The sequence below is a fragment of the Tigriopus californicus genome, chromosome 4 (assembly GCF_007210705.1).
Source record: "Tigriopus californicus strain San Diego chromosome 4, Tcal_SD_v2.1, whole genome shotgun sequence".
NCBI classification, from domain to species: domain Eukaryota; kingdom Metazoa; phylum Arthropoda; class Copepoda; order Harpacticoida; family Harpacticidae; genus Tigriopus; species Tigriopus californicus.
Genome location: NC_081443.1, coordinates 2,396,118 through 2,539,396, shown reverse-complemented (window position 1 = coordinate 2,539,396; position 143,279 = coordinate 2,396,118). Strand labels below are relative to the sequence as shown.

General features: G+C 43.0%; 8 protein-coding genes, 1 long non-coding RNA gene and 1 other non-coding gene across 25 annotated transcripts in view; 5 read left to right on the top strand and 5 right to left on the bottom strand.

The window, feature by feature from the left end:
• LOC131879482 (uncharacterized) overlaps positions 1-653 on the top strand; it is a 4,827-nt gene extending 4,174 nt beyond the window's left edge. Inside the window, exon 3 of the mRNA XM_059225823.1 lies at positions 378-653. Within this exon, the coding sequence (XP_059081806.1) occupies positions 378-556 (179 nt within the window). The 3' untranslated portion in view covers positions 557-653. The remainder of the gene's footprint in view (positions 1-377) is intronic.
• On the bottom strand, positions 566-5,195 carry LOC131879481 (uncharacterized). Of its 2 annotated transcripts, XM_059225822.1 has the most exons (6): positions 4,986-5,195; positions 3,252-3,953; positions 2,176-2,842; positions 1,842-2,099; positions 1,322-1,768; positions 566-994 (listed from the first exon to the last, which is right to left on the bottom strand). In XM_059225822.1, exons 2-6 carry the CDS (start codon positions 3,890-3,892, stop codon positions 779-781), a joined length of 2,229 nt encoding a protein of 742 aa, XP_059081805.1. In that variant the 5' UTR covers positions 3,893-3,953; positions 4,986-5,195; the 3' UTR covers positions 566-778. The 2 variants fall into 2 exon arrangements, with proteins under 2 accessions (XP_059081805.1, XP_059081804.1); XM_059225821.1 differs by lacking the exon at positions 4,986-5,195 and having other exon boundaries at positions 3,252-4,049.
• A 3,879-nt stretch (positions 5,196-9,074) lies between these two features.
• Positions 9,075-12,554, top strand: LOC131879285 (mediator of RNA polymerase II transcription subunit 25-like). Its single transcript, XM_059225557.1, has 4 exons — positions 9,075-9,497; positions 9,698-11,832; positions 11,894-12,057; positions 12,286-12,554. Exons 1-4 carry the CDS (start codon positions 9,289-9,291, stop codon positions 12,451-12,453), a joined length of 2,676 nt encoding a protein of 891 aa, XP_059081540.1. The 5' UTR covers positions 9,075-9,288; the 3' UTR covers positions 12,454-12,554.
• An 8,591-nt stretch (positions 12,555-21,145) lies between these two features.
• Positions 21,146-22,181, bottom strand: LOC131879199 (uncharacterized). Its single transcript, XR_009373117.1, has 2 exons — positions 22,088-22,181; positions 21,146-22,001 (listed from the first exon to the last, which is right to left on the bottom strand). It is a non-coding gene; the product is annotated as an uncharacterized LOC131879199 (long non-coding RNA).
• On the top strand, positions 21,604-35,443 carry LOC131879197 (synaptotagmin-11-like). Of its 2 annotated transcripts, XM_059225442.1 has the most exons (9): positions 21,604-21,939; positions 22,104-22,252; positions 22,876-23,061; positions 23,762-24,048; positions 24,804-24,936; positions 29,786-29,941; positions 30,287-30,410; positions 30,974-31,170; positions 34,770-35,443. In XM_059225442.1, the coding sequence occupies exons 1-9, from the start codon at positions 21,804-21,806 to the stop codon at positions 34,887-34,889; spliced, it is 1,488 nt and encodes a 495-aa protein (XP_059081425.1). In that variant the 5' UTR covers positions 21,604-21,803; the 3' UTR covers positions 34,890-35,443. The 2 variants fall into 2 exon arrangements, with proteins under 2 accessions (XP_059081425.1, XP_059081426.1); XM_059225443.1 differs by lacking the exons at positions 21,604-21,939; positions 22,104-22,252 and adding an exon at positions 22,674-22,796.
• A 26,751-nt stretch (positions 35,444-62,194) lies between these two features.
• On the top strand, positions 62,195-86,177 carry LOC131879563 (uncharacterized). The gene is made up of 4 exons (XM_059225921.1): positions 62,195-62,291; positions 63,301-63,400; positions 80,893-81,340; positions 81,398-86,177. The coding sequence occupies exons 1-4, from the start codon at positions 62,209-62,211 to the stop codon at positions 83,395-83,397; spliced, it is 2,631 nt and encodes an 876-aa protein (XP_059081904.1). The 5' UTR covers positions 62,195-62,208; the 3' UTR covers positions 83,398-86,177.
• A 641-nt stretch (positions 86,178-86,818) lies between these two features.
• On the bottom strand, positions 86,819-119,173 carry LOC131879897 (inactive ubiquitin carboxyl-terminal hydrolase MINDY-4B-like). Of its 14 annotated transcripts, none has more exons than XM_059226376.1 (15): positions 118,685-119,173; positions 115,890-116,196; positions 113,862-113,985; positions 94,689-94,777; positions 94,399-94,604; positions 94,143-94,187; positions 93,794-93,907; positions 93,061-93,120; positions 92,380-92,551; positions 92,249-92,314; positions 91,895-91,965; positions 91,643-91,811; positions 91,316-91,521; positions 89,157-89,324; positions 86,819-87,216 (listed from the first exon to the last, which is right to left on the bottom strand). In XM_059226376.1, the coding sequence occupies exons 2-15, from the start codon at positions 116,040-116,042 to the stop codon at positions 87,168-87,170; spliced, it is 1,692 nt and encodes a 563-aa protein (XP_059082359.1). In that variant the 5' UTR covers positions 116,043-116,196; positions 118,685-119,173; the 3' UTR covers positions 86,819-87,167. The 14 variants fall into 14 exon arrangements, with proteins under 14 accessions (XP_059082359.1, XP_059082361.1, XP_059082372.1 ...); XM_059226378.1 differs by having other exon boundaries at positions 118,740-119,173; XM_059226389.1 differs by lacking the exons at positions 113,862-113,985; positions 115,890-116,196; positions 118,685-119,173 and adding exons at positions 101,928-101,947; positions 102,023-102,183.
• Trnal-cag (transfer RNA leucine (anticodon CAG)) lies at positions 92,141-92,224 on the top strand. Its single transcript has one exon. It is a non-coding gene; the product is annotated as a tRNA-Leu (tRNA).
• On the bottom strand, positions 116,358-118,100 carry LOC131879898 (scavenger receptor class B member 1-like). Its single transcript, XM_059226391.1, has one exon. The coding sequence runs from the start codon at positions 117,997-117,999 to the stop codon at positions 116,374-116,376; it is 1,626 nt and encodes a 541-aa protein (XP_059082374.1). The 5' UTR covers positions 118,000-118,100; the 3' UTR covers positions 116,358-116,373.
• Positions 119,174-120,041: 868 nt separating the features above from the next.
• LOC131879896 (dmX-like protein 2) lies at positions 120,042-139,265 on the bottom strand. The gene is made up of 32 exons (XM_059226374.1): positions 139,086-139,265; positions 138,798-138,995; positions 137,194-137,527; positions 136,971-137,112; positions 136,717-136,902; positions 134,790-136,023; positions 134,562-134,707; positions 133,521-133,827; positions 133,194-133,446; positions 132,766-133,021; positions 131,647-132,077; positions 130,929-131,232; positions 130,632-130,866; positions 130,475-130,562; positions 129,208-129,698; positions 126,965-129,143; positions 126,481-126,895; positions 126,009-126,411; positions 125,684-125,950; positions 125,367-125,610; positions 125,035-125,097; positions 124,420-124,618; positions 123,995-124,328; positions 123,652-123,675; positions 123,339-123,472; positions 123,076-123,271; positions 122,338-122,370; positions 121,526-121,609; positions 121,268-121,328; positions 120,905-121,104; positions 120,451-120,816; positions 120,042-120,380 (listed from the first exon to the last, which is right to left on the bottom strand). Exons 1-32 carry the CDS (start codon positions 139,170-139,172, stop codon positions 120,183-120,185), a joined length of 10,092 nt encoding a protein of 3,363 aa, XP_059082357.1. The 5' UTR covers positions 139,173-139,265; the 3' UTR covers positions 120,042-120,182.
• Positions 139,266-143,279: the final 4,014 nt, after the last annotated feature.

The window sequence follows — 143,279 nt, the reverse complement described above, 5'->3', positions numbered from 1 at the left end:
AATACTCTAAATGAGATTTTCTTCAAAAATGAAGGAGCATGTGATCTGTCTGTTCTGTCAACCTCGGAAAAGGTTTTTCTTTCACAAAAGACGGATTACTCTCTTAGACGCTCGAGAAAGTGATGAACCTTTGAAAGACTTTCTCTTGCAGATTCCCATTTTCTAAGGCTCGTTTTGGCAAACTCGAAGAAGGTCTGTCAGCAAATATTTACCATCCTTTCTCCTTGAAGGAAAAAACAACTTCATTTTGAAAACAAAAACAAACAGTAGTCGACAATGACAGCCATAGATTCATATTTAAGTGACTTCTCACGAAAAGTGACGCTAATATGTTCGTGTTTTTTGGAAGCTATAAAGGATTCTTGGTTCTATTTCAGATGTGACTCGAGCTTGTTTCACCGGGCGTAAATCCCAAGAGACGGGATGCAAACAGAATGGAGGCACTATTAGTTGTGTTTGTGAAGGGGATCTTTGCAATGGAGCGACGTCCATGAAAGCCATTTCTCTCGCTCTCTCCATACCTTTGGCACTTTTAGTGGCTGCTCTTCTCCACTGAGAGGCCCCATCAATATTGATTTAAAAAATGAGAAGAAAAAGATATCATTCTATTGGATTTAGGAAAATGAAATAGAGTCAGTTTCGTTTTTTTTTTATATCGATCATGTTGAATTAATGCCCTTGTTAAGTATTTTATCATAAATAGTAAAGGAACTTTAAATTACATTTTAAGTTAGTTGGAGCATTGTTGGGGTTCTTTGGTAGCGATAGGTTTCGGTGTCTAGGATTCCATGTTCAAGAAGGCTTGTTGGTGAAAATACAGTCCAAGGACCACAATCACGATAACAAGCATGATTAGGAACAAAAAGACCACGGAGAAATATGCGACCATTTTGAGTCTACGGTCTCGTTTCGCTAGACTGGATTCTCGATTGCTATTTTGATGTAAGGCCGGATAATGGAGTCGAGTAAGGGCCCTTTCCACATCCAAGGAGTGCTGTAATTTGATATGAAACAATATTTACTTTGGATAAGATTATTTGGAAAAATGATCGTCTGCCATAAGGTTGAGCAAACTTTGATGTCATCAGAAGGACAATGGCGTCGTAAAAAAGCACGTAATAACCGTTTCTTGAACTCATTACGATCATCAGAAACTCCCAAAGCCAAAAATTTATGACGGTATTATGATTTGTAATTCTAAGATAAGGGTATTGAATCGGGGATTGATTCGTGTCACTGTTCACTAAACCTCTCCAAGCGAAATTTCCAAGGTTCCGTATGTAAGCGCTATGCAATACAACTACAATTGACCTGTACTTACTTGCATGTCATAGTAGGTTCGAGGTTCGTCATGTTCCAGCTTTTGAACTTGATCTCCTAAGTCAGAGATACCAGTTCTAAATTTGTGCATGTATTCGCGGCATTGGAAGCAATCGGATTGTTCAGCGTGGATGGCAGCCACGTGGCTTGTGTGCATGACCGAGTCCATTAAGACCTGACAGAGGCCACCCGAATTGATTATGTTTAGAGGCAAGTTTGGCCGGTTTCCAGACTTGTTAGTGGTCTGATGCATTTCCCGCACGTAGAACGGATTAAACTTGACCCCATTCTCCATTTCATCCAGCTCATCCTCGCATTCACAAGGGATTTTCTTCTGTTTCTCCTCATAGCTCAGTGAGCTGTAATGACCCTCCTCAGAATGAGGCATGCTAACGTAGGTACTGCCCAATTGTTGTGGGACACCTCCTCGGGTAAGTTTACCCAGCGTCTGAAATGGAACAGAGAGTATTCAACAATTAAAGGGTTTATGGGCATTCCAGGGCTAGCGGGTATATTATTACCCCTTGATATCTCTCTCGTTCCACCTGCTGCGAGAAGTTGGACAAGTCCGAAGGGTGTCGGACCACCATTGTGTGCTCAATGATCTCTTTCTGCACGGGAAGTTTTACAGAGCTTCCTAACGAGGTGTTGTTGGTGTTGTTGTTGTCATTATTATTTGGGTCAGTGAAGGCCTGGGAATTCTTCCGACAAGTCGTGTGTCGATGGACACTTGTACTTCCATCATTATGAGCGTGGAAATGGATGTTGGAACACTGAACCTTGAAGATATGTCATAGATTTTGGTACTCATTGGTCTCAACTCATATCTATGTACAGTGTGATTGATCCGCTTACCTTGGATAGAATGCGCTTTCTAGAAATGTTCGTATACACTTGGCCAAGTTCGTCGAAGGACATTTTGTTTTCGTGAGTTGGATCGTTCAGCACACTTGATTCAAAATGTCGTTCCTCCTCAAAGAATTCCTCCGAAACTCCTTTATTGGCATCATACGATGTCATGTTGAGCAAACTGGGAGTGACCAGAGAGTCCGCATTGATCTGGCTACTCAATTTTGCCTCCGCTAAAGTCGGATAAGACACGTCAACCACATATTTGGGATCCATCAGAATCTCTAACTCAAGGACGGTCCTAAATCTAACGGTAGTCTTCATCGTGTTCGGCGGATCCAGGAGAGAGAAGAGTTCTCCTTTGGTATTGACACATTGGATATTTTGCACAAACATCGGTGACACTGTTATGGTAAACCCCTCAAAGACGGGGCGTTTCTTGATCTGCATCTTGATTAGACTAGACGAATTGCACTCGGGGATGGAAGATGGTGATAAGATACTCAAACTGAAGTAAACGGGATCAGATTCAAAGTCAGTCCGATCTTGGGATACCACTTCAGTAATATACTGCCGACCGGATCCAGCGGCTTGGAACGAATCGTGATGGGCTTGACCACCAGAGAATGTGTAGCCAGTCACCCGTGTCTGACTGTTAATGAGGCAAGTATCTCTGGAAGAACAAAGCGTTGCGAAGGTGCAAATTGTGGCAACACATTAGGCAATTCGACAACTCGCGAGCCATTTGTAGATGAATGCTCGATTAGACCTAAACCCCGTAAACCACACACCATCTGCGTAAGCACTTAACAAAGTAACGATATGTTGGATTGAACCATTTTCTGGCTATGGTTGAGTTGGAATAAGGACTAGTCGGAATAGGCGAATCAACCGCAAGAGATAGATAAACTTCCTTCAATTGATTCTCAGCCAATGAAGAAAACCTCCAGAGGAGACTGGCAGGAACCATAGTGGAAGCGAGAATTCAGATGAGATCGTTACAATGTGAGCATTCTTGAGAACGCTCCCAAGTCGCACAGCATGCATCTCCACAACAATATCATATTTCTTAAACACTCTACCTTGAGATGACGCTATCAACCACAGAATCGAGGACAGTTTTATCTGTCTGATGATCCGCTGATGAAAGTGTACCCTTGGATATATTTTGCGCGTCCGAGAAACTGGCGTACAAAGGGTTCGAGTTCCTGGAGAACGATGTTGAGGTCGAAGGCTGACTGTCGGGGCTTTGGAAGAAGTAGGAATCGTGCACATCGAAAAGCACTAGGTGATCACTCTGCTTGATCTCAGGTTTTCGCTTAGCCCGAAGAAAGCTCTGAAACCGTCGGGAGATGGTCGGTACCCTTGGGTTGTCTTCTCTTTGACCACCAGATCTAGACTGAACAACTCTGTTTCTGGAAAGGCTCGGATTCCTTGATCGAGCGGAGTGGCTTCTACTCCTAAAGTTGCTACCATTCCATTTGGTCGGAGGGTATTTACGAGGCAGAAAATGACTCGAGTCACACCCGTTGCCGCCAAAGTAAGTGAGCTTGACGCTCTCCGACTTATTCTTGGTTGTTGTTGTGGATGTCGCTGTTGTTGACGATGAAGTTCTTGCGTTGGTGGAGCGCTGGGTTTGACGCTCAACGTGCGTCACGGAGCTACAACTTCCACGGACGCTTGGTTTAACGACGGCCAAATTTGTGGCTGGACGAGAATTCATTTTTCTTTGTTTCTGGTCATTCGGCTGCCAACGCCAACTGCTTTCATGCGTCTATGTAGCCCTAAAAAGAGGATGAATATCAATTGTCTGTGCATTAAGTACGCCATCAACTTTTGTGTCTTTAAGTCAAGTTGCTCTATATCCTGCTCAGGATTAGTTATTTTCAAAGGCATTTATCGGGGATCTTAAAAATGGAATTAAAAGATGGTAATGGAATCTTGATTGATAAACTGATCCTTGGAAATATTTTACATTGCAATATAGGACTACCATTTCATATAAGCTGGGAAAGGTCGTTTTGGTTTGCATCACAATTCTCGAGGGCTTGAAATTATATGTTTGCTTCAATCTAAAAATATACCGTGTGTTAGTGAAAATAAGAATTCCAATTTTGCATGGTTCCAAAGTTTTAGGAGCCCACCTCATCCACTACACAATTTTGATCGGAACTCTAGAGGAAAATTGACGTGAACACATTGACTTCTAAATTTTTGATTGATAGCGGAAACGTTTATCCAAGTTCACCTGAGATTGGATCCTACCTTACAATAGTGTATTACACTTGGTCGTAACTTTCAAGAAAAAGAATCATTTTTCCCAAACTTTCATCAAATGTAGTATCGACTATTAATAAACGTTGGCCATACCCAAGAATAGCACAGTCAAAAGCCAGTCTTGCATCCTATCCAAGCCTACAGGCTTGCTTCCTCAATCTTGTTTATGGATTCATATCCACAGATTGGTATACGTTCAAATGTCGATCGTGTTGGTCAACTCTGAAATAACTGAAATCTCAGCATACAATCATAGCGACCAAACCATTATTGTTTTATGGCTCCCATTATTCTATGTAGAACTTCAATCTCAGGAAGTACAGAGTAATACGCCAATCGAACTCAGAACACGCATCTTGCGTTGTTATTGTTGGTTTTTTTGGTGGGAGGCGGGATAATTTTAGAGCTTGTGTGACGGACAAAAGGCCGGACGGAGGTTGAATGACATTTGATGCCTTGAAGCTCTCCATCTTTGTTGTGTTATGAACTTCAAAAACAGGCTTTTTCAACCTGATCTTTGTGTTTGACGCATGACTTACTGCCAACTCCCTCGTCCGAGAATCCAGAGCAAATTCACAATTAACAGCAGGCCTCGACTTCAAAGAGTATCTCGCTGTGCAATGGACTAGTGCGTACACTCAAAGTAGCTGTAGGTATTCCTGAGCTCTCTTTGTCCAGCATAGACCTCGAAATTCTGGGACACCAACTCACGTATGCTGTAGAACTCTGCACTAGTCAGTTTGTCATCATCTCAAAAAAAACGAGATCGGCTTTGTTGACCACTTGGGTAATCGGGTGCTCACAAAATGGCTCCTCCGTTTCTTCGATGTGGTCGCTGGTAAATCTGTAGCACTGAAGTGCAGAAACTCCGAAGGGTTGAATTTGAAAACTAGGCTGATAAATATTCAAGTCCAAGTTGAGTTCTTAACTGGCCAAGATTGTGTGTATTGCTTGAATCTTAGTTTCCGTCTTTAAACTAGCAAGTAGTCAATGAAATCAGGGACAAATTATTTGCCGTCTTCTCAACGGAAGGGTCTCAAAATGGCTTTGACTCTTGATCATCGCAACAAGGGAGTCCGGATTTTAGTTTCGCACATGCAATTCATTCCGAAGTGATATTTCTAAAAAGCTACAAACATGCAATGACGATTAATGATTTCATACAATTGCGAATACGATATTTTGAATGGCTTGAAATTTGATCCATCGGTGCATTGTGTTGCAATTTTTTGGGACAGGGAGGCTTGGAGTATGAGTGGCAAACTTTAATCAAATCGCATATCACATTCTATTTTTGGTTTGGTTTGGTTTTTCACGAGCTTTTCTAACCGATACAGGGAATGTAATCCCCAGTACTATTAAAATGAAAGGTTATAATTCGTCTATTTCAATCTTTTTATGATATTTGGTCTACCAACGAATTTGGGTTGGTAGACCTAGCTAGTGAGTTATCAGTGAGAGCATTCATGAGAGCATATGAATTTTTCTTTTATAATGGTCATGTCTTGGAGTCTAGCTGTGCTTGTTTGTCCCCTTTTTGCATTTTAACCACCATAGTCGCTTTGAAGAAGGAGGTTTATGAATAAATGGCTCGAGCAAGTCTCCTATAGAAATCATGGGATCTTCTTTAGTTCCGATACGGGACGCATATCCAATATCACGTGCTTTTTCCCACGTTAAACGACGGGAATGCAAGGCCTGGTTTTGCGTAGTACGCTTGACAAACATTTTCGGACATTCTAGGTAAAATGGTGTAATCCGATCTAATTCATAACTTCGTTGGTGAGAGAACCTTTTTTTTCTTTTTTATTGATCTGGTGATCAAATGGCAATTCGCGTTTCAAACTTCTAAAGAATTGGTCCATTGTCATATATTTTATTTCAAGGTCGGGTCGAGTGAGGGAAAAAATTTGTAGCGTTTATAACTTTTTCGCTGGTCGTAAATATAGTCTTTGAGATGATCACAGATCTAGATGTCGCATTGGCCCAACCTCAGTGCAGAGGAAAATGGATTTTGTGTCAACAACTCTGTACACCCAAAAAGGGGAGGGTGACTGCCTGATTAGAACTAACGACCTACAATCGCTGGGCCTTCAACGAACGCTACCAGTGACAAACCATGGAGTCCATGGACAAACTCACTCTCAACCCGGCCATGCTGACGGATGAAAAGCATGAGTCACTGTACACCAAAATTTATGTACCAGCTGATGAAGGCAAGCGTTCGCATTTTTCCTCGCGCTATGCGAGGTCTAGTCAATATATAGTCTGTGGAGATGATTCTAGTGAGGACTCGAGTCCATGAGAATTTCCAAGATTCCGAAAAACTCGATCGAGTCATGGAAAATTACTCTAGCCATGGACGACGTTACGTTGGACACATTTGACACCGCCAAATGTACCCTAATAGTATGACGGAAATTTTAGAAACCATTGAACTCAACCTCCCGACCAAAATTTTAAAAAAATCATGGTCACGCTCTCCAAGCCAGGCAAATTCCCTCGCCATAGACATTCGAAATTATAGAGAGGAACATGGCTAGTTTTAAGCTGTAGCTTGAGGAATTCCTGTCTACCAGGATTTTTTTCTTATTCTTCAAGTTTTTTTTTCAGCTGTCCAAGTTAAGTTGAGGTAAATGGTTGATACAAGATTGACGAACCATAAAATTTGACTTGTTCGAATAAACATTACAAGTGACAAGAATTCGGTTAAAGTTCCATAATATAATTAATTTGAGTGGTTGCCAGAAACATCCAAGCGCTCCTTGAAAGTGAATTAGACGTGTTTTATTAACTACAGAAAGAAAAAGGGGCCAACTACAACATGATCCTAGAATTCCAATGTCAATCATCTTGAATTATAAACAACAATATACGTGAAAATTGGACTATATTGACTGGAAATGATCAGCAGTAACCTCTTAAACAGGATGGAGGGTGAAAACCGATCCAAGGTAAGGCCTAACTCATCGTTTTAGCCCCGTTTCCTAATGAGATCAAAGCCTACCGGGATATATGGTGACAATTTGATAGACCTCCAGTTAAATTGAGACTTCCATGCTCTAGATCTAGCTTATGTGAGTTGTTTTAAGTCATTCTCGAGGTTGGGTTGGGTTTTAGTCCAAATGTTTGCATCAAATAAATTACGTTAAATGGGACAACTTTAACGCCGCCAAGTGTATGGCAATAGCAATGACTTGTCACAATCAGAGTTTTATCCATATTTATGAAACAAGAAAAATGTCCGTTTATCTCCTCGTAGATTTCGTTTTTAGCTCTTTTCAGACCATAGCCCTTAATAGGACACATCAGATCAGAGATGAGGTTGGGATCAAGTTTATTCGAATACTTTACAATACTCGGTAATAAATTTCGCATAACAGACAGATCAATCCCAGTCCAGAAGCCGTGGATATCGGTAAAGCGTCTGGGTGCCATTTTGTTACCTTTGGTTCGATCCGTGGTTTGCCGAGTCCCAGCTTCTTTGTCATATCAAATTAGAATCTTTAACAACTCATGGGAGCGAACTTGCGGTTATGCTCGAGGGTGAGGTAAAAATTAATGAAGGTTTTGATAACGGAAGGTGAATTTATCTTTATTTGGGACATTCGTCATCAGATTGCATCTCCAGCGAGAGAGCTGCCGTCTGACGCCAAAAACAAACAAACAAACAAACTTGCACCTCAATCCTATGGTGGTCTGTGGTGAAAAAGAAATGTCGTTTCTCTTTGCACGTTGCTACTACAAAATCCTTTGAAAATCTTCGTTACAAAGAAAATTAAAAAGGTTATCCTTTCTTCACGTCTTTAGCCCTTAAAAGTATGGGAATTTAATTCCATGGTTAGTGATTTTCAAGATCGAATTAGAATCAAAGCTAATTTGATACGAAAACATTGCAGGCAAAAAGGTCAAAAATTGGATCGTTCAGTAAATCAAGGTTTCCTAAATGTCATTGAAAGCAAAAAACCCTATCATATAATAAAGTATGGTTTGCGTTCCCTTTGATAGTGGAAGTATTTAGCATGTAATATCGATAGGGTTGGGGCATGGAGCCCAAATGTGCGAGGCAAATTCAAGATGTGGCTGGAGAATTGACTAGTACGGAGTTAGCAATGTGATACTATCTCTGGACTTAAACGTGCGATATATCCAACCACACATTTGAAAAGCTTTACCCACCTTCTACTGGATATGCTCATCGAATTTTCCATTATTTGGTAAGACTGCTCCTAAATCTTTCATGGACGAGACCTGCCCAGTACAGCAGATATGCTCATCGAATTTTCCATTATTTGGTAAGACTGCTCCTAAATCTTTCATGGACGAGACCTGCCCAATATCTTCACCTCCGTTATCAATGAGGGGATTGGTCAACGGCGTCAACCCAAAGGTCATTGAACAGAATTTCGTTATTCGTTGGGAGTTGTACTGATGATTTTTCATCAAATTTCAGGCTAAAATGGCGATACATGGATGCTTTTGTTTTCTACTCTGTCTGAATTTGAAGGCCCTTGTGCGGCTTAACAATATTTCAAAAACTCTACGCTAGGGGAGAATGAACTTTTTTTGTTTTTTTATCTCTAGACAAGAATTTGTAAATAGCCTGCACGCAACCTCGACAGGATTAAGGTTTGCGAGGAAGTGACACCTGATTTGTTAGTTCCAATTCTTCAAGAAAAGTGAAGTTCCAATCGCAGAGATAGATCCTCATTCCTGGCCTCCTTGTCTGTGTTTCCATTCATCTGTGTCATAACCTCCTTCTCCATGTGCCTCGGTTTGAAATCATCCTAACCTCGAGGTCAAGCTTGGAGGCTTGGAGGCGATTGAAGGGCCAGCAGGAGCATGGAGGTGCCCCAAATCCATGATGTGGTGTTTGTCTTGGAGGACACGGCCATGAATCAGTTGTTTCATCCCGAGATCCGAACCAATTACATCCAGAGCCTCTTGGACCATTTCAGTGGGGGATCGGCCAAGGACGTCCCTTGGGCCTCCATTGAGTGTAGCACCACTTATACCTTGGTCACGTACCAATCCGCAGATGCGCTGCCCAAGTAAGTAGGCCAGAGTATCCATCCATAAACCATCCATCCATCCAACCATCCAACCATGGGATCCTCTTAACTAAGGAAAAGCTGGGATAAGCAATAGGATGAATAGTGACTGTTCATAGTACAGAATGGGATGGGTTCACCAATGATTCGCTTTGTATGTATGGACCAATGGTTCAAAAGCACCTTTACCCTCTTTCCAGTCCTTTGGTGGGTTATGAGGGGCCCTTCACTCACTCCAAGCAGTTTTTGGCCGCCTATGACCGGGTCAAGTTCATTGGGGGTGCGGGTGAGGATCACGCCAATGGAGTGGATGGTTTGGCTATGGCCTTGGTGGTCTTTGATCGGCTCGAGACCATTCGGGCCCATCAAACCTTCCGCACGAAGCCCTTGAAATATATCATTTATATCAGTACTTCTCCCGCCTACGATATGCCGGTAATGGACGTGTCGGGCTTGATGGGCTTGAGTTTGGATGATTTGGTGGCCAAGATTCGAACCCGAGATATTAAGCTCTCCATAGTAGCCCCCACCAAGCTCCCGTTCTTATTGAGGCTTTTTAAGAGCACGGGAGGTAATGTACCGATGCATATGGAGAAGAATTACGCCAAAGACCGCCGACATTTGATTCTCATTAACGGCGATATCTTGCCCGAAGTCCCGCTCACCCCACTTCAATCGACCCTTTCTAATAATACTGGTACAGCAAACTCCATGCCGATCCACACCCAATCGCAACCAACGCATCAACCACCACCACCACAACTGCAGCAACACCAGCCACAGCTACAACATCAGCAACAACAACAACATCAACACATGTTGCAACAGAAACAAATTGTCATGAACCCAAATAGCGTGGTCAATAACCCAATGATCGCGAACACACAAGGCCCGGATTCGCACAACCAGACCACTGTCAACCAGAATGCTTCCGAGACCCTGGCCATGCCCCAAACAAGCATGGCCCAACCCAGGATGGTGCAGCAGCAATTGAACACCTCCATGGGACAACAGGCTTTGATGAGACCGCAACTTCAGAGACCTATCAATCCAAGTAACATAGCGCAACAATCGAATATGCCCATGAATAAGATGCAGCAAATGCAAATGCAACGCATGCAACAACAACAACAACAACAACAACAACAGCAGCAGCAGCAGCAGGTGCAAGGACAACAGCAAGGACCATTACAAGGGCAACAGCCAGGGCAACAACAACGAATGCAAATGATGCAACAACAACAGATGATGCAGCAACAGCAGCAACAGAATCCCCGTCCACAATGGCAACCCAATGCTTCCATGGGAGGTCCAACTCAGTCTAGCGTGTTAAGAGACCGGCTCAGCCAAAAAGTTCAACAGCAACAACTCCAACAGCAACAGCAACAACAACATATACAACAACAGCAACATCAGCAAGGAGCTAATGCCTCTGACAATCCAACTCTAACCAAACTCTTGAATCATCCGCCTCAAGGATTAAATCCAAATGTTCCCGGAGGCATCACTATGCAAGGAGGCCGAATGACGGCCCTTCAACAACAATTGTCTCGTCCACTCAATCCAGTAGCCACAACTCCCCAAATAATGAACCCAATGATGGCCAATCAACAGCAACAACCACAACAACAACAGCAGCAAATGATGGGGCAAGTTGGACAACAGCAGCTACAAGTCCAACCTCAGATGCCACAACAGCAACAGCAAATCAATAGAACTAGAGAAACTATTTGGGAAGGTGACCTAACATGGACCGAAAACTCGAAGACTGATAACCAGCAGAAAAAGACCAAGCACGTTGTGAGATGCTCTGTTACCTCCCCTAAAGATCCTAGCACGGGTCAAGCCAAAGTCAAGTCTGACAATTGGCCGCGACATTTGATCATGCAACTGATTCCTAAGTCCCTTGCACAAACCTTAGGCAGTCAATTCTTCCAAAACTCCTCAACTGTTCTATTCCATCCAGAGCACTCAGACTCGCTCATGGCCCTAACTCGTGTGTTAGGATCGGACTATGCTGGATGCGTGCATTTTACTGGCGATAGCAACAATCGATGTGAAATCAAGGTACTAATTTTATTGTACAGCAGGGAAAAGAACGCTTACTTGGGATTCATACCAAATGACCAAAGCACTTTTGTGGATCGCATCCGTACAGTGATTCACGAACAAAAAGAAGGTCAGAAACAACAACAGTTGCAACAGCAACAACAACAACAGCAGCAGCAACAGCAACAACAAATGAACCAACAAGGTGGGACAGGCATGATGCAGCCTCAGTTGCAACAACAAATGATGACCATGGGAGGTGGAACGATGACCATGGCTAGCCAAGGTGATCTTTCAAGCGTAGGCTATTTTTGGGTTATGTTTTATATTTAGTTTTTTTACCACAGGCCAACAACCAAACATGATTGGAGGAGGCATGCTTAGCCAAGGACCAAATGTTGTTCAACAACGCCAAAACTTCTCCGGAATGATGAACCATACTCAGCAACGTGTGATGAGGCCAATCGGCATTGGGAACGTACCTCAACATCAACAGGCTGGTTTGAGACAGGTAAATCATTCGAACGTAGTCAGATATTTGAATTGAAAATTGACTTGATTAAATATGGAACTGGAACAGAGCTATCGAGACCAATTTTCAGACCAAGCAAGGTAAACTCGAAGAGGGATGACGGTGTTCAGACTCTTGAATGAGGTCTGGCTTTTGATATGAGTAGTGACTTCCCCCCACTGAAATGGCATATAGGCAAAACCTCTAAAATGTCATTTGGCTTTCTAGGTCCTGCATCAGCAACAGAACCAACAACCTCAATTTCAGCAGCGAGGAATGATCCCTCAACAAATGATGATGCAGCAGCCACAACAGCAACAACAACATCAGCAGCAACAGTTACAACAGCAAATTGGAAGTGCCAACGATCCAATGCTTCGTGAATTGTTAGGATAGCCATACTCGTAACCGACCATATATTTTTTGATTCAGTATTTGATGTTTATATTATGATATTGACACGCTATATAAAATCTAATGAAGAATGTCCACAAACACAGGCTGAATTTATTAGCCAGGTGCTGTTCTGGACGAGATGGATGTACTGACTCATGACGAGGGATTTATAGTGCTAAAATTGGTTTCATCAGGTAAGTATTCGCCGTTCCAAATTTAGATCAGGAGCTTTTACTACCCACAACCATAAAATGTTAGTAAGTCTATTAGGACGACATGCACTAATTTCGATTTTCCTGGCTTCAAAAGAAGAACGTAAATTGAAGATGAGAATTGATTCGGAGTTTCCATCAAAACCCACAGTTAACGCGACGTATGGACCAAAAGTGGAGACTATGTTATCCCAACCTGACCTGCACTATTCATTGGAGACATTCGCCAATTATTTCCATTTGCTGGGCTTTAAACCGGAGACCTTTGTCAAAAGCACTTTGTCTGATGCTCAGTATGCACTCTTCATGACCAACGTCATAGATGTACAAAACCTGGATGTTGGATAACCGATGCCTGAGTTGGCTAAATAGTGCAATAACCTTGTTTGAAATCAATTCCTAACCTAATCATCCATTGCACTCCTTAGCTGACCAAGTGGGCTGCCGAATTTGTTTTGTTTTCATTGTTTTTCCTTACCTCAATGGAGCCAATATCGCCATGAGGTTACTCGCTGGGCGGGATTTGTTCATAAGAGGATGTCCGGAGTCTTTTTCTTTGTATCCCTCAGCTTTCTTAAGCAAGCACTAACACATTTTTCGCCTTTTTTGCTTTTTAAACACATTTTGAAGTGATTGGGTTGTTGTCGAATGTTATACGGTAAGCCTGAATTGGCGAATTCCAAGGTTTGATGACATTTCATTTGAATCAAAACTAATTTTGCAAGATTAGAGAGGTCTTTGTAGGTCTCAAAAATGTATGTTGAATGATGGATTCCGCCAACCTTAACAAGAAATGTTTTTAAAGTTCCTACTTTGGAGTTAAGCACTTGGAAGTTAATCGGTATCAAGCAACACTCGCCAAAGTGGTGAGCAGATACTCATTCTGGGTAATGTCCAATCCTTAATTCTCAGAGATAAGAGCATAGAAAAATATAGGGGTACAAGCGTTTAAAAAATTCTCCTCAGGACATATTTTTTATCTGACTTATGAAGACAAAAAGTATAAAACTATATCGGTCTGATTTCTGCCAAAACGGGCATGTTCAAAATAAGTGGAATCTTAATATCTTTTGTCCTGTGAGAGGACTATTGGGTAATTGATCAAAGAATTGATCAAAGAAAAGGACATTTCGGAAGTGGGAAACAATGCGCAAGATAGATCTTCCTCTTGAGCACAACTCACAAAATGTCAGACATTTGATTGTCAAATAGACAGTCAACCACATTTTATTCGTGGATTGATAGCGTTGGCAAACTAAGATGGCATATCAATTATTGATGCTTGTAAAGGATTTCTTCTTATTGCGTGTTTTATTCCATTCAGCCACAAAATTTTAAATTGACTTCCAAACAATTGTGTTTTGTTAGACCACATAATGAGAACACCAACTTTTTTTTTAGATATTTTTACACTTTTTCATCTGAACAAATCAGTCCCTTGGAATTTTTTCGTCCACGTTCAGAACTATAGGTTGGGCCAAAACTTCTTCGAATGCTCTTCTCCACAAAAGTTAAGAATTCTACGTATTGTGTCTTCCTTACCCTGACAGAAATCTGAGGGCCAACAGTTAAAGCAGTTTATTTTCACTTAAATACTAGCAATCAGATTGGAAAAGATCTTAGTTTAGATTACTTAAGAATTGGCCAAGTTATTGGGACACTCTGTTTAGCACTTTGAAAATGGAAGAGAGATCTGAACACACAAAAAAATGTTTGATCATAGTACAAAAAAAAATGTTGAAACTGATTCCTTTGTAGTCTATTATGGCAATATCATGATCGATTTCATAGAGGTGTCATTTCCCCTAAGACGTTGTTTGCACCTTGGAAAGACTTAAATAAAACTGGGAGGATTTAAAGCCCCTTCGAACGTACTCATCACAGCTTTGTAAGAATTGATACTCAACATTTTTCAGAAACATGACTTGTTTTGGAGAAGAAAATTGATCTAACATCACATCCAAATGCTCTCATAACACACTACCTACTTTTACGTTGTAGTACTTTTGAGCATACTTTCCTGGTGTTTTTTGCCAGTTATATGTAAGGCATGGACCATGTTAAATGGAACTTATCGTTTGAATATTATAAATTGTAACAATAAATTTTGAAAAAAACCCGGAAAGGTCGCCCACTCAAACCCGTCCCGCCCGAAATGAGCGGGTTTCATTTTGCCGTTTTAGCCGATTTTTCGCAAACCCGAGAGAGAGGTCAGGGTATTGGACGAAATTTGGTTTCTACGAATTATCATCAATTCTTTGGCAATACAATAGCCAATATTTACAAATAACAACACTATTTTCTTTTCAATCATGGGTAAATAAGAATTTCACAAGTTAAAAAATAACCTTTGAAACATAAAACGATAGGTCTAAAGGTCTGAGGTCTTCCAGCTAATGCAACCAGATATAGAATCACCCATTTTTCGATAGGCTTTGTCATATCCTGTATGAGCTTGGTTCTGCATCTGCAGGTGCGGATTAAGCCATGGAGTCCGTCAGGACTGGAGAGGAAAGCTTTTTGAAACCTCGCTACAGGACGTTTGAGTGCTGCGTTGCCTCCTAATCGGGTACTTGATCGGGAGGGAAGAGTTGATTAAGCACCCTCTGAGCATGCATGCATCTGATTAAGAGGTAACGCATTGCTCGAACATCTTCTAGCGAGGTTTTGTAGAGCTTTCTCCCTCTCCAGGCGTGACGGCCTCCGTGATTAAGCGTCCGAAACTTTTCTGGAGCAAGATTAGGAAATTGCTGAACTTTTGTCTTCACCACGTTTCTTTCCAAATTACTGATTGCCAATAAATTGATGTCCCAAATGACAATCAATTTCTTGGCACCAAATATATTATGTGAGTGTACCGTAGTAGTTTTCACGTATGTAAGAGCCCAGAAGATGTAAGCACAGTGAAGTCAAACATTAAGCACTTCAGACGGATGTTTGTCAAAAAGATTAGGGATTAAGGAGATTTTTGAGATTAAAGGAAGCTCTTCCATGCTTTTCCACTCACAATTTTGTGGGCGTCCTTGGTAACAACGACAAGGCTGCCTTCAAATTGAATGACAACAGTTTAAGCACGTTATAAAAGTGTTCCCAAGATGATGAATCTGACGTCCAATTATTCAAAATATATTCACACCAGTCATTCGTGTTCCACAAAAATGTTTCTTCACCCCCAAATCGGTCTAATGTTTCAAGGAAAAAGAGCACAAACAGACCTCGACCCAGTTGATCCAATGGCTTCCACAAGATTCCCGAGAAGCTTTCCACTTGATGATCCCAAAATCCTCAGACTGCTGAGTGAACAAAGACCGCCCACGCACGCGGAGCTAGCAACCAGTGGTACTGTGTCTCGGCAGACCTGAGTCGATTAGTTATGAAGTGAAATAAATCACAATAAATAAATACAATCACAATTGCTCGGTTTTCGACCGTACCATTTCGATTATTTCGATAGATTATAGAAATTGATTCACATTGCATTATCAGTGTCCAACCAAGTTGAAGAACGTTTGATTTCCACGACTTGTCTTGAATCAATATTTATACAAAGCATAAAAGTTTCGAATTTGTTGGAGCTGAGCCCGTTTTTTTAAAGCAGAAGTTAATCTTAGATCGAGAAAAGGCCGTACCATACTACATAAGTTGGATTTTTTCGCGATTTAAGATTCACTCCTGGGCTTCAAAAAACTGGGCTCTGGAAGCCAGATTTAGGTATTTGGTCCCCCAAATTTCCTATTTTGCTTTTGAGGCTTCTAGTTCCCTAATTAGGGTTCTGATTTGACTCTCGGCGACACCATCAGATCGAATACAGCTTGTCAATGTTAAAAATGGTTGATTTTTAAATTTCAGCCATCATTCTATTATATCATTGTACTAGCCAAAGATAAGAAAATTGCCCAAGGACGGGCATTTGATGACCAAAGAACAGTCTTGAAAAATTGCAAATTTCATTGATTTAAATATGAAATATTTAGCTTTCAACGGGCCAAATTTTTCCCCTGGAAAGCGTTTGAATAATTTTCTTCATTTCAACATTACTTGTGTTACCCCCAAAACGACAGCAAGGTCAAAGGCTAGGTCAAATCCTTAAGCTCATCCATGGGGCTGAGAAATATGGCTGACAGATGTATGGTTTAGAAAACGTTCTGTAGAATTGGCCTAGACTTTGGTCTTTTTGTGTTTTAGGCTCACGGACATGGTAGTAAAATTGACCCAATTTACTAAAATGCTGGCCACGTTTTGTTCATCGACAGGCCTACTTATGTACTGTGGCTCAATTGAGAGCTAAATACTTTAATGCTCTTTTCAATGGCGTTGGTTTCAATTCAATCAGATCACTGATAAGAGATCTAGAAGCCTCAAAAGCGAATTTGAAGTCTTGGCAGACCCAACAAATATTTCCATTAATGAAAACGGAATTAGTAATATACAATGAAAATGTCTCAAATTCCATCGGCTAAAACATAATTAACGACAGGTATGGCTAATTAAGGTCAAATGGAATTATTCAAAATTTCAGTTAATTTTACTGTGATTGCAAATAGACCACAGGTTTGCGTCTCGAAAGAAGGATAATACTGTACCTGTTAAGCCCTTTCAAAACAACAAGTTAGCCCAACCTTTCCAAGAACGAACCATTTTCATTACAAAGAATGGACAGATATGAAGCATATCAAAACGGGATTACTGAAGTGGTAAGACCTCAAACACTATTCTAAGAAATTGCTTTACTCTTCACTTGAAAACCAATAGAGTTTGGCCCTTATGGCTAATCGGAAAACTCACACTTGAAAGGATGAGTGGTTCCGGTTGGACAACAAATTCCTCAGTTTAGTGGAAATAGATGAAGGCTTTGTTATATGAAACAGATTCCATTGCAAAATACAAAGGCCTGATACGTTTCGGGATGTCATTTTTTTATTGTTATCCAATGCCGGTTACTCATCCAATAATGTCTCTTCAATCAAAAGGTAAAAAGGCCATGCTATTTTACCTCATTTGGTTTGTAGTTCCAGGTCAAATTAAGCCATGCATATAGCTCTTTCCATGTTCAAAAGAAATGTACAAAAGCTCTCCACAAAGTGGGGCCTCAACTAGTAATATCATTATTAGCTCTTCAAAAGCTTCAAAGCAATACATAATCAACAAAAATAGAACAGACTCTGGGTATGTCGGAATGCAGTTGATCTGTAAGGTTAAAACTCAGCAAGAGACTAACAACGAGGAACGAGAACGTTTCTTTCTCTTCTTTGACGAAGAACTCCGTTGTGCAAAGCCATCACGAAGGTCCTGATAAGGCCAGGGTATACCAGCCAAAATTTAACTTGCCCTCTGTAGGGCCAAAATCATCAAGTGTTGATGTAATTATGCTTAATGGGAACCTACTATGTAGGTGCCTGCCTATCAAGGTCGATTTAGCTATGGGAAGTCGAGATCTCGTGGTCACTTTTTGAATGCTTTGACCCTGTTCCATTAGCAAGCTCATTCAAACAGCGGATGACCTTGAGAGAAGAATGTTTCCCATTGTTGAGCAAAAAGGTGGGAGACCACCCCGAGCATAAGATTGCTGATAACCTTTCCGCTTTCAATGAGCTTGAGCAGATATTTTAGTGGCGTTACTTGTTGTTCCCAGTGAATCCGAGAACAAAATTCCAACCGACCTCTATTTCGAATGGGAAAGGAGTGAAGGTTCAAAGAGGGAAGTGCTTACTTTTCCGAATTCTTCTATGGCCCTGGTAAATATTTTTAAAATATTCTTTTTGTTCCTTGCTTGCTGGTCTTCCCTTGAAGAATGATCTACCTTTCTGGAGGACAATAATATGCCTTGTAACTTGTTTGGTATGGTATATTATTCCAGTAGAAGTAGAGTGTATCCATTTCAATGCAAGATCGAACATATTTAGTAACGCATTCCAAATCCATCCGAGCAAGAGCTCAATTAGTAGCCTCTTGCTGCAACCTACGTGTACAATTTGCCCTTCACTATTTCATTCCTTTCGCATTCACAAGAAAAACCCTTCTTGACGTCACCAATCACCACAGAGGCATAAAGGTTTTCACAGATGCACTCATAAATACTGGCCGATCAAAGATGCATCTCATTACGAAAATGTTATTAATACACATCTAGTGGATAGGCTACCATCTCGCCAAACCATAGGCAAGGGAAGGACGGATAAAGATATTTTTTTTCCTTCTCTAAGGAATCTCGATCCTTAAGTTTCAAAAACTGAAATTGCAAACGACATACCTGAAAGATTTGGCATGTTTCTGATTCCTTCATCAAATAGTTCGTTGTATCAGAGAACAACACCATTGGTGCCGATGTGTCTAGTGTCCCGGAAACATGTCAGCAGAAATCAATTCTGCAAATTTTGAACCAGATTGCTTTTGATCCCCCTATTATGCAAATGACGAGCGTCAAAAACTTTCTGTCTCAATGAGGTTGGGCAAGACTTACTGTAGACAACTTTACCTCTGGAAGACACATGAGAGCAGGTGTGAAATTTGCGGGGTTTTATAACAATGATGTTGATAAAATCGTATGCTTTGATTTTCGCTATCATGTAGGCGGCACCCTTCAAGGGCAAATGATGGTAAAATGAGGGTATAGATGATTTTGATTTTGCTTCCACATTGATACTTTAACCACTGTACCCAATTTATCGTTGATTTCGAGTGGAATGAGCCCTGTCTGTGAATGAAAGGAGTTTTGGAGTGTCAAAGTCAGTCTAGTTAGTCAGGAAATAAGATCAAAATTGCCCAAAACCATTAAAAGTGTTTTTTTCCGCTGCTATGTTGCCTTGGCAGTTATGAAAAATATATTATAAAGTAATAAAGGCTACTCATAATTGGCAGAGATTACAGTTGGCAAGTTTTTTGAAGGAGTGTGCGATGATCCTTAACGTAGAACCATGTGGCGTCATCTACCTTGTTCAGGATCTAGGATCTAGCGTTCTCAAACAATCGTCATTAAGGACGACGTCATCATTGGGCAGAGATGGTCGAGGTGAAAATGGACAACGTTCACTCCGATCAACTAAGTATTTTTTTCTCAAATGAGTTGTGCTTTGTTTGACGACGAAAGTCTTAACCAGTTTTTAATTCAATGGAGCGTCTGTCACAAAGGTTTAAGTTCTCAAAAGTCAGTATAAAGCGGTCACTTAATGAACGAACTGACATCACCTGCTCCTAACTTTTGATACAGACGTTCAATTTATCTCAAAATTGACCAACACTAAAATCGTCCTAATCAACCGAAAGCATGTTCTTTCATTTGAGTGGGGCTCCGTTTGACAAGGCCATTGTTGTACAAACCCCCTCGCATTCGAACATTCCTCACAAAAATTCCTCACAAGTTATTTACTCTTAAACTTTAGTTCAGCAGGGGTACAATTTGAATGAGTAAGCCCTCTTGTCAGAAGTGCGACTTTTCATTCATTTGATGTCCTTTACTACACTGAGTTTTGACATGCAGGGACACCTCTGACTGAGTTTGAAATTTAAACACGTAGTCAATGTGCCTCAAATGTAGATTCAATGGAAGTACAGCGTAATTTGTCAATTGTTTCCGCTAGTATTTCCATCCAACAGTGGAGGTATTTTTGTCCTTGTCGGCTGGAATTCTTTCTATCTTTAGACAAATATCTATCCTTTCCATTTTGCCACGTAACCTATTAAATTGGCATTTCATTTGTCGAGTTAGAAGGGTATTTTAGAGCAAAGTTGTTGCAAGTCAGGCCTCTGGGAGTTCAAAATTGCCATAGAATCCATTTTGAGGACTTCTTTTTGAGTAGTATCCTTAGCAACATAATAAGGTCGAGAAACCCTCATTTGCTCAGGAGAAGCGTTATTTTAGTTTCATGATATATACAGAGTATGTACGTGAACATTCCATCACTTCATGGCACTTGATTTTCCCGACCACCGTAATGGTTTATTCATGACCTCGTTTTGGTATGTTTGAATTTGGTATACTCGGTGTTGACTGTAGTATTCACTAGCAGGTGGATAAGATAGTGTGTTATCTAATGTTGTAGTTACAAATCGTAGATAGGAGACATTGGCTTTCAGTTCTTTTTTTTCAGTTTTTTTTCTTGAATTCTCTCTATCTTCCAAATTATTCGTGTTTTTTATGCCTATACTTTTTCTTACACATTGTGTTTTCGAGTGGCAGCAACAATAAACAAAATAAACAATAAACAGACAAATGTCAAGAATGTATATGTTAGAAAAAAAAGCTTGAGCGGGAAATGTCGGTGAAAACGCTGCATTTCCTAGTTGGCCATAGCGAGCATGGAAGGAAAATTACCTAAACCATTGACAGATAACCCAAGTGGTCCAAAGTAATTATTCAAGGTCCTTCACTCCTTCGTCGAATTGCTAAATAGCGTGTTTTTCTCAATGGTCACAGAGCATGAATTCACGCACAAGATCAGATCCACAAAAGGAGAAATAAAAAAAAACCTTCATTCAAAAGCCACAATAAGAAAGGCATTTCTTGACTCATGAGATCGACGTGAAAGTTTTTCAAGAAACGCTGGGAGCTGTCAATCAGCCTGAATGGGCTTTTTGTGTGCTCATATCTCTGCACGTAGCTTCCAATATCCTTGTGCCTTGTCGTTCGTTCGGGTGGTCCAACCTACGTACGTACAGTAGTTTGGCAGGAAAATTGCTCATCATCACAGCTACGTCACAAAGGCCATGTAGGCCATTGGCTGGCAGCACTTGAAGGACAGGCTGGCACCACAAGCTCCTCTTCTCTTTGGAGAGCCTTCACCTTCAGCTAGGTCTTCTTCTAGTGGCGCATTCAAGGCAACCAACCCTACGCGGTCCTCGCGAGAAGAGAGGAGAGCGGCCAAGACCAAGACCGCACGGACTTGCTCGACGATATGGAACGCTTCTAGAAAGAGGAGAAGAGGGCTTCTTCCTCCACGGAAATGGTCGTTGCAGGGTGGGACGCCTCGCTTGGCGTTCATTCCTTAGTGAACAAATTCACTTAGACAATGAAGCATCCACATGTTTTCGTCCAAGGCTGATTGGTTTATCTTTGGCCAGCAGATCTAAGCGACAAGTGACATAAGTTTAGTGTTCTCAGGTGTACCCCGGGCCCGGTCCCAAGCCTCACACCGCGGGATCATGACAAAGGAGGCCCTCATGGAAGACCTGGTGAAGCGCTCAGCCGATGGGGCATCGGGGGGATTGGCATCCGATCAGGGTGGCGGGGGGATTCCGATATGGAAGGAGGTGGTTGGTGGAGATAATCTAGGCGTGTGTAAGTAGATCTTCAAAGCTCAAGTTGGTTGTCAATCATTTTATTGCAATCCTTTTTCAAACCTGTCATCCATCTCAGTTTCCGGATGTACGGTACAGCAGAAGCTCAAGTTGGTTGTCAATCATTTTATTGCAATCCTTTTTCAAACCTGTCATCCATCTCAGTTTCCGGAACCGTCATGTTTATCCTGTTGGCGACTGGATTGGTCGGCAGCATCCTTTGTTTGATCTGCGCATTTTGTTGCGCAAAGCATGGCCATTCCCAAAAGAAGAAGAAGCATCTCTTTGGAGTGAAGAAAACCAACTACTTTAGGGTAAGGCGATCCCACATCCCAAATCGCCCTTCACCTCGAGTGATCGGATTCAGTGTGGCGTTTCAGTGCTTTGAAGCTCAGACGGAGTTGCTGAACATTGTAGATATGTATTGGCAATGTCAGAGTGAGCACACTCGTGTTTCTTACTCATAGGACTCTGCCACTTTTATGTACGTCTTTCGTTCACATGAGTGAAATCCAAAATGTAAAGAGAACAACACAAAGAACAAAAGAGACCCCCAAAAGGATATAAAAGCAAGTGCTCAGGAGTTATGAGCTCGAGAATGGGTGGCAATCTTATGTTCTCAAAAGCTTTTATCTCTCCCACCGGAACTGGAGCGCCAAAAAAGCCACGAGCTTCCTCATCCAGCGCTTTTATCAAAATTGAAGTTCACTCCACTCATGTCTTGACAATTTGTAGTTGTTGCGAGAACATATTCAAATCATAGCGATGATGTGGGAGTGCATCTCGTCTTGTTGTGTCAGGTTTTCCATTCTAAATCCCTTCAAAGGAGGCCATGTGCCTAAAACGAGAACATCAAAGGTTGGAAATCGCCAAGTCATTCATTATTCTCTCACAAAATGAAAGGAACTTTAAAACCGCTCCCGTTCGAACATTTCAGGACAAGATGATGTCAAAACCCGTACGGAACCCACCTCCAGTGATCAATCCGGACAAAGGTTCGCACTATTTGAAGAAGAGTCCCAGTCCAACGGGAGCAAAATCCCCTCCGGGTGGAAGTTCCCACAAAACCGCGGAAGATTATTCTCAACGCAAGGCAGTTTTGACATCCAATCCTCCATATCAGGTGAGTCGGGTGAAAAAAAAAAGAGTTTTCAAATTTCTAGCCACATTTTCAATCACCCAGAGATAAATCTTCGTTGAATCAAGGAACATGTCCAAACTTTTGCTTTGAGTCAGCTGACGTCAAGCCAAACTATTCGAGGAAAGCTCGCTCTTATGTTTAAATTCTAACGGAGTCCTTCAGAATCCAAAGGAAAACCTTGTTCACTAAAGTTCCTTTCGAGGACATCCGGTTGAAAACCATAATACCCTCCATGTCATCCTCTAATATCTTAACCGGAAGTCGTGTACTTTGATCGTTACCGTTGGCTCTTCAGACAGTTTAGAGACATCTTGTTATATTCAAATGCTAAGCATGCTTTTCTTAAAGCTTTGTAGGTGAAATAATTTTTCGTGTTTACTCGCCCAGAAAGTAGCACCGAGACCTTTGTCAAATCAAAGTCGAGGCAAAAAAAAGTCTGGTGACAGAGTAATCGTTCAAGATTGATTTCAATTAAAACCATATGAGAACGTTTTGCCCCTTTCAATGGAATCACTGGCAAAGTGAAATTTGATCTTGTTTCCATACGAATGGCAAGAGACGATGAAAGCGTGCACTCATTTACAGTAGATGAAACTCCCATGGGCCCCTCTGACGTAGAAACCTACCTGATTTCTAGTCCATAGCCCAAATCCGTGCTCTAATTAGACTTTCATTTCCACAGGGACCGGCGGCTCCCCAGATAAAGGCCAGTGCTCCGCAGTCCCAACTCACTACCCAAACGGTGTACCACGAGGCCAACGAAAGCCATGCCTCGGAGGCCGGAGGATCCTCCTTGAGACGAGCCTCCTCGGGCTTGGATCTGGATCAGATGCCCTTGGGCGCCTCGTTAGAGACTGCTTTGGGCACATTACATTGCACCGTGAAGTATTGCTTCGATAAGAACGCACTGATCGTCACCATCAACAAATGTCAGAACCTACCAGCCAAGGACATGGCCGCCAAGAGCAGGTTAGAGCTCATGAAGGATGTTTGGTGATCCTCCCTGTACAATACATAATTAATTCGTTCGTTTTTGTAAGTCTAGAGCAAGTTGGATATTTGGTTGACACTGACCTTCTAAAATAAGTGAGGACAAGGATTGAGTATCTCCCTCCCACGCTCGAACACAGTTTCGAAGGTCACTGCTATCTCCATCTATCTTGATCCTCTCTACTTCGGGTCACTACGATATCTTACCCGAGACAAAGATGAATAATTGATGAAGGACCTTTTGTTTGAGTGCAGACTGATGTCTTTCTTCGCTAATGTCAGCACCGCGCTTGGAACAATGGGCCTCTGAGCTCTCAAAGCACGAACAAAAAATGTATGCCACGGGAAAAACATACTGTTTGCAAAGCATTGGATTACCTACTTTGAGCCCTTTAATCGGTGGGTTCTGAATGGCTTGCAGACGGTTTACTCGGGCCTAATCACCTTGTTTTGTCTCTCTGACGTCAGGTTCTACAAACATTGGCGCTTCCCACTGGATAATCATAATGTCTCCACCATCCAGGCTTCAAGGGAGGCGAAGTTTTAGTACCAAAAGTATTTGTAGGACAGGACCAAGTTGCCCTGGGCTTGGATCGAGTAGAGAGCCCTAGGATCGAGGGTTTCTTGCTTAACATAGCGTAAAACAAAATGGAGCCAAAGAATCCCTAGAGTAATGCAAATTGGAAATAAAACTCAATTTAGTTTAATAATTAAACTTTACATTTCCTTTTTAGCGACCCCTACGTGAAGCTCCAATTGTTGCCGGAGAAGCAGCACAAAGTTAAGACCAGGGTAATGCGAAGAACACTCAACCCATGTTACGACGAGGACTTCACTTTCTATGGAATAAGCTTCAATCAAGTTCCGGTGAGTGAGTGACACAATTGGCAAATCTATAGATCTATTGAGCCAATCAATGCCTGAAGGCAAGCTTAAAGATGAGCAATCATTTGATTTTGCATAGTTTTTGCCTAGGGGTTATGAATGATTTGATGAAGGCCATATTTTAACGATATCTTTGACCATGCCGGCTCTTGTATAAAAAGCGTGTTCCAATAATCTGTTCAAGGCGACAAATCGGATGATCTCTTTTGAGCCTGTCTATAAGATAACGAAATAACAAAATTCATGTATACACCGGTATGTGGTATTGGTGGAAAAGGAAGTTATGGACAAAGAGTGGTCCAATATCGGTTGGGAGAATAACTTTTGATGAGGGGTTCGTTTGTGGCAGGTTTTTCTTTCATGACGGCTGCCGGGATGGAATACTTTAGAATGGAAACTTTTTCATTTTACGTTTCTCCACTGGAGAATGTTCGGAAAGTTTTGATCAGAGATGGATCAAAAATAAATATACCAAAAAAATCGATCGGGAATTCATAGTTAAGCCACTGATTGTGCAAGTAAAATATTGAAAATAGTCAGAAACTTGAAGAGCATTGAAATACAAGATCTTTATGCATTATTTAATGTCAAATAGTTACAAGTCTGTGAGCGTCTTCGACAGAAATAGACTCTAACCTGTTGTTTTCAGGTATTGTTTACATCAAGAAGTACTTCTACGAACCATTGTCTCTAATATCTCAACCTTAACACGATGATGGTCTTACGTTCCTTTAGTTTCATTTTCTGAGTCCATATATGGACTTCAATATACGTATCATTGACATAGTGTGGAGTGTATATGTCTAAACTTCGGTTTGTGAAAGGTCCAGCGGTTATGGTTGACATTTCCAGACGTGCTTTGATAATAACTGCCTTTGGCAACGACGGGCATTGAAAACCTTGCATTCATGTCGAATCCTGGTCAAAGACATGTGCCCAACTATTGGAACTATTAGTGCACCACCTTGGTACTACAATAATACTTAGTCTTTCTAAGTATTATTACGCAGCAACAAACTGCCCTTCAATGTCAGGAAATGTTTTATGCCTCGCTCAAAATACGAGAAAAAAAGTTTGGATCCAGGTTCCTGCGAACCTGGACCACCTCAATGATGAACACCGTTCAGTAAACTCTTGGCCTTAATTTGATTTTCCGAAAAAACTTGCCAAATGTATTTGACCCCTTGAAAGCTTCTTCGTTGCCCAACCCGTTCTAACCCCATGTATCTCTTGAAACCTCAAAAGGGTTCCCTGTATTTGTGCATCCAATCTAAAGGGTTACAAATCCTGCACTTGCGGCCATGACTCCTCTACTGTAGTGTTATTCCAGCATTAGAACATTTATCTTAATCTACATAAGGCTGAAAAGGAACCTCTTTTTCGCTCCGACATGAGAAAAAGTTGGCTTAAAACAAAATCGAATGGGTTTCTATTGCGCTTGGCCTGTTAACATACTTAATTTTGCTCCAAGTGTACCATGTTTCAAGACGGCGAGTCTCTTCCACCCATCTTCTTGCTGATTGGCAAATAACGTTTTGAGGCAGCCATGTCCTAAATGTGCCCTAAATCATTGCAAATGCGTGGTTCCCAAAATAGCTTACGGCCTTTGAGACATGGTTTGGGTTTCTGGCGTCTATTGGGCGTCGGCCGTGGAACCGCCATTGTCGTTCCACGTTTCTCTACCATATGGAACGGATTCGCCTCTCTTCCACTGTTACATACAGTACGTACTTCCCAAGTTGGATGCTGAGCGAGCAAGAGAGAGAGAAGGAGCAGAAGCAGTTGAGAAGCAGTGGGGAACATATTGAGAAGGGTCTAAGTATCCGCGTAATAAAATGCTCCCTCATGTGATTGAACAAAGGATGAAGGCCATATAAGCCCCTCTCAAATTGATCCATCACATTCAGGAGTTTGAAGGCCACCAATTTGACACAAGTCTCTTGGCGTGCGTGGTTCCCTCGACATGCGGGAAACACTTGGGAGCTTGTTATTTTTAAGGTGCAGAATTTTGTGCTGTCACTTTCAAATTGGGACAGAACGCGTTCTTTTCAACCCAGTCTCACTTGCTTGTTCTCACATGTTTTGCATTGGAACATGCAGTTTAGACCCAATCCCGTTCTAATCTATCTTACTCGAACCCTCCCGAAGACATCTGAAGAAGGACATAGTTGCAGCTCAATGTAACACGGATTAAACAGCACACAGATAAATCTCATCTTGAAAGCTTACGTGGAAAGAGAAGAATTGGGGACCACTAACAATGTGATGAAACAGTACCTGAATCATGAAGCTGACAGGGATCTTGAATCTGATACTCTGTTGTTGAGACTTTTAAGCAAGTTAAATGCTCGAATCTAGATACACGTGTGCCTTACCCGTGTGCTCATTTCCTTTTTATACCAATCCGTGAACATTCATTTTTCGTAACAGCCAAGCCATTGATATAATGAAAGTTCTAGTCATTTGAGTCGAAGCAGTATTTCTAATGACTATTTTGCGTTCAAATCGGATGATCAATCGTATGATTAAGTTACGCTATTGGAAGTGATCCCTTGTTCCATGTCGATCTCTACGTTATCTGGAGAAATCTGGAATGAAAACTTCTTCTTGAAGAAGAGGCCAATGTTGATACTCTAAGTGGATCACTAATTTGATCACGAGGTCGGAAAGAACTGTGTATTTTGTATTTAGGCCTTCTTCCTGATTGCAAAGGCAAATTGGAACTAAAGCCAAAACCATGTTACCGTAACAATTAGGTTCCAATTGTGACCTTACCATTGCTGGCCTTTCTGATTATTTTCCGATTTAGCCACAGTCAGAGTACATAATTACATAGGCCTTTTAGGCTCCAAGGTTCTTTGTAGTGGAAAAAGAGTTCTTCCCAGAAACTGATTTGAACTACTTATGGTTGTTCTTTTTGGGACCATGTTCTCGGGGGATCTAGAACTTGAGATTAGTACTCTTAGTTGATATTTTCGTACCCTCGGGTAATCGTGACACGCGTATTTAACCAACATAAATCATTCCTTGTGTTCCCGAAACGTTTTGATGTGATGGATCGCATTTCTTTACTTGTATTTGGAACCTGAAACGCATTCATTCTCATAGAGCATGTTTTAGTGTCGTTCCATAACAAAGAAGGAGCGGAAATTAATCTTGGACCAAGATGGTTTCCAAATCCTGGGGATTTAGAACCACTCTGATGCGATTTTACACTCGCTCAACATTCATGAACATGAATGTAGCCACTGTGTAACACTGCATTCATTACTCATAAGGAGATTCATAAAATAGGTATTCTTATGAACTTATTTAATCTCTTGCACTAGTTCTTTTTTTCCTTTGGGATGGGAACTAATTTTGGAATAGCAGCACCATCTAAAGTGGGATAATGATCAGCTCCAAATCTTACCGTACCGTACCGTAAAATAGAATGTTGGGATCTTGAAAATAAGCGCAACAGAGAAAGCACACATTTCCCCTACAAAGATTTACGTGCCTCGTTAAAAGGAACTTTTTCATTTCCATGTCGTTTGGAGGACTATTTTTAAAGTAATTGTTTTACAAAGCACATCACCGCATGCAATCTGGATGCGCACGGGTAAAGCGTAATTAAATATTAAGCGAGTCGTTGTTTCTTTCTTTTTCATTTTCTGTCTCCTTTTTGGGCAATGCTTTTAAAGTTCATAGCTTTCTGTTTTGTTACTCTTTTGTGAGCAGATATTTGCCCTTCATCCAATGATGAGGAGGTCTTAAAAAGAATTAACAATCAATTGAGTTGAAATTGAGTTGAAAGCCCATCATTCTTGTATTTCAATCCTTCAAAGCTGTTTCTGTGCTCGTCATTGTTCTGAAGGTTTCCGGTCCAGATTATAAGGATGTCCATGATTACGTCTAGAGGTTGCTTCATGACCTTTCGTCTGAATAGTGTTATTGCGCACATGTTCCAAGTTCCATGAAATAACCCTCACGATAAGCCCTCGTCGTTTTAATAACACTTCCAATTCAGGCGTGAATAATTGAAGAAGCAATGAATATGGAATATTCTGAGGGTTCCAACAATCGAATGAAGTGTAACAGTTCAACTAAAGAGTTACCCACCTTCACGCCCAAAAAGGTTATGGTCTCAACGCATGCAAAGCAACAAATCATTTGATTTTGCTCTCTAATTCACTTTTGTTTATTGTTTGAACCACTCATACATCAAATTTGAAGATAAAGAATAGGAGTTAAGAAATTAAAAAGAAAAAAAATGTGTAAATATAGAATTGAAAGTGTTCGAAAAGCACCCAAATTAGCTGAGGTGGTTTCCGGTCCACATTATCTAGAGGTCCATTGTAACGGTTTTTTTTATAAGGTTGTTTTCCGACTAAGGTGGTCAGACTCTTCTTTAACGATGAAAGTATATCTGCACTTCTCACAATTGGTGGCAATTTGTTCCATACTCTTGTCATCGATCCAAAGAAGAAATAGTGATAGAGTCTAGTTCTGGCCAGGGACTCAAAGACGGGCTTGCTAGCTTGTCTTCCCATCTCCATACGGTGGTTGATATTGAAACATATTTGAGCACTGATATAATACGTGCATGACACAGGTTATCGGATCTGTAAACGGAGGATGTTATATGCTGGTTTTGCTGGTCGTGCGAGCCTCTAACCTCCAACTGTTGCTAGCACCCCAAATCTACCCATATCTAGCTCTGAAAAGTTTTGATCAATGTTTGCATTTTTGGAACTTCTGGCAAGCTTCATGAATATGTTTGAGCCACATGTTGTAGATCAAAAGGCAAAAAAGTTTCAAGGACACATCTTGTGGCTTTTTTTTCTTGCAGAGTTTAACTCTGCACTTCGTGGTTCTGAGTTTCGATCGATACTCTCGCGATGATGTCATTGGAGAAGTCATGGTCGACCTCGGGGATTTGGACCTCAGTTCCAGTGACCATCAGCCAATTGCGGTGGCCAAGGAGATCACACCAAGAAGCTTTAAGGTATGTGAAGAATACATGATCCGAATCAAGGGACCATAGGCCGTAGCTTGGGATATTCGTGCATTTGGCTTTAACGATGCATTTTTGCACCAAAATTTGGGTTTCATTCAATTAGAGTGAGAACCATTTATGAAACTCGACATGGCTTGACGTTTTCATATTTTGTCCTTGGGGGTTGCAATATTGGCCAATCCTCTGAACGGACTAATCTCGAATGCGTGAAAAAGTTGGTGTTGATCGACAGCCTTGAGGAGAGTAGCTCTTGGCTCCTCGATGCACTCCTTGGATGGAGGTTCAACTCAGACAGAAAGTTTTATGACACTGCCTTTCCTCCATTCATTCTAGTTGAAGACCCAAGGGCGAGGTGAGATTCTTGTCTCACTCTGCTACCAACCGGCCGCTAATAGGATCACTGCAGTGGTCTTGAAGGCCCGAAACTTGCCGAAGATGGATATAACGGGGCTATCAGGTACGAAAAGTCTGCACTACAGAACCATGTTTTTCATATTTAGAATGAATGACCATGCACGATTTTTTTTACCTATGTATGAACAACGATGGTCCTATTATGGGATTAAATCATTATGTTTTAAATTACATCCTAAAAATAGCACAATTGATTGAAACATGCTTCATATACATTTCAATTACGTGACAAATTCAGCCTTCCCAACAAAGTGTGAGAAAGCGTTAAAAAAAAATAAAAAATAAAAAAACAAGATCAAAAAAAGATCTGAAAGCAATGTCGCAATTCATTCGAACCAAGTATCCCCCACACAATTGAAAAGTAAAAAGAGCTTCCGTTGTTAACGCTTAGAGCTAAGTTATTGTTATCCTTCTTGAAAAGTGATTGATAGCTAAGAAACGTTCAATACCATAGTTTAAACCGTAGATAATTACAATCACAAAAAGGCCGAAAAATGCAATGGGAAAAATGTTAGAAATATCGGCTCATAGACTCGCAAGACTGGTTCACGCAAGTATAGTTCAAATGTTCACTCAACCTTTTATTCTGTGTCTGGCTCTTTATAGATCCTTATGTAAAGATCTACTTGTTGTACAATAACCAGAGGATCGCCAAGAAGAAGACCCATGTCAAGAAACGGACTTTGAATCCAGTCTTCAACGAGTCTTTCGTCTTTGATCTTCCACATTTGGATGATCATGGCTTGAAGAACATCAGCTTGGAATTCCTTCTCCTGGATTGGGATCGGGTGACCAAGAATGAGGTAAGATTTTCTCCTCCCCACACATTCATACCCATTATAAGCTATCTATGAATTGGCCATTCCTCATGATTAATGACCTACTCTGAGACTTAAAGGAGACTGCCCCACATATAATTACCCAGCTCGCTTTGCCAAGCATCTTGTGCAGATATCAGCTGTAATAATAGCATTCAAGAATGTACAATACGAAAGATCGTTGAAGAGAACTAACTGCATGTCCATCGTTCCATTAACAAATTATTCCTTGATCCTCCCGGGCGGTGGGAAATAAATCCTGGGAAGAAGCCGTTACGTCGTATATTCAAATTAGGTGAAGGAGGGGGTTAATTTGCCACTTATTACTGGCCCAGACTTGCTACTTGACCCGAAGCCATGGTTTGTTCCAATTTGGTGCATGAACCCGCTCCTCTCGTACTTTTCAAATGCCACTTGCTTGGGATCTTTCGTTCATGACGGCGGCATTCTTACTTCAGACATCACTGTCTGACACGTCTCAGTCCAGACTTTCATGTTCTTTTGACGGGACCTCCAACACATGGACACCTTCTTCACATTGAGTAGGATCGCGTTGGTAGCTCCAGGTCAGGGCCACTTAACAAAGGCTTCATTAATGTTTGAGTTAGCAGCTCTTCCGATGAATACCCGAGATATGCACATACCTACTTGCCAATTTGGGAAGCCAATGAGAAATCGGTGACCCGTCCACATGGCACGTCGTCCCAGACATCCTAGTTGACTCCCCCAGTTTGCCATCAACAGAAATTTCTTTTAAATTCGCCGTAACGCCCTCGAGGTGTTTTGAACTAACCGAGAAGAACAAACCGATACGTACGACATACGTCCGTACAAGTCGGGTGTCCTTCTTTTTCTTCATCCTCATTCGAGAAACAAAGCCTCCCGTTGAGCGGTGGTAAGTGAGTTAGCATTGTGTCCCCCTGGCGCGGCCCGGATCTTATCGTTATCATGACTAATTGGAAATTTGCAATCTGTAATTGCTATGAGCATGTTCGGACCAACCGGAGGCGGAGAAATAACTGGGATGCCCAAGCGCGACCAACAATGAAGACCTTACTACGGTAGTAGCAGATCAGCAGATCTTGGTAGTTGAAACTTGAAAACACTAAACACTCGCCATCGGATCAAGGGTCCTCTTCAAGTGAGTCTGGAATCATCTTGGATTGGTACAATCGGTTAGGTGAAAACCTTCTCGTAATTGAGAGTATGAGATGTGAAGGGGGGGACAATCGTTTAGAGCTTGCGTTACAATCGCATTGTGGAAGGTTAAGTAGTGGCGAGTTCACTCCGATGTGGTCCGATCAATCTCACGGATTTCGAATCAAGATTGCTTGTGGCTCCTGTTAAAGGGTGGCGAAATGAAGAATGACATATTCACTCGGAGGAATGCACTTCGAACTGGCTCAACACCACCACCACCACCACCACTACCCTAAGCCATAAACTTTCACCGTTCGTTAGGGTTGGGAGAGGGAAAAAGAGTCATGAAACTTTAATAAACCACAGACCGAGTGGGTTTCGGGCAAATCGTATTTATACGCACCGTCTGATGCCCTTCTCGCAACATTCCTTGGTGGTTCAACGTCGATCTGGAGAGGAAGACGATCATGATATCCTGGAGGATGAGAGATTTATTTTCTTATTTGAGAGACGGTGCACTGATTTGTGTCTGCGATGTTTGAGTTTATTTCGAGTCAACTACTTTCACTGCCGAATGAATCCAGACAATGCCCGTGGAGGCACCGGCACAACATGAACGAAAGTTCTTCTTCCATCGGTTAATGTTTTCACGGCTTAATTTGATTTTTTTTGTACAAATGAGCCCCCGAGCCATTGATTGCACTTACTCGATTGTGAATCCTTCGATGCAGGACCGGGCCACCAACTCTATAAATGTGATCAGAGAGGTGACTAGAAGCAAACATCTCGGAAAAGGGTAAATAATCATCGGATATTGGGCAAGAAACGATGGACTATTTGATGTGATTACATTACATACAATACATACCATTGCATGAACTCTTGTAACTCTTTTCGTGGGAGTCAGCAATTTTAGGGTCCTTTCAAATAAATGCACCTCTTGGTGAACAAATGGACATTTTTTTCCAGCTATGCATATCTCTCGGGATAACTCTTTCTACAAAGAAGAAGGTCAAAAGTAATTAGCTATATTTGCGTCCAGGTCCGCAAATCGGCGGTGCTAGTGGATAGCGGTGGGTGTCATCCTGAACTTTGGGTTTTACCACCACTTTAAACGCACAATTGGGGGCTCTAACCAGAACACTCTTTGCCAGCTTTCTCATTCCTCACTCCTCAGTGTCAACCAAGGGAATAAAATACTCTTAGCACTTTGGTGCGACAAGGTTGTGGAGAAGAGACGTTTAGCACAGGAATCTGCATTCAAGGTTTGGAAATGGACTCTGACTAACACAATTTTGATTTTTTTTTTGCAAGTCAACGAGATTAAGTATGCAGGTGTAGACGGGCACTTCTGTCACTCTCTCTGGGTCAAGGACCTAGAAATACATTAAGCGCAAACAAACGACAATTCGAGCATGAAATCATAATGGCAAATGCATGATGCTCACCATTCATGAAGATGCAATTGAAAATGGGAGTGCGATTTGGTTCACCTGGAGAGGAAGCAACTTTGGTGAATTGAGTTTCAGTGCCAGCTGAAGAAAGACGAGAAGAGGAAGCTGTCGACGCTTTTGTCGTCGTTTCTGGAATTTTCAAGCACTGCTTGAAGGTTAGATTATCGGATTTCGTTGGAAGCGTCCTTCGACTTGATGAATGCAATGATTTTCAATCTACATTTCATGAGCAACCCAGGCATAACATTTGGGGGAAATTTCCGTCGCATTTTCCCCAATAAAACCAACAATGACTGCGTCACGTTCAAGGTGCTTATCAAATAGACAAATTTGAAAACCGAAATGAAGTTAGTGATTGCCGGTTTGAATAGGTGGCTATCTGAGATACATTCCTCGTAAATTAAGTTGAGTATCTGATCACCAGAATGTGGCAGAGAGGCTGGATTTGTTGGGTAATCATTTAATTGATTTCTATCCGTTCCCTCACGACTTGCGTATTCTCAGATTCGTTCCCCAATGCGAGAAACCCAAATTAACGGGGGAAACACAGCGAAACTCCAACAGGGATTGAATGAATTTTTTGTGTCTACCTGGATAATTATTTATGCATCATGGATCGATTTCAAACACAGGAGCAAATGCTCAACCATCATTAACACCACCGCCACCGCCACCACCACCACCACCACCACCATTCTCCGAGGCTTCGAGCTAGTTTTTTTTTCGCTCAGCAAAAAACGTTAAATTCTCTGGAGATGTGAAAATGACGCATGGGTTTCAGCATATTAATCGATGATCCAGCTCTTTTGTTCTTCCAGGCATGCATGCTATACGCTCTAGCTGTAGCGGACCGTAATTTTTTATCTTTTGCAAAGTCAAGTTTTACGGAATAGCTTTGGGCTTGGGAGATAACAGATCTAAATTTACCGCCCACTCACCAAACCGATAAAGGCTTGATTGTAACGAGGCTCCCATCATTATTTATTTCAGGTAATTGGTCGATTGGATCTTGGAGGTCCCAATTGTGCTGGAACAGCCCTCCAACATTGGAACGAAGTGGTGACCTCGCCTCGTCGTCAGATTGCGGAATGGCACAAACTTCAAGAATAACATGGCCCTTCGTTTCGTAGGCGAAAAACATGCCCCTAACCTGCTCGGAAGAAACTCAAGGCGGAACCTTGGGCTTGAAGAGGAAATTGCGTTTGATCAACATGAAGACTTGAACACCCAAATCTTTAAAATCCACAAACACCCACCCACTCTATTCACCCTGTCACTTTCTCCAAAAAGCCACCTAGCCCGCTATAAGCCCCTTAAGATTATAATCATTATAGAGATATACGTACATATTTTCGTTGTTGTTGATTCACGAAAGCACCTGAAAATCGCCACGCCTCCAGTTCATCCCAAATCATCACCATCACTTTTGATTTCCCGACTTTGTTGACATTTTAGCCCCGCTCAAATTTGATCAGTGTTGCCAGATTTCTGTACACAATTTGCGAAGCAGTACCTTCCGAATACTCAACCCTAAACCCAACAAACCAAACTGTGTCAATGTTAGAAATGATGTAGCGAGAATTGTCAATTCGATCCTAGTTACAGGAGATTCCTAAATTCGATGATTGCTATATTTTTACCAATAAACCAATTGGCCAATCTCATTTGGGTTCGTGCTTCATTCCGAATTATCCAACCCATTTTTAGGGTCCAAGTGAATCCACAATCAAATTGAAGGCGCATTTCTGGAGGCAATACGCTCGAGTCAGGGCTCAAATCACATCAGAAGACGAAGACGAGGCTGAAGCACTTTCATCAGGGACGGAGACTTTCAATTCGTGCTCACTTATCTTACCACATTTAGCCATTCTGATGGAAATTTCCCTGGGATTACGTGATGCGCTGGAAAGACATGTCATAAAATTCTCGAGCGAGACACCCCTCTCTCCTCTCTCTATATAGTTAGCTACACTACCACGAGGACGAACAATAAAGCTAGATGGAGTTAAAAACCATTTCGACGATGGAACGAGGATGGCCAGATCAATTAAAGAGGGGCTTTAAATTAGATGTCGTTTAAACGTCGCGTCCCCTCTTCTCCTCTTGGTCTTGTCTCCTGGGTGAAATTAATTATCAAATCCCGAGCCAATGTCAATTGTCATGCTCGATGCCCGATTATCTTAGATGGGCACAAAATGATGGCCTTTTCACGTAAGTAGGCTCGAAGTAAATCCTTACTTTAGTGAGCATAAAGGGTTGGAACTTGTCATTTGTCACGTGTCACTTGGACATTATTTTTATCATACCAACAACGTTACAAAAGAGCAAGCAGATGTTGGCCATTCACCCGGTGGTCTGCTGTCGCTAAAGGATTCCACTGCTACGTTCGGACTGCACATACTACATACGAGTACTTGTACGTCTATTACTACTTCTGCACTCTGCAATGAAGTTACCTTGACGGACAGATTTCACTGTTAAGTGGTTCTGCCAATGAACAAGCTTGCTCTGCAAAAAGTGAACTCATCATTCTGAGAACCACTGGGAGGAGAAGGAAATGTTCATGTGGTGAATCCGATCCCTTCTGTGTTTTTTCTTGGCCAACCAGGAGAGTTATCATACGCCAAGTTTAAATCAATAATGAAACGACCAAGTTAAGAAACAATGCCACAAGAACTATCTTGAGCCCTAAGGGCCATTTGGCTAGTGCAAAATCAGACGCCTCCAAGTCAGTCAGAAAAGAGATATTTAATGTTGTGAACGGAAACTTTTTTTTTCGAGGAATGAGTAGCCCAAGGCCATGGTCTGAGAGGGCTTTGGCGAATCGGTGCAAAACGGCTCTCATTTCCAAATCAAGACAGCCAACAATCAATGATGTCTTTTCAAAATCCATGAAGCTATTCTTGCCATTGGTTTTGATGGAATCCTGGCCTGGAGATATTGACTGGCAGAATGCATGTCGTACGTAACTCTTTCACGGAATCTAGGATTCAAAACATAGATGTGTCACACGGACAGTAATGGCTCTTATTCTTTTATGAGCCAATTCTTTACCCCCTCCCTTCTCTTTTGGTCTACATCATACTGTACTACTAGTAGGTGGAGGAATTCATGAATGCCCTGTAGAAACTTTAAAGCTCCCATCATCAATCGCATCCTTTCATTGAGTTTCTCAAGGAATTGAAACCCCTCCCCTACAGAGCCGTAGTGCCACACTCACAAGGTTGCCATAATCGCGCATTACTATTCTAAGCGCTCCACAAAGTTCATTCATAATTTAAACCCTCTCTTCCAGTTACACGCACCTTTGAAACAGATTTTGACCCGGTCGACTTCGTGACTGCTCCCCCCAAAACGACAGAGGAGTCATCGACATCAGCATCCCTGATGAAAACATTTGGCATTTTTTCCGATTCAAAAAATAAAACGAACTCTCCCAAGTCGTTTGCCTCGCGGGGATAATAAATTGGCAGGCATCGTCGGGCCTGTTTGGGAATATGATCTATCTTCAGTGAGATCTACTCTCAAATGACTGAAATTTCCAATTTGTAGAATTCGGTCAGACGCGAGGGACTGAGTCAAATGACGACCAATCGACCGACCGACCAAGCAACCAACCAAAGAACCAACTAACCGGCTGATCAGCCGACCAACCAAAAAGAAAGTGTTGATTTCAACTCCGTGTGTTTAGACGGAAGCAGCAGTAGCAGCAGCCACAGAGAGAGCGAGAGAGGTGGATTTAAATCGCCCAAAAATAGGTTCCTCTCCGCCCAACAAAACGGAACCTGTTTGTTTTTCCACGCGATAAGAGAGAGGATTAGGAATGTTGCTGGGATCCTTTAATGGAGGGCTCAAACGATTTGTCAATTTCAATACATACCCACTTCCAGCCCATTCTTTCATAAAGACCCATTGATGAGCTCACTGAATCAATTTTCTTGACTCAGCGAGACAATACCTGGCTCCTTCTCCTTATAGCGCTATGTACAAGAGGAGTAAGTAAATGCAATTCCTCTTTCGTCAGGACTCAGGATATACTAAATTGAGCCGAGAAATCTTGAGTTGAGTCCCGAGGCTTTGGCTCGACCAACGCAGTGGAATGAGGATATTGAGGCAGTCCCTGATTTTGTGGCCAATCCCACCATTATTCTTGGTAGGCACAACTCAATGTGTCACAAGACAACAGTTTCTCTTCATCAAGTCTTGTGTAACCAAAATTTTTTGGGGCGGAGTAATGTACGTTCCCTTTCGGCTTCAGAAGGCCAGCAAAAGTGGGACGAAGCTTGTACTATAAGGCACGTCTGTTTAATCGTTGGTTCAAGAAAATCAGCTGGTAACTATATATGGTTAGATAGGTGGAAATGAGGCCTATCGTCTACATTTTGTCATACAATTTCGTCTTCGGTAAAGTTCTAATCCCAAGCGTGGAAGGAGGTCCCATCTTGTTGAGACACTCCATGGTACAATAAGTACCTACAAGCGCATGCGGTATTATTATTATTATCATTGCTCTAGCGCCGAGTGAATTGTACGCGCTTAGACTTCTACCTTAGCGCAGGCTGTAGTGGGACACGCCTTCGGAGGAAGGGTGAAATCCATTCGAAACAGGAAATTTGAGAGCCAAGTTTGAATGAAGTTTTTCAATTCTGACCCGGGTGACGTTCCTGAGAATTTCTCCATAAGCTCGGGCCTCTCCGAAAATTATTCATTCATTTGCATTTTCAATGGTCATTGCTTCTTTCGCCCGCCATGCGAGGAGACGGTAGGCAACCAGCTCAACCATCGACCAACTCGTCAACCAACGAGTGCAATGAATTGGTAGGTGGCAAATTCGGGTCTGATCTCCAGGCAACCGTTAGCATTACACGAAACACAGTTAAAACGCACATCGTGAAATGCACCCGAAACCATTTCATTCAACTAGAGGTGTATTGGTTCACATTGCACTTGCACGTTCGCTGGTTGGTGGTTTGTCAGCCCAAGCCCAAGTGGAACGACACTAAATCGACTCCCACTTTGAAGTACGGAGTGCAACGAATTTTCCATAACAATAAATGTCATCATTGGACCCGCCTAGTGAACCACCTCGTTCTCTTTCAGGAAATGAACCTCATGATGAGCTTACAACTAATTCCTGCATACAAGAGCATTCTCTACATTGTTAAAGAAACTCTCGAATGTTTGCCGAAATATGAACGCTAATTTGACTCACTTTTGATTAATCGCTTAGAAAGCTCGAGTTTTTGCTTGGCCATACAAAGATGTTGGAAATCCAGCTCTATTTCCTCCAACCACCATCACCAGTCAACTAACCGAGGGATAAAAACTCATACTACGGACCATACATTGTACATACGTACGTAAAGGGATTGCGTGCCAATGTTTGGCAGAGAGCTTTGGATGGACCTACAGCGAAGTGATGCTAAATTTGACGGGATTAGAAAAAAGAATCGACCACTCGGTCAGTTTCTCAGCGATAAGCTTGAGGATGTTGGGCAAGTTACTATCTGAATTTACTCTCACCTCATAAAATGTGGTTAGTGCAAAAAGGTCGTCGCTCTCATCATATTTTGATTTACTTCAGGATCATGCAAGTTGCCAAATACCTAGATCAGTGGAAAAAGGCCTTTTCACGAAATTGGAAACTAACTCTGGGGTCCGTCCCCCAGGGTGTAATAATGACGTACGTTTAAATATCCACCGGCAGGATTGCTCAATTGAACTTTTGCTCAAATTTAAATACAATGTGGTCGTGCAAAAATAAGTATCTCATCAAATTTCATTGTTGGATTGTGCTTCCAAAAATTCGATCTTTTATTGTAAGCTGCTATTTGTGTCCAATGTCCATCTAGCATATGACAACGATGATAAAAACCGCTCCTTACAGCAAATTGTCAACCAATACTCGCTTTGTTCAATCATTTTTTCTCAAATTGAGCCGAGACGCTCTCAGCACAATACTCATGTCTTTCATGAAAATCCAGAAAAGCCGATGCTCCCCCATTATGAGAGGCATTTAAGTTCATTCCGCATTCCATCTAATTATTTTAGAGGTCAAGAATGCACAAACCCGATATCTTGGGGAGCTCACAATGGCTTTTCGGTCTTCAATTATTATTATCTTTAGCCTTGTCTCTCCAAGACGAAATTCCATTTCCAATCCCGACGTCAACGCCAACGACGTCCGATGACGATGACGATGACGACGACGACGACGACGACGACGAAGAAGAAGAAGAAGAAGAAGAAGAAGCCAAAGCAGCATCCACATACTACTGTCCGTACGTACGTACATACACACCCATGCAAGTGAAGGAATTTTGAAAGTGAATGCTCGCTTGACCACCACCATCACCACCACCACACCACTTTCAAGACCGAGTCCAACCATTTCTTCTTCTTCTTCTTCCTTTTCTTCTTTGCGATTGACGTTCATTTCAGCGTCCAGAGCTCAGAGCAGAGCGTTTACCTGTGAACCAACGTCCACCAAAGAGCTACATGTAGTCGTACATGATTGGAGTACGTGTACACATATGAGTACGAGAGTGTGTGTGTGTGCGTGCCACCATCGGATGTTGGAAGACGTTTTTCTTAGTCTTCGTCGTCTCCTTGCATTGCAGGGCCTGCTTCGACGATTCTCTGGGATGTCGGAATGCCGAAATTCAAGTTTGAAAATTTCTCCTCGCTCCTCAGCATATTGTATATATTGCCTAGCTCTTGCTATATTTGCACACCAACTCAAACTGGAGGGTCAAGAATCGATGAAGTGTCATTAGCTTATTATGGGACGGGCTTGTCACCTCTACATTTTACACGTTGACTCAAAAGAAGCGGGATATTCACCATGGAATGGCTTGACGTCTTCGTATTGTCAATCTCTTTCCAGCTAAAAGCCTGTCCAGTGGTCATTAGGCATTCAACCATTAGGCATGATTCCACCTGCTTCTGAGCTCGAGCATCTCGAATGTGAAAATACCATGGGAAAACAGGATACTTGTGTGATTGTTTCCATGCCAAAGAAAATCACACACTCACACAAAAAAGCACGACCGCTCTAATGATCCGTTTTCCATATTGACAAAATTGCGGCCGATTTTGATTTCATCATCAATTTATCATTGAACAAATTGTCCACTGAAAATCCTTGCCGTCATCCAGATCCCACCACCACAAAAATAGATTCGAGAGAAACAGAAAGTTCAAGGCTGGGAATGATCAAGAACTCGAGGAGCGAACGAAGAACGACGAGCGAGGAGCTGTGAGCTCATTTAGCGATACATTTGCATAAGATGAAATCCCAATTGTTACAGGAATTAGAGAACAAGGGTCCATAAATAACTCGACTGACTATGAGCTCAAACAGCAGGGTGAAGTTCAGGAACCACGACAACCAACACCATTCATCTTTCATCTTTCATGTTTAGAAGGCGACTAAGGGAACCAAGTCACTCTGGTTCGTCCTCCTTGGAAGATGATGTTCAAAGTAGTTATCCACCAAAGATACTTGCTTGCCTGAACCTACCCATAGGTATTTAAACTTGAGATCAGAACCGGGGTTTCTTGGCCAGTTTTACTTACATACCGAACATGCGTGTCATTTTGCCCTGGAATGTTCACAGAGACGTCAAAGCGAACATTGAAAAGACCAAGAATGAGCATTCCAGACAGTGTGTGTACACTATCCTTCAGCCTTACTTGCATATAGCTAGCTTGCCTCTCCCAAAGCACCATCACTGGGTGGTTAATAACTCCGAACATAAAGCCTAGCACTGAAGAAGCTACCGTGGTTTTAATTGCTGCTACGAGTGCATGCAGAATTAGGAATGATTTATGGGAACCCTGGAAATGACGGGAAATCGGCTGTTGTGCCTCTTGCTTACTTCTCGGTACTCTTTTAGGAGCTTGCTCAAGAATGTCGAACTACTTATGTCCCGTTTATACTTAATCATGATGTCATGAGGGGGGGAGATAATCATAATATTGTGAGCTTGCCAGTGGCCCGGACATCTCTGGAGCGAACTCCCGAAAGAGATGGACAAGGTGTATTAAAATGTCAAGACCAATTCAGGGAAATGCATAATTACCACTACTCACCCAGAAGCTCTTGTGAGTAGGTCCGTCCACGGACCACTACTACTATTAGGTATGCACTAGCACATGAGACAAGTGTTGTAACTGGGAGAGAAAGTGAGTGTTTCCAGTTTGGAGAAGATCTCCGGACTTGATAGCCACCTCGATCCAGCATTTGGGTATGTTTTGACACCCTAAGGACAAGTGATCCGCCCGTCATCACAGATCAACGCTAACGAACGCTAACGAACGGTTTTCCCTCAGATTGATGTAATATCCAAACCGAAAACTTGCGGTTCCATTCGATATCAGAAGACCTTGCCGTGTCTCGTGGACGGACAGTAGTTTTACCTTCTTTGCATGGTAGTTGGATTTTGCCAAAGAGGATAGTGATTAAGATTCCTGGAGATGCTAACATATGTCACTCACCGGCGGTGGCCGCCAACCAAGCCTCAAGACAATTTTCATACAAGACCAACGAACGCATGGATACCCACTTCGAATGGAGTGTCATTTGCTTAATACCTACCAACCATGCCATCTCTTATTACGCCGTGCAGCTTAGGACCATTCAGCCGCTCGGTAGATTCATTAATTCGCCACACACAAATCACAATCTACCAAAGAGCAACGAGACTTTTAGGGTGTGGAGGGAGATTCCTTCACAGATTTCAAGTGTTGGCTAGCAAGCGGTTTTCAGGACCGCTTGAAGCACCGTCCTTTCACAAAAGGAATCTCGAGTTTCTTTTTAAAGGTAAACACGCCACAAAGAATAGATGTTTGCCTAGATGGTTTCCTTCGGAAATGTCTGGTCGTCATTGGTTGTCCATTTGGTATGGGACATTTCATTGAGAGGCATAACTCAGAGTAGAACGAGCCGAAGGATTTAGTTTGAATACGATTGTCTCACCAATTAAAGCCTTGGTAAATACGGACCATCATCTGGACAAAATTCACATACCTTCATCACCTGATTGCATCAAACCATCTCGCTAAGCTTCAGGTAATCGTTATCTACAACCTAAAACCAAAGATGGGAAAGGATATACATAGATCCTTTTCTATCCAACTTCTTTTTTTTTGTCGTGCTGCAGTTTGTCAACTGGTTAGACAATGCTCGTATTGCTTCACGGTGCATGTACCGTATGTTTGATATCGTTTTTTCAACAAGACCCCAATTGTTCTTGATGAACCAATCCGTTTGAATGAATCAACTTCCACCATCAGCATTCCTCAATGACGAATATCCTGGATGGATCAGTCAAAGCAGCCTACTTCCACGTCCACCGACCCATCCACCGTATGTACCGCCACCTGCTCATCAAGTGGCAGTAACCCTGAGTTCCAGAATTCCGCCAATTTCCTGCTCCGAACATTCGTTTGTTTGGGTCAGCAAAAAAGAGCTGGCAAAGTGACAGCAGACCGGATTTTCTTGACTTTGTGGGCTTGTGGCAATGGAAAATCCGCGTTTCCCTCGTATCTTCCCAGATTGGCGATCAGGTAACGGTTTGCAGGACCTTTTTAACATTCCTTCATGCCCTCGTTCAATCGCCCCCGACCAATGGACTCCCTCCCTCCACCGATGGCCAGGAGAATCTGTGAAGTGAATGAGCGTCAAGATTTGGACCGCTCCGTTGAACTTAGTTGAACGAAGAACGAACGACTTTGCATGTGAAATAGACTCTGAGGAGCCCCCCGGTAGGCACTGTGCCTACCGGCTAATCGCCATAATTTGGTCAGTTTCTTGTGGCATTTATAGAGGCCTGTGTCCCGGTCGGATTGGGGTCGCTCTCTTTTTTTCGGCCGTGAACGAGACGATCCGGAGAATGAATGCGATTGACTCCGTGGTTGGTCATGTATGAATGAGAAGACTAATTTGAAGGGTGTGATATACGAGGAGGATCTGATGAGTTTTTCCAGATAAAGTCGAGAATTTCTTATTATATTGGATCACGCCCAAAGTCGATTGCATTGTTTAAAAAAACAACGAGGAAACCAAGATTGAGAACATGATCAAACGTCTCATTGTTGATTCAATAAGGCGCAAGAAGTCGCAGGGGTTTCTCCAAAGCGGGAACAAATTACCCCCGATCAATCTAGGTATGTGTGTGTATTTGAAAGAAAGAAAAGAGAGAAAGAGAGAGAGAGCCGAGTGTGAAGTCGAATGTTTCTTCTACTAAAAACGAATTTCCTCCGCATTCTTCTGTACTCTCCCATATACTGTTCATAGTGGAGGCCCTCGGAAAGATGGAAGAGCTTGGTGGGAAGTCTGCCAAAGGCTAATGGACTTTGACCATTGACATGTCTATATCTTGGTAGGTTCTATCAAAAACCCGAGAACAATTCAGGAATGACAGGAATGAGGCCCTGAGGAGAAATCGATGGCTTACCAGTGAGCTCGGACTCAATTTGACATTGGCGTTGAATTTTCGGTTTTTGGGTGTGAGTGCTGGCCATGGAACAAGACTCGCCGAAGGTGAAAGAGAGAAAGACGATTGACCAAAAAGAGAAGCTCATCTGTCCGGAATGAATGAGTGGGAGTGAGTTGAGGTGCCTTGCCGCGATATATCAGTAGCGAAACCAAAATTGTCACCTAATTATCCTAGTAAATGATTGATCTGAGGTGCTTGCAAAAGTCGGAGACTCCATGATCAGCTTGATTGAGGGAGAGATTAAGTGTCATGATAATAAATTATTGGTCTAGACCGTAGCAATGTGGCTCGAAGTACCGACGTTCCACGACAGTATGTGGTTTTGTTTTAGGTAGGCGACGAAGCAGGCCTAAGAGTTCATCATAAGAGTGGACTTTCCGTCTCCGTATTACTCCATCCAGTCTTTTAACATGAATGGTTCGATTGGATGCGGGCGTCGGGCGTGCGTTCAAGTCACTACTAACCTACATACGCAAACCCGCGCCAAAATACATGATGATCATCATCATCATCATCTTAGTCTCACCATGCCCATCATCGTCATCATCATCATCATCATCTTTCTCGGCACCGGCCTGCCTGATTCGCTCACCATCAAGCGAATTGCTGTTTTCCGCAACCGAGATCGAGAGTGAGTGCTGGAGGGAGCTGCATAGAAACTGAATGGAAATACTTTCAGACCTAGCTACTTAACTGCATGAACCATCGAAATCCCACTAAGCCACCGAAGAACCCGCCTTACCAACCCGCCTTCTTCGCCCCTGCCCTTCGCCCCTGCCCTTCGCTCCTGGTCTGATCATGGCCATCTTGGAAAGGCTCGAGAGTCCTTAGCCCTGAGTGCGTGCATGTGTATGTGTATGTTGTGTGCATATTTGCGACTCTCAACCCCCCTCGTGCTCCCTTTGAGAGGCACATTGGTGGATTCGTACCTACAGACGTTCAGGCATAAGATTGCTCACTCCAGCTGTGAGAAGCCCGAAGCCAAGAGACCTAGAAGAGCCCCGATTGCCTACTGACTCAGTGACTGAGTGCCTGGAGGGAATACGAAAGGAAAATTTCTCTGCACTCTGCATAGGGGCCGTCTATGGTTGTAAGACCCTTGAAGCGGCTAGTAGGCCACTCCGGACCCACTCACTCGCTCACCCACTGAATGAGTAGTGGAAGAACTGGGGGTAGTAGTGGTGGTAGTCGAAGAAGAAGAAGAAGAAGAAGAAGTAAGATCACTCTCACACATCAATTCACTTTTACCGGGCTCTTCCCCGGCTTGCTTCAAACTGATTCAGTTTCATCGACTGTCTGTGAGGGGAGGACGTGGTTTGTCCATATGAAGGATCCTTAACAACTGATGTGCAGATTGTCTTTCAGTGAGAAGTTTCGATTGTCCAGTTCTTTTTAGGATCACACAGATCTAGTGAGGAGACATCCGTCCGTTTCCAGTGACTGATTCGATCATATTTTCCGTGAACAGGTGAAATATACCCTGGACGATTGACCCTCGACCCTCCTGCACGACAAGACAGTCCGTCCAACTTTTACCCCTTGTCTAAAGGGAGCCGACACTTCAGGTGCGGCAAAACACGATCTGAACTCCCAACTTCGGATTCGTCCGTGCAAATCGACGCTACAGTAACAGGTCAGTCTCACGACAAAAAAAACCAACAACTATCCCTCTCGATCGGGATCCTCTTTGGCAACTTTTTCCCAATCTGCACTTTCTCTGTGATTTCCTTCCCATTCCCCTCCACTCAATCTCTCTGATATCCTGATATCCATGATTCATTGGTCGGGAATGACTTTCCAGTCAGGGCTTTGAATATTATGATTGTTGTTGTCGTTGTTGTCGTTGTCATTGGTGTTTGCCTGTCATATGCATATTTTCGGGCGTCATCCTCTAAAATGCAAAGAATGTGTAGTAAATGCCTTTTATCCGTCTGTCCATATCAATTTTCATGTGGATCCCGAGTGGAAAAAATGCCACTGTCATCATCATAATCATTTCGTCGTCCATAGTATCTGGCAAGACTCTTTCTCACCAAGCTCTTCTCACTGGCCAGAAGAGGAAAAAGAATATCCCACATTTGAGAGTTGGAAAAAACGCCATCTGCTCTTTCCACAGTAGTTCTGTTTTTACCAATGCACTGCATACATTTGGTTCGAGTCTGATGTTGAAAGTGGCGACGTGACATTTCCAATTGAAGGAAAGTCTGCCCTTCACCTCATTGATGCCAACTTATTATAAGTAAAAGCAAGCTCGCACATGTTGTAATTGGTTTCTATGATATTGATCATCGTCCTACGACGAATATTGGCGGGTAATGATGTATGTCTTAGTTGATATGCCACTCAGTCTGAATGCTCGTCGAAACTTGGACAGATCTATTTTGCTCATGTTGCCCCCGGCGAAATCCCATGTGTGCCTGCCTCAGTGACAGTCCCTGGGTTGTGCCGTGTACATTTTATGGTCCGAACGTGATGATGATAATGGTGATCTGACCACGAGGAAATCCAAGAAAACGAAAATTGATACCATTCCCTGGCTTGCTTGATTTTGTTCGCTTTTGGGAGAATTCCCGGCAAAAGCTCAGTAGCTCAGTCGTCCAGTGGCGGAGAAATCATCCAATCAATCTAGCTTGAAGCGGTGCTTAGCCAGAATTATGTTGGTGCTCCTTTGCATTCGATGCAAACGGCTTGTTTCCCAAGCTGAATGATTATGCCATTCATTCCAATCACTTCTTCAACTTCACCTAAAATTAGAGCAACTTTGGTGGTTTTCTGGTCTGCCTTCCAGGGACATTTCATTACTTTTTTCCTCCGTCCAACAGTCTTCATATTTGCGGCGGTCTTCCAAACCACCGTTCACTTGAAACACCAATTATGTACGTACATTGGATATCTGCTGGGAAAACTGGATATTCAGAACTGAACTCTTCGCCCCGCAACGTGCGACGTGGGATGTCATTCATTTCATGGACATTACTGTAAGAGCTTTAAGATCAGTAATCGTATGAACATGTTAAGTGCTCATGATCGCCCACAATCCAGATGTGTGTCTGACTGTACGTATGTACGCCTATGTGCGCCTTTACGGAGGGGGATTTGGAAAGCGATTCTTTTCCCTTATGGAGAAAACCGGTTAGACACATCAATTTCATGTCAAATCAGGTGGAAAACTAGGTTTCAGTTCCATCTTGATAGTGCACGCATCAAAAGTCAGTATCAATTGGAGACTATCACCCACGACCAAATTGTGTCTGCAGTCGCATCGGGTCCAATTTTCTACCCGATTAATTTATGAACTGTTCGATTCCTGGGAAGACAGAAGAGAAAGACAAAGAGTCAAAAGAAGTTCTGAACATAATTCAGTTCGGCACAGTGTGTGTGCATGGAAGAGTTATTTTTGTCACCCGAGATGAGCTCGAGCAAGAGCACTAGTAGGAACAGAAGGATGAAGCTGATGGTGATGAGCATCCTTGCACCACCATTCTCCCACTCAACACCCACAGCCAATTCCTTCAGCTGACTTTTCTCGCAATTAACTTCTGCTCAACCAGCCAACCAATTCCGCACATGAATGTGAGCCCTGTTTAGAATTTCTCAACACAACCACTACCACCACCACCACACCACCACACCATCACAGCACCACTTTACCTTTTCTTTTTTTAACACTACCACCTCACTACTTCCACTACTACAAGTACTACTACTACTACTACTCCTGTCACACCACAACTTGGCTCGCTCTCGAAGCTCCAAATATGCCTATATTCAAGGCCTGGCAAGAGCTCCATTTCAGCACCAGATCTACGTAGACAATAAATCCCTGATATTGTCGCCGTTTTCGCTTCAAAAGTTCTGGAGCAATGTGTAGTTCTTTCGTTGCTTACACTTCGATTCAAGCCTCGGTGACCTTGCTGACTTGTGGGGAGGTTCGATTTGGCAGGATCCAAATCAATTTCACCTCCGAATAATGACTTTATTCAAATGACGGAACGACCGAGTCATCCAGATTGTGGAATGCCGTCTTGTATCCACAAATTCAATCAAGAAGTAATAATGATAATTAACCAATGCCGCTCGCACTGGAATAGTCGAATGGTGGAAATTTTATGGCTTTCAAAAGTGTGTCGAGCGATGGTGAGAGTGTTGGAAAAAGCTCCATGTGGCTAATTTATTCAATAAATCCAGACAGGCGGCTTAACGGGCTATTCTGAAGTCACAGATCACGCACGTTCATATACTCGAGTCGATCGGATGACTCTAATTCTGGACAAGCCTAGCTTTGCCCAAAAGCAGGTCTGGCAGTGGCTTGTTTACTCCTTTCTCAATCGTATCCAAAAATCGACATCGCGAAATCTTGAATGGCCAATGAAACGTCCTTTTTACACGGCAGACGATTGAGCCATCCTACGCTTTGTCAGCCTGTTCTAGGGGTAGGAAGATGTGAGTGTGTGGTTGGTTATGGAAGGAATTTAAAATAGGCCTCTGAGTTTTCCTACAAACTTCAATTTGGCCTGAAGCACTCATTTTCGTGATTTCGTTCCCACTCCGCGCTTAATTTTGTGGCATCTGCTTTTTTTACGTACGTTTCCCAGTTTCAAGTCTCAAATCTAAATCCATGACTTTCAAGTTGAAGCGCATTTTAATAGCTTTAAAATAGATCCATTGGGCTCAGTGGAAGCACTAATAGTGATTTGCACTTGAGAAATAGAATGTGCTTCATTGAGTCAATGGTAGCAATGAATGCAGAACTGCAATGGCCTGAAATGTGGTTTTTTTATTAATGGATCACGATCAGGGAGACGCGATGGATCATTATCCTAATCACCAATTGATTCAAACTCGGTCTGGAGAGGTACCATTACATGTGGGAAATGAACTCATGTCGCCACAACATGCCATGGTTCAGATGGTTTAGAATAGAACTTTAGCGCACCTTTTTTTTCACTTTGTGTAAGTGTTGAAAGTCCTTGCATTTAAAGTACCGTTCGTTTGAGTGAATCGCATTTTTAACGTAAACAAGTTTGGGGAGCTCTTCTGGATGTGAATTGACGTGATAAATGTGCTTTTATTGCCGCTTATGGACGATGCTCCAACCTCTACTGGACATACCACTATAACTTAGTGCTACAAGTAGAATGGTAGAAACACTGTTCTCGAGTGGTGGCCGTGACTTTGCTGACTTGATCCGATTTCCCATGGCTTCAGGACTCCTGATGGCTCTTAAGAGCATCGGGAGGGGAGTCGTAGTAAGATTAGATGAGGCTGCAGTTTTACCGCTCTTTAATTTCGATTGTAAAACAAAGCTAACTCCCAATCCGTCGTGTGAGGTTGGGCGGCAATCTATCAATCATCCCGATCTTTCCGCATTAAAACAGACCAACGTTCCATTGAACTTGTTGTGAGCAAGAGAAGAGTGGGGAGGGGGGAGGGGAGTTGGTCATTGCAAAAACGGCCATGGCCTCCTCGTCTTTGAAGTGAGCTCCAGGAATTGCGGACCCGCCTGGCCAGTCTGATCATTTTGTTACCGACGGCTTCAAAAAGGAGCTGGACCTTTCAATGTAGGTCAAGATGGATAGAAAACCCCGAGAGAGCTTGGCCATTGGCATCCTTCTAACCTGCCGCCGCCGCCGCTGCCACCGCCTTCGCCAAGGAGTGAAGTGACTGGTCCGTCCGCACTCGGCTCGCCAGACTTCACGACGAACGAACGTGGGCTACTATCGCGTCAAAAAAGATTCTAACCAAAGATGACGGCCAGAAGGAAGCTGTGGATAAGGGAAGCTGGCAAGCAATGAACCAAAAAGAATCTCTCTCTCTTTCTCTCCCCCTTACACACTCACTCACGCACACACACACACACTTATTGGTTGGCCAAAACCAAGTGGCTAAGAGCAAACGTAGCGTCGTATTCGTTCAAGATGTTGAGCAGCCAGCCAGCAAGCATTTTCATGCTTGCTTGCTTGGTATGTGTGTGAATGAGCGGCCCAGGCAAACCACTTACTGGTCATCCCACACCACCACTTGAATACCAATCAGCGAAAGTCTTAGAATAGAAGACGAAGGCCTGGCTTTAATTGTGGCCGGGTCAACGAGGCAATGCCTCATCTTCTGCAAAGTGGCCGTCGCATGTCGAGTTATCACCAACCAATAATGACCATGGGAAAGTGGGGCCCTTTCAAAAGTAGTCTAGACACGACATGATGCTCGAATATGAAAACATATCATCCTAAACCGATGACGTTACTTGAGATAATGGAGTGACTGTGTCACAATATCATAACACAGGTACTCTTTTGAGAACAAAAAGCCCAATGAATGAGAATGAGAAGGGGTATTTATTTATTTGCCCCACCTAGTTATGAGGCATCCAATCGATTCAAATAGTAAATTTGAAAAGGTGTGTGAACGAGGAAGTAGGAATGTAGGACTGCACCAAAAGACTCCCTTTCTTTTGAAATCAAGCCTCTGACTAACGAGAAGTTAGAAGAAATGCCTAAAATAGCTCTCTGCTCCACCTTTTCAAAAAAGGCTAATTGGCCAAAATCCTCTAATTTGAAGTGGTGGTCAACTTGAACACAATCTACTTTCTCCAAGTCCCCAATTATTGTGGTTCGAAGCGGCCTATTTCGCACTTGGAGACATCACGATCGAGTTTTTGTTTTGCCTTGTGATGATCTGAAGTACTTCTTTGACGACTGTGCAGTGTCGTATTTACTAACAGCTCCTCCTCTGATCTGCTCGAGTCCGCCCTCCTCAAAGTCATCCATTCCCGGGAATTCTGTCAAATCATGGGGAATGACATTTCACAATTAGAGCAGTTTGTTTGACTAGATGTCCACTGCCATTCTTTCTCCATCATCGTGGTCGTCGTCATACAAATCAAAAAAGTCATCCCACAAACCCTGGGTAGGGAAGAAAAAACCCTGGCAAGAAGAGCCCGGCCATTTCCTGACGGTCTGGGTGGAGGAGAAACCTCATCGGGGCTTTAAAGATCAAGTGCTTAGGTCCAATTTTCTTGACGAGGAAAGATGATTCACAGAGCCATTTTCCCAATCACACTTTGTCACATTCCTCGAAAACGGAAAGAAATGGCGAGCCTGAGTGCAATTATATTCATGAATATCGCTCCATTCGCACGAGCATAAATTTTGGGGGGGGGGAAATATATCCTAAATAATCTCGGTCCGTCCCTTTGGTTGGGACAAATCTGGTAGTGTGTGTGTCTACGGGAGATTTGTCAAAACTCTCAATTGGAATGACCTGAGCGAGCGAAGATGCTGACCCTTTTACCTGAGTTGTCGAGGCCTGGTTAAGTACCTCTTAATAGGCTCATTATTCATTTTGTCCATGGAATGCCCTCACATGCAATGAAAGATGAAAGTTTAGAGTTGTAAGACTGCTCATCTTCTTACCGATTTCAACATCATCAACAATAACAACAACAACAACAATAATAGTGATTGGAGTAGAAGCAGCAGCTTCGACATGACTCTTTTCCCCGTTCGATCAGCGGGATACCTCCTTCTCTCTCTCTCCTCTCGTCTCCTCTCCATTACTCTCCGTCTTTCCATCCGGGCATCTTTGGCCGGCAAGGGGAAGAAAAGCCAGTTTGACAAGGATCTGAGGTCGGCGTTGTCACCTACGTATTTGTCAAGGTACTCCCACGGAAAAGCCATCTCCGATGCATCTTCCGAACCGAAACGGGTCAAGAAATTCTTGGATATTTTAGTGCCTCCGCTTTTTAGATTTCGCAACGAGCGAAAGAAGAGCAGCTATCTTGATAATTTATGTGGTGCTTCATAAATCGCTGAGAAGTAGGAAGGTTTGAGAGAAGGTGGAGAGGAGGGGGGGGGATCTTGTCTCTCTTTCTCTCTTAGTTTAAGATGGGATTCAACCCTCAAGTGACGTCCACGTCATTTAGGATCAAGTGCTCAACTACTTCGCATTAAAATGAGGAATTGTTCACCCACCACCGAAGAACATTGTACGTTTCATTGTTGTCCTTGGGTTTTTGCTCCCATTGACAGGACCTGAGATGGCCAAAAAGCCTCCTGTCATCTTGATATTTACCGCTTATGACGAGTGAGTAGTCTCGCGGAGTAATGGAAAACGAATGATCAAAGGAAGGGTTGGTTGTTCAAGATAGACAGTCCGAGATAAAAGCTATGGCATCTGAATTGGAAAATCGTGCCCGGTCACAGAGATGTTCGAGTTATTCATGAGCTCATCAATTCAATTGAACTTGATCACGAGATCGAGCCAAAAAAGAGCTCAGAAAATGGTGATCCGGCCTCATGCCGGGCTAGTGGCAGTCAGTCACATGCCAAAGTGTCATTTTTTACTCCATATCCCTTGATCCGCCTTGGGTAGGAATTTGGGGAGATGGAATTCCAACGCTCTTTCGCCAAAATCCCGAAAACTTTGCAAAGCTCCCCCGTAGGTAACAGTGGAATGGTGTGTGATGGTGAATGGCACTGCGAGAAGCTCATGATGATGATGACGAAGACGCAGAGGAGGAGGAAGACGAAGAAGACGGGGAGGACGAGGAGGAGCAGGAGGAGGTTTGTGTTCCCTTACACATGTGAGGATCTGCTGAAATGCTGAGGTAGTAGGGGGTATCGCTGCCGTTCAAGCGATTTTGGGCAAAATCTAGCAGCAAACTGGAAGTCTCAGTGCATAGGGACGAATGAAAAGGTTGGCGGAGCAGGAAGAACAAGAAGAAGAAGAAGAAGAAGAAGAAGAAGAAGAAGAAGAAGAAGAAGAAGGAGGAGGAGAAGAAGAAGAAGAGGCCAAAGCGGAGGAGAAAGTTGGGAGACTCCTAAGTTGATATCAGGAGTTCGGAGGGCCTGTTGAGCCCCATTCGTAGTATAGTATAGACTACATAGTATGTCGATGATGATGATGAAGAGGAAGGCGACGACGAAAACGAAGTTGAAGACGAAGAGAACGACGAACACTCCGAATATGACGACGGCATGAACCAGAAGAAGGCGGAGGAGGGGGGGGGGAAGAAGAAGAACAAGAAGAACAAGAAGGGATGGGCACATGGGCAGGAGCCGAGTGTTTCTAGCTGACTTGGTTCTTCTCATCGATTGTTAGATCGGCTCATTGATTAATACCTACGCATTGATGACTAATATCAATAACGGAACGAGCATGCTAAAATCCAGGACGACCGAGACTTCAAAGAGACCCATAAACAAAAGCTCCCTGCCATCGCTCGTTGATCAATGTCCGATGATTTGATCGAACTTGAATACCAATGGAATAACGCCCCCGGAGTGACTGGCCCCTCATACCATAGCGAGGAAAAATAGGCTTCAATTTAAATCCTCTTGGGTTTTAGTATTGCCAATTCCTATTGCCATTTCTCCTCCTCCTCCTCTCCTTCCTCTTCTGGCCACTTCATATTCCATTCAGGTCCTCAAATCTGGTCGGAAGCGACCCAAGGCGGATAGGTTTTTTTGGCTCCCTTTCTCCGATTCCGATGGCTGTGCTCCCGGGTGATGAGCAAGTGTGTGAGAGGAGAGTGCGGGGCTTATAATGATGTTGGTCGATCTGCTGGCCCGGCCTGAGCACAACGCAGAAGATGAAGAAGCCCATGAACCTGGCGTTTGGTCAGCTTCCATTGATGGATAGATAGGTAGAAGTCGCCTTTGACCAGGAGGCCACATGCACGCGGCCTCAATGGGCAGACAGACCCCTGACTGACTGACTGACTGACTGACTGACTACTTACATCCTTCTTCGGGCTTTTCATATGTATCGTCGTCTCAGAGCGTTCGTCCTCCCCCCCCCTCCACATCCCGGGCAAGCATGGTGACAAGGCTTCTTGTCAAGGATGCCCACTAGCGCTCCTATAAGGACTGTCCAGTTTTTTAAAGCCTAAGGCATGGATGGAGACATTCTTGAGAGGAAAGTTGGTTAAAAGAGGACGAAATGTTGATTACCTTTACACCCAAAAGAACGAAACGACCCAGGGCATTAACGTATGTTCATAGAAAAACTTTAGTTCTACCTCGACCATCCACGTTTTTTGCTAATCTCTTAGCATTCAGGTCTTGTCTGATCATTTTCTTTAATCTCTCCAACAACCCTTGTGGCAAAACGCAAATCCCAGTGGGGTTCCATCACCTCCTTTGGGTCAAGGACTTCATCATCATCGTAATCATTTCGGACCATAAAATGGGTTGCGTCGAGGCGCATTTAACATTCTCGTTCAGATGAGGGTGAAGGGTGCTTTTTGCCTCATACACCATCCCGTTACTTATCTAGGCAAAACACGTGGAATTACAATGCTGCCCTAGAGAATGAGTTGATCCCTTGTCATAGTGGCTGCCGGTCGAGAGACCCTAAAAGACTATTATAATGCTTTTCTAGTTTAGCATGAAAAAAAAATCACCAGGGACTACGGGTAAAAAGATCTTCATCGCCTTTGCCCGTCAAGGCTTGTTAAGACCGAGTCGTTTCCCAATTGCACAGGCATCTCCATTCTGCAGGGTACTTATTGTTCAAAACATGGAGATGGAAGTGTTGGTGGATCTGTGGGATCTTTAAGATGGCGTTACATCATCCGACAAGATCCCCTTCGAGGCGCTTTAAGACCAATTTTGAAACGTCAAGGCGACATTTCTTTCAACAATTGAAAGTTTGATCATGCACATTGCACTGAAAGCGAAAGTTATCATCTTCTTGATCGTCTTCGCTTCACGTGGGGCAGACAGCACTGCTCTTAGTAACTCCACCAGTGTTTTACGGTTGGCATGTTCGTGTTGCTGCACGTACTTCATCGACATCAAAGTAGCAGTGTGCACTTAAGCTGTTGGCTGAGCTTTGAGGAGTACATTGGAATGGTAAATGGTATGCTGGCAACAGCTGGAACCAGGGGGGGGGCAGGGGGAAGAGAAAATCAACAGGTTTGAAACGGACTGTCAAGCAGCTGTCAAAGGCTGGCCCGCTTGAAGGGCCTACTCGATCGTTGACGTCTTAGCCATTGGACAGACAGACTCTGGACAATGGCACACGTTTTTATGGGTCAAGGCAACAGCGTTGGTGGTACCATTCAAAGAGAAGCCACACTAAGCCAAGCCAAGCCAAGTCAGAACTTCAAAATGTATGACTACTCTTTCGCTATCCCATCATGAACTGAAAATGTAGGTCTTCACATATGATGGAGAGTGTCCCTTCCTGGGAGTTTCGTCGTCCATTTATAGCCCACAAATCACTGAGGACATGAGAAACCATGAATGAAGATTGATTTCCAAGCGCTAGAATGCAGCTCAAATAGATGAGAGGTGTGATTTTGCAATCCATTCTTACATCTCGGTGTGATTCCTCTTGGATCATCTTGATGCATTCAAAAGTCCTCCGCAGGTCGTCCATCAAGCTTGAACATCAAGCGAATCACCCATGAAAGTTTCACTTTGGCAAGAAATCGATGCTTTTGGATCATCCCAATGATCTGTGGTTGTCAAGAGAGAAACCAACTCGTGACCTCGTCGGCGATTCGTTTCAAACAGACATGATTAACCCAATCGACCAAGAACAAGTACATCCCATGCTCCTCCATACGCCGTGTCTCATTAGAATTGGGCTAAAGCATGAGTCGATATGCGTGTGAAGTGGTTGATGTAAATGTACTTTGACTGTCAAGCCCAATGATAGGGATCTGGTCCGTTCTGGAGCAGTCCCCCCACCCGCCTGAAATCACACCAAGACGACACCGAACCCGAACAGAAACCGAGTCTCTTTATTCCATCTGCAAGTGAGTCAGAAAACCCGAGGATGTTATCTGTGTAATCATCATAATTTTCCACAGATGCATCACAAGCCAGCGTTCCCAGACCAACCATCCAACCAACCAGTCAAAAGCCCACCAAACTCAGCGACAGAGTCATGCTTCCAAGACTCCTTGTCTGGACATGATACGGGGTTGGCTTAGCTTCTCTCTCTGTGTTCCATGTACCCAACAATTTTCAAGTGCTTCGAGATATAATGTATATTGGGCAAACTAAACTCGCTTGGCAATTCAGGCCATCAAGCCAGTTTGTGACCAATTAATCCCGATTGTCTCGCAGGTCCTGTTCCAGACTCTAAGCAATCCAAGCCTTCCTTCCAAACCCTCTGTCATCTCGCTTCAGACCAGACATGGCCCACAGTACTGGATGATGAACACTCATCAAAAGTAGCTGGCTCAACTTCCTTTGCTCGCTCATTGCTCGATTTCACAATGAAATGAATTACTACCACTGTCGAGCATACCTTGTGTAGTAGGCATTGAAGTAGGTAGTACTCCTTCGCAATCATCATCACCGTCATCATCTTTGGTTTAGCAGTTACACTATAAACTTGTAGTGGTGATAATAATGATAAGAACCTTTTCTCAGCTTGACGGTATGACTCCAAAAAGTGGGCCATGCCGAGTACCACCAACGAACGAACGAACGAATGAACAAACGAACGAACCACCAACCGCCAACCGCCAACTGCCCATGTGTATGCAAGCGCCCATGAGGTGGATGCAAATTTTCAATGAAGTTAATGAATATGTTCTTGGTGTGCCAAACTCCTGGACGGCGCCTAAATCAAGATCCTCACGAACATGAGGCACTCCTTGATTTGTGATGACTTCGTCTGCAACCATTTTGCATTTTCTTGCTCAAGCGCCGATCCTCATCTCACTTGCTTCACACTACCTTGCCAATGGTTTCAACGAGGTTGGAAAGGCGAGATGGGTTATTAAGTTGTCGACACACTTGGTGTGTTGACTCAGTTTTTGTGCCATGTCCATTTTGGATTTGGCGGAGAATGCGACTCCACTGTTGACTCAAGTGTTAGTATGATTAGATCCATATGTAGAATGCGGTAGAAATCTCTGTCAGTCAAGATTGATGCCTCATATGGTTGGATTGGACAAAGAGAGAAGGAGAAATGCCATTGCTTCAATTGGGACAAGAGAAATTCCGAAACATACTTGTTGAAAACTGAGAAAAAGATCCTTGGGAACGAGTGGCGATAACGGATTGTTTCGACAGGGCTCCAAGTATTTGAGGAACTTGCTCTCTTGCCCAATGGGTCGACGAAATGCTTATGAACCTATTGCATTGGTAGGAAAGGGTTCTTGGCAAACGTCTCCCCCAAACACATCAATCAGTAGAATGGAAGGCAAAATAATAAACTGAAGATTCGTGTAAACCAACCCAGAAGTATCACAACTCAAGAGCAAACGAGAACAATATGAGAAGCTTGAAACCCAACCATAGGAAGTCACGTTCATCGAAGCCTCTCAAACCACTGACTCCATCTTTCTCAACTCGAACTCGTCTTCTCTTCATGGGAAATACACTCATAAGTTGCCCATCCACCTATACGTGCGTATGGACGTGTGTGTATTGGTACTCGTACACTATGTATGTACCATACTGTACGTATATACACAGACACAAACACACACGCACATTGCTGTACATGTAGACCATGTTTACTCGTCCACCTTGATTGCACCATTTTCAAAGCCAGAGATTTTGACGAGCGCTTTTTAAAGATGCACGTCTTAAAACCGCCCTAGATGTTGAGTTTTGTAATTAAGTCAGGTGATGGAAGTAGTAACGGTCACGGCTGAGGTGAACGAAAAACGAAACGAACGATCGACGAGTCCTGGATGAGAGTCGGTCGATTTCTGGTCGCTTTTCCTGATGAGATTTACAGTCAACCATGAATAAGAAAGCTCGGCTCGTTAGTCAAACGACATCTATCAGACCTGTTGGGCCGAAATGCATTTCCAAACGACATGTTCATCAACTGTTGCAATCGCCTTTGTGGCAAAAACAAACAGTTTTCGATGATAAATTGATTGTCAGATTTAGCAATTGAAGCCAAAAATAAAGCCTTTATGAACACTTTCCATTTCATTGTGCGGGACAGGCGCTTTCAGAAAGGCGGGATCTTTGAGGCATGACACTACATTTAATCCGAAGTGTGGATGGACTTCCAAGGAATTATGAAATTCACTCTCCAATCTCGCACCTCGCACCTCGTACCTCGCTTTCTTGCATCTCGACTTCTCGTGAGACCAGCCTTTTACAAGAACGTCCACATGAATGATGGCATGAATGAGACTTGGACCAAGTTGAGCACCAGACACGGAGAGCCACCACACGACTCGATGAGAATTGAGAATAAGGTGAAGAAGAACACACCGTCCATGGCTAGGTTTGTGACCCTAGTGTCCAGCATTGGGGGCATCCTTGCATCTCTCACTGGGACCTACCTAACAACACGACTCGGGTCTCTCTCTTTAAGGTGATATGAAGACTCCTCCCGGACCCTGTCATATCACACCATCATCTCTGAAAACCCGTTGAGAAAATGAGACTGCTTCGTCATAAAGCAAGCCCAGACAAACAAAAACAGCCTTGTTCTTCTTCTTCAACGTACTTTGTCCATGTTACTAAAATGGGGAGTCTGAGATGACTGGACTCTCCGCCGAGAGAATGATAACAAATGATGGCTGATTTCTTTGAGGCGACCAAAATGACCTCAAAACTCACCGGGATCCAATTTAGAACTATGAGTAAGCAAGCTGGATCGAACGAACAAGCTCTCGGATTTCCCCTTAAATGACACCCAAGGCCAAATCATGGCGGCCAACTACTATTAATAAGAACAACCTACTTGAGTGAGCGAGAAAATTATCCAAACATGATTAATTATCTTGGGTAACCTAAAAGCCAAGTTCCGGCTGGGTGAAATCCAAAATTCGGCAATCCACATCGTCATTGGAAAGAAAGAGCTCAAATAACTCAAGAGCAAATAAACTCTGGCACACTGAGAAAATCAAGCGGATTCCAGTTATCACGTTTGATTTGCATGATTGCCATTGGTGCTTCCCAGACACGTTTGAACTTGGTCACCAATCACTCTTGAGGGCAACTCCGACCAACTGCTACCTACGTATTACTTAAACAGCCGTAACGGTGATCAAACCATAGCATGAATAATTTACTCGAAACTTTTGAATATGTCAGACACACATTGATCGACCATCCCAGACCATTGGAATGTGCCAGAAACAAGATCGACTCTAATCAGTGTCAGTCAGGTCTGTCTCGAAAATGGAAAACCCTGTCAGGTGGTTGTGGCTCATTCACCTTTTTTGCCACGGCTTCGCCTACGTAGCTGCTTTGCTTCTTAACTTTACATGGTTGGACGACGTATGAAGTCCATCATCATTCCGGCTTTGCTCTAGCAAATATTGACTGCCCACCCCTCCGTCCGACTGAGTAAAATTGAGTGCGACATGAAGGTGTGATTCTTTTCTCTACTCAAATGGGCAATTGTGGACGCGTTAGTAGTGCATTTTGGGGCAGCGATTTCCCATTTGAACAGTAAGACATTCCTCCCAAATGAAGTGATTTCCTTGCCAGCTCCCATTTTCATGTTCTTACTTACTCAACTACCACCTCCTTTACTGAATTGAGGAGGAGGAGGAGGAGGAGGAGGAGGAGGAGGAGGTGGAATGGTATCCGATGTTTCACTCTCGATTTCCAAGTCTGGAAATTGAGTTCTCTCTTTTATGGGAGGCAGAGACGAAGAAGTCAATTGATTCCATGGATTTCTTTTTTTTACCCAATACTCTGAGGGTGGGGTGTTCTTTGGGGTAGGACGATCGATTCCAGGCCGTCCACCCGTCATCCATTCGCCCCATGTCGAGAGATAATGGGCTAGTGAAAATGTGATGGTAAATTCTGTGGTAGTTTGTTGAATATAGAGATCCGAGTATGGTCAGAAGAATCGAAACTCACAAGATTTATTGCCTCCACTCACAAGATGATAATAGTCCTCTCATCTTGTCGTCGAATTCAGAGCCGAGACCCGAGGGACCCGACCAACGTCTTCTCACATAACACAACGTCTTCATGAAGAATGAAATTCATTGAGATATGGATCAGTCCAACTACCTACGAGTACCTCCGGCTTCGTCTGAGATTGGAAATGGCCAGCCAGCTATTGTTACCGTCATCCTAATACGGTGCTTAAGCTAAGCCTCCTTCTGGATCCTCCTGGATCCTCCTGGATCCTCCTCTTTCTTAATATTGAACTTTGAATTCTACTTATTCTGTTTTTGGAGCTAGTGCTAAACGAAAAGACCGAGGTGCGTTTACAACTGAAGTTTCTCTCCGGGTAGGTGTGAGTTTATTGGCTTCCAACTCTTTTACAACCACAAGCTCACTTACCGACGACTCACTTGCGCTTGATTAACACCTTGGCCAATTTTGGTTGGGCTTACATACAAGTCTCTTAACTAGATAGAGAAAATCGACCAACACCTCTCCTCTTGCTGATACGAGAAAAAAGACAACTTTCAAGACGACATTGGAAGGGAAAGATCCAGACAGACCGAGACCAATCTTGAGGGGAATCATATTTAATTTTTCTCCACTTTTCATCTCCAATACCCCTGGAGTGAGGTGCCAAGTCGTGTTCAAGATGAACTTGATAAAAGAGGAGCATGCAAATGTGGAGGCGAAGACAGCCTGCATTTTTTATCCTCCTCCAAGGGATGGTAGCGAGCTGTTCTCAAGCTCCCCTTTCTTTAAGTACTCTGTAGTAGTCCTTGGTTCCTCTGGTTTGGTGGGTTGGTTGTGGACAGTCCGTTGGTTCGTCCATTTTTGGCCAGTTCTAGAGACTTTTCATGCATCTCTCTGCATCATGCATGACGTGTAACAACCGCCCTGATAATGGTTTCACATCATTTTCGAGGATAGAGTAGATTAGATACAAAGAAACATCCCGATTAACGTCAGCTGTTGATAGGTATCTGCATAGCAGGCACTATTTCTCAATTTCGAGAAATGAATTAGCTTCTAGCCCGAAGGAGGAGGTGGCTTGAATTTCTTTCTTCTTCCTTGAAGACGGTTGCTGGTTGGCCATACCCGGGCTCTCTGATTGGAAATGTTAATAGTCTGGCGTATCTATCTGTGTACGTAGTATGTGTATACTGCTGAACAGTTCATATTTGTTGGTCGCATAACTCCCCCGCAAGAGGAACCGAGTCAAGAGTCAAGAGTTGAGATGAACTTGACGCACAAAAGAATCGGAGCCACCAAATGAGTCGAGAAACAAAACGGCTTCGAACGAGGTGATTAATGATACGCAGGCTTCAATGGAGACGAACTTGCAAACCATCTTGGGTCGCTTTGTTATTCCAACTGCTTTTTTCATTAAGACCATCATTAAAGTGAGCCGAGCAGTCAGCCCACAGTCAGATAGATATCTAACTAACTATGCGAACATCCTTGATTGAGAAAAGGCTGTTTGTTCCGTTTGCACGCCACCACATACTTCGTTCCATGAACAAAGCCACAATCCCTCATATGCTCATCACCTGGTCAGCCCAACAACGTCTCTTGGTTTCTTTTCAAGATTGAAGTATTCTAAACGGCAAAACCATGGCCTTACGCTTTTTGGTTCAGTACCTGGCAGCTTTCTTTCGAGTCAATAATGAATGGTTTGAAACAAAGAGAAATTGGATTTGTCACAATTTATTTGTGGCTGAACGCCTTTAGCAACATTTCTAGCTCAAGGCACAACAAGTCAACTGAGCGAGCCTGATAGTGCTCCATTCTGGCAAGGAAGTGAAGTAAAACGTACAAAAATTGCATTCGATTTTGTTGTGCCCGAGTGTCACGCAATGGAGCCAAACCAATGCACGGAGTTGTGTAGCATGCATCTAGCTACATCTACTCATCAACGTAGCTAGCAGTATCTCAGTGCTCTTGAGTTTCACCTCAGCTTGAATGAAAAAAAAGAGTGCCAGGAACGCCAGACACACGGTGGAATATTTTATGGAGATCCATCACTGTTTGGCAAGTGTCTGCTTCACCAATGTTGGTCAATCCCCTCGTATCGCACTAAACATCACGGACATGACAAGATTTCTCGAGAAAAATGGAGAAAATATTCAATTGCTGGGCCCAGCCAGGAGACCCCAAGATGAGGGGGCTGTCAGGTATTTCCTTGACTGGGCAATCAAAGTTGTTCATTATTGAAGTGTTCCCCTCTGGCCGCATTTCAACCTTGAAGAGAAGAGTCCATCCAATGAATGAGTGAAATGTGTTGGAATTACAACTTTCTGAAACAACTCTCACACTGAGTGTTCTTGGTCGTGAGCCAAAAATGCAGTTTTCCCAATAATTATCCGAAATAGCCTGACCCTGCAGGGTGTCGTTTTCTCGTTTTCGAAGATTTCTTGAATGGTGCAAATCATGCCTTAGTACAAAAGAGAGCCCACGGGGTGGATCATAAATAATTACCATCAACACAAATTGTCGAAAGTTTAGCCACAATACAGAGGGACGGACTTGGTCGTCTTCGAGCACGTGTCCAGCTAGCTTGCTCGGAGGAAGAGTGAGTAGTGAGTTCCTCGATTTTGGTCGCATGATGGCATAAATATGAAGAAGTGAGTTTGGACGCCAATGATGCGGAGGTCCACGATGACATGAGGTATCTTGAGCAACGCGGGAAGTGCATAAGAATGGCAAATGGATGAAGGGGATTCTTCATCGTCTCTCGTACGTCGTCGTCGTTGCCGCCCCAGCCGTCGCCTTCGCCCTAGTCGTAAGATGAGATGACAATTCTGCGGCCGCGAGTCTCCCGCTCTAATGCTATTCTCCGTGGCTTTTATAGGAGGGTTCGATAATCATGACATCAGCAAGTTTGGGAGGAGTGAGTGGCATCGGACAGAATCTCACTAGCTACTTCCACGTCTAACCACCGACCCAGTCCCAAACAGGCGAATTGTTAGGTTCGGTGGGCCCTTTGGAAGGATTCTCGATTATAGGGGATGTCATGCCGATTTAAACAAATGAAAAATGATGCTTTTCATAGGGGTCTTCTCAGGGTCTTGCGGAAGGAAAATTTGTGTTAAATGGACCCCTCTTCTTTCTGAACTGTCATTATCATATTAAGGAGTAGCTCCCGAGGATTAATCTTGATTTCTCCCTTCCATTCCATTCCAGGCGTTGTAACTTCACCTCGACTTCACCTCCTCCATACAGATACACACAGATCACCATGATTCTAAGGACGTGTATGTTGGCCGCACTCCTGATCTCAGGGGTAAGTACACACTCACGCACACACACATACATTATTACACGGACGTGTTTCAAGTACATTTTGGCACAAGTTATCGGCCTGATTTATCGATCAAGAGAGACCTAGGGACCTATGCATAAACTGAAGGGCCCATCCACACACTAGGTGCACTGTGCGCTAGTAACTGATTAGCTCGTTACCGTCGGATTAAATTCAGCCACTTTGATTTTCCCGCCTTCTCGTTAGTTAGTTAAGCGAGTGTTTACTTTTAAGCACCACAACGAGCGAGAGAAGAGAAGACGGAGGAGCCCTCCATGGCCATGTCATGGAGGAGGTTTTCCACGTTCATGATTTTTAAGTGGATTTCCTAAGAAAGTGATTAGAAGCGATGGCACAAATGCGGTGTATCTGCTTTTTGCGGTCAAATTATAGAGAGAAAAACGTTCAGACCTCGTCCAGGTTCAAATTATGGTCCCGAAGCCTGGTCAACTGAGCTTCTGGAAAAACCGCTTTGTGGCATGTCGAAGGATCTTGTTTGCATGTCTTCTAACCAGATCCTCTTCCCTTTCGACAAAGACGTGCCTTCGCACGTTTGCACATACGTTCCTACCTAGGACACATGTGTTTTGCAATCATTCACATTGTTTTACGGTATTTTTGGTTTGGCCCTTCATCGTGAGCAAATTTTTCCTTGAGTCAGCCAGTCAGTCAGTCAGTCGCTCTCGCGTGTCAACTACAACTCGAGAAAGAGACTTCAATTTGTAATTGAACAGTGGCGTTTTCCATGTCAATCCCTCGGATTTTTGATCGCATGAGCACTAATACACATCCGAGTACAATAAAAAACGGCCTTGACGTCAAATGAAACCTCTTTCTCTGGTTTCCCCGTCATTTTACAAAGATTAATTGCGATCTTCAACATCCATCTTTTGTGAGTTCAAGACGTTTTCCTCCCGACTTTTTACGACCGTCCCTCGGCATGTCAGATCAAATTTTCCGACTTGATTTTCTCTCCGCTCAAAAAAGAATGAATTAGATTCCTCAGGCCAATGTTGATTTAATAATCTCTCGCTCTACCCTCCAGTCTCCCCTCCCCCCCATCCTCTCGAATGCAGTTCCGATTCCGGAGATCTGGCCGGATTGGTTGGTGGGTTAGGTTTTTTTCCCTGCAGCCCGCCGATGTTTGCCCTCTTGAACTTCAAACTATTTTAAAGTAGCATCGTAAGAAGCGCCTGTTTTTTTCGTCCACATACAGAAGGTGAAAGTTGTTAACTGTTTTCTCAAAGATATACATTCCTGTTACCCTTCATTGGATTATTTCAAGGGGAGGGAGGGAAATTCGTGAAGGGGGACAAGCCTCCTTGAATCAGTCAATTTATTAGGGTGGTCAGCTCCCCTTCGCTTCCTCCCCCTGATCCTCTTTGGTCAACTCCTTCCAGTACTACTATTACTCCTCCCCCTTCTGCTCCTCGTTCTCCCTCATCCTTTACCCTTTCAAACTATTATCTTATCGCAACCAATCTTTAGCAAATAAATTGCCCCTTCTTTGCCAGCTGCCAATCTAACTCGACTTGCAAATGATGTGGGCTTTAGTTATCCTGGAATTGTCTCACCCAATAAGCAAATGCAAAATTTCTTTTCGAGTATCACGATTGGGCGTCTCAGTACCGACATTCCAAGTAGTACCAATGGCCTTGCTCGCACAAGTACAATTAATAAGTTCAGTAAAAACTCGAGCTGAAGCGGGCCATTAAGGTTCCATCAGTGGATGAGTTTCATTTTCACATTCTTGGCTAAGGGTACAAATCATGTTAGAGCTGTTTTTTCCCGAGAATGTTCTGGGCTCGGGCACATTGGGCAAAAACTGACTCACAGAACTGATATATGTGTGTGGGCCGCCGCTGATAAGCTGTGGGTGCATGGGTATGTACCTTACCTAGGTTACGTGTCGAATTGGAGGATTCATTTTCTAATTTTCTCTACCACCCAAAAGCTCCAGTTGTCTTTGGTCGCGACCTTATTATTACGTCTCTTCATGGCGAAATTTCATTTCGGAAGGTAGATAGATGATAGAGAGAAGGACAGGGTTGAATGGGGGTTGCGAAGGGGAGGTCGTTCCTTGATGGCGCTGTGTGTTGTGGTACGGTCTGTGGTACAACCCAATCCCATTTGAGTCGGCTTGACGCTATAATAACCTTCTTGACAAGGAAAAACCGCATAAGATGATGATCACCGTCATGAAGAGTGTGTCCAAATGGCCAAATTGTAGGGGTGGTTTGGAAATGGCTTTGTTTGTGGGCTTTTTGCTCAAATCCGACATCTTACTGGGGGTCAAGTGGAGAAAATTGCTTTCATGAGAAACTTCAAGGTTATTTGCACTTTCTACTGGCCTGACATGAAGACGACTACTTTGACGGTGTCTGTTTGCACACCGACTGACACATATCCGCTCTCTTGCTCACTTGCTCACTCAGAACATAGACAGTGACAATATTGCTGATTCCAATGTACACACAATGTGAAGGGTTGACACGAGATCACATCCAAGAAATATTAAAGTGCTGCCTACGTGCCAGAGTAGTGGGTTATTTTCACAGCTTGACTTCCCTTGGCCTGACCCAACGGATCGTTCACCTAGGACTTCCACTACCACCACTACTACTTATAGGGCCGTTATCTTTGAGGTATTATGAGCCCGGGTAACGGTATCTCCCATCTCGTTTGACAATCTTGTTCGTACCCTCATTCTTGAGAAGTGATTTCTTAGTGGCTTTTAGAGCAGGGGTCAAAATCTTTGGGTTCTTGGTATGGAGCCATTCTTACTGCTCTTCTCTTTATGCAGCTTGAAGCTAGCCCTAAATGTATTGATGAGCCTTCTGTCAGGATTTGAAAGGAAAGAGAAATGAATCCTTGACACATGAATCATTTTTCTTCCCTTCCCTTCGTTCCTCAATGTTTAGTATCAAGCTAGCTTGAGTCGGCATCTTGAGCATCTCTGAATATGCGAGGGGAACCTAGTCCGTATTCTCCAATCTCCGCCTGGGACCCAAACATTCGATTAATTTGACTTAAAAGCTGGAGCCAATGGTGACGGACGAGATGATGGAAGCCCACTTTTAGCCCTGTAATGATTGTTTCAAACTCACTTCGCCTCGCAATCAAAAATCAATCCTCGTTTCCCTATTGTGAGCTTTTCTGCCCCAATCCCCTTCAAAAGCGCTCTCAGCCCCTCCTCGATGATCTCGGTGCTAAGAGCGCTCTGCCTGTAATGCCACATTGCCGCACTGTCTCTTCAATCCCTAATCCTCATTCTCCTGAGGAGCTGTTTGGGCTCAAGAAAAAACAAAAGAATGTGATGTGTGCCTTAGGTGGTTGCGCAATAATGCCTTTGAACAAAGTTCTTGACGGTAGCTGGAACGCAGAGCTCTAGAGCTCTAGCGGATGGTGATCAAGAGTCAAATTTGGTGATTTGTCAGACACTCAACCTCCTCGGTTTGGGTGACGAGACCGACATTCCGAGTGATGGAGGCTCCGGGATTTGGAGGAAGGTTTCAAGTGCAGCCAAGTAAATGAATGGCCATGAGCAGAGCGAGCGAGAGAGAGAGAAAGAGAGACAATAAGAGGATGTTTCACAGTCAAAGACAAAATAAAGAAGTCAAGAGGGAACATGACGGGACCAATGGCTTCTGCTGGCTTCTAGCAGTGTGAAGGAGAAATGCGAGAAGGACGAGGTGAAAGAGGAGGTGCCACTATTTACTCCGTACTTCCTGCTCAAGATAGCATCCAAAGCGAGGATATTGGAAACACAAACAGCGAGATTTCTCTTTTGTGTTGCATTATTGGAGGTCCTCCTAGTAGCTTGCTGGAGGGTGATTTCCTCGGACCAAATTGGTGGGGAGGGGTGATTTTGGCCATTTCTCAAATCAACCTTTAAGCACTTCCATTATGGCCCATGGCCTTGACACTCTTTGGGTGACATCAGGTCCATTTTCATCGCTCTATTCACTTCCAAAGAGATCTGGCCTCAATTTACACTCACGAAGTGGATTGTCAGTGAGTGAGGAATTTCCTGCTCGACTTGGCCCTTGCACAATTTGTAATTAGTGGCTAAGCTTTTAAAGATCGTCTGATTAACATCCAAGATCCACACGGGGAAAGGAGATGAGATGAGATGAATGAATGGATGGATGGATGTCTGTATGGATGGGATGGTATGGATGACGGGAGAGGCAAGGGAAGAGGATGAGCCCATATTATTCATCGATCCAGATCTGGAAGATTCAAAGCACTCAGGGGGTCAACATGAGGCCAAGGACCTCGGCTTATTTGGCCAAACTCATGGAATTAGGTACTACAGCTCTTTGTCAAGGTTGAACACTCGAGGAGTGTCTTCTATCCGACACATTCCGGATTTAGGGATCATTCATTCATTCTTTTTTCTCCTTCTTTCTTTCCACCTCTTGCCTCTTGCCTCCCGGCTGATGATCGTAGTTAATCGCTCGCTCGCCGACTCCAACTTCATGTTCAATATTTGCGGCTTCCAAGTGAGAATTCCTGCCAGGGATTGGGCGGGCAAAAAACGTTGTGAGACTTTTGGCCAGAAATGTTTTCCCTCTGAAAAATCAGGCTCCCTTGCACCTTGACAAAGCGATTGCCGCACCACTTGAAAGAGATAGATATATCTAAACGTCCGTCCCGGCCAAGTACGTAAGTCCTGAAAGGCCCTGGCAATGGCCCCTATTCTCAGTAGTCCGGAGTTGGTGAAAGTTTCCAAGAGGGCCTCGAGCAAAAATTTCGGGAGATTTTTTGGCCTGCCCTATCCCACCACCACTATTCCTACTAGTACTCTTACTACTGCTACTTCTTCTACTATCGCCGCCGCCGCCACCACTATCACCACTACTACCACCACATCTACCACTGCTCCTACTTCTTCCACGTACTACCATTTCAACCAGCACCACCTTCAGTGCTTGGACCATTGAGCAAATTCCTGACGATTTTTTATGCCTTTACTCAACACTCTGGTTCGGTGAACCTACTACCTTACTGCCTGCCTGCCTGCCTGCCAGTCTGCCTGCCTACGTACCTACGCACCAACCTAAAGACTGGTCTTGTCCATGAAAGTGAGTCTGATCTCCGGACGGACAGCTGCACGTCCGAACCACCAAGCAACCATGGAACCAACCACTAACCGTGGAGTGTGCGAGTACCTTCGTAAGGGGCCCTGAGTGCCTTTTCCGAAGAACTCGGCACGACCACGACGAGTTTGCAAACACGCATTGATATAGGGTCAGCCTTATTATTCGTGACCACTTAAACGTCTTGCTTCAATGAACTCCCCTTCACACAAGCAGGGAGTACGGAGACGTACGTACATTAGGTACGAAGGCACGTAGTATTAGACACTCCATGTCCCTACGTACCCACGTATGTAGGCACCTCCTAGATGGACGTGATGGTAGTGAACGAGGTGGACATGGCCAGCAATAAACGAAGGAGTACGTGATTTGAACGGACAGACATACGTAGACGTACGTAGGGCCCGGACAAAGATGGCCAAGCTGGCACCCACCATGTGGAAGGTGGAGGGAGATATATCTATGTATATATATGTTGGATGGTTGGAATCGACTTTCTTGCAAACTTATCGCTGATAACGAATCACTTTCAATTATTATCATGGGAAAAACGAGTTCCCAGGGGTGAAAGGAATTACGAATGATTCAGGATGAATACTTGTTGTTCCGAAGGTTTTGTTTCGTACTCTCTCTTCCTTCTGTTTGGCTACTCTACCTTCTACTGTAAATATCTGCTATTCACATCTTCGATCCACGATGACAACGACGAAGGCGACGGCGAGTTCCTGTCCACAAAAGTCGAAAATGGAGCTTTTAAGGAAATGTGAAAACCGATCACCCAAAAATGGTCATTGGCCCCGAGGCCAAAGAAAGAAATCCCGTTTAGAGTGTGAGAACAAGAGGAATAGGTTCCCAGGATTTTACTGCCTCTCACCGCACTATTCTCTCGCTTACTTGATCATGTCCGATAAGACGATCTTTCTGGACCCACTCAAAATGATCAAAAGCAGCATGACTTTTTAGCCAAAGAGTTCTAATGACTCCCGATTTGGGAAGAAAGGCAACCGATTTGATGATCCCATTGGTCTTTTGACTGAGAAGACGAAAAACTCTCAAAATGCCAAAGATGGCTGCAATCTGACGAACCGCCTGAGATGACCCTTGCCAAAGTAGATATTTTCCCATCATTTCTTCATGGTTGAACGTCGATTTCTTGGCATTGTGCAACCAACCTTGCATGGAAAGAGAAAGACAACCAAAAGAGAAGGGGGGGGGAGGCAGAGAGAGAGAGAGAACGCCATTAAGTGTCCACAATCTGACCATTGAATATAATGTACAGTATAAATGTAGCCGATCCCTCCCTCCCCTATTGGCTCCACCACAAATATTTCCATTGCCATCATCATTGCTACCACCATGATCAGCACGAGGGCCTGAACCTACCCTACCTTCAACGTCAATCGAATCAAGTCAATGGCGTTATTCAAGCGAGTGAGCTGGTATTCACGAACCATCTAGATCCTGACTACGGAGAATTGAAGTCGTGGTCAAATCTCTCTTGAAAGCCGAATTTGGTTCCTTGGAAATCAGTGAGGCAATAATCAATGACTATCAAGATGCTGATGATTTATTTGCCTGACCATTTCAAAAGAAGCAATCAAAGACCATTTGAATGTCCCACCAACTACTTGCACACAAAAAGGAGGCACGGTCCATGTTCGTTCCAAGAAAAATTCACCCTTTCTCAATGCATACATAGCTCATCTCAAAGAGGAGGAATTTGAATTGAAAGTAAATGTCAGTCATTCAAGTTGAGAGAGTTGATCTGGGGCTGCCAAGATCCTTTGAAGATGACCTTTTACTTCAGGGACAAAAAGGAAAAGACAAAAAAAAATCTGCTCGATTTGTCGCTGTCATCACCCTGTCATCCTTTCTCTCTCCCGTTGTCTTCTATTCTCGGCAAGGGTGGCGATGAAGATGGTAATGACAGTGGTGGTCAGGTCTGGTTAGTCTTCAAGGATTCCTTGACCTGCAGCAATGACCTAAATTTATAAACGTACTTGAGGACTCTGGTAAAATGTTGCATACCACTCCGTTACCTTGCAATTCGTGTTTCTACGTAGATAACCCAGACAGATAAGAGAGTGAGCGGGTCATTGAGAGATTGCCAGAAACTAGGGTAAAAACCCGATCCCCCATGGCTTTCGGGGTAATTTGTTCAATGGTTTCATCATGGAAATGGCTTTCTGTCATTTTGTCCCCATGGCAGTATTCTTTTGGATTTCTTCATTAATTTTGCCTCTTGGTCATGAGATATTCAAGTCATTCCGCGTTTTATCACCTCTGGGCCGATTTAATCGGGATTTTATTCAGTGAGAGAAAATAAAGAACTGCTCCCGAGTCCGTCCCCTGCGCAGTTTTTTAAAGACAGTGATTAGTTGGAGACCTTTAATGGTCCGTATTTTCCTCAATCTAGTGCAGGCGGATTTCTAAATCCACATTGACACGGACTTGGACACCTTCCACACTCCCCTCCTTCGTACATAAACGACAGTCTGTAATTCCTAATAGGCAATTATCCAATTTGAAAATCACAAGAAACTAATTTTTTGATTGATATTTTGGGAAAGAGATTTCACAAATGCGGCCACATACTACTGGTTCAATTACATGTGCCATTTCTCACGCGACTAGCCAAAGTGGTGGTTTCGGAGATGGATTTTTCACTTCTCAAATAGCGAGCAAAAAAGTAAGACATTCCTATCCTAGAGGGCATATTTTCATATCGTTCAGACTATTATCCATTAACCAACTCTATTCCCGCCACTTTTTCATAACCACCACAACCATTCATAGTGAGAAGCAACCGGTCCCTAAACAAGGTGGTAGATGGTCAGTCAGTTTGCGATCGGAAAATTGCAACGTTTTTTTTTCTCAATTGTCTGGCGTTCCAAAATGTATCTCGAATTTACTTTCTGTCGACGCACGGATTTGTAGGAGAGAAAAAAGTGAAAATGTGCTCTTCGAATACGAAAATACTGCCAATTCTGATTTGATTGATTCGGATTCCGGCGTATGTAAATGGCGCCAGCTGAGCGGCCACTGAAACGACCAACCACGCCACCAGATTGACATAAATTATCCGTTCTTGATCATTGAATTTCACTTTTCCCTCCTCCCCCTTGTACATCGATTTGGCCTGGAAATCGGAATAATCCGATTATTCCCTCTCGCCCGGGGAACATCGGCCAGCTCAAGTACCAGAATGCAAACTTGCTCGTGCCCAATCTTCCTACTACGACACAAAAGTATTCAAGATTTATATTCATGGAGCGCATGGGATACGAGCCATAATTGACAGGATAGGACCATTTTTGCCCAAGACATCCGCCATTATCCTAAAGAAGGATCTCGCTGTGTGGGCTCCTCTTCATCTCTCCCGAAATGACTTGAACAATACCTCTATTCAAATGTACCCCTATTCAAAAGGCTTGCTTGTTGCTCAAGTAATTCCCGCAGTGAATGACTAGACTGTCGACACCACTCAACCAGTCCGAGTTCCTAAGCACCGAGAAAATCCACTTGATCTCTGTGAAGAATCGCATCAAGCCTGGGCTAAAGGCTCTATGTAGACAAGGTGTCAGAGACGTTCTTCCATTACTTTGAACATCGGTACCCCGAGTAAAGCTGCCCAATCAAAGGACACTGTTTGACACACCACCATGTCAGTCCTTCCGATCTCTTGAGAAGAGAAGCGTCTGCCGGCCAGACAGGCCCATGATTCCATCTCGAAGTGATTGAAAAAGAGTTATGAAATGATGCTATTCGTACTTTCGCGAGCCGCTGCCCAAAATGACCCTCGCTGGGTCTCTCATTAGGTCTATTATGTGGCTAATGAGACGCCTCAGCCCTTAAATCTTCCTTGAGAAAGACCGTCCTTCTGATTGAAATCTAGCTCCTACTCCTCCTCCCCTCCTTCCTCCTCTAGTGTACCTAGTACATACAGTACAAACTCTCCCCTGTGAACCACTCGTTTGTTTCTATTCTTAGCTGGGGTGTGCTAGTGTCATAAATATTTTTTTGAGGGGGGGGGGGCGCTTATCACCCCGTTATGTGCACACTCGCACATCTCACACACTCTAGGGAAGACTTATTTGTTTTTCTCGCCATTCTTGTCATGCAAAGAAAATGGAAATCTTGAGTACATCTTGAAGTCTCAGGGTGACTTGCCCGATGATGAGTGTTTGCAAGTATGTTGAGAATGCGGAATCGCGGAATCGTACATCTTAGTCGTCGTCGTCGTCGTCGTCTGATAAGCAGCGTAAGGCCAGTTAAGGAGAAGTTTAGCAACCGTTGGTTCGAGTGAGTGGTGTTTTGTTCATCTAATGGTTCATGCCAATTTTCAAAATCTGACGGTCAAGACCACCCATCTGTTCAGGTAAAAAATGATGATGATGGTGACTGTTTAGAATGCTCTATAATTACTCGGTTTTGAGAACTGAGACACAATTCATTCATTGATATAGCTTTTCTGCCCTCCGGGTCCCTTCTCTTTTTTTGTCACGTTTCTCAATCTCAAAATACTAGGTCAGGTTTTAGAACTCCATGCTTTCTGACTTTCAGGTAAGTTTACCGAGTTTGAGCCTGCTCCATTGCTCCATTTTAAAGAAGACTAGCAATCCAACCCGATTGCAATAAATATCAGTTGGTTCCGTAGGATCTCACATGAGGAAGGGGTTAATTTTGGCACTTTTCTTTTTCTCTTCATATCCTGCCATTGGGCGTGATTACAGAGAGAAATTACATCTCGTTGATAAGCTGCGAGACCAAATACGGTATTTTAGCCAATGCGCTCACCCATTTTGTAATCAAGTTCCGACCTTTTCACAGAGATGAAGGCCACGAAAAAGATTCCAATCACGCAACCATTCAGAGCGAGGTTGTAGAATAGAATAGCGGATCTTTTTAAACTATCAAGCGACACGCCCTTGATATTTGGAATCCGAGATGTAGTAAATCTGTTGGTTCACGTCAAGAAACCAGCCGGCGTCAGACGTTTCTCGAAATTAGTCATTTCTCAAGGTTGTAATTGGCTTTTTCCAGAGTCACCCTTCGGTATCGCAATATTTATACATACATATTGAAGGAGTGTGTGAAAATCACGATGAAGCAATCGAATCAGAACACTTCAGAAATAGATACGTGCACGTGAGCGAAATTATAAGCCCGGAACGGTGCAGGAACGAACGAAAGTAAGAAGGATCGTTTTATGGCCTGACGAAAGCCGGAGAAGACATTACCGGATATGAAGAGTCCGATCGGTCTGGTGTTTGCCATTTTATGAGGCTGGTTTTTGAATCTTTTCCCACATCTGTGACACGGAGTGTGACAACCACAAGAGACCGAACGGAGGACCAGGCTAGAAGTAGAGATGATGGCGATGATGATGATGATGATGATGATGCAAGGCTTCCCCACAAACGGGAAGCAACCACTGGAATTTCATGCATCCTTTCCAAGGCTCTCTCGCTCTCGAATTTCGGCCACCTTGGCAGAGCAAGGCAACCTCTGATGTGATGGAAACCAAGTGAAAATTGAATAATAAAGACCAATTAGAAGTGCAGAGTGCAGAATATTAACCAGCAAATGCACGAATTTCCGGGCCTCATCAAGGCTCATGCTCATCTGAATGACTTTATGACAGGATATCATGGCATATTGTTCATTCAGGTCGCTGCATGGCGGCTTGCATTCTTCCTTGAACTTTTTGTGCCCTCAAATTGAAACCATTGATGTCTCTGTCAATGCTCATCAGGTGCTGCTACTGTTCCTTCTGTTGGTGCTGCTGGTGCTGCTGGTGCTGCTGCCGTCTGTCTTTCTGAAAAGACTTGAGCGCTTTCAATCAGCATTTCTTTTCTTTCCTCCTAAAAGTAGGCTATGTGTTCGCCTTTTTAAAAGAACATTAGACCACTTTTCAGTGTTTCAAGGTTGCTGGCAAATCTGTACGTATTGAACTCATCAAGACACCAATGCATTGTTGCGCAGTAGGGTTGATCGTGGCGGCAATTTCCAACTTGAGCTCATGCCAAAGATCAAGATAGTTTTTTGATCGACAGTCCTTAGAATTTCTCTTTTTGCTTGAAAACACCACGGAAAAAAACTAGGTACGGATTCACGAAGCGGATTAGTTCACTTACTTCTACTAGTACTTCTACTACATCAGACACACTACACTAAGCTTCTAACTTTCAAATTCATGCATGAACGATATGAATTGATCAACAGACATCAGGATAGGCCAGTTTTTTTAATCAGTCTTCATTCCATTTGTTGTTCCGGCCCGAGAGCCAAGATTTTTGTCAGTGCTTGATACCGTAGTATACAGAGTATACCTACTACTATATGTATATAGAACACAGTGCGACTTCAAGAACCTTTTGGTAGAACTATGAACGAACGAACGAGAGAGGAGGTGGAGAAGTTGGAGAAGGAGGAGGAGGAGGAGGAGGAGGAGGAGGACTCCACAGGATGATCGTGGTTGTAGGCCAGAGAGTTTGGCGGAAGATCTGACAGGCCTTGATTGATGTTTTCGTCTTTTTAACTTTCGGATGGACAAAATCGTGGAAGTGGCGAAGGAAGACCGTACACAGAAAAGGATCTTTCTCCACAGATCGACGCGAAGAACAATGTCACAAATCTCACTCATGAACGTGCAATTTCAACATTTTCTTCTTTTCTTTGAGTAGACCAAAGCTTCAACAAAACACAAGCACAGTTATTGTTTGTGAAATCCATTTGAGGATAGTGGTCGCGGTCTTGGTCGTTACCAAGCACTTTGAGAGCCTCATCACCGGTCACCCTGGGGGCAACAAATTGAGAGATGAATAAGCGAGTTATGTACGTACATATCATACGTACCTACTTGTGTACTAACGTGGAAGGCAAAGAACAAGCCATCATATTTTGATGTGAAGACCTGACATAAAAGGAGTCCCTTGCCAAAAAAAATCTTGATGGAAAGTGCTGCTCTCTCTCTCTCTCTTGAAAAATATGGTTGTACCTTCGTCGATGTTCCTGCATGCACACACATTGCCTAATTACAATGTCTTTATGTCTTCATGGCTGTCTGAATTTAGCGATGGGCGCAAGAAAACGAGTTGATACCAAGCTCAAATGAAAACATATGCCAAAGGATTATCACTTTTCTCCTTCAGATACGCCCATGACTTTGAGGGGGTCTCGAGCCTTCCTTTCGACACTAATCATAGACTATCGAGCAAAACACAGAAATATCTTGGTACGAGTAATTTTGGGGGTCGGCTGCCAAAGCATGCTGGATTTTGCAAATAGCGTAGGCGTTAGTGAGGATGATTGCTAAGTTGACAGGAGCTCCTCTCTGCTTGCCCGATTCTTCGTTTTGAGAGGACAAGAAAACGAAAAAACATGGGGATTTTCTCAAAATTGCCCAACATACGTTTTGTACCTTGGGCTGCAGTCAAGCCTTTGAGGATCGATGGATCTCGAGAGATTCAAAGTGGTTTGACATTTGAAATTATCCGAGATCTATGGACATCTCGGTGGAGCGAAAAAAAGAGAGCTATCTGTATCTTTCTCTCACTCACTCACTCACTCACTCACTCACTCACTAGCTCACTCACTGGCGGAGATGAGATTTCTATGTTTACAGTTAGGCAAGTGTGTCGGCAAGTACGATTTGATGACAGGTATCACGAGGACATGTTCATCAATGGACTTCCTTTCAATCTCAACGACGACAATTCGTCTGAGAGGAGCCAACATGAAAGAATCGAGAACTTCTTCCGAGCAAATCCAAGGTTGGGATTTCGATTCGGACCCGAGTGAGCTCATGATGATTACTTCCATTAAATGAGGTCATTACAATACCATTTATGGGACTCGCAAGTGGAATTACACGAGCAAAGAGTGTGTGTATAAGAGGTTAGATTGGTCGTATTCATGTTGTTCGACTATTGTGATCTTGATCTAAATGCACTCCCATCAACCATATCTTCGTATCATCGAGTCAAGCAAAGCATTCAGCTTCCAAGCGAGATGTGTTTTCTTTTCCGATTCTTTCCATCTCGCTGCGAAGCTAAAGAAATAACTTGAAAGATTGCAAAGGAATTGTCAGATTAGCTGATCTTCGCTCTCGCTTTCATTCCTTCTATTTACTTCTATTCTTTTCTTGGCCGAGTGATTCTTGCAAAAATAGCAACACTGACGAGTCCATTTTCACTCCTCTGAAGCCTGTATGTAAACTTAGCGCACTTTCCTGTTAGCGTGGAGGGTAACATAGATTTTGGGTAAACACGTTAACATAACCCAACTGAGCCATCCGAGCCATCCGAGTCATTGTCCCTGACTGAGGGAGGAAGGGGAGGAATCTGAAGGTACGAAGAATCCGTGGCGTGAAAAGCCTTATCTGTTGAGCGTCATGAGGAGTCCGTGATTAAAACTTTAGGGTGGCCACATTCTCGATTCTCCATTACCCCACCCACATCCCCGCATTTCTACTTTAATGTTGATCACATTGTGTCGATTTGCCATTAGAAGAAATGGACCCCATTGAAACTCCCGCCACGCCATGGGGATGAGTGGTTAATTAAGGCATTATCTGGGTAATGTTATCTCCGCCATGAACCAACTGCTGACTCCAAACGGTTGTTCCGACGGTTCCGAGAGTTCAGACGGATGGAGGGAAGGACGGAAATCTGGATGACTTGAAAAGTGAAACGTGGTCATGTTCAGCAGCTTCATTGCGATCTGCAGTCCTCCCTCACTCATTCCTTACCGTTACCGAGGCTACGCGAGAATTAGATTACTCTGATGATGGCCTCGGAACACTCATTTCCTTGATTCTAGCACTCGCTGTCACCATTAGTTTGATAAACGCGGAACTAATATATCCCTGCATTCCCAGAATAGAGCTCTCAATCTTCCATCTTCCACTCAACCTCAAAAACGTCTAGTCTGCGTGCCAAAGGGTTAGTTAATTTCGGTCCCCGAGGCCTTGCGTTTCGGGTCGAGTTTGGTAGGAAATCAAAGCCACTTCGTCAAATTGGAGGGGAGAAAAGAGCGAAAGTCACGAAACTCGATTATTGTGATCCTCCACTTTCAACTATTTACACTATTCATCCCCATAATGAACACACATGGCCAGGACGGGTTGAATGTCCTTGGTTGATTGCCTTGGGGTTTCGGGTTTCGGGTTTCGGGTCTCGGGTCTGGGATCGGGATTCTTTTTTTATTTTAACTTTTACCCCCATTTGGCCATAAATCTAGTGGTGGTTTCCAGACAGACGCTAAAACGAATCCAAATTTTCACCCTCCCTTTTCTTCGCCTTGGTTGCGATAATTGAGCACTCAGACTTTTATTTCAATGCAATGAGGCATGTTTCATGTGTTTGAAATGGCCCGAGGAGAATATAAAGGAGACTCGTAAAAATGTGAGCCAGAAATTCCTCATCTCGCTTGAGCGAGCTTGGAAATTGTTCCAAATGAAATGTAAATCACTCTCGCCCTCTCCAAACAATTGCCCAGATACGAACGAGCCCTATTCTCATGCTTCCACCACGACCAAAGAGAAACCACGTCCACTACGTGTGGGTCTGTTTATGTGAGCCCATTATCCAGTTAATCCCCTCAAAGCTCCACATCCTATTTTGAGAGAAATTATGAGAAAAAAAATCCACCAAGTCGTCTGTCTTTACCCCAGCCTTCAAAATTGGCCAGAATAACAACAACAACAACAACAGGAACAACAACAAGAACGCTTTAGCTCTCCTGGATGAGGTAAAATGACGCAGGGTGGAAAAACTAATTAGCGGCATCACTGATTGTTTTTCTAAATCACTACCACTCTCAATATTAGAGGTCTTGACAGGCATTCATTATCCGGCAATTTACCAATTGCTTTGAATTTTAGAGCTTGTCCGGTGCAGTTCTCTCTGTTTTGTTGGTGAACGAGGCGTTGAAGTCTCTTGCTAACTTCAGAACAAGCTTGGGATAAAGAAAAGGCAAAAGTGCAACGAACTGACACCCGTCTGTCAAATTGTCCTCTCCAACACGGATCTGAACATTCCTTATCCCAGTTCAGTCGTTTTTTGTCGGAGCCAATGCATGCATGCACTTTTTTTCGTGTTCTAAAGGACTGCCCAGAACGCTCGGAACATTCATAATTGCGCTAAATTGAAAAGACAATCTAAGAACTTTGGAGGTCCCCGTTCAAATCAGAGCAAAGCATGATCTGTAACCCAACTTGAGAATGAATCGATAGGTGAGCCCCCCTTTAGGCTCCCTTTGGTCGCTTTGGTCGCTTTGGTCGCTTTCCCTCTGAAAAAGAGAAGGTGCTCAATTCAAAATCCGTTTCAACGTGCTCTTAGAATGGTTGTTCTTGGGAAGATCTGGATTTGCATAGGCGAGAAATTTGATCCGGATGAATAGACCAAGCAAGCATGGTGGATTGAGAGGCTCGGAGCCGAGTGGTCGATGCTCTTTGGAAGTCATTCCTTGCATTGGGGCCAAGTAATTACAGTGTGCTTCAATATAGAACTGTTCAATCATCCTCATTCCAGGAGGGGGGGGGGGCGCAGGTGATTGGTTGAATTTATGAGCAGAAATTGAGATCAAATTTCTTTTTCTCCGAGGCATCATGATGGTACGGGGGCCAATTCATTCTTCGGGGAATTTCAAGACCACTCACGAGATAAAGTACAAGGCACAAGCAGATAGTAAAATTCCTTGACAATCCTAACCAGGCTTGATGTGATTGCGAGCAAGGTGCTGAGGGATTGAGCATTTCAGGGCTATTCAATCATATTGACAGTTTGATTTGGAGTACAAACCAAGCAAGCCAGGAAGAAACCGAGGGTAAAAGAGGACTAGGAATATATATCTTGAGGGACCCCTTCCCCGTTTTGATTCAAATGCAAATTTGTCTAGCTTTTTCTCACCGCAAGCATATATTTTGGCCACTCTCTCTTTCTCTGTTTTTCTCCGAGTACTCTGAAACCCTTGTATCACCTTGGATAACAAGTCTCGTTATGGATACTAAAAATGGCTTCTTTTAATTACTACCCATTATAACCTGGAGATCCGTACCCAACCCAAGTATTGGCTTGCGATCAAAAGTAACACTATGAAACTGTAAGAAATGGACTTCAAGCATGGAATGGAAATATCTACAAAATAAGTTTGTTTTGTTATTATCCTATAACATTTGCTCTCGCTTGGCTCTCAAGATCTATTAAATCTGTGCTCGTTTCCAAGGGCCAGAAACAGGTTGTTGGCGAGTTGCGCACCTTTTTTGAGTGTGCGTACCTCCTCGATAACCATGGGTACACGTTTGCGTGCGTCTGTGAGCCTTGCTGACCCACTTTCTTAAATAGTTATTAAACGACAGTAGTAAACGACAGCCGACCACCATCTTAGGCCTGAAGGTGAGGAGCGAGCAGCGAGCGAGTTGCCAGCAAAACTCACCAACGTTGCCAATTTCAAAGCACAGAGCCCAGTTTTTTAATGCAAAGGAGTGAATCTTAAATCGTGAAGAGATCCAACTTATATGTTATAGTGCGACTTTTTTTGCTCGATTAAAAATTCATTCCGCCCCTTACAGTGGGACTCTGGGATCTTCTCGAGCTCGAAGCAATTCAAGTTCCAGCTAAGACTGGACTGACAAGAGTCAAATCTCTTTTTTTCTGGCACTGAATAAGAAGGACTTGTATTAGGGATGGCCGAGACACTTGACCCTTTTGCACACTTGATAATACCTAGCCAGTTAGGGGATTGAGGGCGAGGCTAGATTTCATTTTCTTTTCGACTTTGAAGTAAAATCTGAAGGGTTGGGGCGGAGGGAACTTTGTGGGAGATTCAATATGTAGATTAGTGGAGAGAGTCGTTGGACGTTCTGCTAATTGAACACGGAGCAAGAGAAAAAGAGAGACTGAAAGGGAAACTTTCTGCAACTTGATATGTAATATGACAATGCCTTCCAGGCATTGTGCTTCGTTCGACCGTGGTTCGACGACCGACCATTAAGTGCTAAAGCCAACAGATTTTTACTCTCTTGTCCTGGTGAGGTTTAAACACAAATTCACATGCAATGATTTCCACGGTTCAGTACTCCGGCAAGAAAACCAAAGAGGGATCCAACAGGATTTAGTTTGATTGGCACGGATTTACTACAATCAAATGCACACAAGACATTCAGGAAAGTTAGCGGAGGGCGCAAGCAAGCCATTTTTGACCACCGTCCGTCCCGCCAACCACTGAGCGTCATCGTAATAATCGCTAGAGCATTTCAAAGATGTGATGGGAAGATTTATTTGGATTGAAATGCCAATAGTAAAACTTTATACGATGTCATTGAAAATGCAATTCTCCTTTATCACGCCTCTTTTACTCATTCTTCAGGTGTGTGGCCAGGAGACTTCTAAACTTGATACGCCCACCGTTGTGGAGGGTATCTCGGTCTCACTGGAAGAAGAACAAGCCCCCATTGCTGCCCAAGAACGGATCGACTTCTCTGGCGAAGACGACCAGATTGCCTTGGAGAGTAACATTGCCGAGGATCGAGATCACTCTGTGGTTGTGGCCCCACCCAATGATCAATACGCCGTTGCATCTGGGATTGACACTTTCAGTGCTCCTCAAGGTGGAAACTCCTACAGCGCTCCACAACAGAGTCAAAACTCGTACAACGCCCCTCAACAAGAAGAAGACAGCTACGGTTCCCCTCAGGCACCTGTCGAGGACAGCTACGGGTCACCCCAAGCTCCGGTTGAGGATGGCTATGGTTCTCCTCAAGCTCCTCCAGTTGATGATGGATACGGCTCTCCTCAAGCTCCTCCTGTGCAAGATGGTTATGGTTCTCCTCAAGCTCCTCCAGTTCAACAAGACAGCTATGGCTCACCTCAAGCTGCTCCTCAACAACAAAACTATGGACCCATCCCGGTGCCTCTCTCGGTCCCAGTCAAGCCTTCGTCTTTGGTGTTGCCTCAACAACCTCAGGGTGGATATAGACCCCCTAAGCCTCAATACAATCCGAGACCACAACCACCCAAGCGGCCCTCTTACAGGCCTCCTCCCCCAATTCGACGACCTCCCCCTAAGCGACCCCAATACAAGCCGCAAAAGCCGCTCTACAAGCCCAGACCCGGACCTCCCAAGCCTCAATACAAGCCCAGACCCGGTCCTCCCAAGCCCCAATACCGACCCCAAAAGCCCCAATACAAGCCCCCGCAAAAGCCGCAATACAAGCCTCAGCCTAAACCTCAATATGGACCACCCAAGCCTCAATACAAGCCGCAACCCAGCCAGCCCAAGCCTCAATACAAGCCTGCTCCCGCACCAATCCAGAGCCAACCCCAGAACTCGTACAGCCAACCTGCTATCAGCTCATCCAACTCGTACACATCTAGCTCGTTGTCCACTTCGTCTTCGCATTCCTCGCCATCCCACTCTTCTTCCTCGTCGTCGTCGTCCTCTTCCTCGTCCTCATCAGGAGACCCATGGCCTCAAGCTCAACCCGAGATGCCAAAGATCACCAGCTTGGATGTGACTTGCGAGAAAAATTTGATGAAGGTCTTTATCGAGTTCGACAAGCCTTTCTACGGTATCATCTTCTCGAAAGGACACTACTCTGACGTCAATTGCGTTCACTTGCCCGCTGGTCTTGGCCGAACTAATGCCAAGTTCGATGTTTCTATCAACTCTTGTGGAACCACTGGAAACACCGAGAATGGCCTTTATGGTTATGGCGCTGATTCTGGATCTGGTACCTTCTTTGAAAATACCATTGTTGTTCAGTACGACCCTCAAGTGCAAGAAGTCTGGGATCAAGCTCGCAAGCTCCGATGCACGTGGCATGATCAGTATGAGAAGTCTGTCACCTTCAGACCTTTCCCCGTCGATATGTTGGACGTCGTTCGAGCCGATTTTGCTGGCGATAATGTTGGCTGCTGGATGCAGATTCAAGTTGGAAAGGGCCCATGGGCTAGCGAGGTGTCTGGCTTGGTGAAGATTGGACAGACCATGACCATGGTCTTGGCCATCAAGGACGACGATCAGAAGTTCGACATGCTGGTTCGCAACTGTATGGCTCATGATGGCAAACGCGCCCCTATTCAATTGGTGGACCAGAAGGGATGTGTCACTCGACCTAAGCTCATGTCCAAATTTACCAAAATCAAGAACTTTGGCGCCTCGGCCTCCGTTTTGTCCTATGCCCACTTCCAGGCCTTCAAGTTCCCTGACTCGATGGAGGTTCACTTCCAATGTACCATTCAGATCTGCCGTTACCAATGTCCTGACCAATGCGACTCTGGATCTGGATCCCAGTCCCAAGGTTCGTACAACGCTCCCAGCGAGTCTCAAAACCAAGACTCCTATGGTTCTCCTCAGAGTTCACCAGTGAGTGGAAACGAGGACTCTTATGGCTCTCCGCAAAGCTCTCCCGTAGGCAATGAGGACTCTTACGGATCGCCTCAAGGCTCTCCCGTTAAGCAAGATTCGTATGGCTCGCCGCAATCTGCTCCTCAGTCCAGTTATAGTGGATCAAAGAGGGCTCGTCGTGAGGCTGATACCGAAGAGGACCTCGACCTCGAGGATGTTGGCGTGGAGAAGGTGATCCAAGTGGTCTCCAGCGGCGACCTCACTTTTGCCATCAAGGAATCCGACAATGAGACTGTCGTCGACGTCTACCCTCCTGTGACCCAAAGTTGGGCAGGAGAGCAAGGTTATATTTGCATGTCTACCCCGGCATTTGCCGCTACCCTTGTCATCCTGTTGGCTATTCTAGTAATCTCTTGTCTCCTGTCGGCCTTCCTTTGCCTTCGGCACCGGTCTTACTATGGCGAAACATCCCTTATCGCTGCCTTTGCCAACCCTGTCTTTGCTCATAAGAAGAGTCACTTCTAAGCTCAGTTCATCATTCAGTCCCCTTCCATACACTCCATTATTAATAGCAACGCCATGTCACTCCCGGCGTTGACCTGCTCACACCCAAAAACACTATACTCTACTACCATGGGCAATTCATTTCGTATACTCGCAGCTTAAACCCCTGTTCAGGAAGTCGCACAATGTCCCACCCTCCCAAAGAGTGGAACTTGAACTTCATTCGAGCCCGCTCTTGGGTTGTGAGGCCCTCCTCCTTAGCCCTTCAATCATTCCGTTTGAAGCCCCCTTTTGACCTCTCCCCTTGCTCGAGATCCCATAATGAAACGATTGCACAACAATCGCAGGCCAGACCCAACTGAAATAGGTGCAGGCCACCAGCAGTAACGAGAACAACAACAACCACAACAACAACACGATTGATGAATGATGAACTGAGTCTGGTCTAGTGACCCTGTCTTTATTGAGCTCCACCTCTCAAGGCAATCATTTTAAGTGGGACCAGCAAGCTCACATCTTCTGATTTGAAGTCCCCGATCCAGCAGACACGGTCTATGTTGCAAAAATTATCTAACACAAACCACCTTCAATGCACTCCAATAGGTAGTAGATATTTTTGCACACTCATTTAGTCGTCAGGTGGATTCTCTCAGCTCTTGCTTTCTCTTTCTCTTTCTCGGACTTAATTATTTCCACTTCTTGCACATATGCCTCCAAGCACTAAAACTAAACCAACTAGTATTCTTGCAAGGACGCCAGTGAATCTTGTGAGCCGTTCTGTCTCCCAGCCTCGTCAAAAGGGGCGGAGACCGGATTCAATCGCGCGCCTAGGTTACATGGCTGGTTTGTCCAAGTCTTGAATACTCGAGTACAAGCTAGTCGTTGAACAGACTCCTCTTTTTGGAACACTAACCCTCTTCCTCCAATCAGACCTTTCTTACATACTAACGTGAACAAATTGGCAAGACACGCCTTCTTCTTCATCTTTGTTTGAATTAGACAAAAAATGTTGGTCTTTGTATGTGCACAAATGCTATTTTTTTGTCACGGCTTCTGAGCCTTCTCTGTCCCTCTTACTCACATGCAAGCCTTTTCCTGTGCTAAAACGAGTTCCTTTCTTTGGGAAGTGGAACATTGGTGATTTTATGATCTACTATTACTACCTCTCTCACCTCTTCTTTCCCCTCTAAAGTTGCACCCCGCACACTTTAATCCTTTCCATTTGACACATACCCCCACATACCTATGCCCACACAGATGGCAAAACTGTCTGCTTATCTCTTATTACTATTTCAACCTTGATTTGTCAAGTGCAAAAAACTTCTGTGATACTTTATGATCCGAATCAGGGTTTCTATCACGTGGCTCTCATCCTTGTTCCCAATTCAAGGGATGAGAATGAAACGTCACGCTTTCTCTTCTTGGAAAACCAAAACTTCCTCTCTTGAAACCCCTTTCTGTGATAGACTGATTCGGCATCATAAAGCAAAATTATTACTTTATTTGTCTCCGGAAATCTCTTCGGACACACAAATGTAGACTATGAGGCCCCCTTTCGGATTTTTTTGACTTCTCGTGGAAGGGGGCTTCTTTTGAAGAGGTTGTTAGCAACACTGATCAAGGCCGGACAACTTTGGCAATTCAAACTGCAACAACAACAACAACACCGAACACAACAAGACTTTGGGATACTTCTTCCTACGCCCACTTTGTCAGCTAGCAAAAGTTCCCATATGAGTTAACAACCCTGTAGGATAACTTTGCCGCAAATCATGAGATTCTGCTTGGAAAAACGTGAACACTTTTTCAACGCGCCATCTTGATTGGCAAGTTTGCCTTCACTGGGTGCATTTGGCTGCAAACAAATCTGATTTAGAATTGCAAGATCGTACATTCCAGAAAACCATCCAGTGACAATTGCCTAATAGACAGCATTTCAACAACCGTGCTGCAACCATATCCCTTAAACAATACCAACAACACAACACTTGTTTCATATTGAAAACAAATTTACTACCGCTTCCATTTGGAAACTAACTTTTCGAGACTCAACACTCGGATCTGTGAGCGATTTGTGCCAAATCTCATGAGAATCGTCTGGATATTCCAGAAACCACTAATAGTTTCCAGCATAGGTCCTATGTACCAACGCAAACCCTTCTCTCAATTTCCTTCCAATCACTGACAACAATCATGATGATAACATTTTTCATATCATCATTATTATTACTACTCCTACTTTCATTACTACAATTAGCCCTCTTCCTTCACTTTCTTTTCCTCGCCTCTTCCTTATCTTTTGGTGGCTTGGGGTCAGTATTTTGTGAATGCTTCCAAAACACTTATTGATCTGAGAAGTGGATGCTCTTGAATCGTGAGCGAAGACAACGGCAAAAATAAACAAAGGCAACCCCTGTTCCAAACCCTCCGCAACCTCTCCCAACCTTCGATCAAGACCCCGCTGAACCCCCCTTGACCCCGTAATTTCAATTTAGTAATCAAATACGGTAGAAGTATCTACTGTGTAGAATTGAGTGAACCCACGAATTCACCGGCAAGTACGGATCATGTTGACAATTCTGTAAATAGAGGTGTAAAAGAGACCATCCCGGAACGAAACAATCATTGCAGCCAACTCGGCGAGTGCAACAAATACTACCAACAACGACAGCAACAACAGCAACAACATCATCATCATCTGATTGTGAGGAAACTTCTAGCTTTGAGCTCGGACAAGTGGCGCCCAATTCGCGTTTGTGTTCTTGTCTCTTCCGGCCGATGAAAAGGATATGGACCTTCTTCAAACCTTGTTATCAGCAAAAGTACCTCAACTCTATTCAAAGGGCTTGATTTGCTCAAAACTCCCCATGTTTGGATCCGTCCTCTGCATACTGTACTAGATGTATTCACATACATACACATACACTATAAATGTACATTCAATCGATCATACATGTTTTCTGTCACCTCCTCCTTCTGTCCCCATTTCCTTAGCAAAAAATCAAACAATTCTATTATGATACAATGTGAAAATGGTCTTATGATTTAATGACTCTTGAAGAAAAAAGTAACCCCTTCACAGTTTATTTCACTTGCGTTTTTATCCACCCTCCCTCCATGAAAGACGATTATTTTGATTATCATTCTTTTCATAATCATGTTGATTTCGCCTCCCCCCCTTCTCAACCCCTGTAAATAACTAGAAATTTTTGGAACAAGTAATAGAAATTCGGTTTGACGACAAACTTAGAAATTGGAAACTCATGTTTGGGAAGAAAACGCGATCAAAGGCTTCATCTGAAGGACATACTTCGTCATGATCCTCGGTGAAGTGGATTGGTGGCCTTATTTTTCGAATGTGGCTTTCAACCTTGATGTTTCTGACCAGATTGAGCGTGTGAATGGCTGTTCTAGTTCATTTCCATTAAAAGTGAAATAAAAATCCAGAAAAAAAGAATTCATCGTGTTCGCTTGTTGTGCTTAGTACTCAGTTACTCGGTCAAGTTATTAGAAATATTCATCGTTAAAACAACTACTAATCAATCATGCGATAAGGAGTAGTAGTGATGGCGATGAAAGAATCATGATGATGATGATGATGATGATAACGAGTTGGACTCGCTTTGGTATGATGGTGGTAGTAAGAGTAGTAGTAGTGTAGTAGTGATATAGTACGTTGTATGGAGCATTGGAGTACTTGCTGGATCTAGGTTGGATTTCTTGATTTCCTTAAACTACTTGGAGATCGAAAGAGAGACAGCTAGAGAGCGAGAGAGAGTGTTCCAGACATCTCATATATAGGGGGTGATTCCACCCCAATCAATGGTGCTGCCCTCCCATCTGAAAAGAAAGAAAAATCAAGTAGTACCAAGTAAAATTAAATACACGGAATTGTCAAACAAAGCATTTTGGAATAACAAAAGAGCATTTACTAGTTAAATACAAGCAAGTGTTCAAATAACACGTGATAGTGGAACAAGTGATCTATGTGGAGGCATATTCTGTAATAGATCACCTATAATTGGAATTGTGACGGTTCCTGAACAAAAAGAAGAGCAAATACACAGAAGTAGAGTAGCAGGATAAACTTTGTCAAGAGCCTGCAATTTTTCGAAAATTACATCGTAAAGGTCAAAAAATTGATATAAAAGAAGTCAACGATGTCAATCAAATAACTTTCAGCTTTCAATAGCCCTCTCAATCAGTCTCAAATGTCCAAAAAGGTATCCATTATACCCTAATTGTAATTAATAGACTTAAAAGTGATTACGCCGAATTAGCAGGGATGGCAAAATTGGACTTGGTGCGATTTTCAGTTATTTGTTGCCCTGTTATCATGGGTAGGATTTTGGCAGATAAAGCCGGAAAGTGAAGAAAGACCACCAATAGTATACAATTACTTTGTTGTTGACAAGCGAGAAAATAATGGCTGTACCTATGATCTATTTTAATTGCAATGTTCAATTTCGGAACAATATCATAAATAGATTCCATGTTCAAAGCCCAGTGGTAATGAGACTCCACAGGAGCACTTTTTCCAACGTTAGACCGCCCAAACGAAATGGGGAAACGGTAGATTGTTATAAACTATTTGTACCATGCCATGAACACAATTTCTTTTCCGAATATTATGTGACCTGGGTCATTAATTATACACAAGATTTGGACAGAATTAGCAAAAAATCGCTAAAACACATTATAGTTCAAAAAACAGGAAACAGGAACAGGAGGCCCAATCGGCCTCATATTTAGTAGAGGCTAAAGCGCTCTCTGAAGTACTGAATATTAACCATATTTTGTGTATTTTATACATTTTCATATTTTGTAGCATCTCGAATCCCATGTTTTTCAGATTTGCATTCCCATTTTTTGGTATTTGCAGATAATAAGTCAAAATTAGGAGCGAAAACTTCGTGAAAACGTTCGTAAATCTCAAATAAACATCATTTGAAGTGTTTGAAGTGTTTCTACCATGTACGGGCTTTTTCTGCCAGATGGTTGAAAACTGCTTTAGTCATGGCTGCATTTCAGTCTAGGACCATACGGGCGAGACCTCCATTTAAGGGCTCAGTAACTTTTTGGTTTTGAATACCGAGTCAAATCAGCCAAAATTTGATATGTATTGCAATGTTTTTGTGCGTGTCCCTTCCGTTCATTTACACAAAAGTATAATAATTCTTGCTTTAAGATTAACTATTTGAAGGGAAATTTGTTACATTTATAAATCTCATGCAACTGTTTTACTGAACATACGTGTAACTCAATGGCAAGGAATTGCCTAAAATAATTGAATTCTAAATAATGAGTCCAATGCAAATGCCATGAAAATACTTATCTTGCAAATCATATGTACCACGTGTCTCTTAACCAAATCACGGCAGATATTCCCTGCGGTGATTTCGGAAAAGAACATGTATTGAAAAGACATGTTTATGATTTCTTTTTCCAGGGTTGATCTGATTTTAAATATATGTATCGCTGAAACTGAACCAGGATTGGATCGAGAGGACAGTTGGCAACTTAAGTATAATCACAACTGACGGTTCTTTCTTGGACATTCCAAGCTGATCAATCCGTAACTAAAGTACGGCAACCAGGGCAAAAATGATATCCTGATACATAGTGATAAGTGAAAATGAAGCAATATCTGCCTGCTAACAATCACGTTCATTTCTTCACGATCATAACTGCACCCCAAAGAACTGCCGCTTCAAATAATTATGCTCTCTCAAAGAATGCAGTTCAATGCTAATGCATGTCAAGCCAAAGTTCAAACTCACTTGGTCTGAATAGCCTTTTCCAATGGCGGGGGTGGTGCTTCTTCAAATTCAGTTTCACTCGGGTCCACGACGACTTGATTGCCCACGTTTCTGGTGTCGATGGTGAGGAGGGTCTCCTTGTATTCGCCTTTCTTCATCTCGGCATCGCTGTAGTAGTACAGCTGAAACCTGAAAGTGCAATCAAACCCATCCTAAAAGGCTCACATTTGAAATCCAGTTTTGCACATTCAAAGGGCAAATCCCTTGTGGTCAATTATGGGCTTTAGGTTGGGAGGAAAGTTTGCCAGAGATGCTATTGGCGGTCATCTATTAACATCCTTCTCCTCTCTGCTAACCCCATCAAACCCAATGGCCATGGCACATGTGCATTTGATTTATTGATAACCACAATTGGATGAGGCCGTAAAAAGACCCCAAGATCCTTCCTTGACCACAAAAAAACGTATCCAGCTTTGAGTTCATACATCAGTTCAATTGCAATCCGGCATGGAAGGAACTCACGACAGATTTATAAACTGTTGCAACGAGCACACTTTCAGGGTTTGGCACCAGGATTGCATGTAGTACTGGATTGGAGAAAGTTGCTAATTCCAAATGATTTTGCATCAAATTTACGACCAAAGTCCTAAGGGATCGAGGAGTTTTCAACCGCGAAAAAGTCCCAGAAATTTTTTTGAGAGGTTTGAGGGCAAAAAGATCCCCAAAGCTTCCATTTCATTCATCCTGACACGACAGATCCGCTTCCTCCCGTTATGGACGGGTCCAATTCGAGATTAGAATCTACTACCTCCAAATTCCACAACCAAGTCTAGTTGCAATGTGCGTGCATTTAAATCCTGCATTGACGACCAAGCATGGCACCGACATTATTCAATCCGAGCTCGTAACTGGTCTAATCGGAATCAAGTTCGTCAAGACAATTCAGCATTGAAAGGGTAAACGGATATTTTTCCCTAATCCCTCTGATGAACGACGTCGTATTAGTGGTAGTAGCACTGCAATTCGCGGCCGATCGTGAACATACGAAAAAAGCCATGAGCAATACATTCGTACATCAATTGAAGTAGAAGAGAACCGGGCTTGGTTAGATATTGGTGGGCAGACTACTGACTAAAAGTCCCATCAATCCACTTTCCATTTGGCTTCCTTGGTTGCCGAGTCGTGGGTCTGGGGCCAAGGCGTCCACAAAAATTTCACTGCCTTTCAAATTGAATTAAGTGGTCATTTCAATGCATTCCACGTCTGTCTGACAGGATGTGCTTCACCAAAGAAAGGAGGCGAATGTCAGGGATTCTATACCAATTTGCTCGTTGCTCCAAATCTGCTACATCGCATTTTTGGAGAGAACTTCTTCGTGATGCATTTTCACTCTGCCTCTCTCTGCCGCTCGCTCGCTAATGCGGCAAACAAAATCCATCCATGCCTCTTCATTGCGAGACGAGACAAAAACATGTTTGACTTGGTCGGACTCACAAGCAAGGAGACCAGGTGTCCAAAGAGCTGAGCCGCGAAAACCATCATCAAACTGAGGACAACCACCGGCCGAACGACCGGTTTCCACTCAACCAGGATATGAGACAATCCAGGAATTTCTTGATCACATAACCACATAACCGAACGACCAGCAGAGAGAGCTTGCTGAAGCAGCTTATGAGAATGTGAACAAAAAACCACATCCACAGACAAGGGTGTGTCTTTAACAGTTCACACGTGTTTTTTTTTCAGTGACAACTCATCAGCTACTGTATTTTGAAAAGGGACAAAAGATCGAGTTCTCCTCATAAACAGATTGTGATTCATTCAAGACAAGATTCCATAACGTAATTCTTTGGCCAGAATTGGCCATTCTCGATTGCTTTATCGTGTTGTTCCTACTTACAGTACGAAAGTACCCTACCCACTCAGTATCACTGAAACACGTCCTTTCCCTATCGCTCCAGTACTCCACTCTCTGCCACTTGACCTCTGTAATAACGATGATTTTGAGCGGATGACGGGGAATGGCTTCTCCAGCCATGAGGTTTCGTCCTTATCATTCGAGCGAACAACCCAATTACGGGAATCATGTAAAAGCATAGGAATCATAGGAATTTCTCAACGACCCAAGCAAGACTGCGAGCGAACCATGAAGTTCATCCACTTTCATCCATCCCCCTCACCTGTTTTCTGCATGATATGACCTCATTAACTCTCTGTTAGGGTTGAACAACACCCCAAACTGTCCGTTACACCTTGTTATCCATATGGGAAGAGTTGGAGTTTTGAGGCGGGAACCCAGGTGGAATCGATTGGTCGTTTCTTCGTCTTGATCCCAAATAAGGAAGCCAATATCATTCCGCGTTTCCATACCGCGACGTTCCTCACCCTGCAAAAACCGAGAGCATAGCAGCCGTATGAACCAGTCCAACCAGTCTTGTCATCAATTTAACTGGCAAAACCATTGAATAATTTAGTATGCAACGTGGTTGGTTCTGGAGATTTCTTACGGAGAACTCTTCGGATTCTTCATTATCTTCATCCTCTACGACCATGATGCCATTATGAAGATAGGGGTTGGCCCTGCCCGTGATGATTAGGTTGAGAAGTCCCGTGGTACAGTCACCAATTGGGTCAATCAATGAATTAGTGGCTTGGTCCTGCAAGTCGTAAGCTAACCTGAAAGTGGAACCAGTACATTGGTAAAACAATGCTTTGTTTTGGGACGACTATAGCAATACATTTGTGCGAAAAAATAGTACCTGTTAAAATTTCTCGTTAATATCACACTGTACAGCACAGATATAAGTCCGATTCCGTTCTCTTGCATGAGCTGAAATGAACAAGAGGGCGCTTCATGCGATTTTTGCTCACCATTGTACCTCACTTAGCGCTCTTTAGCGGCCTTTCTACGAACTAATGCTCCTCTTCTCTCCCAAGCAAGAACGGGCGCAAGAATGCTTCAATGGAAAAATGTGTTTTCTAAATTTGCCCATAACTTATAAAGAGTCAGGATGGCCGAGTGGTCTAAGGCGCTGCGTTCAGGTCGCAGTCTTCTTCTGAAGGCGTGGGTTCGAATCCCACTTCTGACAAATCTCTTTTGCCAAGTTACTTACCGTTGCAGAGTATTTCTTGACATATGTTCTCAGTTCTTCGTCTTTTGAGCAACGCATAACTCGCAGCTGAAAAGGAACCGAGCAAGGTTTCAAATATTGGACCTCGTCCAACTTCACCAATTTAATATTACCTTCTCTGTTATCCCATCAATGCCAAAATGAGCAGTGGGCTGGAAGCAATTGTCGGGTCCAGGAAGACAGAGGACGGTCTCCTTACCATCTGCAATTTTGGAGAGTAATTCCACCAAACCCCCCACCAGCATTTCTTGTTGGATTTTCTCTCCAGGCTTTAATAATTGGGCCCTACAATCGATGAGACTTCTCTTCATGAATATGAACCAGAGGATCTTTCCATTGATTTTGTGAATAACGTATGAGCAATTATTTTAGAAGGTACTTGTACTTGCAGGTGTATTTTTTCTCATCTAAACATTTTGAGAGCAGGATCATCCAAAAATATCAGTTGCTTAAGAACCCCACGGCACATTTTGTGGGAACAATCTATTTCAGCCAATTTTATATTTGTATGAGGTTGCCCTCAAAATTATCATCAAATTAAAGCTTTCATTTCCGTTTGAAATCTGCAGATTGTCCCTGACATAAGCCAATAATACCTGTTTCACCTTTAAGCTACTATATATATATATATATACATATACACAACACACTTTTTTACAACATTTAATTCCCATTGCAAAGCATTTCAACGTAGTGTTTTAGCTGTACAGAACCAAACAAAGCCAATAATACCCACCTTTGCACGACGCATCAAAGAAGTCAATTCACTTGGAAATCAAGCGACATATACTTACATAGACGGACCTTTGCACTTCTCCGTAGGTTGGGGTCGACTACGTGAACCAGAGCTAAATCTACAAGAAAGCAGATGAATGCGAAATAGAAGGAAAACGAAACGTCTACTAGAGACTAAATCTGGTATTGGTTTGATGAGGTACCATAAAATACTGTACAGGACATATGGTCATAAGCGTCACCTCAGGGGGTCACTCACTACAGAAAGGACTCACAACTACGAGGACGTGTACGTACGGCGATCTTCCGTATGTTCTGTACAGCCGTTATTTACACAGCTCAAAGGAGGTGGCAATTTCAACCTCCATTACCTTAAAGTGTACTTACCACACAGCCGATTTGTTCCTATCAACTGGCCCTCGAGCAGGACGCCTTGAACTGGGCAAATTCATTATCAGTACCGACTACTCAAAGGGGTCAAATCGACGTATCAATTTTGAGTTTCCCCCACCTCCCCCAAGACTGGTTGGAACATTAACGAATAGGACATCAAGGGTGACCAGTTTGAGTTTTTAACACAGAGAATGGCGGAAGTTTGAACTCTGTTTAGGTGCAACTCTACTTGTGACTTTGTCGTTGACGGACGGACGTAAGTAATCATGCACACAAAGCAATTGAAATTGTTTAAAAAAAAACATTCTTAATATGTAAGTTGATAGGACATTTACACAAGCATGCTGAACACTGAAACACTGAACGGTGTTTCTTTCCAGATAGATTATTAACACTTACATTGTGCTGAGGGATGTTTTGGCGGGTTTGTGCTTTGATTTTTGAATGGAACCTGTCGATGTTATCAATGGATCTTGGTCCAACGTTGAAAGTTGTCCGATGTGCAGATTTCTTCTACAAAAGCCAGAAGAGCAAAACGAACAGTGCCTACTACAGATTGGGGACGAACCTGAGTGGTCCCGATGATTTTGTGGGACAGACATTTACGTACGGAGCCTAAACTAGCATGTAGCAGACAAGGGATTGGTTACCCTCAAAATAGTCGGTAGAGGTCAAAATCAAATGAAGCAAAATCTGTTTATGATCAAGTTGCTGTGATAGTCTCTATTTAAATGATATGTCCACGTACGTGTTCTTATTCTTTTGTCGCTTGGTCGATGATTCGTCTTTGGACCTAATGAGAAGCATCAGTCTTGATTGAAGTCATTCAATGCCAACGTTGGTCAGTATATACAGAGTTTTGTCTTTGTACAAGATCAAGTGCACCCGAGTTCATTCGCCGTTCCTTGGTCATATGATTGAATATATTCCAACCCCGTCCCACCCGCATCACCACACCCCATTCCCGGTTTCTTATGCTCTCTTGAGGGAGGCATTAAACTTACTTGGCTCCTCCAGTTTTCTTCATATCAAACAGCAGCTGCTTCAAGAAGTACGCTTGAAGACTGATGAGGAAGTTCTTGGTGCCATTCTTATGAGTTTTGAGGCCATAAGCAAACAGCTGATCACATGGTCGGAAGACGATGCCTTGTTTCAACCACTCAGGTTTGGGCGGCATATTGGAGGAACCCCACGCTAACTCTTTGATTTTCTGTAATACCGAAAATAGCCTATTAATTGGAGCCCATTCGTCAAAGGCAGGGCGGTGCTGCGACTATTCTAGGTGTATACTCACACAAGCTGACTCATAATCGATGGGCTCCCCATCCAAAACTTGGCCAGTGGCTGCTTCTTCTCCCACCTTCCGGGCATAAATCACTCGATCTGGAAAGAAATTAGCATTGGAACATAAACAATCTTAAAAAGTGAAGACAAAGCAAGCAAAACAAAATGGAAAATCTACCATCTTCGTTTGTAAGGTCCAACTTTGAGCATTGATTTTGGTTCCGGTTCAGCCCACATGAACAACAGGTTGTTTTAAAATGTAACTGTTGTTCCGTTATTAAGATACCGATAAACGAACGTGTCTCACTTGTCGCAAAAGCTGATTGTCACGTATTTTTTTAAAGCGGTCCAACGTTAGGTACTCCATTCGAACAAGGAGTGAGAGCGTCGTCAAGGATCTTGAATTAGAAACCCCATAACATAGATAGAACCATACCTCTTTCAGCCTTCTCCCGTTCTTCACGCGTTTTAAGTCCCATAATGAAGAAGACAACTGCGCCTCTTTGATATTCGCACAAGGATATTTTAGACTTGAATGAACTAGAGCTGAGGCTAGAGGCTCATCCTCATGGTCCCTTGGGAGGATGACAAATGACTCAGGTAGCAAAAAGACCCCTGCAATGATGAGCCAGGCGTGGGTCGGTCTCGAAAATTGGTCCACAATGGAAAACTCGACCAATCCGAGAGCGACTGCATTGAAGAAGTTTTAGTTACAAGAAATTGAAGGAAGAATGGCTGGCTGGCACTCCAGGAATGCCGCATCGACACTACAACTCCAGCAATATTGGAATGGAATGCAAATAGCGAGAAATCTTCCGCTTGGACCACACCACCTGGACCCTGGTTTAGGTTTGACTTCCAAATCAATGTCAGGCGGACAATAATTACGATCAAAACATAATCATAAACAATATAAATGCATTCAAGGACAAGGCTTGGAGGGAGAAGGATTCCCTGCTGATAATTCCCTTCTAATTGTTTTCCTCGACGACAGATTACATAGAACACAATGGTCGAGAATTGACAGGCATGCTTTTAAGTTAAGTGAATTTCAGTCCCACAAAATGGCGAACACTCCAAGTGAAAGCATGCAATAAAAGAGCCAAGAGTGCAGAGGGGGGTCATGAATTGTTTGCTCCCGTTTTTCCTCATCGAGGAACAATCTCATTTCAATGAGAAGTGGTGAGGGCCAAACTTGAAAAGAGACTCTCTTCAAACGGATGAAAGAAGACCAACGAATGGGGAGGGTACTCTAGTAAAAGTTCAACAAGAAAACCAATTAAAGAAAATGGGAAAACAGAATCCAAATCCGCTTTCAAAACAAAGAGTCTTAAATTGGACCTTTTTAGCACAAGTTAGTTTGGTAAGTTCGAGAAAGTTGAGTGGCAAATGGACATAAGAGCAAATCTGCTCGCTATTGCCAATCATCCGAAAATTGCATTGATTTTCAAGAAGCAGCACTTCACCGATAACTTTTCTGGCGCGTTTGTAACAGTGACCATTTAGCTTGTACTGTATACTACAGAAATGCGATCACTAACACGTTTTATCAATGAGTTTTTCATCAATATAGTTCTAGGCTTAAGAATCAAAATCAAAGTTGAAAATTAAAAACAAAGGCAACTTTGATTTGTTCACTAGTTTGCATCTGATTTATATCATCCAACTTATCGCAGACTTAACATTCTTAAGAATTGACTGAGTCGTATTTCTACTTTTCTTATGTTTATATTCATTGCACCTTTGTCTCGAAAGACGATTAATACACTGGGTTCCCATTTCCCTTTATAGGTCATATACTATTGTCTAGTCCAACAAGAAGAAAAGAACCAGAACAAGCAGAAAACATTAGATTTAACTCTCATACTTGGATTTTCTTTCGCATCGTTTTCCTCGCCAAAAGGGGCAAAAATTCCAAAATTAGTCACATATTAAACTAAAATGTGTGTTTTGGGCAGAGCAGCGTGGTTTTATGTTGGAAATCACAATGGAACCGTTGCCCCCGGACTACCCCGTGTTGATTATTGCTGATATAATTTATACAACCTCGACTTTCGACAATCTATGACCCTAAGAGTGTTGAACCAGGTATAGAACTCGAATGTACCAGCAAAGCACTCATTTAGATCATAAAAATGTTTCTTCCACCTAAACCACATCGTGTGAGTTTTGTCATTTTTTTTTCTTATTGCTCGTCTTGTTTCGTGATTTTGGCCAAAAACTTTCAAATTAACAGACACCTTGGACTAAGTGTCACAGTAATTTCCTCTGATTGCTTTGCTTGAATCAGAGACACGAAAGAGTTACTTATCGGCACAACACGCGGCTTAACCGGTGGCTGCCACGTGTCCAATACAAACCCTCTAATGGAGGGTCGCCGTTTTTTCTGCTTCAGACCTCGCTTCGAGTTCTGTCTACCAAGTTTGAGATTTTTGATTCTTTGCTCACCAGAGTCCAGAGACCAAAGTCGACGACGTACCTTTCATAAGCTTGCTATGGGGCGGAAGTTTTCTGAAAGGCATGATTCAAAACACGATCATAGCCATCCCAATTGGTCCAAGTATGTGGATGGATCAGAGAGTCATCACTCCTCCCTTTTTGAAAGACAACTGAACAATGAATTTGGGACGGACATTGGACCACTCAAAAAAAGTTGTCATGAAGTAATTGGACACTTTGGACAGCCAAGGCTGCTCAAGCACTTTCGGCCCTTACTTTTGTGAGGGTGACTCCTTAGTGGCCAATAAGCAAGGGTTTGTCATTAGTGTTCTTCCATCGTGATTGGCTATCCAAACTGACGAATGACGGTAGTGTACTTCACTTACGAGAACTAATCAAGAAACATTCTGAATAACTTGCAGAGTTTCAATTCAATATCTTGGAAAAGGTACCGAGGGTTCACAATTTCCGTAACACGACGAAACCGTTCTCGTAAAATGAAATCATTCTCACCAGACTTTTTTTTGCATAAGTATAGGTCAATGACAAATTAGAAATGTAAGATTTGAACCAAAGATAGGTCAAAGATTGCCAATCAGTCGACAAAATATAATTTGCTCCAATCATTATTTCACCGTCAAGCAATGTTAATAAGTACAATGGCAGTGAAATCACATCCCAAGAAAATGTAATTTACTAAAATTACACTTACATCCAAAATGCGTTGAATTATTCATTGAATCTCAATTACAGCTTTTCTATTATTTTATCAAATCGAAAAAGGCCAAGACCACATAAATCATGTCTAAAATAATACTCCATAGGTAGACCTTTTTCACAAGACTTCTAAAAGTAATCAAGTTACATTTGAGACAGGTTTTCTTCCTTAAGAGCCCAGGCCGATTCCTTTCTTGCCATGAACCATAAACATCACGGTATTGTTTGCACTTGTTCCGATTGAAGTTCTGCATTGGTCGATCCAATTTGGCCAACAACTGTCATTGCATTAACGTCCCGTTTTTTTAATGACATAGTTCCCTCGATACTTTAAATGGATTTGATTGGAATGGGAGGGTCCCAAGCCATATAAGTAAATGGACCAGGAAAATCAAAGAACAAAAGTGAATTAAGGCGTGAAGAAAACGAAGAACATAATCAGCGTGAGAAGTAAGCTCTGGCTCGTTTTATGGGCCCACGAGGCTGGACCAGACATTTGTTGCCACCTGAATGGACTGTAAAACTTTCCAACTTGTCGTTTTATTAGTTGTAAAGAGCTTGTTCAGTGAAAACCGCAATCCCTTTTCTGCCAAATCCAAACCTTTCAAGACGTTCCAGCTTGTGAAAGGGCCATTACTATCATAACCAGAGGAAAAAGTGGTTCCAAAACAAACAAATTGGTCAAGATTTGAAATCATGGTCAAAATCAATCTCCGATCTCTACCAAGAAACTTTGTTGCCAAATGGAAACTCCCTTTCCCTCGGGTTGTTGTCCAAAAATATGTCAACGGTCATCTTGTTGGAAAATCTTCAAAAGACTGCCAGAGACAACTAAAGGCAAACGGCTTATTTACTACCCAGCTTTCAGACGATTCGTTGCATGTTTTCGATTTCTGGAGAGTGCATGTGCGGCAAACATTCCAGTCGAAGGAAAGGTCGTTCGAATGTCTAAACGACAATCAAACGCTTCTGATGTTGCCATTGCCCGACGAAAGCTAGAATGCAGTGCGTTCTACCTTCGGTCGGTCAATGAAAGATTCTTGTGGAAAACATTGGTGCTTGAGGGGGATCAAGTTGTGGGATTACAGCTCCATATTTTCACTTACATGAATGCTATTGTTTGAAGCTCAAGATTGACTGGACGAATAAGTGTTACTGGCAAGATTCTGACCAGGGTAAATAAGTTCCTTAGAAGAACCTGAAAGAATCTTGTTTTGACAAGAATCTGCTTCTCTTCCTTGAAGTGTCTGTTTCTACGTGAGATCGGCATTGAGGTTATGGTTGAGGTAGGGACGTAATGCTCCTGATGATCAAGGAGCAGAAGCAATCGCATGCTTTTTGTTGGCTAACGTAAAAGCACAAGCTTTACTTACCCATCGATGAACTTTGTTCCACAAAATGTGTTCTTCTTAAATCGACTAATAATGACTTAATGGAGCTCGAGAGAAAACAAAGAGATTTCAAGCGAGATCATCAGGAACGTTCGTTCTACCCGGCTTTGAAATAATCCTATGAGAAATCTAGTCATCCTCCAAAAATTGGACAACAGCAAGCAATTGTAGAAATTTTCGACCACAGACCAATTTGTATTCAAGATCGGAAATAGACTTTGCCACCTTTTTCTTGATCGTATGATCAGTTAATACTCGTTAGTTCGTTCATCGGAGTCAGATGGCAGCTCTCTCGCTCGGACTGACATCTGAGGCCGGTTCTTTGTATCGCGTCTAGTTCATGCACTAATTGATATTCTAGGTCACCCTTAGTTAGTGGTGACTTAGTCACGAACTTTTTCGTGTTCTTTGAATCATATTCAGTTGGTGGTGAATTAGTCATATTCAACTTACAATAACGAAGTAGCAGGTTTACATATGTCAATAAAGTTAATATAGCCTTTCAAGGTAACAAAATAATTCATTCAAGTATATAACATCAAAAATGAACTTAATATGTCAATTAATTTGTGGCAAGTGATTGTCAGCAAATTTTATGGCCAATTTGACAAAAACAGGAACATTCAACCTGCAATAGCTAATCAGCCAATGAATATGTCCATACAATTTCTACTAAAGGTGCAACTCATGTGCCTGATGGTTTTGCTTTTCAGCACTTTTAGTCTAATGTGCCAATAAGTGTGTTTTAGGTGTCATTTTACACTTTTTTGACTGGCAACTGACTTTTCTACAAAATACAAATTGAAGTCCTTGATTTACTGATATGAAAAACTGTCTTTAAAAGTCTTGAGAGCATAGCATAAAGTTACTTAACAACATTCTAAACAGAGTGCAAGACAATATTTGAGATCAAAACTAAGGATCAAAACATAGGAAAAAGTCAAGGCCATGTGAAAGGCTAGCTGTATCTACAAAATAAGAAAATCAAAATCGATTCCAATATGTATGTTTCCGTTTGATATAATTGAACTATTTCAATGAAAGTTGAAAAGCAAAAGCCAGAGAATTTCCCATGCCCATAATATTTTCAGTTTAGCCGCGAATGGGGAGGTTAATTCTTGCTGTCTAGTTTAACCAGCAAATTGGTGCATGAATTAATCACTACCTAATTTAGACTTGATTCAAAGAACGCAAAAGTGGGGTTGTGCACAAATTCATGTGTCAAATGAATTGGACATGATTCAAAGAACCGGCCTCAGATGATGTGTGTCCCAACTTTGGGATATGCCCGCTCCATTGCCACAACCAACGTGCGACCTTACCCTTGGGAAAGATCACAGGTTCGCCCATTTAAGGTGTTAAGGCAGCAACTTATGTTGTAATGAAATGCTGTAAAGAAGCTTGGACTCAACTAGCCTAGGTTTGAACCAAGATAACCAAGAGAATCTTCCAAAATTGCGCCAAATTTATCGTTTTAAACGAAAAGAGCTTTTTGAACGGTAGATGGCGATAGCTTCTGAAATTGATGACGCCAATTTGAAAACGTTTGTTGCTTTTCAAGGAAAGATTTAACCGTTTTAACCTATGAATTTATGTTGAGTCTTCAAGATTGGCGAACCTTTTTTACAACGTTGATCAAGGGATCAATATTCCACAGGTCGTAAATCCATGTACTTTTAGAAATCTGGCCTGGTCTTGGAACGCTCAAGTGGCGCAGAAACCTTTTGAAAGCAAGCCACAGAATCGGTCAGCACTGAGAGGCAACGCAAATGAAGTACAACACCACGTCGCTTCGAGGCAATACATACGCCATGTTTGTGTGTAAATATGTAGGGACCGAAGATTGAGTTTGTTGATTTTGGAAGAGGTGGAGCACGAAGTCAAGAAAGACGTGGCTCCTCTACATAGAAGCACATTACCCTAATGCGTCTTCGATAGGATTATGAGGAGGACTTGGTTCCAATAGAAAGAGGCAGGTGCTTCTTCCACCTTTCGCTGAATATACTCAGAAATGCAAAACACACCTGAATCTCATTGGCACAGTGTGGGTGCTACAGGATGTAAATCATAGTGATAGTAGAACTGACCGCCCTTCATGGCATTGAGGAACCAACTGGACCTTGGAGCACACTGAGATGAATTTGGGTACGGTTCGTCCACCATGGATTGGAACGTCTTTCGAACTTGGCACTGACGAGAACGAAACTAAACCAGAGCCCGACCTCGGAGACCCATTTTGCCATGAATGTCCCCTGATCGAGGTTATTGTTTTCCCAGCCTACCTACCGTACCCGTAGTAGATACTGTTTTGCCTAAGGCTGGCTTCCAGGCCCAACAAACGAACAATAGAAGGCTGCTGGTAAATTGACATGGTGGGACGAATTAGATTAAACGGAAGTGGAAACAATGCTTCTGCATTGCAGTCATCGGTCGCTAAAGCACTTTGATTCGTCACTTGCCAATATCCTGGGCCAGTCTTGAAGACCTTGTCTACGCATATCAACCACGGGTTAGAGTATCCCGTGGAAATACTCTTGGCCATGACTGAAAGTCAGAGCCAAAAGAGATCCCCTCTGGGTATGACACTTACAAGTTGATGATAGGCAAAAAGCTTTTAGCCCCCTCTCCCCCCAAGTTGAGCTTTTGATGGTGCTGAAGCATACAAGACACATTTTAAAATATGGCACGATCAGTGAACTTACTTTCAATTTTTTTGAGGCTCCTGACCGTAAAAGAAGAGACAATATTTATCAAGCAATGATCCTTTTCTGTGTGGTTCAGAACGTTTGAGACTTGCCTGAGCATTGCCAATCGCTTGACGATCAGGGGCTTCTTTTCGCCAAAGGCCGCCATGTTGAAGTTGAAGTTTGCTCACCGTAATCGAAATGAGCACAAGATTGATCCAAATCAAGATCACCAAAACTGGATCAACAGGAGCCACAAAGCTCTTAGAGCTGTCTGTGGTTTCGAAAGTTGAGAGTCGGAGGGCAGTTCAATCGTTTCCTCAACGATTGGCCTTCGCGCAAACGGCCGACGAAAGAAGGCCTTCTCGATGGCTGAGAAGACTTACTGTCGACAAGAAAGGAATTCTGGCCTTTTTCCTACCCTCCCTCTTTCTAGAATTCTTTCCTTCGTCCTTAGAGGCAACCAGGAGAAGGCTGCAAGATAGATTCCGGCTTGTTTACCGCTTTTTATGCCTTTTCAAGTGGACCGATGGAACTCACAGAACTCACAGAACTCGCGAACAAATGAGATCATGTCCAATGAGGCCTTGAGCTTCCTAGGGCAGTGAACATTTGGATAAAGCGAGAAAAAAGGCCAATCCACGACTGATGATCTTCGACACAAACGTGGCTTGTAGTCATTCTTGTGTCTAGTATTGATTTAATAGACACACAACGACCGAGCCTTCGTGGGTCATCAGTGATCCTGCTTTTACATCCAACAAATGGATTCGAAATCCAAGATCAAGATTGATGAGAGCTCCGGCAAACTTTGTTGTTGGCAAAGCAAAATCATTGAGGCCTTTTTACCTTCAAGTTTACGACCTTGGTTCATGGAACTGAACAATATCTTTCAAGAAGAGCCTGGGGGATTTCCACAAAGGAAATTGACGACCAAACAATTGCAAAATGTTGAAAGTTTTCTTGGAGCAAAAAGAGCTAAAAGAAACAAAAGGCAAACCTGGTCAGGCTTTGTGTTGTGTTATTCAATAAAAAAGTATGTAGATTCGATTTGGGAAACGATACCATATTCAATTTTAGGTTCCTCAAACGACAACAATTGGAATTGGCCATGTAAACTACAAAATTCACCATTAGATGGCGCCCTATCAAAGGGCAAGCAATGCATGGCAAAGATAGAACGAACATAAATAATTTTGACTCTGCTTCCACTCAAGTCATTGGATTCTACTTATCATTTGATTCTGATTGAATTAGAGCTTGGCTATGAAGTAATGGAGTTTTGAAGTCTCATAGTTACTCTGGTTAGTCATAAAAACATGACAAACAATGGGCCCAAATGGTAAGAAATGATAGTTTTCGTCAAAGAGTAGCTTTCGTAGGTACAAATACTCTGGATAAAGGCAAAAGGGCTATCTGTGATTGATACTGAAATTATTGTTGGCCAGTAAATTGTAAGATTATGAGATGATCACACAGTAAATGTATGTAGCGCCATCTAGTTTTATTAAGGTGCTATTGTTATCGAACAATCCTCAATGAAGAATAAAAATTTGCCCTTTTATTTATGAATACCTTACTTTTGATCAACGAAACTGGAGCTAAAAGATAATTTGGTCAAGCATTATGGCAAAATATGCCGAAATCACATACATGGCACTATGATAAAATTCATCAACAGGACCATTGTCAGTGGACTCCAAAACCAAACGTGGTTTTCCCTGAAAATCTGAAGTTTAAGCATTCAGTAAACGATTTCAACTTGGAGTCATTAGTTTCAGAAGCTATCGCCATCTACCGTTCAAAGGGCTATCTTAGCCAAGTGGCTCATTTAAAAAGCCAAATCTAGCGCAATGTCGGACATGATCGGTATTCCATTTCACGCACGGTAGTCAAGGAATAGTTAAGCTAACATATATTTCTATTTGGTTCAGCATTAGAGATGCACCAATGATGCCTTTCAAAAAGTAATGGATTTTTTCCTAGTTTCATGTTCTGAGTTAGACATGAGAGTCTTTAGGGGGAGTTACAAGGCTAGTGAAAAACGGGAGAGAAGAGGTGCTGCATTTTGGGGGGTTGCTTTCCTCTTTAAACGCACTGCTTTGATGGCCTGTTTTGATTCAGCACAACCCATCATCACATTATTTTACTCTGAGCTTGACTGTTAGATAGCAGGACAATAGCGCCGTAAATAAAGCGCCACGGTGGCCAAATTATCCTAATTTCTTTTCATGTTATCGTAACCCATTAAACTTTTGGCTTGACTCATCCAAAAAGGCAAATCTACGATCAGCTATTGTCAGTTCATGGATCTAAAAATTAGACGTTTGACGGGCTCAAATTGACAAGGAACTTAATTGCTTGTCCCCTGATCCAAACAACACGTTAGTTGATCGTTATTGAAAAAGGTAATATAGTTCACAATCTGTTCGGAAATAACGCCAATGTTTGCCGGGAGAGTTCATGAAATTCGCACGCATGAGATTCGACAAACTGAACGTTCGCTTAGGTTCACAATACGCCCAAGGCCACTTTCACTATACAACCATTATCAATTCATAATCGTCAAGCAAAATGTGTTTATTTACCCCGGAGAAGCTTTCGATTATCTTTTGCTCTCTGTTCCTTGTCGGCGGATGATAGATGTAAATCCGACCCATCCGTTTCATCCTCACTGGAATTGGCCTCTGAGACCAGTTTCTCACTGGAATTTTCGACTGAGGCTGATTTCACCACCGATATCGTTGAAACGTGGATTTTCTTTGCGCTCGTGGGAGGCTGGGAAGGTTTCGAACCGGAAGGCCTTTTTTCTTCCGTTCTCTTGGGCGGCTCATTTGAAATGACCTTCTTTGAGACCTTTCGTCGGCGGTTCATTTGCTTGGACATTGCCAATGAATGATAACTTATTCCCGCACTCAACAAGTAACACAAACTGGAGCACTTCGGCCCAATGGAAATCCCTCGTGAAAAGACCCTTTCAAACTGATTGTTAGTCTTCGGGAACTTTTTACGGCTCTGTTCACCGTGACTCAGTGGCCAGGACAACAATTTGGTCGATCACTTGTGAAAGAGGGTCTGTCTTAATTGTAGGAAGTATTGTCTTTCCCCGCCGTCAGAGCGGGGAAATAACAGGGATCCTTTCAAAACAACTCTCAAATCAGTGGACGGGGTTTCTTTCGTGGTTCGGATCGTCTGGCGGACTGAATCGACCAACGTGGCAAAACTGAGCAATATCGCACCAACAATAACACATATCATCGGCGAGTCAGGGCCAAATGGGATCAAGTTTACGATTTGCATGGCTTCAGGGCATTAAATTGATCGAAAGATTTTATGGGGCAGCCCGAATCACGCATGTTTGTTGGATCTTCTCCTTGGAGGTCCCGCGACAAACCACTTTGTCATCATTTGTGTTCGGGCTTTCCCAATCCTCTCCGGGGCTCTTATGTTGCTTTCATGACCTCGTCTCTAGAGGTGGGAGTGTTAGTGGAAAATGTCGATGTAATTGATCTTGATTTGAGGGTAGTTTGCTAACCAATCGGGCGGAAAAACGTTTGTTGGGAGCTTGCCAAGGTTGGCCCTAGGGGGCGCTCTCAATTGATTTGTGCCAAGGAATGGGACTAGGATTTGGGCCCGCCATCTTTTTTTTGTACGGTGGTGCAAAGTGTCACACGATCATGACAGCCTTCCAAGGACTCTTGTCAGCTTCAGGGTACCGACTTAAATTGAAAAGAAGATCCTTTGAGGAAAGGCCTTAGTCTTTTCCAAACGAACACCATACATTGCACTCAAAGATACTTCAATCATCAATGCCAGAAATGATTTTACAGATGCATATTTTGCGTAAAAGTAACTTGAAAGCGAACCCAAATCAATGGCGGAATATAGGTCTTTCATTTGAATGCAAAAAATAGGCTAGTAGTTAGTACTGTACAGTGGTTCAAAGGATAGATTGATGTTTGATTGGTCATGGTGCAATTGGTAAAGGCATTGCACCAAATCTCGTCTTACATTCATCGTACAAATTAGACTGAGTTGGCGTGAGGAAACTCAACTCCAACTTCGAGGTACAATCTAATCACAACCTCATCAATATTTGCTAGCACCACGATAGACATTTCAGGCAGCCTTTGCAACGAAAGTGCAATTTGTCTAGGTAAACGTACGAGAGAACATTCTGCAAAAGTCTGAGTTTCCATAGTTCACACTTGTTTGCTTATTTCATGCAATCTTTCTCTCTCGATAATTTGAAAAGGACTAACACTTTCTTCCCATTTCTCCTAAGCTTCTGCCCGTGAAGTATGTAAAGTAAATGATTAGAAAATTAGTTTTTAAGTTAAGTTATTCTTTTGCCTTTGTCGACCAGAAATGACAATTTGGTTGTTTCTTTCCACAGGCCACCTGATTTTCGTCAACTTAACCACGGACAACTAGAAAAATGGACGAGAAATGGGGCATCTCCTGAACCTTTTACTGCATCCAAAATGGCCACTTCATGCAATCCAAAAATCTGCCCAAAATACATTAACTTGACCAAATTTCGGCCATAAGTCCGGATCTGAAAACTTAGGTGAGGTGGTCAAAGTTACGCAATAACGACGATATAAAAATTTTGATATTCAGTCCATTTTGGGTCAGCTACAAAAGCATTTACTGGTACAACTTTCTGCAGTAAATATAATGAAATTAGTTTGCACTTAATTGCAATGATCTAAGTTTCTCATTTTATTCTTACATCTTGAAAAGGCACCCAGAGTGCCCCGATTTTAGCAAGAAAACCCTAATAAGTCCATCAAAGTCCACGACTTTATTCACTCTAACTTCATTTATTCCACAATCACTGTAGTTATATTACAAAGAAAGAGCAACTATACTCCAAAGTAAGTGCAATTGTATTCCAAATTAATTTTAAAAAATGTTCAGTTTCTACCATCATGTTTCCAAGTGCTATTGCACTTATATTCAAAATTAATTGCACTTTTGTTCATAAGTAATTGTGACTTAGATTCAATATCTTTGAACTTAGCTTCATTGCAAATTAGAAAAAAATGATCCTATTTACCAAGTGATATTGAGATATTCATTTTCAAATTACGGTTGCATTCGAACATCGATATTTTATGCTGCAAATAGGCAAAAAGTCCATGGCAAATGTGTTTGATTGCATCCAAGTCAAACACGGTAATTTTTTACATATATGCCAAGCAATTGTTGCGTGCTCATGTAAGAAGGCAAACTCGATGGGTGCGTGTACTTGTTAGAAATGGACCATTTCGACGATTCACACATTGTATTGAATTAAGGTTGTTGGATTGGACAGAACCCCTGTTCTGTTAAAACTGCTGAAAATAGCTGTTAACACCTTTCAAAGTGACGATTTTTTTTTTTCAATCTGTACCATTTCTCTGCACTTCCAGATAACAAGGGGACTTTTGGGAAACTTCCCTTTAAGGTGAGAGGACAGATTGTCCAATGCACGACCGCAATAAATAGCCATTGGAATTGGCGTCGAAAAAGTTCCGTCTAGATTTTTCAACTTTTTCAAACTTTTGCAATTGCGAACAAGGCAAAGTTTGACAAGTCAATTCCTCCTGTCAACAACATTCAAGTTACTCCAATAGATTGGAATGTGACTTGGGAGAAGGGATGAATTTATGTTGGTGTTCAAGTCGGACTCTTTCCAACTTTTTGCCATATTCGCCGAATCCTGACTCGAGTCCGTCAAAAAAAACTCGGAGACCTTCGCTGGACCATAGATTTCTAGACACTGGATGTCGGACTACCGACCACTCGGCTGGTAAAACAGTACAATGGATGGTCTCCTAGGAATTGATTACAAACCGGTTTATTGTACTGTTTAGCCAACCGAGTGGTCGGTCGTCCGACATCCAGTGTCTAGAAATCTATGGCTGGACACAAGCCCGCCCAAAAAAAAAACAAATTTTATGATTCAAAACTAAATTAGGCCAATGTGATCACCTTCCAAGTACTCGCATCTGACATGTCATGGCCCTTTGTCTGAAGAAATCCTATTATAAAATAATGATCTATTCTTATGAGTCCGGACTCGAGTCCATTCTAAAAGACTCGAGTTTTGCCCAATTTTTTCAAATTGGGTGAAAAGGTTGAGTGCATGAAGACATCATTATTTACTTAAAAATGGACGCTCAAATAAAAGTTAAAGTGAAAGGCCGCCACCTTTCTCAATTTTATCAATCTACTTCATTCGACCAACTGTGTGGCCTCCATTCAACTCGATGACTTTCTTGACTCTGCTTTGTACCTTGAATTGATGGCTGATCTTTCTTTTGATTAAACAGCTTGTACTTATCACATACCAAAAATGTGGGGGGAAATGAATAGGTCCAAGACTTTCTCGTCACGCTGTCTTATGCTCACGATCCAAGTCAGACAAAGTTGCTTGGTTTGAATCTAGTTGGAAACTATAATCTCACTAAATTTGGCTTTGATTACCTCATTGTAAGTGAGAACGGTGAAAAAATATCAGCTTGAGTGCCTTACGTAACTCGTCATTTCGTATGATTTGTTCATAAAACTGCAAATAAGGTGATCTCACAAGACCCCACTAAATAGAGAGTAACACCAAACTTATGCTAAGATTGGGCTTTTTCAACCAGTCACTCTCCAAGAAAACGACCTTTTGAACGGATAAATGGGGTTAGCTTTTGAAATTGACGAAGCCAACTTCAAAATGCCTTGACTTCAAACTACTCTCCTATGTTCAGCATCCATCTTCATGAAGCGAATCTTTCGGATTACAGCATCACTTACTGGTATTGAGTCGGCGATGAAAGGCCGAACCCGCCACTTTCTTGACCAGAACGAGATCGCTCAAGCTGACTCGATCTCCAGGGAGCCTCTTACGAACAACATCACTGAAGGAAGCCATAATAGCCTCTCAGGAAACGGGCACTTGACAAGTTGGAAAGGTTTCAAATGAACGCTCCACAAAGCTGATGCACAACTGACAACTTAGTTGCAAATCTGGCCCAGATATCTGGACATGTTTTGTTAAGGCAGCGTGGAATAGATTGATCAGACGGGACTTGTTGGGAGACTTTGGAACGGTTCGATTACTTCTCTGTCGAGCCAACAACCAACTTCTCACCGACCAACCATTAAAGGGAGTTCGGCCATCCGCCGAACTATCTCTCCCAATGGAAGCAATGGAAGCAGGCATTTGTTCTGTTTTTGTGTTCATTTCCTCGCCGAGGAGTCTCGTGTACTTTGGGAACGAACTCGAGCTTGATGGACCAATAGCTCACCAACGGAAGAAGATTATTCCGCTCTTTAGATTGTGATAGATAACCAGGTGCACCAAGTTGAGCGATGGTTCAAATCAACATGCGATTCTAAACCTCAGCAGCAAGTGCTTTCTACCCTAAAGTACATTTAGATTGTCCTTTTTAAGAAGGCGCTGAACCAATTCAAAATGAGACTTCAAATGCTGAATTCAAGGTTCCTAACATAATCCAAAGCAATCTAGTTTCACAATAAATCTGTGGTCTTTTGAATCCTTGATCAAGGTTCAAACCGGAATGTTCCAAATTCCTCGAAAAAATAATAGGCATCGCTTTTACTTCAAAGTACAAAGTTTGATGGCCTTTGATATGGACAAAAGGTTCTCGAGTCTATAATCAACATGATGGAAAAGCCATTACTAATCCTCTATCCTACCTTTACTAACCAAAAAGGGTACTCTTATTCCCGAACGGGAACAACGACATGTCTTCAAAGGACCACCACCCTTCCAAAGTAACTAGCACTTTCGGCCATGGTCCCTCATGAATCGGGGGTTCATTTCCATTGTGCCAGAGTAATATAAGTGAAATTGATCAAACGACACTCACTCGTACTCAATCTGGGATGGCGAATCTTTTTCCCCTGGATCTTCAACGTTGGGATCAACGTGAATTGAGGCACTTTGGGAACGTGATTGCTGCTAGTTCCACTCCGAAATCTGGATTCAGCCGCAAACATGCTCCTCCGAACTAGTAGGTAGACGATCGATCCCACTCTCACCCGAACACATAGAAGCCAAAAACTGAATTAAATGGATTGATCGTGGGTGCTCCATGTGCCACAACCAACCTGGGAACCCTCAATTGCTAGTGGAGGCCTGGTTTGATTTGAGGCACACTCCGTCAACGGGAAGAGTTCGAAAAGAAGCCGCTTTAGATGAAAGGAACTTGTTGACTTGACATTCGCTTCTCAGAAATAGCAAATACAGTATTCCCTTACTACAATACATTGCATGCTTTGGGCTTGGAACCTCATGGTCGTCGTCGTCAACGTATGGGAACATCGTCTTGTCAAATGTACATATATGATCACAAGAATCGTTTTCGTGGTAGGGACCGATCTCTTACTGGAGGCAAAGGTGTCTTTGGATAAGTGCTGTGGTTTTTTTAAAGAAACTCTTCATTGCGAGAATCATGTCTCATTGGATCATGGTTATGGGAAATACCGTAGATATCACTATTATTGGACTTTTGATTGCCATATGAAAGATGGTTGCAATGTTTAAGATTAGATGATACCTTATAGATTGGATCGACGAGATAGAGGGAAGCCCCTTATATTAGCATTACTGTACGTAAAGCGGAAAAAAATTCCCAAATGATTGGTTATGGTTAAAGTTGCAAGGAAAGAGTTGCAATTGTTCCTGTTTGAGTTCAAATTGGGCTCTTAAGGCTTTGAATGAGAAAGACCAAATCCAAGGGTAACCCTCAAAACATATATTCTCTTGATATTCCATTGTTTTAAAGTTGTAGTTTGATGAGCCGTTAGCTACTTTCATTTCATTCACTTTTTTAAGTGGCTTTTTTTGCTTGAAAATGCCTTATATTGGCCAAAGTTATATTCAGCATCGGTTGCAACTCAAAAACTTATCTTACTTCCTCCAAAAAAGAGACTCGAACAGAACAACATACGTAAAATTTGAAATTCGTCGAATCCCATTTGATTGAATTTTGTGAATTGGGAATGTAATGAGTTATAGAAGCTTGCTTTCCATAGATGGATTTCCCAAGAACGGAGATAGGAAAGGAGTAACCCAGTTTCATTTTAGATTGACCACATCAACCACAAATGAGGAAAACCAAATACTTTGTACAACGTCAACGGTACAACGGCAATTGTTCCGTATGTGTACCAAGTCTATTTGGACGGTCTAAAAGTGAGAGGTGACATACGGAATTAGACCCAACCACGGGATAACCTGTTTGAGGATTTTTGGTCATTGATTGGTCTTAATAAAATAGCAAATTTGTAGCATTAGAAGTAAGTTCTAGGATCCCAATTGCAGCATTTTAGTATAGGGACATATATTGGACCATGTTCGTGTCAATATTTGATCTTTGGCCTAAACATTTTGCATCCATTGATTGGATGCGTTCGAGTGTAACAGCTCAAATTGAAACGTTTCACATGACAAATTTTATTCTTGGTTTCGGTCGTAGCTATTGCAATCCACGTTAGTGTGACTCATATATCAAATATAAAATCCCACACTGAATGTAGGCCTAAAAAGAAGTCCCTAGATCATCACGAACAACAAAGTATCTAATCATTGCGATATCTTTCAGAAATATCAAACCCTGGCACAATCACCTGGCTCATGAGTCACTTTTAGCCTCATTCAACCGTTCTTTCAATGGAACGTTGGACCGTGAAATGAAGCATGACTAACTTCTCAGGTATGCGTACGAAATATTGGGTGGTTCCAAACCCCAGTGGTGTTATTAGATCGAACAGAAAACTTCCTGGTAGTGAAAGGTTAGCCTTTTTTGGCTCAACAGCCAAGGCTGAGGTTTGATTGGTCGTTGGCTGATTGTTGAGGTTTTCTCTAAGATTGAAAAACGTTCCAGGACTTTTTGGTATCTGGCCAAATGGCAACCATTTTGGTTTTGAAACATACTTTATGACCCACAAGATATTTAGTAGCTTGTTTCAACTTAAGAGTCCCATGCTATAGAGTAAATTGCTCTTAACCTCATCCGTAAATATATACGTAGAGGAGAGTGGTTCGGGAGCGTTCCAACAAAGAACAAAGCTTCATACAATTTGGTCCTCTTGCGTCACCCCCCCCCCTTTAACCTAAATGCGACCGGCCTACTTTCTTAGAGCCCATTTGAAGGACGCATTGTATCTATATATTGGCAGTAACCTCCAGGCTCATTCGTACCAAGAAATACTCGTCGTCTTTCTTGGGGTCTTTCCTTGTCCCTTTGCTTCCTTCTAATATTCGTAAGGAATCCGTGGGCGTTGTTAACGTGGTAGCCCAAGGACGACGTTAAGAGTGGACAGGGACGGTAGGGGGAGATTGGTGGTGGCTAGAGGGCTAGTCAGAGAAGCGACACTCACGAGATTTCTGAGATTTTTTTGTCTCCCTCGCGGCCGCCTGGTGTGTGCGATGGGGATCGGCTTTGAACACATTGAGTTACGTGATTCTCAAAATCAAGTACCGAATTCAGGGAGCCAGTGAGTTGATAGCTCGCTTGTCCGCTTTGGTTGAAACTGAGTAACGCAAGAGAAGTCGATCAGCCCGACACCCTGCTGCCCAACTACCATAATGTGTTCAAAGCAAAGCCTCAAGTGGCTTGGTTGGAGTGACCGGAATGATTTTTCTCTGACAAGCCCTCTAGCGGTGGCTATTCTAATTAATCGAATGGAATCTCCTTCAACTAAGTTTTAGCATTTCGGTCCATTGGTGCCGGGGTCCTTGGAGAACTGTTTTCTTGACACAATTTTAGATCAACCCTAGACACAACTCTAATGCCATATTGAAACAGATTTTTTTTATTAATGTAAAGATTACCAAGAGTGTTAAAATTAGAGTCTCAATATTGTCACAAACGGTTCAGACCACAGAGTCATGATTGAAAACGTGGAGGAGGGATATGATTTCAGTCTCGTATAAATTTGGTGGAGGCGCGCGAGGTTCAAAAAGGTTGAATTAATGTTCAGTTGACTTCTCCCGAATGTTAGATATTAGTTGCATACCTAAGCTTTACAAAACGAGCATTGGTTGCGCTCATTCGTACACCCGAACCGCCAAACTTATGCAATTTCTGCTCCAAAAAAAAGCAACTTGAGAAGAGGAAAGTCCCTTCTCGTTAATCCTAGGCTCAAACAACAAAATACCCTTTTGATTCCAAAAGCAGCACGACAATAATGATTTTCATTCCAGAGTACTTGAGACACAGACCGGGGAACGACAACGAATGATTTACGACCGATTGGCATAGAATAAATAACAAGACGGTTCGATAATCCTGTTCATGAAAACTTGTAGACCCAAGCTTCACGTCCCTTGCTTGGATCGGTTTAAAAAAATTCATGCACTTAATAGACAAATCAATGGTAAGGAGCACTTCCACTTTTGGGCTTGCCCTTATTTACCAGTAGGACTCTAGCTGAGATATTTGGTATGGTTTTATGGCCGAATTAAATTTTAGTACCTTATTTGTTAACCAAAGCATGCCTCGGGCTCTAATTTGATTGCCTAATTGAGGGTTCAGTTTTCGTGCCAGAATCATGTGCAACATGGAGGATCGGAAAAGGTCGGGAATGGCCAACTTTCCAACAACTCAAACTGTTTGCAAACAACTCAATGGGTTGCAGGTGTTCATACTTCTAAAGAGTATTTTTTTAACTCGTTATTGCGAGAAGCAAGTCTTATTGGATATGCATTTTTAACATGATTTCATGATACATGATGAAGATAAAATTTTTCTTATCTGTATGTCATTTGTTGGAGATTGGGGGCACGTTCTCAGGTCAAGGATTTCAAACATGTTCAAGTGAGCTCCTTTTGACGCAAGGTTTTTCACAGTTTCACTCAACCTCTCAGAGATTTTCATTTTCTCTGTCCGTTTCAAAACCAAAACCCGGGATTTCTGACAGTACAATGGTATTCCAATTACTCACTGTTCTCTTTCATCAGTCCTTTTTTGATCCGCTCTTCTTTTAAGGTCTTGAGGTCAATCTTGAGGATGTCTCGCAGACTTCGTGTTGGTGCGATGATCGGCGGCAAAGGTACGTGTTTACCCTCCTAAAATACGAATATTCTCTCAATTTGGTTAGTTACCATGTAGATAGGGTAAATAGTGAAACAATATAAAAAACCTGGATTTGAATATTGAGCATACCAAAATATTTTGACAACCCTTACGGAGTTTTGCAAAAATGTTTGTCATTGATGTGTTGCAAAATAATAGCAAATGTAAATCACGGTACGAAAACGGACTTTTTTGCTCAAACATCCTGTATTATGTTCATGGTTTGCAATGCTTTAGTCTAATTACAAAGGAAACAATTACAGTTGCACTTCCGCCAAAGTGAGAAATTCACTACTCAACCATTCCTTGTCACTCGCTTCAGTTACTTTTTGAAATCGAAATTACCTTCCATTTTGGTTTCCTATTTTAGGAACATTTTTCAATTACTTCTACACAACTGGTCAATGAAATGCATAATTGATCGAGATATGTAAAAGGTGTACTCATTGGCTAAATAAAATAGATTTTCCCTCTAAATCACTGCAATAGCTAAGGCCAGGGCCTAGATCAGATACATGTGAACTACCAATCAAAAATCTCCCTCTTCTCTTCAGCTCTTCCGAACATGCATTTCTCCAATTTCCTCCACAGTCTACACAGGTCCTATGGCTTCCCACCTCCGTCCAATCTACCCTCAAATCCGGGATGCCACTTTTATCAAATTCCTCAAATGATACCTCTGCGTGCCCCAATATGCCAACAATGCATGGACGCATCTTACTTGCGAAACTGAGCCCCTCACCCCTTTAGGGTAAATTAGCCTTTCCCAAGGTGATGTCTGGACAAGGACCTCCTACCACTTTATTGTAATTGGCCCGATGTCCCTTAGGAGTGTTGGCGGTCGTGCGCCTTTGTTCGGCTCACAGCAAAATGCCATTAGCGACGAGAGTTGACAAAGGATCTGTTCAATCTTGACCACCCATTTTAATGCAATAACCAATGCTTTTCATTTACCTGTAACTACTGTTTTTATGGACACTGAACCAATTCCAGTCATCTAAGTTGTGATATTACGATGTTAGTATCTATTTTGGCGTCATTTCTATTTTTATTTATTTTACAATTTGTACCTATACGCTTCACCATCTAGTTACTTTTAAGTATTTTAAACACATGACATGACCAGGAGTAGCACTAAACATATTATGAACCATTGTAACTGATAGCTGAAGTTCTGTGAAAGTGACATATATAACACAATAATTTTGGGAAAAGTGACAAACGAGATTGCATTGAACGCTGTCGAGACCAAAATTCCCTGTAAGATTGGAATAATTCAACAAAAGAAATATAATTCTAATGTTTGGGCATTTATCTGTACAGTTCATATTCAGTTGCTTGAATAAAAATAAAGTAATAAAAGGCAGCTTCGGGGTCCAAAAGGGGAAAAAAGTAACAAGTAAGTTTTGGGCTGATGCGTGCAGTTAGATCATTTTAGATGTTATAGGATTACAAGTCAAATTGAAAAAAGCAATTGAGTAATTCATTGTAATTTCGTTATTACGCTCCTGATACTCGTATCATTCATTTTATCGTTCTTAGAAACACGTAATTTTCCTCCCGTTTTTGGCGAATCTTTCCGTAGAAATCTGAATGAAATGTATTGACTCACTAGCTCCACCCGTATGTAGTCAGATCTTTTTTGCTTATAAAATTTGCAATTCCACCGCCACTTTGGACGCATAGTTAAGTACATCCATAGCATAGTAACCAAGGGCTTATCTTAATCGGATCGTCTTCCTTGCGGTTTCATTTACACATCGACCTTGGGTCACGTTTCAACTTTGACTCCAGATATTGTTGCATTGTAAGGGAACTGATTATAAAAACGCCAATCGCAAGGACTCAGCACTGGTGTGAATTTCAACTCTTGTCAAAATAAACCTTGAAGACCCACCCTTAGCATGATAGAGTTCTTCCATTCAGGTTCTGGAGGACCCTTCTTCCCGGCCATTTCCACGAAAAGCAATTGGATCAGAACGTTGAGGCTTTGATCCTCGAAGGTCGTCGGCCAATCCAGAAGATCACGGAGACACCAGGATCCAACCATATTCTCCAGATGCTGGGTAATCTACCACTCTGTGTCAAGATGCTCAATCTCGAGAATGGCTGAGAATGTGGCGGCTCGATGAGAGTGGCTCAACACTGTTAGGAATCACCTTGGAAAAGTAGACATGGGATTTGGAATGCTTCGAGCTCCATGACTGGAAAGGAAAGCAAAGAAAAAGGTTCCATTCCAGCTCAGTAAACTATAGTTTCCATGGTGCCTAGGACAAGAAATGCTGTACACGTCTAGTTCCTCTCATGACATCGTACAAACAATCCTTTATTTACAGAGTGGTCGCGAGGGATACATAATTTGGAACACACTACAGGTAGAATTAGGTGTCGAACTCGAACGAAGCATGCATTTTCCGTCCAGTCTTCCACCTTGGATACGCATAGAAGAGACCCAGTTCCAAGGAAAGCGTCAGAACGAGAATCCAGGTCAAACCATGGGATATCTGAGAACCCAAGGACATGGAGGTGTGCAAAAGGTTCACGAGTTCATCGGGAAGATCGTCCACAGTGGCCTCAAACCACATGATTGGCAATACCATTCCATCAAAGGAGGCTGGGACGTTTTTGAATTGTTCTAGGTTGGGATTGGCGTGGATCCTAATATTGATCTGAAGCCGGATCTTGGCGTGAAGGCCGAGGCCGAGGTCGGGATGAAAATCCATGGAAAAGGAATGCAGAGTCTCGCTGGGATGGAGACCTGTTATTGTGGGAACCAAATCTGAGTCTGTCCCCAGGAAATGAGGCCAAGATACGACTAATGGAGCTCCAAATTTACAGGGACTGACATCGAATAGACCTTGACCCACACATGGCACATTGATCGTGGATAAATCAAATTGTCCCATGGAACCAAAATCAATTGCCCACTGCTCCATTTCTGGCTTGGTCAAAGTTCTTGGATCACAATAGCACTTATTCTCATCGTGAGCGTAGTTGAATACATCTGGATGGGGTCCAAAACGTAAAGTTTTCATTCCATAGTGTTCAACATCTTCTTGGAACACGAGGGGAATACTTCGGCACAAATCAGGCACAAATAGTGCCAATGGCTCGTTTGGCACGATGGGACCTGGGAACATCATTCCTTCGAAACCAGAAACTTGATTGCACTTGTCTGTGTTCCAAACCGAAAAGTGGTCCAAACCCTTCCATTTCTGTACATGGCCCGCTTGTTTGTAGTTCCATTTTCCACTCTGAACGGAGATTCGTCCATCGCTAGTTCCATTTTTACCCAAGAACAAGCCAAATTGGCCTGGAACACGGATCTCGTCGGGCAGGAACACTGAGGCCAGATCCACTAATGGATCATCGTATCCCCAAAGGATCTCATGGGCACTGTGGGACACAAACACTTCGGGAACGTGTTCCAATGTTCCCAATGCACTTTGAAAGCCCATTACGGAGAGCATTCCCGAATTTTTGAGAATTGCACTAGCCGACAAAAAGGGAACATTGGGAATACTAATGGTATTCGAGTGGGGGTCGTCATGCGACCTGTCACTTTGAAACTGGAACACCTTCAACAAGTCATAACTGACAAGACGCTCCTCGTCTTGGAACGTCACATTCGTCTTTCGCCATTCTTCCTCGTAGACAAAAGGCCCCACTTCTTCAACGTGGAACACGTCATCCGTTCCATTCATCCAGCGTTCCACATTGGTGTAGTTGAATAGGTACACGCGCATCTCGGGATTTAAGGGGGGCTTACTCCAATAGTTGAAGAAAGTGGAGCCTTCCTTGATAACCAATTCGTGTCTGATCACATGCATCATGATCGAAGGCAAGTAGGTAAAGCTCAAGACCAATAAAACCAAACAAAAAAAGACTTGGCAAACAAAAATGAGCACAAAGCTGGATCGATTCATCCTATTTTGGGCGGGAGCAGAGACGAAAGCGAACTGAGAAGGAGATTGTTGAACATACATAAGCACTACCCATATGTTCATAATCGGGATTAACGCAAGAAGTAAGAAGTAACCTGACCAGGGAGGGCAATGGCTGAATGAAGGCAAAAACTTCAGCCACCCATCATTCCTACGAATGTAAGAGTTCAAATTGCCAACAAAAATGATATTTACGATCCTCATGACAATGGTGGAAGGTGCAATTATGGTGTCTGTGGTGTTTATGGCATCACAATCTATTCCGTACTTTAGTACAAAAACAAACCTTGCACGTTCTTTCTATTCTTCTACTCTGATTTCTGGTCGTAATTGTTGAGTGCTGAAATCAAAATATTTGGCCTTAGCGTGTGAGCATAAAGGAGTGGTAAAAGCGACTGAAGCCAGGACAACACTGAAGGCGCAAAATATTTTGCATGTTATTGCAAATTTACAAGAAAATTATGAAAAGCCTCGAGGTGACTTTTGTCGTTGAAAACAATATTTCCTCTCATTTTGCTTCAACTGCAGTTCCAAATTTGTATTTATGACAGGGTTTATCTTGTTTGTGTTATAATCAAGTATTCTGAGCAAATGGAACTGGATAAATTCTCACCCCGACTTTCGGAGATGAAATGACTACCATTTGCTGACCATCTCTATTTCACAATTGGAACTAAACAACAGATATGTGCGATTAAAGCTTAAAACACATTACAGCCGACCCAAGAACGGAGTTTTAGTATGTTACCTTAACCATTTACATGCACAAGCTTCTTGTAAAGATGCTAGTAGATTCTTCTCACCGATAAGTTAATCATTGGTCCACACAATTTGGAACTTAAAGCACACACATTTATAGAATTCACTTCCGAAACCCAGTGACAAATTGCCTGCTTGAACAGCACTAACACCGCTGGTTCATGACACTCTCTTGACCAAAAGGCCACAAACCACCCTTGTTCCGTTGGCCTTCATTTTCCTCGACAGTTGTTTTTACATGTTGCGCTTCGCTTCTTTTCGGTCCGTTCGATTTTTGTTTGGCTGCCCCTTCCTTGTATTCTAAAGGCCACTGAAGACCTGTCTTCGACGACGCGCACAACGGATGTTCCATCCAAGGAACAGGGAACAGACTCCAGAAGGGGCGAATAAACTGACGAAGAAGGAACAGGGAAAGGAGGGTTGAGGAATAAGAAACATTGTTGAAGTCTTTTCCACTATTGATTAGACAAGCACTTTTGGCACAAGAGACCGTCGTCGTCCTTGCTCTGCTATTGTTGCCCTCCTTCTTTCAACCAGAAATAGAGGGGCAAGAGCATAACTTCAGTTTTGATTGGTTCATAGATGGGGATGAACTTTGAACTCAAGAGTGAGGAGCTGAAAGTCACATTGTGATGACACAAAATGATATCTGCAAAATGTCAAAATTGTTTCAACCTAATTGCTTAACGTTCACAGTTTTGAACTCATTCGCCCGATTGAGCCTTTATAAAAAGGCGAGTTGTGGAACATGGGGTGGGTTTTGAGAAAGAGAAATACATAGGATTATTCGCATAACATTGATCAGTAGTCATCTTCCTAAACAATTAACATGTTTTTAAGGATCACTTTGCTCCAGAAAAAAATGTCTCGAGCATCAAATATGATCCAATGATAATGTTTATCACAACTCCTAAGCTCATTTCTGGCTCCGCTTTTGAGAACTTCGTTTTGCACCTTCTTCATTTAGGGCTGCAAGGACATGTCCGTCCTCATGGTGATTTCTCTATCCATAATTGACATGGAATGGAACACCGAGGTACGTACAACAGCATGTGCTTGGGACGTGGTTGTTGGCTCTCTCTCTCGAATCAACGTCCATGAATCCTACGCACATGAAGCAAGCAAGAACAACAAAAACAGAGAGGGGAGCAGGAGACGAAGGGGGCACACATAATTTTAGAGGGATCCGAAACCGCCAACAATAGCGAGAATGAACTGCCATGACGGGTTGTCCCATGGAACCAGCCTTGATTTTGTCGGGCTTGCGAAAAAATCAAAAGTAGGGATCATTGAGAACTTGACACTCTAGTCTTAATAAACACCTGACGGTCGGAGGGAAGAATGAATGAATGGAACTTGGTTTATTATGCCTTTAAGATTGGAACACTAAAGGTGAAAAGTTGGGAACATGGGCTAAAATCTGTCATACAGTTCAACATGCTAATAACGTGAATGTGTTTAAATTAAGTAGTATCCTGGTATTGTATTCACAAAGCGTTGACGATGAAATCTCGATCCGGCAATTGACGGACTTTCATGGAACCATCGGCTCCACAAGAGAACAAACGCGCATTGGAGTCCACAAAGACTTGCGAAACGCCTTGACTGATGTTCTTGAAGATCCCTTGACGCGAGTGTTCCTCGGCAAAAGTGTGGAAACACTTGTAAGAACTCAACGACCATATCTGGAAGAACAAGAAAACGGCCTTTTTTGAAACATGGAACCATATAAGACAACTTGTGCGTTGACCGAACCTTAATGTCGCCCGCCACCGAGCCGGTGACGAAGAATTCCTCGTTTGGATCCAGGGCCATGCATTTAATAGCCTGGTCATGGGCTTTAAAGAAATGCAACTGCTTCTGTTGGCGTACGTCCCAAATCGAGACTTGTCCCCGTTTCCCACCGGTGACCAACTGGACCCTTTGCGGTGCGTACAAAATGGAACTGGCCCCACTTTCGTGGAAGGTAAACGATTGGGCCATGGCTCGCTTATGGGGCATCAGGGTATCCCACATGGCCACGTTCTTACCGTCCGTGTTATGTCCGGCCGTGCAAAACAAACTGGAACTTCCTCCTTGGAACACGAAGTCGCTGGTCTGCTTTGTGTGACATTGCATGGTCTGGAACAAGACAAATCCAGAAGATAAAGCGTGCCTTCTTGAAACATTGGACAGTCACGATGACCGATTTGAGACGTTTGGGACTCACAAAGAAAGGTTGAGAGGCATTGGCTGCTTGCCATAATGCAACAGTTCCATCGCCGTCACAAGCACCGAATTTGTTTCCTTGAGCGGAGAATCGGACCCGATTGACCTTGGCAAATACGCCTGGTGGGCGGACACTTTGAACCGCCTGGCCATGGGACCACTCCCACATCTTGATGGATCCATCTTGACACCCCGTCACGTCTACAAAGTATTGAAACGAACAAAAACAAATGGATCATCATCATCATCATCATCTGGCACGCTTTCCAAATTTTTAAGGTTGTTAAGGAGAATTAAACGAGAAGTTCGCAATGCTAGGATGTTCCTGAAAGTTTTGGCACGTTTGTGTATGGTGGTAACTTACATAGAGGCAGGTGAGAATGGGCGGCCAATCTTCGAACTCCGGTCATTTGATGTCGTTTTTCCTGTATCAAGAAGAAATCAGGCATAATGAATTGAATTTAATGAGACCTGAACTGTGGAGGAGATTTGAGCGGAAACGTAAGTGGGAACATCAATTGTGACTGGCACAAAGCAAATACCAACCGTGTTCAAACCGAGGAGTAAAAGCTAAGCTAAGGCTAGAAATCTACAAATCCTCGAGGGACAAACGTTCTCTCACCGGTTGAAGTAAATGACGGCTTCTTTGGAGAACAAGTCTCACAAATTGCGCATTCTGAGAGCCCGGAAAATTCAATCCTTTAATCTAAAATCCCATGATTATATTAGAGGGGGAGAGGAAGAAGAAGAGCACACAGAGAGTGTGGTCCACGCAGCAAGGAGGAGAAACAAACATCAGAATTAGTTGTCGTAATCGACACGTTCCAATATAATACAACCAACACCATGAACATATCATTATTCTTAGTTGAAACTAGGGCCCCGGACAGACTGAAGAGAGCAATATCATCTGAATAATTGCCGTTGTAGGCTATTCAAGAAATGCCTTCAGTGCTCTTCGGGGCTCCAGTTTTGTAACGTGGAACACCATTCAATATGAGACGATATCAACTTGTTTCTTAGCAACATGAGATCAATCAAAAGCCATTTGTATTAGGAAGCAACTGTTTCTTTTTGTTCATAACTGGATGTGCCATGCTAAGAATAATTCAGTTTAAAACTGAAGCGCCCATTTGTTGAAAAGATGTCACATTGAATTTGAATCAAGAAGAGATAAAGATGCATGCGGAGTTTAAGAAGCAAACAACCAGGTGTGCAGATTCGTAAGAGGAAACACGTGTTCTGGATTTTCTTGCCACACTGCAGAGTGATTGACTTAAATAATATGGAGAAATGCATTGAATATATAAGGAATGTTAGTATTTAAGAATCAATCGAAACTCCCGCTGATCTCTTTCACAATCTTGAGGAGGAAGAGAAAGCTAAAAACTGGGAAAATTTGTTGGTCCAGACCTTGAGTGACCTGGTTCTCACCTCAAAGGGATTGAAGCCTCCCTCCAGAAAGCTCTTTTTGTTATAAGAAAAATATAAAGGGATCAATGTTAAGGTTGGGTAAATGGAAAGAGGAGTGGGAAAAAGAAAAGAGAAACCGGTTAGGATTGTCAGGATTAAAATATGGCCATGACGGAAACGAGGTTTTGAACTTATGAGCAAACCTCGTGAATGCGATTGGGGAGAGGGCGTGCCGATGTGATAATTGAAAGCTTCAAAACATGGCCTTGGCCACTAATGGATGGTGGCTATGATGTTTGGGGTTGGTCAAAATTCTGTATATAAAATCGTCATAACAAAGGATTCAAGCAATTTGTTTTGTTCTTGTAGTCTCAGCTCATTAGATCTTTCCCAAGTCAGGCGATAACAACAGGTAGTCTTAAGCCAATTCGACTAAATGAATAATGCAACTTGACTCCATGTATTCGATCCCTCAAAATAGTGATTCTTGCGTCTAAAAATGAAATTGTATTCATTCCGAGTGAATATATTCAACATTGCTCAACATTTGTGTTAGTATAACACCTTCAACCACGAATCTTACAATTAAATTAGTCAAGTTAATGAAAGTTGTTGTTTGTCTTTGTGTCTGGGGTGCAATTGGATAAGTTCGGGGCGAACGAGCACTCTGTGCAAACATGAACCGTATAGGGGAGGAACTGGTACGCTGTTTTTATACATTAAGAATTCAAGCCAGAATATTCTATGTTTTAGACTTACGACGGAGGCTCCCTTGTTCTGAGTGGTAGCTTGCTGGATGGCTGCCGGTCCAAATGGCGGCGGAGGCGGCCCATTTGGCGAGCTCAACTGGGATGGGTTCACGCCAGGAAAGGTGGATCCGGGCATGATACCACTTTGAATGTCACCAGGGGTTTGGATAACCAAATAATTGGAAGCTGGTAAACTCTCGGGATCCCTACAGAGGGAATATAAAGTGTCACTCTTTGACGAAGGATGGGGATTGGGGAGTTGGTTCGTCTTACTCTTCCAAGCTCAGGACGTCGAAGTCTGCTTCATCGTTCATCCCTTCATTCCATGACACTGGATTCAAAAGCAAGGAGATGTTAAGCTCTTGGATTTCCTTTTGAGAGGAGATGGTCATCAATCCAGAGGACACCTAAAGTAAAAACAACAAATCAAAGGATCGGTTACAAAGGAAATGATACGAATAGTAGGTCTCTTTGAACAATGTGCCTATACATGCTTGAAAACTACACAACTACAATGCATAAACATTCTAGAGCTTTAATTACATTTCAAATCTAAAGAAGCTACAAGACAATCCATTCCACTCACGTCGTGGTCGGAGGAACTCTTTTTCTGAGAGCAAAGAAGAAACGAATTCATGAGCCAAATGTAGATGAAATATAAGATTTAGAATAAGATCAAGTAAAAACAAGGCCAATTTCAATACCAAGGCTACTGGCCAAAGGTAATTGACAATAACACCACTCTCTGTAGCGACAGAGATTCTGAGAGGGGTACATGAGATTGCGAGAGAAACAAAAATTAATTCCGAAGAACGGGTAATTCTTTTTCCAAATCTCACAACCTCCAAGGAACGACAATCATTCCAAATACAAAGGCAAAAGTGGTGACTAGAATTTGAATTGATCAATCAACGGAAGCGTAAGCTTACCTTGTTAATACAGAAAGCCGTGATGGCTTCATGGTCTCTATGAATAATCTTGACCGGTAGGTTCATCTTGGCCACTTGATGCATGAACATTGTTCCAGCCTCGCCTGCCGGGGCTGCCTCATCCACGACGGACAGGACAGCCTCGGCACTGAGGCGGCTCACGTAAGACTGGGATTCGGGCATGTTCTGGGTCGTGATGCTCACATTGCCATATCCCGAGGTGTTGATGGGACTTCGGCTGAATATGTACTTGACAAAAAGACGCTGTACTGGCGGTTGCCGAACTAGATACCGCCAAAGCCTCTTCATCGGTTCAATTCCGTGGCCTCGATTGCTAATCATTTCACAAAAATAGAAGAACAGACATTGATTGAGTCAGCTTCAATCAATCGTGTTGACGATTTAAGTATTTTCGGTAGCCTTACAGGAATGGCGTGTTCTGGGGTTCAAAGAGACATTTGTACTTCTCGATGGCTTTACCCGTGGCATTGGGATTTGGATAGCATCCCGGAATGAAGTTGTCCGGAACTTTGCCAAATTTGTTGAGAACTCGTTGAATCGAGTCCAGCCAGGATTCGGTGATCCTTAAACTGGCATAGATCAACGGACTGGCCACGGGCAGCTCTGCAAAAATACGACTTGTTAGCACTCGGGTTTCACAAGCGTATGCCAATTTAGGACCTAAGAAATTGATGGACTAAAACAGAACACTACCCAACTGATTTGAAGCCAGGTTCAAATGAGCATGCATAGATATTGTTTTTTGGCCCGTTGTGGTCGCCAGGTGTAAGTACTGTATGTGTTTGTGTCAATCAACATCAAGCAGAACTTGGAGCAAAGGAGAATAGAAGCACAAGCATTCGGGTCGATAATATTTGATAGAGTATTGTATGTACTTAGGGCAAAATGAGATCCAATAGGAATAGGAGCAACGAATGTATGAGTGTATGTAGTTTTCAAAGAGCACTTGTTATGAAATGAAGGAGATTGATTCAAGTGCTCTTAGACAAGTTGGGATCGGAGGGTTGGTTAATGGTTACCTTCGAAAGTACGCTCTTGGTTCCATTTCTCATTGGAAGGAGAATCGGAGTGCCAAAGTGGGGCTGAGACCCAGAGAAGAAATTCATCAGATAAGAGCACAATCAATTACAACAAAGACAACAAGAAATTTGCGGTGCCGGAAGGTGGTGCTAAAACTTGGCCGGTGAATGAGGTGCAAATAGTGTTGGTAAAGTGCAAGTGGTGCAAGTGAGAATGATACTAAGGAGTTCAGGTACATTTGGAGGCAGATTTGGGCCTTGGAAAGCCTGATTACGTTACGATCTTTGTTATTAATATGTGACTTGAAATCCTACTTGTTAAGCCTACTCACCGGGTAATTCAATGCCGGCCATTGAGATAAATTTTTCTAAAATGCCTTGAGCCAATCGAATCGAAGCGTATCGCATGAGACACCAGGAATACGAATTGGCGTTGGAATGTTCGCGGTTTTCGGCCGGCAGAGGAATGTTGGAAAAGGGATCATCGTCTTCGAAGGTATCATCGTCTGAATCGTTCTCATCGGGTTCCTCCACTGAATCACAATCGATCTCTTGATCTTTCGGATCCAGTACCGGCTATTTCATCCAATTGATATTTAAATTATGATTCCACTTCGATTGGGGGGAATTTCCTATAGGTACTACTCACCTTGGAAATCAGTTGGCTTATGATGGATTTGTCAGGAGGCATGAAGTGCTCTCGATACGATTGCTTTTCTTGCACAACCGCTCCGGACCCAGATTCTTGGCTATTTCCTAATTGCATGCCTAATACCTTAATATTTAGCTTGACCCGTTGCTTCGTCAGACTGGTCATTGTATTCAAGATCCCAGGATTATGCGAATGGTCCCCTCCGCTTTGTGAAGCGAGATCTGACTCAGATTTGTCTGATGCCAACGACGATCCCCCTTCATTCTGGGTGAGACCAATGATAACAATCAACCACACCATGGATAATAGCGTCAATACTTACGGAGAGTTCCTTAGCCAATGGCACGTGAGAAGCGGTCTCGATTTTCAGCCTCTTTTTGGCACCCCCTCCAAAGATGTGGGACCAATAGTTGGGGGTAACATTTTGCGAAATCAACCTGTACAAGATCTGGGAATCACATGAGGCCAAAGCATACGAAAGTAAGCTAATGTAGATGGCCACGTAAGTCTCGCAGAGGAGCACGTTTAAGTTCGGCGTCTCTTCGTCTTTTTCTCGATCCAAAAGAGCTCGCAGAGAAGTAACTCCCGGCCATTTACTGGGATCTGTGCTGATCTCCGTAGTCTCGTCATATGACATTTTTCGTCCGTGGGACGTAGAAATTAGGGAGGAATCTTGGTACACCACAGACAGACGGGAGAGGGCCTCCAGGATTGCACTAGCGGGACTGGAAAGAGCGTTTGTTGAGAAAATCCCAAAAGTTTCCAAAGTTTTTCCAATCTGTTATCCGACTCACCCGTCTTTGGCGGCAAGTTTCTTCATATTGATGGAATCTGAATCGCATAAGGACTGATAGATGCACGACGACAAGGCTACGCTGAGATCCTTGAGCAAGAATATTGATCCGTAGTTGGCCAACGAAGGTAGCGGGGGTTGGCTTTGGTTGACGATGGTGTCCAACATGTCATGTGTCATAGCCTGAAGATGGCGAATGGGGTCAGTTACCACGGTCTTTTGCTGAGCTATGCAAGCTGAGAGCAACGGCAAAGTAGTTGGGAACGGGAGTGGGGACAAAAGCTGTTTCTGCGTCTTTTCCTGTTGAAGCTCTTGTAACAACAAGATCAGCTCCATTCTAACTGAAGCCAATCCTCCGCCATTGGCGCCGTGAAGTCCACAGTAACTCAGCAACGTTCTCAAAAGGGTTTGGTTGGCTACAATAAAAGATCACAATGTAATGGGTAAAGTACGTTAAGGAAACAATTTTTTTAAGGCTTACGTACCTCGGAGCCATTGTTTCCGACGAATTGCTCGGTTGATCTTGGCCTCAAAGTCCACCTTCTCGGCCATCATAACTTCATGGAGTGTGGGTCGACGTCCATTGGCAGCGAAGAGCTCTCTCATGGTGGATTGTAGGGAATCCTCCTCTTGGCTGATATTGATCTGGACATCCGTGGCCCCGTAGGAACACAGTTGCTTTAGTGCCTCGACTTCGCGCTCCAACCAAATGTACAATTGGTATCGGAGTAAGCCACCATCCACTTCGAAACCAGTGGCCAAAGTGGAGAGCTCCTCCATCATGATTTTCAAGCATGCGATGAAATTCAATTGCTGAGCCATGATGTCCAATGAGCCAACCTTTGTGGCTCCAGCATTCTCTTGGTCATCATCTACCTCCACAGGTTCAACCTTATCTGGCTTTTTGGCCTGGACCTCGTCCTCGGAATCAGCATCGTCGCTCCATTCGAGTTTCAATTCATCCTCGTCCTTTACTACGACTGGTTGCGACCAATCCAAGTCCAAAGATGGCTCTAGCTCCTCCGGAATTGCCGAGCTGCCCCAATCTATGGTAGCGGGTTCCAATTCCTTCTTTTTCGTAGGCATCGGTTGGCTCCAGTCCAAACCATCGCCATGATCAAACGTTCCCGTGGCTAATTTGGTATCGGCCAAGGTGGTTTTCCTTGTTTTGGGCGTAGCTGTGCCCGATTTAGCCTCCACCACTTTGCCTGGGAGTTTGGAGAGGACCTCCAAAGCCAATGCTGGACATCCGGCACGCAAATGGAAATGAGCGGTGGAGAAGTAGAGTCTACGCTCTAAAGGCGTTATCGAGTCCTCAGAAAAAGTCGATTCCTTGTCATTACTGTTATTTCTGAAGCCAGAGAGTTGAATGGCAGAGGAGTCCTTGTCTTTTCTCTTGGCTATTTGGTGACGAGCGATCAACGGATGAGTCCGGAGATAGATGTAGAAGTTGAACACACTCGGATCAGCATCTTGCTTGCGTTTTAGTCCGGGAATCGAGTCGTTTTCTTCCTCAACAAACTTGACATGCATTGTCCCCACATCCAATTCAACGAGTGTGGCCAAGCTTTGCGAGTAATCCAACTGAATCCAATGGGCGATTGAACGGAGAAATGGGTCCGGATGGACTTTATCTTTGTCTTCGTTTTCTCCATTGGGATCTCGGCCCAAGACATGCTTGTTCAATAGCTGAATCAGACTCTCGGGGGTGTTGTTCGTCTCGCCATCATATAGTCTGGCAATAACCATGGCCAATTGAAGGTCATCCAACTTGTCAATGCAAATATCCAATGCATCTTTCAAGGATCCACTGAGCAAGAAGAATGCAGCTGCGTGCATGAATCGTTGTTTGCCCAGAAGAGCAAAGGCATTCTTGAGAGCGGCTTTTCGCCAACGGTCTTCGGTGAAGTTGTTGGCGAAGAACTGAGTCATCTTCTCATCTTTGATAGATCGGAAAAGGCCCCATACAAGACTCTTCTTCTTCATGGCCAAATAGAAGATGGCCGCATCCAGCGGATCTTGCTTGGCTTGAAATGCGGTTTTAGCTACTTTCTCCATGAGCTTACGTAAAGTGGCGTTATTCCGCAACCACCACCCGGTTCCCAGTTCACGCAGTTCTTGCCAATTAGGAGTTGACTTGGCCACATTTGGAATCATGTTGAGAAGCTCATCGTCACTTTCCGAATGGAATCCCCAGACAAAATATGAACTACCTAGGCCTTGTTTGATCATTTGATTCCGTTGCTTCAGCGGAAGACAACGTTGGAGATAGGAGTAATGCTTCATGGACAGCAAGAAGCGCAAACCACAGTCGTCCAAGGACTCCGGTGAAGGGCCATCAGAGGCCGAGGCCGTTTCTTTGGCCAGTTGCATCTTAGCCGTTTCAATGGCAAATCGATCGGCTAAATCTAGCTGGATCGAGGAGACCGTATCGGCTAGTGCGAGCAAATGCATTTGATCCAGACTGGTTAATCCCGGAAGATGGGCGTGTGTGAGTAAATTGGACAGAATACGCGCCTGTCTTGGACCAAAGTAGGAGAGGCCTTGCTTTTCCCCGGCAGTCTTCCGTTTATTCTTCCTTCTCCCACCATCAAAATCATCTTCCAAGAGATCCTCTAACGTGTCTTCTTCTTCATTTCCACCATCAAACAAGCTGTCGTAATGCTGGAACAATCCAAATGTTGCAGTTACATACACTATTACTAATCGTTGTGGGTACGACTCTCACCTCTCCTCCTTTTTTGCTATTAGAAGCGGATCGTTCTTGGTCGGCAGCCAATAATGTCCACAATGGTAAAGGTGGGATCGAGTTGATCTCCGTGTAATCCAGGGTCACTTCTTCGGGCATGGCACTCAAGGACGACCTCGGGTTTTCACCTCCCGGGCTAAGAGCTCCCCCAGCACCTCCAGGGCCTCCACCGCTGCCATAGCTCACAGACAAAGTCCTGGATTTGGACCATGATCTTGGTGAGCGACAAGACGAGTCGTCGTTGAAGGATCCGGACCTTTTACGACCTCGTTCAGATCCTCCAATGCAACGAACGAGATGGCCGAGAATGGCCTTGACCCATCGGATCTTGCCCGAGTTCAGGAGCTCCATTAATTGCTTGGGATGATATTGAGGCAGAACAGGACAAGCAATGTGGGCCGCTTCGAAAAGGCCAAAATCAGGCATCAAATCCAATTCGTGACTCGATGATGGATCTGTTGGGTAGACACCTAAACAAATGGGAGCATTAGTAAATTTGAAATTGGGATGATCGAATTGATTTGTTGTTGGATTGGAAAAGGGATCAGGAGTCTTTTCAATGTCGAACTTGTGGGATGAAATAGAGGATGTATTTATATGCATTCTTGGCTTGGAATAATACCGTGCAGAATGGGAGCTACGAGGGAGCCATGAGCAACAAATTGGCCAATATTCTTAAATACTAAGCTTGTTGATGAAACATTTTCTTTTTCATTGGTAGACTAAAAGGTAGACATTAAAAATGGAATGTACCAATAAAATAAAGCAAATCTGTTCACGAAAATAAAGACTTCATTGATGTGTGCAGCTTTTCCAAGGTAAACATCAACATCTTCAACGTTCCATTCGATCTACATTAGATTTCATCGCAAACTACATGTGGTTCATCCATTGATTGACTAACGTACATTGATATCTAGTACCTGTGGCAAGCTTTGAGCGAAGCACTGCAATTAAGATTGGGTGGATTAGAATCGTTAGTGCATGTCATGCCATGTGTTTCCTTCGATTCTAGACGACCGACCAACGTCTGTACGTTTCTCTTTCACAATCTCTACTAAACATTACGTTGGGCATGGCACAAATGGACACAAATCAGACGACCAATCATCTAAACGACTTTTTAGGATCTTATCCCATCATTTTGACTCATTTATGTAAAGGTATAAGCAGAAGCATCCACGAGCAAGTCCCACTAAAGTGTCTCAAAATACCGCATTGCTCTGGAATGTCGAAATACTCTTACCTTTCTTTCTCTTGTCGGAATCTGCGAAATGCTTCAACGCGGGTAATGCAGTCAAATTTGAGAATGAGCCGTGGTTCAATTGGGATTCCTGACAGGAAAAAGAATGGAAAATTTAGCTCGATTAAGAACAAAATAATATCCAGCCCATTGATCGAACTTGAGCCAAATTAAGCAGATCCGTCTCTTGAAGGTTTCGATGATCCACAATATCCTTTTCGAAGGCATCGGTGACAATGTTATTTTGCATGGGATCGGCTCTCCATTGTGAGAACACAGAGATCTCGTTGTCCATGGCACACATCAATATCCCATCTCTAACCCATGACATGGCCATCGGGGTGGGATTGAGGCCATCGGCCGTCTTCAAGGCCACTCGACGAATCTGCATCCATCTGCAAAGGGCCAATGGATCCTCTCACGAATCGAGTGATATGATGCAATGACAAAATATTACCTGATTTCATCGGGGTATTGTTGAAAACCCATAGAAGAAGATCGGCTTAATAGAGGTCGACCGGATCCTCCGCGTGCGTCCAAGTTGGACTTTTGAGTGGCCAACGCCAGATCACTGGAGACGGTGGTGAGCAAAAGGATCTTGTTGCCTACTGCCACGGTCAGGATGTGTGAACCATCTTCATTGGAGACCCAATCCAACATGACACTTTGCTTGGGCGAAACTGGCGAAGGGGAATTGCCTTTGTTGCTTATGTAGCGCTTGATCCCTTCGAAAGTTGCCATACTGGGCACGGATACCAATCCTGGAAAGTTAGGAAGATCTTGGATTAACGAAAGAGAAGTACACGTTGTCTGATGAACAACAGAAAATAGAACAATTGACGATAAGATATTAACAGTATGTATGCTTTATGAATGCAAACACATTCCTCTGAAAATCTAACACATAACAAAAAGGTGGAAAATACATCACAAAAAGGTTCAAGAAAAAGAAAAACAATTTATGACTTACTACCGTGAAGTGCTGGAATCAAGGCTGGAAATGAAGGACAAAGACCTGAGGTGCGAGAAGTATGGACTAACTAGACCTACTACTTGTAGGTGGAGGTGCGTGTTAGTGGTGCTTAGGTTGTTCACAACTACAATCACTCTTGACTCGAGTTTCTGAGGGTCAATGATTTTCGTACGAGTTACGGGGGCCGAAGACTTTCGGTTACCTTGAAGGTTCTTCTTCATTTCCTCGCCATCTTGATCATCCTGGAAGTGTTGGGTGATCTTGTCTAGATTGCTCTGCCGAGTGGAGCTGAACACGCTCATATCCATGGCCGGGATCTCGGGCTGGATCTCGATATTCTTGAGGCTGATCGTGTCCTCCACAATCCACTCCGAGCCTCCGGTCGACTCGCACTCGTAGATCCTCACGCACAGATTGACATACCGCATGGTCGGGTCCACACTCGGACGTTGAAAGCTGTGTCCAGTATGATAGGCACACGCAATGCGTCCGCTGTAAGCGGCACTCACGCTCACCAAAGTGCCGGGAACCTCAATGTCGGATTTGCCGTCCTCGGATTCCATTTGCCATTCCTCCCACTCGATCGCTTCCGGATTCTCAGGATTCAAGCCCGTGAGCTTCACTCTCCAGAATCTAAAATTGAAAGACAGATGTGTTTTGGGTTTTGGGTATTGTTCACATTTCGGAAGTAAAAAGGTCAATAATCAACCTATTTTTCCAACCACAAACAGCCTTTTAGGAGAAAATACAAATTTCCTCCAAAATTTGCGAAAGTCGCAATTCCACATATCTTTAACACATTATTGCACCATGAGCACCGTAAAAATCCGACCTATTTCTATATTATCCTTCTAGAAGAATGTACGAGTGTTGGCTAGTATCAATATATATTTACCATTTTACGACTGGTTACATAAATTTTCTTTGATTTTAGAATGCTTCAAAATATGAACCTCAACATGTGTGTTAGATTTGAGCATGATCAGGGATGAAACTTCATGTTTCGTCAATCCAAAAGCAAAAAAAAACACGCTTGTCACAACCGCCAATAGCCGACCAATTTTGTTATGAAACCCCACAAAATACGGCATTGAACCAACCAGTCCAAAAAAATAATTCACTTATCCTAAACAAGTCTCTCACTACGCTTTAGGAATCTATTTTGGCCCATTGCACTTTGACAATGATAAATCATGAACCTTTTTTCCCACCCATGGTTATTAATGGCCAGCTTACAAACAGAATTCAAAATTTTCTTTTGTCACGGCTTTTTCGTCTCCCTATTTTTCGATTTTAAAACCTTCAAGATTCATCCCCTCACCGTATCTTTCGGTCTGTGCAGGCTGTGACCATGACGTAGGGAGCCAGACATGCGGGATAGATGGACGAGGACGAGAGATGTCCAACGGCGGGAACGGCGTCAATGATGTCCACGCCCGGAGGAAGGGGTAAGGTTTGAACGCAAACTTTTTTAGTGGACACGTGAACTTCAGTGGCGTGACCCCCAGAATGCTGCCGTTGGGAAATGGGGGGAGCTGTTCCATCAGGAGTAATACTGCTCGAAGATTCGGCGCCGTCTATATTGAAAATATAATTGAAACAGTTTTAGGTGACAATCATAAGTCATAATAGAGAGAATGGATGCAACTTATAACTAAATCTACTACAGTAGAATTCGCTTCAGGGCGAAGTTTGGAATCTCGTGGCAACAGATTGTTTAGCGAGGGACTAGATGGACAGTAATATTACCATGACAATCGGGCTCGGAGGCAATCACCAATTTCCACATGTGAACCACAACCCCTTTGGCAGTCTTTTCTGCCACGAGAACATAAAAGGGCTCGTGAAAAGCCGATCCTTGATGGTCCAAGTCCACTACAGCTGACATCTTGGACGTGATGAGGCCGAGATTAACGGCAGCATCTCTACTACTCGGAATGGTGCCTTGAGCTAGAATCAATTGCTCTTGGAAAGCATGGAGCATCACCGTGCTTTGCCAGTCCTAGAAAAGTTAACCCATGATGATTTTCTTTATCCAGGGGAACACGTCAAGACTATGGACAAGAGCCAACCAACCTGCGTGGCTTCTGCTATGGCTTCCAGTTCTAGGATGGCTCCGGGCTTGGCCGACGATTGGGTGGAAACGATGCGAAATTTCTCGTGAATCTTCTCCGCGTCTCCATGTTGAGCACCCACATTCGTTGAATGTCCACTCGACATGGACATCATGGAGCTTTCCATGCGATTGGACTTTCGGGACGAGGACGTGATCTCGGCCAAAAGTGTCCGAGCATCAATCACTGCTTGATAAACTCGCAAACATTCGCCATCCGAGGCCACGAAACAGGCCGACGGTGAATTAGAAATCGATCCCAACGAGGTGCTGGAAGTGAAATTTGGATGAAGCCACGTTAATGGTTTCATGCCACGAGAATTGGGTCGAGGATTGTTAAAATCTTGCCACAAAAGGTTTTGTGGCCTTAGGGCCCCGTAAATAAGGGGCTGGTTCGCGTGATGCATTACTGCACATTGTGGGGAGCTGGAGGTAAAAAATGTCGAAATTCCACCAAGAAAACGAGGAGTAATTTGTCGAGCAAGCCTCTAGAGGGCAAGGTCTACCACCTTGACGTGAGCAATAATCCCCATGAGAGGGAAAAAGCCACTTAAAACAAGGACCCCTCCTCTTACCTTGGCCGTCTCACAAATCATAAATGACGAGGCCACACTCTTATTTGTGGAGGTTCCGGGCTCCATTTGAGTAGAGCTCTTTTCTCAAAGAGAACACCAGCGTTGTTCCAAGGACACAAGTCCAACTTTGGCGCGGGTGTCAAACTTGGGATAAAGGCTGACCTAATTTGCCGACCATTTCCTCTTTGATTGCCAAGCTTTGATTTGAGGCTGGGTGGCAAATCAATTTGCTTTTTGACCACTCCTAGCTTCTTCGATTGTTCGAAACTCTCCAAACAAAAGTGTGTGTAAATACTCATCAAAACATGGCCTAGAGTTTCGATAACTCCCGGAAAGTGTGTTGACACTATGCCTTAAGACCCCTTTTGTCAAGGTTTCTTCTGGTTAGAATGAGTAGTACATGTACTCGTAGTGGTTGAGAGCACTTACCTCGGTAAAAGTGTGGGTATCCAGGCCGCATCAGCGAAGGCAGAAATCTCTTTCGAGTTAATCCGTGCCAGTTCGGTGATCCCACCCGATTTTGAGAGTGGCCCCACTGGATCCACACGCCACAGAATGAGCTCACTACAGAACACCTGGAACGAAAGAGTCACAGAACATTATTCCCCGCTAATCGACAACCAACATGATCCAAGGCACCTCTAACCACTAACTAACCTCTTCATGAGCTGATATGGGACCGTCGGATTCGTGAATCAGATTGTGATGCGAAGTGGTGAGGAGTAGAGGTAGGACCGGGTGACAAGTGATCCCATTAACTCGGAATCTATGGCCCGAGGCTCGAGAATTGTGGCCCACATTGAGCAATTGTGCGAACTTGGACTTCTCGGCAAACATCATGTTCCACAGGTTCAGCGTACCATTGCTGTGCTTCGAGATCATGGAGACGATGGGGGGTGGCTTGTATTTATGAAAGGATGACGGACTCTTGGGGGTCGGATTAAGAGTCGGAGAGCTTCTTTGATCTTCTGTGGTGTCTTTTCCCTCATCTTTTTCTATTTCTTCTTCTTCTTCTTGTTCTTCCTTTTTAGGATTGGCAACGTCTCCTTGGTGAACCCCATTGGCAGCATTCAAAATCTCCTCGCCAAAGATGCCCTTGAGGTCCAAGACATTGTTTCCGTTGAATAGTTCCACGTGAGTGCCCATTGTGATAGCATCGCCCAAGGGAAGTGCATTGGGAATTCGGGACGAAAACGAGACCTGAGCCTGTCGGAACGATCCGGGTTGATATTCGTCCAAGAAGTCCGCCACCCACACCAGAAAAGATCCATCTACGGGGTGGACGGCGAACAAAAGGTCCGAGCTCTGGTGCCAATCTTTGAGCACCTGATCGATTCGATGATCTAACATGTCGCTCAGGTTCAAATTGGGTTGACCCATATTGTTAGACTCATCAGATTGGGCGATAGAGGAGTTCGAAGTGGCATCAGCCACTCGAGAAGAAGGGTGCGGCGGTTTTTTGGGCGGTGGGGGTCGAGGCGGACCTTCACTTCCCCCATCCTCGTGGTGCTCATTCATTCGTCCTCGGCTGAGCTCGAATTCCAAATCTTGCCGTCCCTTGGCTAATCGAAACAGATCGTCCATGATTCGCTCGGCATCTTGGGTGAATTGCATCTCCTTATTATCCAACCAATGAACCACGAACAATTGGTTTCCACCTTCATGAGGGTGGCTGGAATTCAGAGTCGGAACCAAAGGAATGTCTGTGCGAGCATTGATGGAAGCGGCCAAGTGAAAATGCAACGTGGGCGAGACACCCGTGCCTTGAAAGCCGTAGTTGTGGAACTCGTGTACACTGTATGTTGAAGGGAGTGAAGACACCGGGTCCGGATGAATCTCGCCATTGCTTGTCTTCATATTCTTGGTTAGCTTCCGAGCAGCGAAACTTTGTCTGGAAACGGAAAAATAGTCATATACCTATATATATATATATTGAATCATGCAGCGAATGCTGGAATCCGAGACGCTGCGGCGAAAACGCGGCGGAAATCTGGACTTCTCGTTGCATCGTTGTACTACGGATAAACTGAACGAGGAGATGAATGCAGACAAGGCTATCACCATCCTCAAGATGCCCAAGTCCAGATCCAATGCTTTGAATATTGAGCGCCCGGCCATGGAAGAGCATTTTAAAGACTACATCTGTAACAACCGGGTAAAGGTGAGTCATTGCGATCCCGAATATCACAAAAAAGTGGAGCAAAGGCACGTTTTAGAGCTTCTACTTCACGAATCGTACCAACATCTGACGAAATACGGCGATTGGGTTAAGAACGACGAAGGCGTTTGGGTCATGAACGAATGCCTGCCCAAAGAACAAGACGAGTCTCAAGACACGCCCCTAATGGAAGATCAAGATGCGCTGAACGCCAAGGCCAAGCGAGCCAAAACCAAACTCCTGCCCCTTCAGAAGCGATATCTGAGACGGATTGCTCAAGAGTATCGACTCCCTCCCAAAGTCAAAGGCGAGCCCTATCTGATCGATAACACCAATCGAACCCTTCACGTCCGATCGCCCAGTTATGACAGCATCCATCAAATGGATGGTGGCATTTAAAAAAAAATGGAGATCTCCATCACTCACCTCATGTGTCGAAAGCGTTGGATGAAACGGGCTTTTTGACGATGGGTGCGGAATTTGGAGTCACTCGCTGCAGCAGGATCTAATTGGGACATGCACACAATTCCATCTTCGGGTAGCACGGTTTCACACCACATTCGACAAATGTTGTCTAAGCACGAAGTTACCAACATATTCGCCACAGATCCCCTAATGAGTAAGGAATCGTATGATTGTCGTCCATTGGCGGGGGTTGCTCATGAATTACTATGATTTACCTGGGCATGTATTTCGAGGTCTTCCGCCACGAGATCCCCGTAATACTCCGGGGATGGGCCAAATAGACATAACTGAATGAAATGGAATTGGAACAAGCAGCCGACCGGACACTCTCGGAGGTTTGCTCACTGGGGAATAGAACTGCAAAGGACGGGCATGACATGGTTGTACGCCAATTCACGAACATACATAACAGTAAACGATCTTTTGAATTATGCTCACGTTGTTGGTTTTGGTACCAAACGCGGACCAATCGGTCGTGTTTACTAGCAGTGGCGAAAAGTGTGCCATCAGGCGAATAAACGAGATGAAACACGGGATTGGCGGGTCGAGTGCGCCACAAACACCGCCAAGATGACGCAGAAGAGTCGTGGTCTGTTGTTTCGTTGGCAATGTTGAATTGGACTGGTCCGGAGTCGTCGGACTGGTCGTGATGCCATAGTTGAATGTATTCGCCGGCGGTCAGCAAACGATTTCCATCGTTGTTCCAACACAAGGTGGTTATGTTCCATTCGGACTCGATCCGATCCGTTTCCACCCACCAAAAGTCCAAGCCCTTGAAATAATATGATTGTTAAGCCGAGATAGTCTTGTGAAAGAATGTATTGAAATATACACATTTGAGTGATAATGAATGTTACAGAGGGAAAAATTTACCATCACAAAATATTGACGGCTCGCCGATTTTTCCCTGGCTCATTTGACAAAATGATGCTTAATCAATTTTTGTAATTCGCCTGCAGGTCTCAGGATGTGCGCTTGTAATACTTGAGCAACTTTATTGTCAACAAAACAATGATGAGCCTGATTACAAAGTTAGGAATACATTTTTCCTGGGTCCAAAACACCCCAACGTTCAAATAATTAATAAACAGTACGAGTTTGTTAGTTTGCAATAAATAAAACGGTCGATTCTTCTTTCAAATGCTTCTTAAAGAAAGGTAAACAATATTTTCTTTTACGTGTAAAAAATATTACCATTGTTAGTTGTTGGACAATCATCTACTGATCAATTCAAACGGGGGGACCCTCTTCTAGCATTGATCCCTAGAACGTTTCAAGCCTTTTTCTTTAGACTTCTTACGGGTTATGACGATTTCAATTGTAACAAGTAGGAATGGAAGAAAAATGTTTTGTGACAATCCTTATCAAGTTTCATGCCGATTGCTCCAATCGTTACGAAACTTCGACCCTCATTCGAAAGATGATCCTTTTTATGAGCCCATTGGAGGACCTTCTTGCATTGATAGAATGCTAACAATGGCTTAAACAAACTTCAAGCCGATAGTCAGTAGACCAATTTATATAGGTATTTAGTCCAAGAAATGGATAGAATTTAGGAAGTCTTAACACGAAGGACTGACAAACTTTCTGATCTTTTTGGACGTTACACATCTTCCATTATGAATAAGCCCGCTGCTGTCTTTCCCTCAGGATTAAGTTCTGATTGAAACTCTCTTATCAGAAATTTGAGACCTTACTACATTGACTCTGGCTGCTAAGCTCTATCCAAGTAGGCCTCATGTCCCGGTCAGGGCATCGAGTCTGCTTGGGCGGTGATATTACATCACATTGGGTCTAGGGTATGGGCCTACGATTCTTACATCTGAGCTCTGCGGCATCAGAGAGTACAAAGTATTAGGTTCGAAACCCTGGCATTAGACCTGGGTCAGGATGGGGAAAGAAGGGGAGGCGGGGGCGTGCAACAATGGTGCGAGAGATTAGATTACCTTCTTGAATGGCTTATGCCAAAATGTCAACAGTCTTAAAACAGAAGATGGATAACGACCATGGCTCACTAATTCAAAGATTGCGGCGGCACTTACATGGTTGGTGTTTTTCTCCTCTAAGGGTGAGGGCTCAAAAATGATGATGGTGTTGTTGTAGGAGGCGGCGATCTTGCCGGAATCTTGCGAACACGCCACCGACGCGATTTGCACATTGTCATGACAAATCCCGGGCAGGATTTGCACCCGTTGGAAATCCGGAGCCAAGATCACGATATTGCAGCCCGACGCATACGCCTACAACACATCAATCATGGAATCATCATCATCATCATCATCATCATTATCCTAACAACGTTAAACACGTCATGGGCTTTGGGGTCTTACCGTGAATGCGGTGCCTTCAACTGAGCCCACGTCAAAGGTGCGGTCTCCTTTGTTGGCCGCACCCGTCAGAATCTGATGGCACTTCATGACCAAATTGATCAGGATCTAGATCATGGCATGAAAGCGGTTGACAAACTTGAAATTGTTTGGCTAGTTGATGTATGTTATTTCTTTGGTTAAGGACAAAAATTGAGGGATGTTTGTCAGGCTGGCCACCGATTTTTTCAGACCAGGGTCAGATTTAAAGCTGGACTTGGGTCAAATAACACACTAGGTCAGAGGGCATTGGCCGAGTTTTTAGGATGAAAATGAATCCATTGGGTGTATAAGTCTGAAAATCATTTTGAGTCATAGTTATTCTTTATCCCTACCAAGCTTGTTAAAATATACAATAAAAATTGGCAAACTAATGCGCAATGATATGCAATGATGGGGCAAAAAAGTGCAAAGAAAAATGTAAAAACACATGCTCTTTGCTCTATTCACTATCTAAACAATAAAAAAGAGGAAAAATGTTGGGAACCTATAAGACAAGGAACACCAAAAAAAGGATGAATAGTTCAAAAGTACGCTTTTCTGTTGAATCATTGTCAAAAGACTTACTTCACGCCTAAATTGTAATGGTTGTCAAAACGCAAAAGGATAAAATGCAGTTAGTTAAGAAAGCAACCCTTCATATCTACTTTAAACTGAAACAGATTGCGCCCTGGTGAATGTTGAGTAATTTTGTTACATGCCATAACCATGCATAGGTGCTTAGGTCATGCATTAACTAACCTGAGCTAACAAGTCTTCTAATTCATATTTTGGCCATGTACTGAAACTTCTTTGTTTCGAAAACTGAAGGGATGTGATTTTGAAGGTCTGTGCAAAAAGTGATATAATCTAGTCGTTCGGGAACAAAAATCCTTTAAAAGAAATGACAAGTAAATGGACCAAAATGGGGAAAAGATGAGAGTTCCATTGAGTTTTTCACCACTTGCACTGTTTTCTAATCTACGCTCTCTGTCTATATTAGTTTCCTTCTCCTCGCCAAACATCTTGCCCCATTTTCGACAAGTTTAACACAAGAAATTGATTTCCAAATGTGAATAAATGAGTTATTAATCAAACTGTCAAGAGGCGCCAGGTGGCCGGGTGGTTGTTTAACTGGTAAGATTGAACCCATTTCGGCAACGCTAGACAGCTGTAAAGCAATGCAGGCACTTCTTCGTCTAGGGAACACCTCATCATGTGAGCAGTTTGACAGATCGATATTTGGACGCAAGTTCATTAATATGAGCACGCAACCTAACATTACGTGGGTTCTTTTTCATTCCTTAATCTCTCAAATACATCAAGTAATCCTAAGCAATGGTGAACAAACCCTGGCTTTGAATTGGTAAAATCAATATCCAGCATGGAACTGGCCCTTCGCTCGGCAAAAAATATTGAGAAATCGTGGCATTTTATTGTAGATGCTTGTTTCCCATACTGTAAAGTTGCCGAAGCCTTGGAGAAGCAAATGCATAGCAATGCACCGCCAAACGATGGCCAAATTTCAGAATTGACATGAAACGGACCGAAGAACAAATGTTACCGCTTTTCCAATTGCAGAATGGAGAATTGTTTTCACTGAGAGAGTGGTTGATCAAGCCATTATCCAATTATCCAAACTTGATTTGTGCCAAAACTATGGACTACTACCACCGCCATGGAAGAGAAATTAATTACTGGAATTTACATCAAGCATTTGATTAAGAGTGGTGCAAAAATGACATCATGGTAGAAGAATCAAGCATGGAAAAATATCTAGAAAATAATTGAAGCGGCAAATTATTTACACCTTCCATTTCTAAAAAATCATTTATCAGATATACTTTATGTCGTGACAGTTTTAATAGCGGAAATATTCCTTAATTCAAAACCACACCCTTTATTGATCTTGGTAGCTGTATACGGTTCAAGATTATTTGAATGGCTCCAAATACAATCATGATATGACTAGCTATTACTTGGCCTAGCTTGAATTTGTAGGATGGAAGTGTTGCAATGTTTGCAAAACAAAATAAAACTCGCTTACCCCATATGCATCTGCAATTTCATTGTACTTGTAATTAAATAAGCAAATTTTTTCATCTTTCAAGAAATTTCAAGTTTAATGCAACTTATGATGTTTGCTATTTTCATTTTCTGTCTTATTGTAATTTTCCATCTAGATTCTATAATTCCATTTCTATTTAAGATGCACGGGGCGTTTTCATAATTGAGGCTCGTAAAACTTACTTGTTCTCATGAAACGTATCACTTTCAAAGCAAAAACTTTTCCAATTCAATGTTGATGTTAAAAATTGTTCATGTTACTCACTCCGTCGAGTGCTGACTAACACCACTTGTCCATTATCTTTATTGTCCAATGCTTGCGAGGTCCTTTTGGCCCGGTAATGTTTTTGAAGAGCTACTCCTCAGTCCTCAGCCGTCTATTGGTAATGCCGTTCGACATTTTTGACTGCACTTTAACCTGTTGACCGTTACCCACCTTGATATTTTAAGTGCTGGCTCGTTGCAGTGGGTAAGTCTACCCAGGTCAAATTGGCTCAACAATGTACCGACTAAAGATAACACCTCATTAGTTGCCAACCCCAACTTACCATCACCTTCCTTGTCAAATCAGCAATGTGTCCAATTATTGAACCATCGCTTCTCTTTCGCCCAGAGAGAAACACACACACCACTATTTTCAAAGCCTTTTCTCGGTTAAAGATCACCATAGAGCCTGACCTTAGTTAGGTCTTAGAGGTCTGTGCAATAATAACGACTCGATTTTTTTATGCAAACCCCTCCAAACGAAGTCGTTAGTCTGAGTGTGATCCGATCATCTGGGTAAATCTTGACTGCCAGACTAGAAAATGACAAAAGTTGGAGAATAAATATACAGTATATGTCACGGAGATGACAAAGCCCTAAAGGTAGGTGGTAATTTACGAACTCTCAGATCCACTGACATTGACGTGAGGCTCGTTTTTTTCCCAGACAGAAGTCCGAGATGTGGAGCCTGATCTGGAAAATCTGCCTATTTGAAGATTCGTGATTGTTGGTGGTCAAGAAACGCACATCAGTTTTTTTGGTAAGGGATAGAGAGGAAATTCCATCTCCCTCGTATATTATGCTCATCGTAGTTAGCTTATGAGGGAGAGGGGCTTTAATGGATTTTGAACCCAGAGAGAACACTCGAGAAGGCAGTCTAGAAGCGATTTCACGAGGGCTTCTACAAAGCTTTGTAAATGCATGGAAAATTGAAAGATAGTTTTTCTCAAGCATACATCTTTATCATTAGAAAAAAACAGATCCTTGACAAACCAGATGATCCATATACTGCAGGATCCCCTCGCGATCTGACAATAACCTAGTCAATAGTGATCTGCGAGTCAATAATAAGTGGTCCTGTTGTTACCTTTTACCTTTATATGAGGATGTAAAATCAAAGTTATTCATGGTTGATTTTGCTATTTGTTTGCCATTGCTGGGCCGCTATCTAATGGTAGTATTTGAAGAATATGATATTTCATTACCATTGAATGATGAGCAGCTGCAAATCAGTTATTTGATCGCCAAGTCTTTTCGCCATATGGAAGCAATCAAATCTTTGTCCAAATAATTTTTAAAGCAATGTTATACAAAGCAAGATTTTAAGTGAATCTAAAGAAGATGGATGCATGAATATCAGGATGATAGTTTTCTTAAAATTTGATTAAAAGAATGAGCCGCAACTGCTTTTCGGGCCTTTTTTGCAAGGATGTATCTTATTCGATTCAAAGGCTAAAATGTCAAACACTACACATTTTCAAAACCTTGGCAAAATTTTCAATATTTTGTCCAAAAGTAAATAACATCCAACATGATAATACACAAAGTTTGCTTTTTAGGTAAAGTAAATAAAACTTGCATGATTCCATAATCCACCGCAAATTTATAACGGGGTCGGGTAATTTCCCAGTGGTTGAATCACTCTCACTCTTTCAATGATCAATATGAGCAACGCTTTGTACCCACTCTAGCTTGCCCATCCATGTGCCTGTGTTTCGAACTCCAATAATTCGTTCACCCATGCTTCTAATGATTACAATTACTCCACGACAAAGGTGAGGATGACATGCTACATTTTAATTGGAGAGAGTTCCTTGGGTTCCGAGGGTGTCGGGACAAACTGATATC

Coding starts and splice junctions, on each gene's coding strand:
- LOC131879481 (XM_059225822.1), bottom strand. CDS start 3,892: ATGAATTCTCGTCCAGCCACAAATTTGGCCGTCGTTAAACCAAGCGTC. Junction 2,843..3,251: donor GTTGATAGCGTCATCTCAAG/GTAGAGTGTTTA, acceptor TTGTTCTTCCAG/AGATACTTGCCTCATTAACA. Junction 1,769..1,841: donor AACGAGAGAGATATCAAGGG/GTAATAATATAC, acceptor GTTCCATTTCAG/ACGCTGGGTAAACTTACCCG.
- LOC131879197 (XM_059225442.1), top strand. CDS start 21,804: ATGACAAAGGAGGCCCTCATGGAAGACCTGGTGAAGCGCTCAGCCGAT. Junction 21,940..22,103: donor TGGAGATAATCTAGGCGTGT/GTAAGTAGATCT, acceptor CATCCATCTCAG/TTTCCGGAACCGTCATGTTT. Junction 23,062..23,761: donor CATCCAATCCTCCATATCAG/GTGAGTCGGGTG, acceptor TCATTTCCACAG/GGACCGGCGGCTCCCCAGAT.
- LOC131879898 (XM_059226391.1), bottom strand. CDS start 117,999: ATGAACATATGGGTAGTGCTTATGTATGTTCAACAATCTCCTTCTCAG.
- LOC131879285 (XM_059225557.1), top strand. CDS start 9,289: ATGGAGGTGCCCCAAATCCATGATGTGGTGTTTGTCTTGGAGGACACG. Junction 9,498..9,697: donor TCCGCAGATGCGCTGCCCAA/GTAAGTAGGCCA, acceptor CCCTCTTTCCAG/TCCTTTGGTGGGTTATGAGG. Junction 12,058..12,285: donor AACAGGCTGGTTTGAGACAG/GTAAATCATTCG, acceptor TTGGCTTTCTAG/GTCCTGCATCAGCAACAGAA.
- LOC131879897 (XM_059226375.1), bottom strand. CDS start 104,795: ATGTCCAAGCAAATGAACCGCCGACGAAAGGTCTCAAAGAAGGTCATT. Junction 91,812..91,894: donor TTAACGAGAAATTTTAACAG/GTACTATTTTTT, acceptor TTCCACTTTCAG/GTTAGCTTACGACTTGCAGG. Junction 87,217..89,156: donor GAAAAGGCTATTCAGACCAA/GTGAGTTTGAAC, acceptor CTTTCTTTTCAG/ATGGGAGGGCAGCACCATTG.
- LOC131879563 (XM_059225921.1), top strand. CDS start 62,209: ATGACAAGATTTCTCGAGAAAAATGGAGAAAATATTCAATTGCTGGGC. Junction 62,292..63,300: donor CAAGATGAGGGGGCTGTCAG/GTATTTCCTTGA, acceptor ATTCCATTCCAG/GCGTTGTAACTTCACCTCGA. Junction 81,341..81,397: donor AGCTCCTCCTGTGCAAGATG/GTTATGGTTCTC, acceptor GCTCACCTCAAG/CTGCTCCTCAACAACAAAAC.
- LOC131879896 (XM_059226374.1), bottom strand. CDS start 139,172: ATGAAGTGCCATCAGATTCTGACGGGTGCGGCCAACAAAGGAGACCGC. Junction 137,113..137,193: donor TTGGTACCAAAACCAACAAC/GTGAGCATAATT, acceptor CGTCCTTTGCAG/TTCTATTCCCCAGTGAGCAA. Junction 124,329..124,419: donor CCCCAGAACACGCCATTCCT/GTAAGGCTACCG, acceptor TGAAATGATTAG/CAATCGAGGCCACGGAATTG.